The sequence below is a fragment of the Canis aureus genome, chromosome 36 (genome assembly GCF_053574225.1).
Source record: "Canis aureus isolate CA01 chromosome 36, VMU_Caureus_v.1.0, whole genome shotgun sequence".
Classification (NCBI taxonomy): domain Eukaryota; kingdom Metazoa; phylum Chordata; class Mammalia; order Carnivora; family Canidae; genus Canis; species Canis aureus.
In genome coordinates, this window is record NC_135646.1 from 17,965,489 (window position 1) to 18,109,667 (window position 144,179).

At 40.6% G+C, this 144,179-nt stretch overlaps 4 long non-coding RNA genes across 4 annotated transcripts; 3 read left to right on the top strand and 1 right to left on the bottom strand.

The window, feature by feature from the left end:
- The first annotated feature begins 1,581 nt into the window (after positions 1-1,581).
- LOC144305772 (uncharacterized) lies at positions 1,582-7,007 on the top strand. The gene is made up of 3 exons (XR_013372836.1): positions 1,582-1,808; positions 5,756-5,929; positions 6,818-7,007. It is a non-coding gene; the product is annotated as an uncharacterized LOC144305772 (long non-coding RNA).
- A 5,788-nt stretch (positions 7,008-12,795) lies between these two features.
- Positions 12,796-20,534, top strand: LOC144306005 (uncharacterized). Its single transcript, XR_013373039.1, has 2 exons — positions 12,796-13,358; positions 19,949-20,534. It is a non-coding gene; the product is annotated as an uncharacterized LOC144306005 (long non-coding RNA).
- A 1,824-nt stretch (positions 20,535-22,358) lies between these two features.
- LOC144305879 (uncharacterized) lies at positions 22,359-62,997 on the top strand. Its single transcript, XR_013372900.1, has 4 exons — positions 22,359-22,542; positions 41,563-41,610; positions 46,260-46,413; positions 62,832-62,997. It is a non-coding gene; the product is annotated as an uncharacterized LOC144305879 (long non-coding RNA).
- LOC144305878 (uncharacterized) lies at positions 54,117-118,095 on the bottom strand. Its single transcript, XR_013372899.1, has 2 exons — positions 117,931-118,095; positions 54,117-60,193 (listed from the first exon to the last, which is right to left on the bottom strand). It is a non-coding gene; the product is annotated as an uncharacterized LOC144305878 (long non-coding RNA).
- Between the last annotated feature and the right edge of the window lie 26,084 nt (positions 118,096-144,179).

Consider the following 144,179-nt stretch of genomic DNA (forward strand, 5'->3'; position numbering starts at 1 on the left):
CCCCCCCCCCCCGGATGTCCAAATAAACTCCACTGATGTTTTCTGCTTTGTAAAAAATGATTTCCTTTCTTCCCTTTGTTATTTTAGTTGTTTTTAAGCTAAACCGAACATGCTGGTTCTTTTTTGCTTAGAATGGGGCTGTTGCTAAGATCAGAAAATGCTGGATTCCAACAATGCAATGATTTATAATGTCCAGATGTGGTTATGGGGCAGCGCACAACACACGGTGGAAGGGGGCTTGGTGCTCCCCCCATCCCTACCCCCCTCCTTCCCTCGAAGTGGAAAACAAAAGTTTCCATGGCATTTTCCTGCTTGTAAGTGGAAAATCAAGGCATTAACAGAGACTGCGAGTTGGCCCCCTGGGACACAATTCCTTTTTTTTTTTTTCGTGTTGTGCTAGTGTGCCACCTCGTGGTGACTTTTAGGACTCTAGGAAAGACCTACTTGTTAATACAGCTGCCCCCAATTTAGAATTATTCCTCCTTATGCCTAGAAAAAAATTCAGTGTCAATCCATTCTGTTAATCATCTTCAAAATGAGTTTGTGCAAGACAAAAGCAAATGTATTTTCAGCACATGTTAATAACATATAAAATCAAGCACGTGGCTTCTTTTGTATCCTTCCTTGCCAGACAATGAATACCATTCTGACTCAAAAGTCAAGAATTACCATTTAAATATTTAGAACTTAATACAAGACAGAACTGGTTCCACTTTCTTATTTTACCTTTTCAAAAGTAGTTAAGGATTTAGAGAACAAAGCCAGCCAGAAACAAATGGATGACACGTTTGAATGTAGGATCTCTGTTTATTTTAAATATCTTAATCAAATGTGGATGAGGACCTTAGGTATATTAGAACAAATCAGGAATTCTGGTCCTGACACAAAAGGATAAAGAGGAGACACAGACAAATTCCAGGTGTTACAGAATTGTTAAGAAGTTTCTAAGGCTGAGGAAAAGATTCCAAAGGAAAGAGAGAGAGAGAAAAAAATATATATATATACCTGAGAAATGAATGTATCTTTGAAAATACATCTTAACCTTTCCTGCCAGAAACAAAAGGCACAATCCAAAATAGTTGTCAGAATCTCAAAAAACAGCGTTGTAAGAATCACTCGGACATGACATTGGACACTGTGATAAGTGTTACTTTTGTGAGCCAAGCAGGGGTGTATTTATTTGGAAGGTTTCAAGTATTCTAAGCAGACAAAAAACGCTGAAAAACTGGGGACACACCCCCAAAGTCTTCATGAGCTCGGAGAATGGTTCATGATTCAAAAGATCATTTTTTGAAACATAATTGTTTATAAGTGAATTCAGGCAGAGAGAGAAAGAATGGTTTATAAGCTTTTCCTTTTCAACAAAATCCATTGTAGATTTTGTTGTTTGCCTTTTCTTCCTGAGAGTCATCTGACCCCCCTGTCATTCAACTGTGGCTGAGCAGTAATCTATTATTTCACTTAAACACACATTGAAAGATGTAATGTTGATTAGTCAAAGTAGGAGAAGCAGACATGCTTTGGAAACAAAAACTCTGTTAGAGCTTCAAAAGGAACGTCCATTGGCCATTGGAACTCTGTTGCCAGGGAGATGGTTACCAGGCACAGGTGCTCCTATGGCAGCCTCTCACCCGCTCCCCGAAAGCCTGTCTCATACCCTGGACTGATGTCATGAATGAAGGGTTTCCAAATATTTAATGTTTCTTGTGTGTCTTGGAAAGAAGAGACTGTGCTAGCGTGACTGCTTTTCAAAGGCAAAATTAGGAGAGAAAGAAAGGAAGAGTGGAAGGATGGGAAAACATGACCAGGTAGCCATGCTGAAAATAGGATGTGCCAGGGAGGCGTGCATACTGATGTGAGCCCAGACACACACCCTAGCAATCCATGAACTGAGTCCTGGGCTGGTAGCAAGGCCAGCCCGTGAGGACAAAGAAGCCAACACGATGTGATTTCTGCGAACCATATTTCATTGAGAGCTGATCATGTGCCAGCCACTCTGCTCGCTCCTTACATACCCCATCCTATTAATTCCCACACTCACCCAGCGCAAGGCCTTATTATCACCATTTAACATGCAAGAACACCAAGCATCAGAATGATTGTGGAACTTGCCAAATGATAATACCTCCTTCTTTTTTTTTTTTTTTTTTTTGGTTTGATTTCAAACTCTCGTCTGCCTCCAAATATCTTCCTCCTGGGGCTCTCATAGGACTTGCAATTGATAAGACTTAACAGCAAACATTTACAAAACACTGGCTCTGTGCAATGCAACATTTTTGGATGGAGTGTGTATATGTGTGTGTGTGTGTGTGTGTGCATGTGGTCTGTGTAATCACAGACAAGGGTCTTGCCTGTACTGGAACTCAGAGTACTGGCTGGGAAAAATGAACAGATCGAAAAAAACAAAATATTTTTTGTTTAAAAAATTGAAGATATATTGAATATTGAGATATATTGAGGGTAGGTGCTAAGGAGGCAGAGTCTGGATGGATTTCAGGTAGTAGGAGACAGGATCTGGTCTGAGGGTTGGAAAGCAGATGTAACCAAAGAGAGGACTGGGTTGACTTTTGACAGGAGGAAGGCACCTGTAAGGTCTGGCCTCTCTGCAATGTCCTAGGAGGTGACCTCAGTGAGATAATAAAGGGGACCGTTTTATGAGAGCCATAATGGGTGATTTGGACTAGGGGTGAGCCAGGTATTTGCCTCTGTGTGTGTGTGCGCCCGTGTGTGTGTGCGCGTAATGGTGAGGCTGGGCTGGGGGGGAAGGAGGTGACAGGAAGATGAGGAAGACAGGGAAAAGTTACTGATAACTTTAGTTTTCCTCCTTATTTTACCCAGAACCAGTCCAGGCTGAACTCAATACACATAATTCTGTTGTGGAAGTTTCTGTCCTTTAACTAAGAAAGGAAAATGAAAACTGTAGCATATTTGTATTTTGTTATTAATTCATGAAATAAAAGTCTCTGTAGGTATGCTGGTGTATCATAAGTGGGAAGAAATAGATATAAATGTATATATTTCTATGATCCTGGAGGAGGCCGACGCCCTTCAGAGTGGTTCCGGGCCTTCTTGCTCACCTAGAGACACAGGTGGAGCTGGAGGGCCTGACCACCCTGGGGCTGCAGCCCCCTGACTGGAGCGCACCAGGCCGCGAGGCCCCATTAGGCAAAGGGAGGCACTGAGTCATTTTTATAGCCTGGGAATGACATATCTCATTCATTCAGTGAGTTATTTACCCCCCGGATTGAGTTCACAGACCTCTGAGTCATATAAATGCATCCACTTCTTCATCTGTGGGGACAGGAGGAGGGTTGAAGGTGATGCCATGAGAAGCGAGGGAAGGGAAGGGGGAGATGGGCTGACAAACGTTTCGGGGCATCACTGAGCGGGACTGGGTGAGGCAGGCCCTATCCAGTCTTGGAGGGTTTAGCAGCCGGGCCTGCTTCTCCCGAAGGAAAGCTCCCAGCCAGTCCCCAAAACCCAGCCTGAGGTGCATTCCAGAGGGGAAGAGGCTTCCTCTTCTGCAATTTGACTTTTCTTCCATCTGAGGAAGGTGTGTGTGTGTGTGTGTGTGTGTGTGAGAGAGAGAGAGAGAGAGAGAGAGACAGAGACAGAGAAAGAGAAAAAGACTGTTGGCAATAAAATGACTTGTGCACTTTTATCCAAATCACACCAAGTGGGAGGAGTGATTCCCTGGCCACCGCGTGAGGCCGCCTCCCCGAGAACTGCCTCCTGGTCCATCCTGCTGAACGAAAGGACCATGGGGGGGGAGGGTAGGAGTGTATATGCAAATACTTCCCTGCTCTGCTTGGGTGTCTCAGTAAAAAATCAAACCTCTCTGCCTTCAGTCCCATTTAAATGAAAACATCACTTGCCTCCAACCAGTAGAATACATTTTCGTAGCTGATTGATGCTTTTCCATTTATTTTATAATGTATTTTTTTTCTTCAGCAAGGGATTGTTCTCCAGAATGTCAAGGAGGAAATATTTCTCAACTCATGTGCTGTGATTGGCCGGCTTGGGCCTAATCAGACAGAGGTGGGGGGTGGAGAAAGCCGTGATTTGTCACACTGGTGCTCGGGTTCGGGATAAAGAGGTGCTTTGTAATGCCAGGCTGCCTAATGTCTAGGCCACAATCAAATTATCCTCCCCTTTCTCCTCCACTCTCTTTCTATCATCTCTCTCTCTCTCTCTCTCTCTCTCACACACACACACACACAGACACACACACACATGTGCACACACATGCACACACACACACGCACACTACCTCTTCAGATCTATCACTGACAGAACAGTTATTAAACAAAATCTCAGCCCAGGGAATTAATAATGTCAAGGATTCATTTCTTTATCAAATGTTGTGCCTGAAGGAAGAGCACTTGGCGCTTGCAGAAAGGCCGAAGTACATTAATCACCTGAGGGGAAGGGATGGGCTTGCGATTTTTAATACTTGTCAAGTGAGTAGCACAAGAGACTATGAGAGAGATCTCTGAAGTGTTGGCAAACACAAAGAGGTTATGACGTGTTTTTTTTTTTTTTGAAGGATGTGTGGTCCCTTGGGGGCTACAGTGGTCTCTGGGGAGGTGGGGTGGGAGATGGGGCTGAGGGTGGTGACTGCACCCACTGGTGGTGGCCAGCCCAGCCACGGATTAGAAAGGAAGGGCCCAGAGTATCATCAGGAGGCCTTTCCATCCGACAGTGTGGTTGTTCTGCTGCCTTGGCAAGCAGGCTGCAAAGGGGCCCGTGGGGTGTGGGGAGGGCAAGGGAGACAGGGAAGGACAGAGCTGCAGGTTGGAGCCACGGGACATTGAACCACATCACAAGGTGGTAATTCTCAAAGCCTGGTGCTGTGCTCACACTCTTCGTGGGTGGTGTCGGTCATTCACCTGCGTGCAGTCACCTACGAAGAACACAAATCATGGGCAAGAAATGGCCTCTCTTCACTGCTCTTGACCTTATTCACTGGGGTGCTTGCAAATTGTCGCTCCCCCTGATCAAGAAGGAAAAAGTAGTCAGGAGGCTCATGGGAGAACCCGAATCAGTGCATCTCAGTACGAAACTCTGGGCAGCCTGCTCTGTAGTCATCCGCGTTGCCAACTTAAATTGTCAATTTGAGCAAAGCCATGATCATCATCACAGACAAAGAGTGGCTTCATCTAGTGTCTGCATTTCCTATTCTGAATTCCTGATTATTGTATGAAATGTGCTGCCCTAGAAGTTTCCTTCCTGGTGACTGGGTACAATTACAAATCAGAGCCCCTTGTTCACTGCTCCTCTATTACTATCACGTTGAACGTCTGTGGGTGGCACTCAGGCTGATGTCGAAGTTGTGCAGCCTGCAAGTACAGGGAAGATCATGCCCAGAGGGTTAGCCCTAACCAAGGGTGAGGTGGAAACCTGCAGAGAAACGCCCTGCCTCTGTCCTTTGAGAGACATTTTGAGGAGGTGTTCTTTATACTTTCCAGAACTCCTAGCCATTTGGAACCCCCGTTGCCTCCAGTGACAACCTCGAGAATGCACCTTTATATTGGCTTTTCCTTGCCTGTCTCACTCCCTCTTCTCCTTTGCTTCAACTTTTGTCATTATCTCCTAAATAAATTACCTTCATCCAAGTCCTTGTGTTGGGCACTGCTTTTAGGGGAAAGCAGGCTCAGCACCTATTGAACAAGTTGATATATTTAAAATATGCTTTATCACCAAGTTCAGTGTATTTATATATTTTGCAAGTTAATGTCTTTTTTTTTTTTTAAAGATTCTACTTATTTACCCGAGAGAGGGAGAGAGCACAGAAGGAGAGGGAGAAGGAGACCTCGACTGAGCAGGGAGCCCAATGCAGGGCTCGATCTCAAGACCCTGGGATCATGACCTAGGCCAAAGGCAGACACTTAACCAACTGAGCCACCCAGGCACCCCAACAATACAGCAAGTAACATGCTCATACATCTCATGCATTGATAATATCCATACTTCTTTTCTGACATCTAAGACCCACGCTGTCAAAGTTGGTTATTGTCTTGCCACCTCAATCTTTGGCACAGGAGTAGAAGCAAACCAACATTGGAAGTGCACAGTGGCTAGCCAATGTCCAGGGGTGTGTAGGAGTCTGCACATGCTTCTACAAGTGTTCTGGAAGGGGAGTTAATTTAGGAATGTTTTGTTAACCTTCCCATGTCCAGGCTGGCATCACAAATAGGAATGAATTCAATGGGCCACGAATTCAATTATTTATTGAAAAACCTACCAAAAGCTCAAGCATAGTGTGAGAGTCTGAAGATACAATGGTGAACAAAATAGATGGTTCTAGCCTGGGGGAACTTAGTATTTTATGGGAAAGACACATATTTACCATGTAGAGTAGAACTATCATCTGTGCTAAGTGAAGGGAACCATAATAGTGGTCTGGTCCTTACTGGTGGAAGCGATGGGGAGAAGTGATGGGTCTGAAGGATAAGGAAGAGCTGGGGGCCGTATGAGGTTGGGGGGCAGGGGTTTGGAACTTCCAGAGGGAAGACCATAGATGAAGTCCTTTAAACTGGAAGATAGTAGAAGAATACCTTGTTGAAGGAACAGTTCACTGTCAATGAAAAGCAGAGTAGGAGAGGGTCCTTTGAGACTAAAGGAGATCAGGGCCAACATCATGTGAGAATGTCTGTCTCCATCTGAAGAGTAACAGGAATCAACTGAAGGTTGGGTTTAAAAAGAATTCTTTATATCAGTAATAAATGAATATTCTCTTATTTTTAAACCATGCAAATTACCTATGTAAATCAAAAGCCTGTCTTTTTCAGCTTCCCCAATGCAATTATTTTCACAGATGTTACCTGCTGTGTCAAAAGAAACTGAGCCTTGGTGATAGAGCAAACAAAGGGTCTGATTCTAAGTATCAACACTCTACGTTTAAAAAAAATCAAGAGACATATTCTTTTACACGATTGTGCTAATTCAGAGAGAGCTGAAGGGATCTTTTTCGCCAATAGTAAGATAAAATTTATTTGAAAATATTGTTTGGTTTGTCTTTATCTTTTCCTTTAAACGTTTCTCTTGTTTGTTTTTTCATGTGTGTATATAATTTAAAAATAAAAAATATGCATATAATGCAGATGTTTGCTCAGTCTTTCTTTACTCATGGGATCCATGAATAAAAATCTTGGAGACCAAGACGCCTGGGTGGCTCAGAGGTTGAGCATCTGCTTTTGGCTCAGGGCATGATCCCGGGGTCCTGGATTTGAGTCCCACATCAGGCTACCTATGAGGAGCCTGCTTCTCCCTCTGCCTGTGTCTCTGCCTCTCTCTCTCTCTCTCTGTCTCTCATGAATAAATAAAGTCTTTAAAAAAATCTTGGAGACCACTGTAAGAGCGGTTAAGAGCACAATTCCTGATATTGGTTTGCTTGGGTGCAAATCTCAGACTTCTCATGTATAAGCTGGTTGTTCTTAACAATTTACTCAATCTTTCTGTATCTCACGTCTTAAATAGGGAGCATAATAGTACTTACTTCAAGGGCTATTGTGAGAGTTGGATTAAATGAAACCTGCAAAGCATTTAGAAGAGTTCCCAGCACATTATAAGCACTCAATAAAGGTTAACAATTACTATTAATGTTAATATTGTGTTAAGCTTGTATCTGACCACCTCACTAAACTTTTGTTTGGGTTCTAAACAGTTCCAAGTTGAGGAGTTTGGATTTTCTTGGTCAACAATTGTTTCCTGGCAAATTATGACAATTCCAATATTTATTCCTTATTTCTTTGTCTAATTTTACTGCCCTGGCATTACCTTTCATGCTGAAATGATAGCAGTGGGGGCGGGCAACCTTTTTCTGCCTTCAGTGGAGACACCAGCATCATGTCACCAGTCAGTATGATACTTACTAGAGATCTGATATAGTTCTTCTAGCAAACTAAGGAAGATTACTTCTACTCTTAGGTTGCTAAAAGGTGTTATTTTATATTGTGGAGGGAAGGTATCAGCATTCAATAACTGAAACAAAAAAACAGAATTCATTATTTAGATAAGAAAGAGTATACTGGTTAGCCATCTTCTCTCTGAGCAAAGTAGCCTGCTGAACAAAATAGGATTTGGATTCAGGGATTATTCTGAGATTATGTTGGTGACAGACATTGTACCTGGTTGACATCAAACTTAAAAGTATGTTTTGGGGAAGCAAGTCTTGTTGACTGGCTAGGTTTCAGCATTGTCACTGGAGTGACTCTACTACTAATTGGTGGACCCTCAAAAGTTATGGGACTGCCACTGACTGGTTGGTACTCAGATGTGGGTTCAATTAGATTGTGGTGTTAGTCAATGAGATTGTGGTAAATTGTCATTAATTGATCAAGGAGCATGTTGGACATAGTATCTAAAAAATATGGGGGAAAAGTTCAGTGCTTGTCCTGGCATGCAGTTGTCTTCAGAGATGCACAGATAAACATTAGGATGATGCCACATGAGAGGAGAATCTGATCCTAGGAGGTGGATCTAGGGTTGAAAGTCCAGTGAAACAGTTAATAAATGCTGTCTGGAGAGTATCACAAAATAATAGGTGGTCATCCTGGTTGAAATGGTAAGCCATTGTCTTAATGGATATACAATCAATAGTAATAAAACAAGGCAGAAAGGAAACAAAAAGCAGGTAGTGTTCAGGTGACCAGGTGAGCATATTGGTGCCAGGGTTTGGGGCAGGAGAAGTTATCCTGAGATGAAAGCAGGATTCAAGCTCTGGAAGGTCTAGGGTACCAGGCAGGGTGCCCAGGCCAGGAACCAGGCTGAAGATCAGAAGACAAACATTGTGTTGACAGAATGGGGCCATCATAGGATCTCAGAGGGATGCAGAAATGATTTACTAGAACAGACCAGATGGGTAGCAAAAGTGACTTAAGGCACAGTTCTCTGAGTATTAAAACCAGAATTCTGGGGGCCAGGATGGGTCTTTCAGCCAAGACAGGTGGTTCTACCTGCATCAGAGGGACACAGAATCGGCACAGAGGTTCAAGGTAAGATCCTTTAGTGGAGGGACCATTTGCACAAGTATGGGCACAACTAAGGGACAATTAAAGGATGATGAGGCCCAGGGAGGACGGAAGGGCAAGGAGAGGAAATGTTATACAAGAATCAAGTAAGAGCTGGAGCCTATGAAGAGGGATTTTCTGGTGTGTATTTTTAATTCTGGAGGGACACAGCTACTCAGGAGGCGGGATGCTAAAGCTGAGGAGTGAAGGAAGGACTACCCTGACCTCGCTCTCTCCCTGTCAGTGATCTCCTGCAGGGCTTCTCCTTGTCAAGGAGCCCGAATGATGCTGTCCACGAGGGATCACACTGCTTGGGCACAGGGAGGACAGAGAACAGTGGGGAATGAATGAGGGGAGGTGATTAACAGAAAATAACCACCATACTCCTGAGTAGCAAGGAGGGGGTCCCCTGACGTCAAGTCAGTGGTTGTTTCTATGCTTCTGGGGATTTAGGTGCGTGACATAAACTCCCCATGAAGAATGCACGGGCTCCTGATTCAGCGTGTACGTTCATGCTGGGCTGTGAGCTGAGCCTTCCTGAAGCTTCTGTAGCATTGAGAAATGGCGGGGAATCAAACTCACAATGGAATCTCCATGTTTTTTTTTGTCACTGTGTCAAATTATGATACTCGAGGGAGACAAGAAAGTGAGCAAACTGGTATGTTTTGTGATGCAGATTCTGAGGCAGAAAACCCCAGCATGTGAGAATCAAATGGAGCCTCATTAAGAGAGAGAGCAAATGCGGGAGTTCGCCCCTTTATGCATAACCAGCTTGAGTCTCTGCCTCAGCCGATAGCCAGCGTTTTGTGAGTTAATGGTGTGTGACGCAGAAAAGGAGCTGTGAAGGGAGCAAATCTCTCTTTAAAGTGAACATTTTATAGAAATCCCATTTTCTCTGGGGCTCAAAGCCAGACCGACTTAGTGGATTAAGCTCTGAGGTTTCACTACGGGGATGGATTTCAGGTCAAGGCCAGCCCACAAAGCTTTGTGGGGGGATGGGGAGACAACCAAAATGAAACTAAGCGGTGATACCTAGAACACTACCTCAGGACTTCCAGAGGCTGCCTCACAGACCCGGGCTGAATTAACTTGGGGGGTGGTGAGAAATGGAGAAGGGGCGTGTGCTACCAAGATGGTGCTGGGATTCCCTATGTTAGCTGTTGGATTTTCAACCTGGGGCAATTGCCTCACACTAACTTGTTGGGAGGGGGGCAGCCTTAATTGCTTTGTGCCATTCAAATGTATTTTTTTGTCAGTTCTAGACAAAGCCATATAATTATTTCTGTCACCTTGGGAAGATTTTTTTCTCCAAGTCACTTCCAATGAGGCAAGGGGTGGGTACTTGTTGCCCGAACTACACCTGTTTCAAGCATCCACAGCCTCAAACACAACCAGGTGCCACAGTCCATCTGTGCACACATTTGCACTTTCTGTGTGACAGTGTATTCTGGATAGTGCCTGGGGTGTCTTGAAATCAATGGGGTTCAAGTTAAGATTGTATAACAGACCTGGCATGATTAAAGTGGCATCCTGGCATCAGGGATTGTGCACTTTGTTCTACTCCGTCACTTCTTGGCTGAGAAGCCATTTCTGGGTCTGACAGTGGGGAAATGGAATCGGAAGCTACAATCCTCTTAGTACTAGTTCAAAGGTGTAATGAAAGCTTTTGAGCTATCTCTTTAATTAACAGTGCTCCTATTTTCTTTCTGGGATCTACAACACCCCTAACCTCATAGGTAGAGGTATTAGAGAAAAGCCTCCAGATTAGTCTTTTCTGATGTGGTCAGGGTCAGGGTTGAGATTGTGAAGATCTTTTTAAATTATTATTACTTTTATGGGCGTTTGCGATTGAGTTTTTTCCTTTTGCTTCATTCTTTGGAGCCTAGAAACTCCATGCATGTGACTAGAACAGTAGCTCATAGATAGAAAAATGGAACGCTCTCTTCTCCATGCTGTTCTTCAGCTGAGCTTGAATAAAATGGCTCATACTCTATCACTCAAGTATCAAAACCTGGTGAGAATTGTTTGATGTTCTTTCAGGGCTTGGGAGAAAAAACTAAGTGATTTTCCTTCAGGGTCCAGATTTCCATTTCTTTTAGATATTATTATGATTCCCACAATGATGTGCTTATTTATTTCACCATAAATATTTGGTGCTGGGCTAGAGTTGAAGCAGGAAGGCCAATTGGGAGCTTATTGCATTAGTCCGAAGAAAAGATAATGCTAGCTTGAACCAGAATCATGACAGTGGAGACAGGGAAGAGAGTATACATTTAAGATATATGTTGGAGGTAGAATTGATAGGATGAGCTGTATGCCAAGCATTGGGCTTGGCCCTGAGGCTACAGTGACAAAGATACAAATGAGAGTCTTGTTTTCATGGAGGTCCTATTGCAATGAGGAAGAGACAATAAATAACTACATACATTTAAAATATGTACATGTGATCATCTCTAGGAAAAAAATAAACAGAGTGATGTAGTAGAGAGTAACAGGAGGGGATGGGAAGTAGGTGGCTACTTAAATTGGGTTGTCACGGAGCAGTCTCTCATGAGGAGGAAATTTGACGGTTGAAAAGGAGCCAAATAGGCAAGGACCTGGGGAAGGGCAATCGAGGCAGATGGAAGAGTTTGCACAACAGTCATGAGGCAGGATGAGCTTGGCACATCCTAGGAATTGTCAGAAGACTGGTGTGCTTGGATTTGTCAGTGAGAGGAAGAGTGAGTGATCTTGGTGGAGTTGCCAAGATGCCGTGCAGAGCCTGAGTACAGTGTTTAGATTTTACTCTAAATCTAGAGTAAAGTGAAACTAGAAGCCAGTGAAGAATTTAACATAGGGGGGAAATGAGATGTAATTTTTGTTTAAAAATATTACTCTGGCCAGTCTGCTAAATATAGACAGTAGGTAGGCTAGTGCTGAAGCCAGGAGACCAATTGGGAAGCTTTTGCAGTGGTCTAAGAGACAATGGTGGCTTGGACCAAGGTGGTGACAGAGAAGACAGGAAAAAGAGAATGTATTCCAGACATATTTTGGAGGTCAGCTGTCAGAACTTAGTGATTTATTGCATATTGTTGGCGGATGGGTGGAGAAAACAAGAAATGCTTCTGGCTTAAATAATTAGGTGGAGAATAGTGACTAATGAAGATTGGGGTGGACCAGAAGTTAAAATACTTCTTTCCTTCCACTCTTCTTGCTTCATCTTCGAATATCACCTTCCTTATTTGATGTTGGAGTACTGGAAAGAGTACTTACGGGCCTGAGACCAAAAAAGTGGGAGTTTTTGTCCAGCTGTGCCCATATGCAATAATGTGACCTCAATTAATTCATGACGCCTCCATTTTCTCATTGCTACTGTGGATCTCAGAAGACCCTGTGTTTGAAGTGAATTGATTTGTTCTGATTTGTTGTGTGGGCCAAGGATTTCCTCCCACTTCGACCACCACCTCCAGGGCACCAAATCTAGAGGAAGGGACATGGATCCTTACAACCTAATATCAATCTCTATAGTAACAATGACGCTTAGAGAAGCAACTTTTTGGCTTTCAAGCTAATAAGAGTTGTTTCTTCTCTGCAAAAGTACTAAATGTGCTGTTAAAGGTCCAGAACTAAGGAAGTTGATAGATTGTACTGTTTAGTTAAGCACCCGTAACTGTGACAATTTGCCAAGGGGCAGGTATTGTTTAGATAGTTATCACATACTTTTTTATTAATTCATTTGCATAAAATAAAGCTATAAAGTGTTTGCCTTTGTAGAGTATGTTTATACATACCTTTCTGTCTCTGAACCCTCTTAGAATAACATTTTACAAAGTTTAAACAGCTAAGTAAATGTAAAGCCTTATTAATATTGACCTATGAACTAATTGGATGCTGGTATAAAGAGAACTTTTCTTCCCCGTTAGGTACTGTTTAAAATTCCAGGAGCAATTTAGAGTTTGAATCCTTACACTTTGGAATGGAGCATTATATTGTGGACATAATAATCTAGACATGTCACTTCTGGTGCTGACCTCAGCCCGTCTGTTTGCTGAAGGGACAGCCCTAGACTGGAAATAGGTGCCATTCTCCTAGTAACAGACCACCGGATCAGAAGAGGCACTTGACCTGAGACATTGGTCCATAGGTCGTCCAACAAATTGTGATGCCTGCATGTAACCAAGATAAATTCTAGTCGATTCTTTTTTTGGGGGAGCAGGATATTCAAATTGGAACATTTTGGAGAAATAAGAAAGCAATCAGCAGAAGACACTGAAAAGTTGCATAGAGAGAAGCCATGAGATCAAGTCAAATCCACTGCAAACCCAAGTTATAAGGTAGCAGATGTTATGAATAAACAGAGGCAATGAGGTAAGGAAAACCCACCATCCTCCTGAAAGAGCTCTCATTAAAGTCCCTAGTAGCCTGCTAATTACCAGCTCCAATAGGATCTCAGTTTTCACACTCCTCAACCCTCTTCACAGATTTGGATACTTTTGTGGTTTTCTTCTGAAACTTTCTCTTCCCCCAGTGCTTTATTCCTTTTCTCTTTCTGTTCTTTTTGTTGTTGTTGTTGTTGTTATTTTGTTTTTTTGTTTTGCTTTGTTTTTGTCGATCTCATCTTCTTCCCTGTGAGTCACTGTATGGATATGATTTGAGCTAAGTTCTCTCTTATGGCAAACTTAAGACCCCATTCTTTCAGTTTTTTGATTAACAGTATCTGCGTTGATCTAGCACCTAGACTTTTCCCATCCAAAACAGAACTTATCATTTCATAGATATCCTTGTCATCGTTTTCTGATAATGACACTCTATTTTCTCACTAACACAAGCTTTAAACCATGACATTATCTTTGACTTATCTTTCTCCCTCACTCCTTACAGTCAGTTTAAGATTATATCTCTATATATCTATATCTCTATATATCTATAACTATCTCTCTCTATATATATATATATATTTTGCAACACATCTTGAATACCTTCTACTCTTTTCCATTCTCACTGATTATCTCACTATCTCACTGATAGCCACCCTTCTTCACATTCAGATGATCCATTTCTCACTATTCAAAATCTATTTTACGTAACTTTTTGTGTTGCATTGTAGCTCATTTGATTAATCCTTCAAGTTACATGGTCATTTAAGAAAGAAATTGTCTTACTTATCCTTGTATTCCCAACCCCACCCCATCCCCCATAACTGAACTTGACACAATTTCATTCACAGAGGAGGTACTGAATAAGTACTTTTTGATTTGTATTAAGAGACTTTACTGAATGCCCATCTCAAAATAATGCATTTGAATCTAACTGCATCGGCTATTTATCTGCAATTTCAAGTTAGTGAAATATTTTTCTTCTGCCAAATACCTTTGTACTTGGCTCATTTTGGAGGCCTGCCCTATTAACACCTACTTGCAATCCTCACTCCTCTATTAAAACTTTTAATGTGTGCAAGTTTATTCAAGCAGGGAGAATTGCCAATTGTAGTGCAGTAAAAACAGATCTTGCGAGGGTTGTGCTATCTTGGGCATGTCAGATGGCTAAGAAATAAATAGGCTTAAAGAAAAAAACATATCCTCAGATTAGAAGAAAAAAGTTTGGTAGAGATAAAAAATCTTGAAGAGGGAGGAGGGAAAGGAGATGAGGATGATCCTCAGAAAGTAGTTTGATGGAGATGAAACCATTAGTTTAAGATGAAGCCTGGACTGACACTTACCCTTTCTTCAGAGACCTTAATTGGGCTTGTAAGCCTTCTCGAAAATGGTAAGATGTCAACACCAATGAAAATAGAACCATTTATCCTGGAAACTTCTATATCAGATATTTTTTAATGTGTTCTTGCAAAGGTTTACAGAGAGAAGAAAGAAACAAGTTACATGTTCCTGTTGGAAGGAGCAGTTGAGCTTGAGTTAAATATTTCTAAATATTCCCAGAACTGACCCAAAAGGACAGAATTGGCCTGGATGTGAACTAAAGCCTCTCATGGTGTAAATATTTGTTGATTCTACTACTTAAGTAATAAAGTTAATTAGTGGAGGCTCAGCCTGAGTCAGACAGACTCTCCATGGACAAGATATTGAAGTTCTCTGGACCAGAAGGCTGCTTCTGTGCTCTGCACTCTTAAGTCTATTCTATACTTATCTAGTGTAGCTGCTCAGAAATTATTTCTTAGAGGTACTCAAGGGACACCACAGGAGGGGCCTATGGGAAAAGACACTAGGGTGGGGGGAGGAGACAAACTGGCTGGGGGAGGTTCTGAGTTCCCCTCCCAAACCTCAACCATGGCAGCTTCACTTTTATGTGTTTGATATAAATTTTTGTTTGAGGAGAGAGCTCAGCTGCTTTTTTTTTTAAAGGCAGAAAAAGATAAAGAGGAAAAATGAACTTTAAAAATCACAGATCTAGCAGCTTGTGAAGTAACCTGTGCTTTTTCGCTTCCCCAGCAAGCCTTCCAGGATGAGGTGGAACTATTGAGCGTTGCCCTGGAAATATGACCTAGAGGCTTGGTTTTTGAACTATCTCTGGTTCCAACAATAAATGAAAATTCTCTAACACTTTTTTTAGACCCTGGTGATACAGACAAATACTCCGCCACCAGGGTTTTGGAGAGCCAGGGGATGTTGGGAGTATTTATCAGTCATTATTGTACTTAGTCTACGCTTATTAAAGGCATCATTCATGAAAAAAAAAAGTTTGGGTTTACTGAAATAGAGATTTTGTTTAAAGTTTTATTTTGGGGGGATTTGGGAGGATAGTAATGAATATAGAATTGCATAGTAAGAATATAGCTGGGATATAAGAATAAAGTAGAGGGAGGAGTGAGGGGAACAAGTAAAATCACATCTCCTTATTTTGTTAAATGCTTTACAATTCACAAGATGAATTAACATGTACTGTTTTGCTTAAATAAACAGACATCTCATATTCTATAGCTGGAAGTGGGGAAAAGCAGATCTTTCATTTCCTTAACTCTCTGTTAAGCCCACCTATAAACACCCCGTTCTGAGTTACCTCTGCCGTCTGCTTGCTTAGCTCCTGCTTCCAGGCTGCCAAAAGCAGCTGGAAAATCATGCAGTCTTGGCCTATGAAAAATTCATGTGTCCAACTCTGACTTGGCCATCATCTCTTTTCAGTAATCACATTCATTCTTTTATTCCATGTTCCAAGCCTGCTTTTCTAAATCAGCTAATCCAGACCTTTTTTTTTCCACCCCTCATAATGGTCACATGGTGGTCCTAAAAAAGACACATACTCTTTTAATCCCTGAGTCTGTGAATGCTACCTTATTTGGGGAAAGGGTGTAATTAAATTGAGGATTTTGAGATGAGATCATCCTGGATTACCTGGATGGGCTCTAGATCCAATGATGAATGAGACAGAGGGAGATGTGACAGACACACAGAGAGAAGGCCATATGAAGGCAGAGGCAGAGACTGGGATAATGCAGCAAGTAAGGAATGCCAGCAGCCTGGATTCTCCTCTGGAGTCTTCAAAGGAAATGCAACCCTAATGACACTTTAATTTCAGACTTCTGGCCTCCAGAATTGTGACAGAATAGATTTATGTTGTTTTAAGCTGCCTGTTTGTAGTGATTTGTTTCAGCAGCCCTAGGAAACTAATACACTCTTTATGCTCCTTCGTTTCCATCCTTCCTACTAGTAGATGGCCTTGACTTTTCTCTTTAGTTCGTATCCTCAACCTCTTTTCTCAAGGCCGTTCTCCCCCAAATCCCCCATTCACCCTTTCCTTTACAATAACTTGTCTTTTTCTTTTCCTAAATCTGTTTTTGCAGAAATGTATCCCTTTATTTATTTCTGCCAGTTTGTCTATGGGAAAGATGTCCACTTTCCCTTCTTTGCAAAAGTTGAACTCTTCATCTTTGCTTCTGACTTCATCCCTTCCTGGTCTCAAGAGATCTAGCTGTCTGTTGCCCAGCTTTCCCAGACCCATGCTGGGAAGCAGGAGGAGGCAGAGACCAAGGCTCTCAGCATGTCCCAGAGGTGCAGAGTCATCATAGAAAGAGACGACTGAACTAAGGGCTCAATCAGAAGGTGAGAAGATAAACTCTGAAGCAGGAGAACTGGTCAGTGGGATCACCAAACTCGAAGAGTGAGAGATTGGAGAAATCAAGAGAGTACTGAAGCTTTGGGGTTCTCACCTTCCTCCATCTGTCTTTCCTTTATTTATTACCTCTTTCCATTTTCAACTTCATCTGTTCCTCTCTGCTTTTAGACATGTTCTTCTTTTGCTTGATCTTGAAAGCATTTGTATTTCCTAACTGCTTACAGTGGTCATATCCTATTGTCCATCCTGTAATTCTTCACCCATGTTCTGAGAATCAGTAATCTCCCCTCTTTTGGAAACTGTCTTGTCTTCTTGTGCCTTCTTAATGGTCCACTTCATTGACAATAGTGATGGGCTAGACCTGCCCTGGGTTTCGTTTTGTTTTTGTGTTTGTTTCTGTTTAGAGAGTATGTGAGTAGCGGGTGGATAGAAGGAAAGGGAGAGAGAGAATCTTAAGCAGGCTCCAGACTGAGCCCAGAGTCCATCACGGGACTCAATCTGACAACCCTAAGATCATGACCTGAGCCAAAATCAAGAGTTGGACGCTTAACCAACTGAGCCACCCTGGTGCGCCTGCCCTGCGATTTTTAACATTGGAATTAAAGAAACTGTTTTGTGGCAAAACTGAAGTATAGGAGCTATCAGCTACAATTTCCTCTGCCAAGTATAAGAAGCAATAGGAGAAAATGAAGCCAAAACCCACAGAGAAGCAGAGATCTGCTTAACCAACTGAGCCACCCAGGCACCTCTGCACCATTCTATTCTTTTATTGATTTGCTCATTTTTTCCTCTTTTTCCAGTGCTTTTTTTTTTTTAATCTTCCTATCCCCTGAATGCAGGAAGCCCGTAATGGTGAGCCCATGATATCCTGTTAGTATTTCTGCTCTCATTCTCAGTAATCCACACTTTCTCTTAGTATTCCATATTTGACTTCAGTCTAAATTTGTAGCTCAAACTCTTGTTGTGTATGTTCAAGACCTAGGATGGCTGAGTGACTTTCCCAAGCCTGTCCAGCTGGTTACTGGCTTCCCTGTTTTCTGAGGAAACTCCTCTGACAATTTATAATGATTTTTTTTTTCATTTTCAGCACATTATACACTGGTTTATTTTATGACTGTTTATGATTCACAATTTGGTGGTTTATTATTTATATTGCTATACATATATATGAGCAGATTATAGAAAGTTGTTATCTCACCATCTTGACCATAAGAATATATTGACTCCATATTTATAAACACAATCATTTTGATCAGAATTATTTTACCCCTGCCAAGAAGGAATTTTTTGAATCAAACTGCATTAAGCCAATTGCATTATTTGATCAATTTTTCTGTATAAACAATTTAGTTCTCTTTTTTTCATTTTCATTTCACTAAAATTATTTTTCTCAAAATCAATTCTTTCTCATGAATTTTATGATGAAGATTTGATTTATCCATCAGGTCTTTTTCCCCCTAAACATATCAAATGTTACCTATTATATCTTCTGCTATTATGAGTTTTCCTTTATGACTTTTACTTCCACCAACTCTAATTGTCCAGGGTCAAATTTTACAGATACAAATTCTGTTTAGAAAATTTTGTTCTTCTATCACTTTTTAGTCAAGGGAAAATTTTTCCATATGCAGTTTTGGCCACTGTTTTTTGTGTGCCAATTGTTTCAAACAAGTTTTTTTCTCAGATCAATTTTTGAATTTTCCATGTTACCAAAATAGATTCTTTAGTCAATTCTTCATTTATAATAAATTTTACTCTGTGCAAGTTTTAGTCATTGTCCATTTTGTTTTCTTTTTTTTTCTATGAGTAATATTAATTATGAATTAGACCAAAGACTGATAGTTTGTATTTCATGAACTCAGTTTCAAGTGTCAAAGGGGGTCCTACTACATACTAAGTGCTGTTCTAGGCACTTGGGGTGTATAGCTGTGAAAGCAGATAAACTTCCTGCTCTGACCTTGTTTCTTTCCCAACGTGGGCTACAAGAGAACACTCAAGCAAACACATAATGGGAATAAAGAATTATTAAATAGGGAAGTGTTAAATAAGGAATTTCATATTGAAATAAGGACTGTGAAGAAAATTAAACAGTATAATGTGACCATGACAGGTTAGAGCGCTGTATTGGAGGGCATTGTCAAGAAAGGTCTCTCCAAAGAGACACCATTTGAGTTGAGAAGCAAATGACAAGGTGACAGGTGCAGGAAGATATGAGAATTACTCTCTTACCGGTTACAGTGCTAAAATTATAAAAATTTGTTCATGAACTTCCAAACATACTGTGGGCCTCTTTTCCACACCACAGGAGGAACAAAGGAAAAACTGTGGGAAGATCATGGTAGAATTGAAAGACTTTTTGCATATTTCTTTCTTGTGTGTGGCCACATATGGCAAATATGCAAATACGCAAATGAAAATGGTTGTGCCAGGGTGGGAGGAGAAGTATATTTTTTGTTCGCAAAATTATTTAACGTTGTTGGTGTACCTTTTCAGTAAAGTTATGTAATACATGTGCCTTGTACACAGATTTTTCAGTGGTGGGAGTGATGTCCTATCTTCCCAGTGAGACTGAAAGTTCAATTGTGGGGACATACTGCATTTTATTCCTCTTTTGTCTCACCGTTAAGGACTAGGCATTCAAAAAACACTTGCAGATTGATGGGTCCTAAAGATTTTCTAGCGGCAAATATAAGTGAAATTTTAAATATGTATTTCTGATGAAAAACAGAATCTGAACCTCTAAAATAGTAATGGCAGGATCTAACCACTGGAATTAAAGTGCATCCCTGTAATGGACATCTGTAGAATTTTCTCTCAGTGAAACTTATGTTAAAATAGTTGAACTCTTCTTGCAAGATGACATTAAGCCAACTTTTCTCCTTTCCAAATAGGAATAACTCTTGGACGAAGGAACTTGCCAAACAACAGAACAAACTCTCCTACAACCGTGAGAGGACAACAAGCAGCTGTTCACACAAAGATTGAGACAACCCGGACCATCTGCAGTGTAAATGGCAGTCACGCTTGTGCTTTCTTCCAAGGACGGGTGCTCAAAAATGTGCTCTTATTCTTGTCACGGCCCATGTGGGACCATAACGCAGAGCCAGTGGGAGTTTAGCCACACCTTTACACTGGAAGGGATAGGGGGAGGGTTCTCTCTCTCTCTCTCCCCTACCCAACCCCCTCTCCACTCTGTAATGTGTAAATATACATATTCACACCCACTGACACTGGTAACTTCCAGCAAAGTGTAGGTTTTGTTTAGAGAGCCCATTTTAAACAAACAGATGAAGTGCACATAATATTTTTACTACTCAAAATCTGGACTACTTAGCATTAAATTGAATCATTGAAAGAGCTCCAAGTAAAACTGTATAATATAATGTGCTCTGCCAATGTTTGAATGTTTTTTTTTTCCTATGGAATCTCAAGAATTATGCTTAAAATAAATAAATAAAAACTACTATCTACCCAGGAGTTTAGATTTGTGTAGTGTGGTTTCATATGAAGTGATGGGGATAACAATACTATAACCCTATCAATGTGGCATTCTCAGTGAATATACAAGTCACAAAAAATACCACATCCCAGAGAAAGTGCAGCATTTGGGCAGCATTCTTATTACTGTGCAGCCCTGAGCAAATCATTTATCCCCTAAATTCTGACATTATCTTTGCAAAACAAGATTTATCCATCTAGTCAAGCATTCAGCAAATATCTTTTGAGCATCTAGTATATACCAAGGACTCTTCTAAGAACTGAGAATATAAAGACAAAAATATATGGTCCTTGCCTTCAAGAAGTTTATTGGCTAGCAAGAGGACAATCAGTCATACAAATAAACAGTTATAATATTGGTATGCTGTATCATATATCATAGTCTTTGTGTTGGTCTTTGATTGCTGCTGTAACAAATTGCTGCAAACTCAAGGACTTAACACAATACAGATTTATTCTCTTATAGTTCTAGAGGTCAGAAGTCTAAAATTAAGGTGTTGACAGAGCTATGACCCTTCTGGAAGCTTCAAAGGAGAATCTTTTTCTTTGCTTTTTTTTTTAACCTTTCCCAGCTTCTAGAAGCCTACATTCTTTGGCTCATGGCCTCTTCCTCCATCTTTGAATTGTATCATTACAATGCCACATCTCCTTTTTCTAATTTTGATCTTCGTGTCTCCCTCATATAAAAACCCTTATAATTACACTGGCCCCACCTAAATCACCTAAGATAATCTCCCTATCCTGAGATAATTAACTTAATTATATTTGCAAAATCCCTTTTGACATGTAAATTAACATATTCACAGGTTCTGGGGATTAGAACATGAGCATCTTTGAAGGGCCATTATTTCTTCTACCATAGTATTTATTATGGCATAGAAGTGTTTTTATAAAGTAAAATATAAAAGGTGGAAGAAGGTGTCCAAATCTAATAAGAACCAAAGAAGAGGTAATGTCTGAGCCAGGCTGAATAGGAGTTTGCCTGATAGAGCCATCAAAAGAAAGCTGAGCAAGGAGTACAATTAATATCCTATTTGCTTGAAGAAAGAGGATCATTCTAGAGGACCAGAAACTTACAGTTGAGAAAACCAGAAGCCCAAAGCAATGTGAAGACTTGGTAAGAGGCTGATGGCTGAATAGTGGCAGGCCACAGAGGACTAGAACCCAGGTCCCTTCCTCCCATCCAATCTCTCATGAAACCTTCCAATGCTAGGATATATGCCTCAGTCCAGATGACAGGGACCTCTGCCTACTTTCCTATTTCAATGAAATTAATGAGAATTCAATGTGCAAATCAACCCATTGTTAATTGGCAAAGTATGGTGTTTGATTTTTGATTGGAAAACATTTTTTTTCCCCAAAAACCTTCAAAGGTCTTCTGGATTGATAGTTTGGAGCAATAAAAAGATTATAAATAAAGATAATGAGACATATTCATTTTTAAAATGACAACTCTATAAGCTCAGTGATTTCTTCTTAGACTATGAATTGGCAGGTGTCCGTAGCAAAATTGTCTGACTACAAAATGGATGTTTGTTGAATAAAACCCATTAATGCTTATAGAATTTACTGTCTCAGGGATGAGTTCATGACAATGTGATGTTCACAGAGATGTGCTAAGTGGGCTTTTATGCATTATTTTAGTCACTGGTGGGAAAAAGGCCAAATTTTGGCTCATAATCTGCAGCCTGAGCCTTCATAAATACTGATCTAAGTGATAGGTCATAAGGAGTACTAATTGTGCTGCAGCACAATGACATTACTTGTGTGACTGCATGAATACCCTGACAGCTCATGATCGCTGGTGTCCTTTTATGGAAATTCAGAGAATTGATCCTGGTCTCCTCCCCAGATTTCCCTTTAGGAAAGTTATACATTCTTCTCCAGGTGTTTGTTTTGTTTTGTTTTCAATTTATGGCAATGAAGCAGTGGATAGTTTTGCCTGATTCTATATTTTTGGAGGCCCACTGACTCTTCAAACTTCCAGGTATATTGCTGTGTTTGTTGTTTAGTTTGGGGGTAATCTTACAATGACCAGTCAGTTTCTCTATAATTTCATATTTTTTACCTTGGGTATCAATAAATATTTGGCATAACTATATGGGGATTTAGAATAAGAGATACTTATTGAAGCTAAGGTAAGTTAGAAGTTTGAGAAGAAGTAATATTCTTCACTAAATTATTGCAAATTGAAATCTAAATCCTATTTTACTAGAAACCCAGAGGGTGATCACTTATAAATATTTTTTGAGAATGCTAATGTTGCAAAGAAATAAGAATGATGGGGCAGTCTTTCATAAGTGCAAAGAAAATGATTGGATCTAGATTAAGAAACTTGTAGGTTAGGCTAAAGAGAGGATATTGGCTGACAAATTAGAAATGGGGACCATCAGTAGAGGAAAATCTGTCAGGACAAAGAGAAATAGTCCAGAGAATATGAGGAACTGGGAATGAGGAATTATGGGACCCAAACTGGCTGTGTGCCCAAGAGCAAAACTGATTAAACTAGAAAGGACAACATTGGACTGGATATTGAAGAAAAAGACTGGCACATTCCAATGATGGCCAAAGGACATACAAATTCAGGGATAGAGGAATTGGGGGGTGCCAGGGGACTGAGAGGAATGCATTTTGTTCCTAAAGCATCAAAGTGGTGAAACTCAAGGACTCAGACCAGATATGGGTGCATCTTGCTTTCTCTAAGTTGAAGGGTGGGTGGGAGAGACTGGTATTTTAAGTGCATCTGGAAAGGATTATCTGTAAGTAATATTTATACTGCTATTAATAGTAATAACAATAATTTGGGCTAGATTATGCAGCTGGACAGATAGGGTTCAAAGCTGACCCTTTCTAGGCAGGAATCTGTAGCTCTACTTAATCTCTCTGGAATTCAATTTCCTTGTCAATAAAACAGAAATCATATCATCTCATTGCTTATTGGTGAAAATGGAATGAAATAACATAGGTAAAGTGCTTGACTCACAGTGGGACCCAATGAATGTTGGCTTCCTTTGAGGCTGAGACCTCTGCCTCTCTCAACGTGCAAAACTGCTGTGCTCATTGTTTCCCTATTCTTGGCTTTTTTATGTCTTCTTTGAAACCCCCTACCTCTACTTCTATGCTATGAAGAATCATTACAAAAACCTGCTTGGTAGACATGGATCTTATCCATAAACTTAGGGGAACAAAGAAAAATACAACTTTCTTAATCGTTCCATAGAGCTGAGCTTAACTTCTATCATCAGCCTCTGTGTGCCTAACAAATTATTCTTGAAATCTTAATGGCTTAACACAGCAAAGGCTGGTAGGGGGCTCTGTCCACGGGGTCTGAGGGACCCGGGCTGCTTCAGGTTCTGTCATCTTCTAGCCATACTATCTGGTAGACGTGGCCTCTTCATCTCTGCAAAAGTAGAAGAGGGAGCTGGAGGAGGCACACCATCTCTTTAAGCCTCAACGCTGATCACTTATGCTCAGAGTCTATTAGCAAGAACTAGTCACATGGCCCCAAACCAGGCTAAAAGGAAGGCTGGTAAAGACAAAATACAGTCTCCTTGTAAACTTTGAGTGTATTAGGGCTTTTGGGGTGGCAAATAATAGAAGAAACTCAACTAAAACGACAGTAAACAAAAAAGGAAGTTCATTAGTTGACAAAACTTAAAAGAAGGTTTATTACTGGAATCAAGCATGGCTGAATTTAGAGATTTAAATTGGGTAATGAGTTAGGTTTCTCTCCATCTCTGAGCCTAGCTTGGCTTGGCTTCAGTCCTTACCATGTTTTTCTCCATATGCTTAATAAAAACGGTCACCAGCAACTCTAAGCCCCTATCCCCCCAGCTTAGTAATGCTATTGGAATGAACCAGTCTTCCCTTAAAGAGCTCATGGGGAAGTCCTGAGGAGGACTCTGATTGGCCTAGCTTGGGTCACATGACATCCCTGTGGAAGGGGTTGGAGGGAGAGTGGTAGGGGTTGGAGGATTCTTCTCCGCTGAAGCCACATAACACAGGTTTCCAAATAGAGTTCTGTTAGGACAAAGAGGAAGAGCTCCTGGAGAGTCAACAACAGCAGTTGCCCATCACAACAAGGAACATTCTTTAATGCTCCCTCTTTCCCATACATCACTTGGGGCCAGTAAGTGGCTTCTATAATGCATGCCCAAGGGAGTTATATTGGAAATGATAGGTGCTGATGGGCAAATGGCCACTCAATCTTCCAATAGTTTGTGGAAATAATAGTGTTTTTTTTTTTTTTAATTTGACACAGAACAAAGCTGGGAGATATTTGAAATGGAAAAACACTACAATCAATGATCTATGCCAAATCATAAAATAGTTCTTTTTTGAAAAGTGAAAAATAAGGATGCATCACATGAGCAGGAGGAATTTCTCATACGGGCTTTATGGCTGCTTTATGGCCAACCTCAATTACTGTGTTGCTGTATCTCAATGGTTTCCAGGAAGTTATCACTCCATCTCCCACTACTCATCAGCCCAAATTCAATCCTGCGCCTGCCAGGCCTCCATCTGAGTGGCCATCTAGCAAAATAACCAATGACATTAGTGACTGTGGCCTCTTGACGACTTCCTCGGTTCTGTTTCTAAAGCCCATTTAAAATACATTTCTCGTTTTACTACACATTCAAATTTTATTCCTCTGGTTATAGAACTATAAATGTCTGCATTTCATATAGACTAAAAATGAAGGGTATATAAGCACATATAAATCACACTGCAAAAGTTGCATTTTCTTCATTGTACTCGGTATTTGGCTGGATGAAAATTATATTATCTGGCGACTGCTCACATTTTCCATATCTAAATATGCAAAAAAGGCCCACACACAATGCATTTTTTTCACAATTAGGCTACTATAGACCATATTTTAAGGTGAAATAAAATTTCTTCCTGAAATCAAACAATGCTCTGGTGGGTATGCATATTCTTTATGCCCATATGATTGGAGTTAAGTTTCATCATATAAAAATTGGGGAAGTTCAGTTGTTGGGAATTGAAAATTGATCTACTGTGTAAAATGTGCAAAATGGGAATAATAATATTGACCCTGCTTCAGGAAAGTGACTTACAAAACAAGGACATAGCCTCTGGTGACTTACTGGGGGGGCTCTTCAAACCTGGGATTTGATAGCTCTGTGCTGGGGAGAAGGCCTCCGGAGCTTTATGAACATTGGAAGGGAAGGCCTTTTCTCACTGCCTGGGTGTAGAGAGCCTGTTTCTTTGTTCCCTTAAGCAAATAAACAAATAATGACCAGGTGCTTGGGGCTATATCAGAGAATAGAGTGACATGAGCTACGCAGGCTTCCATTCTCTGCAGCTGTGAATACTACAGAGCCGAGGTGCCCTAACCATCTGTTTATTCTGCAGCAGAGGAAACAAGTCTCATTCTGAATGTGTTTGAGGAGTGAACTTAGGATCCTTGAATTTAACCTTAAGCTCCCCCAAACCCGTGCCTAGCTGAGGAGTCCTTTGAACACTCTTATATTCACGGTTTCCCCAAACCATCTGTCAGTGCACCAAAGTTTCTGCACACTAGCAGGATCATCTCAAACAAAGATGTGTAAGTACCCACAGTGAGTACTTGAAAGAAAAAGAAATCACTCTGGAAATCATCTCCCTTTTCCTTTAACTTCTCCATACACATCAACTTCCAGAAAAGACAGAACTTCCCAACCCCGGTGTGCAGTTTCTGGCAGAACTCAGAAGGCCAGATCTGGAACCCATAAATCCCCATTTTCTGAATAATCAACACCTTTGAGGATCCAATTTTTATGTGTTTTATTCAATATGATTACTACATTTGAGCACTTGAGAAATGTGATGAACACACATGAAGAAACAAATTAAGGGATGATTGGAATCATCTCTTCAGTTGTCCCACAGCTGGCTGTCAAGACTGTACAAGTCTCTAATGCTTGCTTCCTTTCCTTAAACTTTGACAAGCCGAATAAGAGATTTTCAGCCAATTACAGTTTTAATTGTTTAAAGAGGGGTTTTATGTTTCCAGGCAAAGAGACATGTGGTCATTGCTAACTACGTTGAAGTCAAGCACTTCCAAAATCTACTTGGCAAAAAAGTCCCATGAACAATGTATAGACATAACACAGAATATGCACTTGGCAAATCCATACCCCTGGTACAAAGGAGTGGGTAAGAAGGCACCTTTTGAGAATTTCAAAGAGAATTTCACCTCATAGTCCTAAAATAATATTGGCTTTGTACATATGATAATACCAATCCCTACCAGCTCCCCAGCCCCTTTTATCTTATTGTTCCTTTTCTTTTTCTCAGAATTTCTTTCCCAGCTCCCTTTTAGGCCTTTAGCCCTTCCATCTGTTTGCTACTCTAAGATGTGGTCTTTTTGTTTTTTTGTGCATTTCCATTTTGGCTTCCCCCTCTTTGCTCCTCCTTATCTCTCTAGTTAGGAAAGTTCAAACTTAAAGGTCCAGCCTTAGTCCCACCTCTAAGCAAACAGCCTGCCTCTCCAGTCTCTTACACCTGCTGCTTTTCAGAGATGCCATAGCACACGTGTGTGTACCATTAGTTTGCACCAACTGCCTGCTTAGCCTATATCACCTTTTTTTTTTTTTTTTTTTTTTGGTGCATATTCCCTCTTCCCAGCCAGATGGCAAGCTTGAGGGCAGGAGTTTAAATGTTACCTTTCAGAATTCCCAGCACCTGGAATTGGCTCCTCTTATAAAGCTGCCTCAGAGACACTAAATGGCTCTTCCTGATGTCCTAAGAAGAGGGTCAACTGTGGATGCTCTTCCTCCACCAGGATTGAATGTCCTGGGACATTAGTACCAAATAGAGGCCAGCTCTCTATAACACACCTTCTTCTTGGCTATCCTTCATTTCTTGCCTCACCCTTCCCCCCAATTTCTACTTCCCTAGGATTGTACTTATTTATAAACTAGTACATATAAACCTTGTCTTGGGTTCTGTCTTGTCTTGGCTTTTCGAAGAACTGAAGCTGAGATAGGGCACACTGACCTCTCCAAAGAAGGATGTGCTGCCAGCCAGAGAACGTGAGGTCAGCAGACAACTCTGGGCTGTCAACCCCTTTGAGCTCTGCCTCAGCTGCAGGGAGCTGCCTCACTCAAATCCACACCTTTCCTAGAGCTGCTCCACCTGAGACTGAATGAGTCAGGGTGTGAAGGCCTGGCCACCTGGGCCTGGCACAGGATACCTCAAACAAGCCATATTCCACACACAGCTCACTGCCAGGTTGGCAGAGCCTTTACTGGGCTTGCAAAAGGCAGAAATTTGACCTCCTCCTCTGTCCAATCCTGCTTTCTCACCCTCCCTTCATAGATGTATCCTAATAAACATCCTGGACCCTAAACCCTGCCTCAGTACTGCTCGAGAAGCCAGTCTGCAACAGAACTAGTTGGAACTTTTAGGGGGTTGCAAAAACACCCGACCTGAACTGACTTAGGCCAAAAAGAATTGGGAAATAGATTAGATCCAGGAACTTCAGTGATTTAATCAAGACACTCAGCTCTGCCTTCATCTGGCTTCATTTTCAGGCAGACTGTGCACATGGTGGCCCCCAGGAGCTCCAAGCTTACCACTTCAGTAGAAAGGGTCTACTTTCTCAAAAAGTCCAGCAAAGTTCTAGAATTGAGCCTTATTAGTGCAGTTCTGAAATTGAGCTTCCTTGTGTGTGTCCAGCCCTAGAACAGTTACCAGGACCCAATGCACAATTTGTGGGGCCCAACGCAAAATGAAAATGCAAGGCCCCTCATTTAAAAATTACTAAGAACTTCAAGATGGTGACTACTGCACATTAGATGAAGGGTGGGACCTTTCTGAGGATGGGGTCCTGTGAGACCACACAGGTCTTAGGCCCATAAGTCCAACCTTGCTGATCATGGTGGCCAGGGGACAAAACATTCCTCCTGAAAAGATTTGGTCATGTGCCCATTCCTAAGGCTGGGATTAAAGTCCCCCAGTGAGCAATCAGAGGAATTGATTCTGGGTATGGCACACCCACAGAGGCAACCTCGCACATTGGGGCCAGTCACACAATAGATAAAAGAGGTATCACGGTATAATGGAAAGAATAAGCTTCAGTTTCACAAAGTCTTGAGTTGTGTCTGACATTTTTGGAGGTGTGGCTTTAGGCAAAGCACTTGACTTCTCAGAAACCCAGTTTTTTCTTCTACGAAGTGGACACAAAAATACCTACCTGCCTCACAGGGTTGTTGTGATGCGTGTAGGAGACAGTGTATTCAAATGATTAGCCCCATAGCTGGCAGAGAGTAGGGCTTTCACAGATGGTGGTGATGGTGGTGGTGAGAGAGACGCTGGTGGGAAACAGCGCAGGATGTGTGTGGTATGGAGTAAAAGGGAACCAGGGGCCTTCAAGCCCAGTCTGTGGGCAAGCTACTTCAACTTTCTAAGTAGCAGGTCTCTCACCAACCAAATGAATATTTCATTCTTCCTGTGGCTTAGGGCTGGCCTGAACATGGTCAGCTCGGGTGTAAAAGGCCTGGCACCAGTGTCATCACCCTCTGTTAACCAGGGGAGGCCACTGGAGGAAAGGCAGAGAGGAGTCCTGTCCTTGAAGAATTGGAGGAATGCTCACTTCCAGGCCTGAAGAGGCAGCTCCAGGCTACTTTGAATAATACACAAGCTAGGGACAAGCGAGAGCACTAAATAAAAAACAAGCCAGAATTAATCTTTTTGATACCTTTCTCAGAATTGGGTAAAATTCATATTAATCAGTATGTGAAAGCCTTAACCTCTGTCTTTATCTTATTACACTTTTCTCCTCCTTTTCCCACTTCCCATGCCTGTATCAGAGGCACCAGAATCTTGTTCATTTTGGGCCTCACATCCAGAGACAAATTGTAGTATCCAGTTAACATCTCACGTGGTCACATTTGCATTGAAACATGGACCTTTTGAAGAAAATACCACAACCAAAAATAATATCGGACTAGAGATTCTTTGTCACTTGTGGACCATCAGAAAGAGAGAACTCTGATCTTGAGCAAGCTGCTCAAAATGTAGTGAGCATTTTAATAAAACAGATAGATGGTGGAACTAAAGCATTCACTGGGGGCACTTATTTAGGACCAATAACTTTGGAATTAAATTAGAAAAGTATTGCTGTACCATGCTGGGGATGTAATAAGCATGTCATATTTGCTATTTCTACTTAAAAATTATAAGAAGAAAAATAGGTGCAACTAGTTACTGAATGGTAGAGAAACATAGCAATGGATAGCTGGTATGTAGTATACTAATTTTTTTGGAGATAGTTTTTAAAGCTCATAAGGAGGACTCTAATACTGCATTTTAAAAAGTTGCTATTTTCCCAACGTAATGTGTCCTTTCTCTATAAATATCACACTTTTCCTTTGTGTCGCATGACACCGATGTCAGGTTCCCAGGGATACTTAAGAAAACTCTAAATGAGCAGCACCTGGCTGGCTCAGTTGGTAGAGTGTGCAACTCTTGATCTCAGGGTTGTGTGAGCCCATATTGGGCATAGAGATCACTAAATAAATAAATGAATATAAAAAAAAAGAAAAAGAAAACTCTCATTTAGCTCATTAGTGCTGGTAGATCTCCCTATTCATTTTGTAAAAATCCTAGTGTCACCTGTCAGTTCAAGTGCAAGTAGATACCAGGGAATGACTCTGTGGCCAGTCGGGGTTCCTGAATTCCTAAATCAGGTTCCCCTTCTGTCTTGGGAAACTGAGGTGAAGCAACAGGGGGAACAATTAGAGAGATGTACTCCCATAAGGAAATCTCTAGATTATATTATTAGTCTTTAAAAATAAACCAAATGGTGTAAAGGACCATTGGTGACAAACCTCCAACGAGGATTCTTTTGGATTGGAATTCATCATCAAGATCCTGAGTGAATTACAGAGTCATGGGTACTTCTCTGGATTTTAGACTAATTAGGAGGCCTGTAGACTTGAGGCACCCCCAGACCCTCCTCTGAGAAAGCCCAGGTCCCTCCCCTGAGAAGAGAATCCTCCAACCCGAGTACGTTGGCCGCGTTCTAATCCCATGTAATTGTATTAGTCTCAATAGCAGATTAGCTCTAAGTGCCCCACAGAAAGGGAGCTGTCAGGCCCGCTATTGTTTTCCACTTAATGTGATTCCGGGCAGCAAAGAAGAAAGGCAGCCAGAGCCCTCGGTCTCACATTACAGACCCCAGTTTCTAAACCAATTAAGGAAAAGGGATTTACAGTCCTCAGGATTAGAGACTCTGTTTATATTATCCTATATTTCTTCTCATAATACCCTCCATTTCAGGTCTCCTAAAAGCCTTCCCTCCATCTCTGGAGCACTCCCCTTCTCGTACCCACACATTTCCTTATTTGCTCCTCTGTGTTTGCTGTTTGAGTGCAGTCACCAAGCTGGCTAATTCTTGCTGATTGTTTTAATTATGTCTCAAAATCCTCCTGCGTTTGCTGTCAGGAGAACTCAAGAACAAAAACGCTGGGGCTCAGCCCAACCCCGATATTCAAGCAGACCTTGATAAAGCGGTACATTTCTGTGTAAGCAATCATCCCAATTAATTGAATAAAAACATCCTGCAGGATGTTTATCAGAGACATAAAGCTTGGCTCACAGGAGGCAAATTGGTCAGTATCCTGATATTGCAGCCAGAAGTGCCATTTTTTTTTTCTTTTTAGAATCACATCTGATGCGGAAGGTGAAATGGGGTTTCACTGAAGCAAGGGACAAATGAGAAGATGCGATTTAGGAAAGCTCCAGACCATTTTAAGCAAATGGTAGCCTGATCTGAGTGCTGGTCTGGAGCTTCTCTTTTCTCTTACTTTTCCGAGGGAAGCTTGTGTCACAAGAAGTCCAACCAATTTCCTTCTCCCCAAATGTATGTGTAATTTTGCCTTGGCCGGTGCTGCAACAATGAAACCCTCACTCGATGGATTTCTATTAGAACTAAATGGGTTTGGAAAAGCATTTTTATTCTTAATGGAGCTTTTCTATTGAATACCATTTTTCAGAATTTTATTTTAGTTTCGGTTGAATATTTAAACAGGTTTAAATTTTAAATATCTGTGCTGAACAAGCCCTGATATATATTTTTAAAATTGCCGTAATACTTCACTGGGTTTCCTTTTTAACCCGATACAATATGCATAATCCATTATGTTAGCATTACATAAGTCGGGGATGCTCAGACACTAGGCTAAGGAACCCTTTTTACGGCTAAGTCACACCATTGCAATGGACTGTCTTATCAAATTATTTTTATAACAGCTTTGTTATTAACAAAGAATGAAGAGGGTTCTAAAATTCAATCCAGGGCTCATTATTGTAGGAATACTCATTCTGATTAATGAAACTTTTATTTAAGGTTGTCCTTAAACTAAATGATCATATTCTAGTCTTTTAACATCATCAGGAAGAAAAGCTAGGTCTCCTTTGGGAGAATCGCATTTCTAGGCCTGCCGGTTTTATACTGTTATTCTGGTTTTTCCCAGGATTGTTTTGGCCCTTTAAAATTGACAAATATTTGAGTGTTCTAAGAACACAAGGGGAAACAAAGACAACCAACACTTAGCCCTGGGGGAGCTGTGTCCAATCTAAAAGCCCAGATATAAACATGAAAGTGCCAAATGGGTTTAGGCTGAGTGTGGATCTAGAACCCTAGCACTTACTAGTCCTATGACTTTGGCCAAGCTTTTTGCCTTTGGCCTTAGTCTCCTCATCTATAAAATGGGGTAATAATTGTACTTATCTCCTAGAAGTGTAACAAGATAGTCCATGTAAAACACTTAACACAGTGCCTAGCACATGGAAAGACCTCAATACCTATTATGGTTAATGGAGGATCTCATAGAAACAGAAAATATTTCCATATATAGGGTGCTATTCATGGGTGTTCTCTGAGAAAGAGCAAAAAGAGCTGAGGGAACACTTGGACATGAATTGTTGTCATTGTTGTCTTGGTATTCATATTGAATTTCACCTTATGGTGCCTTCTTTTAGCCCAAATTAGTACAGAATGATTTAAATACATAAAATTATGTTTTTATTCAATGTGTTCATTTTCTTTCTGAATTGAATTCAGTTAAACACTTACAAAGTGTTTATTTTCAGTAGGTGTGATTATCTGCATTTCACTTTCTCTTAGAATCACTTCTTGTGAACAGAAAGCTAAGTCCTAAACAGTGTCCGTGAGAATCAAATTAATTGTCTGTTGGTGAAGTTGTAAACCAGCGATATCTGGAAGGAAAAACAACGCATTTGTCAAATTAAATGCAAGAATTTAAGTCAGTATCAAAGTTTGCTATGTGTGCTGGTAAGTTGTGGGAAATTTGCTAAGGCTGAGTAAGTGGTATAGGTTATAAAGTCCTTCATAAAATGACATGGGTTATTTAAATTGCATGCTCCCAGTTTTAAAATAAAAGTATGTGTGTGTATATATATATGTATATATATATATATATATATATATATATACACATATATATTGAGCTGAAGGCCAAGTAGTGCATTTGAAAATGGAGATGGGGTTTGGGTAAGCAGAAAGATGAGGGGAGAGCCTTTGCCCTGGTGTTTGGGGGCAAGCTCTGGCCACCTCTCTCATCTGTATGAAGCTGGATCCAGGTGAGAGATTGCAAGGCAGCCTTTGTCCAAGAAGATTGAAGCTGGCACATGTAAAGAGGGCAGCAAATCAAACAGCTGTGACTTTTTACTCCTTCATGATATTTCAGCTGAAGACTCCATGCACATTAACAGAGCTTTATAGAAACAACCCTGCTCCATCCATCCAGCACAAAACCCACACTCACAATTCATTCGCTAGGCTTATAAGGTTCTCAGGCTATAGCAAATTGGAGAAATTGATGTTTACCCTGAAAGCTTGTACCATATGCTATTTGTAGCTGCCGTTGCCTTGGTACACGTCTGCCAGCGTGCCCGGACTTAAATCCCTGCGTGATAACCTTTAACTCTTCGCTAGGAGGCAAAATCAATCCAAGGTAGAGTAAGTGGGAGGCTGGAGGAGAGGGAAGGTGCCGCAGGGACTCAGGGGACACGCACCGCATCTATCTATAGGCTTGAGCATATTCTGGGCACAGGTGGGAGAAACCAGTCGCGTTAAATAGCAACCTTCTCTAAAGTCCTTCCTGCGCTGACACTTCTAAAGAGTTTCTGGTCAGTGTAAGAGAAAAAGCATTTCTGGGAAATAAGGCTGATCACCTTGGGAAGGGATAAAAAAGCTGAAGTGAGCGTACTTCTGACAAGTGCAGAATGCATTATTCCTGTGTGAACACTGCCAGCCACACAACGGCAGTGACAGGGTGCCACTGTCATTGTCAGAGTCTCCCTCTCTCGGTCTCTGTCTCTGCGTGTGTCTCTCTGCCTTAGAGAGCTTCCATTGACGAATGCCTCCGAGAACTTGGGAGCTTTCTGCTTCCTCTACTTGCTGCAGGTGTTTCTCTGGCTATAAGGACAGCATGAGACATTTTGATGTATGTAAATTATGTTCATCCTCTGAGCCTAATCATTATTATAAAATTTATAGAGGATAAAACACAGGCAGCCATAAAAATAGAATTTTTGCTTTGATCATGCAAAGTTATAGGTTCCCCTGGTAATTAATCTTTTGTGGTCATAAAGATCACTGCCAATGTGAGAACTACAGTTTCGAGACTTCTTTCCAAATCTCCTCAAACAATAGAGGAGTAAACAAAAGCCACTTAAGATGGTAAGGATAGGAACAAGCAGATCTCTGAAGGGGTTCAGGCCCAATTTTAGGATAAAACAGATATACTTTTCATGAAACAGTGATATAATTAAAAATCAGAGATGGTTTGGATAGTGGATGGTGGATGGTGGAGAGCATTCCTTATCCCTGACCTACAAGCTCATGGCTGTGGTGGGTCAGGTGGGGGATGGTGGGGGTGGTTAGGCCATTATTTCAAATACAAATGTTAAAATGAAATCTACCATATTGGAAAGTTGAGGGGAAGCTGAAAGGAAACACCCTAATGGATGGCTAGTCCTGAGACTGAGCGATTCACCTGACTCCTTAGGATTATATCCTGTTAGCCCCATTGTATGGAGTCAGTAACACCTACTGCATCTATCTCCATCCCCAGCAAGTGAGATACAAGCTATAAATGCACTTTGGAAAGAGCAGAGTGTGGTCTGGTAAGTCTGTGTTGTCATTATCATTGTTTTTGTTGCTTCTCTCAGTAGTAATATTGTCACAAGAAAAGGAAACTTTTAATGGTTTATGGTATGTCACAGCATGCGGCACAGTGCCAAGCCCATCACACATCTTTAACAAATAATTGTTAAATCACATGAGGATTAAACAGGGATTATGTTTTCACTAATGAATCCTGGTTACTAAACTTAAAACTTCAAGGATCAGAAATGACCAAATCTTGAAGTTAAAAGGAAGGTAGGCAACATGGGTAGAGGGCCTGGCAAGGGCAACTGCGATTTTCCAAGAGAGCTCTGGGAAGATCGGGCTCTCTATTCAAGTAAACTCATAAATATCTTCTTCTTAGAGAGTCACAGCTCACACTGAGACGCTGAAGTCTTTGAGCAGCCCTGCTGCAAAATGACCGTAACAATAGCAGTCACTTCTGTATAATCCTGTGGTCCCCAAATTTATTTGTGCCCCCAAATCCTTTGCTAACCAGTTATTAACATACTGCAGAACCCAAGTTTAGAGGACCCAGCTAGGGAAGGGATAAGCCAAGAGGCCGGACAGACAGCTTCACACTGTTGCTTACTTTGAACTCCAGACCGGTCATGGAACCTTTCTGCTACTCAGACTTCTCTTCAGTAAAGCCATTGCCTTCACAGAACCATTGTGAGGATTAAGTAAGATTATTAAAGTTCCCCTTCTTAAGTGATTGCCACAGACTGTCCTTGAAAACCTGTGCCTGTACCAACTAAAAAGCCCACCTCTCTCAGCATGAGAGTCATTTCTCTATCATCTCCTTAAAACTTTGGGAAGTCACCTTGCTTCAGACTACCGTCTATATTATCTATACAACAAACTTATTGAGTCCCTGCCATGTGACAGTGAACACAGTGCAGGAGATATAGTTGCTAACATGATAGGCAGAAAACTGGGGCGCCTTGGTGGCTCAGTTGGTTACATCTGACTCTTGGTTTGGGCTCAGGTCATGATCTCAGGGTCCTGGGATCGAGCCCACTGTTGGGCTCCACACTCAGAGGGGAGTCTATGTGTGTGTATTCTCTCTCCCTCTCCCTCTGCCCCTTACTCTGCTCTCATGCATGCTCTCTCTCCCTCTAAAATCAATCAATCAATAAATCTTAAAATAAAAGATAGGCAGAAAATTGCTGCCCTCCTGGAACTCTCTGTCCAGTTGGGAAGACAGACAATTTAATATGCAATTTGGTATGATACTTTATCATCATCATAGCAAGTGTTTATTGAGTGCTTACTAAGTACTTTGAATGTATTAGCTCTAAGTACTTTGCATATATTAACTCTTTTAATCCTCACAACCATCGTATAAGGTAGACACTACTATTATTTTCAATTTAGAGGTGTGTAAACTGAGGAGAAGGGTGGACACAAGAAGTGTGCAGTACTGGGAGAACCTATATCAGAGGCCTCAAAGATATGTCCTCTGAGAACTGAGGTGGGGCAAAAGTCAGCGAGATGGAGAAATGTAGGATGAGTGTTCCAAGCTGAGAGAGCAGGGTTGGGGCCTTGGGGAGGAGGAGGAGAAGAGGTGGAGGGGAGGAGGAGGAGGAAGAGGAGGAGGAGGAGGGAGAGAGAGAGAAAGGGGGTCAGAATGGTGTATTACAGGACCTGAGAGAAGCCCCAGAAGTAGTGTGCCCAAGGTCTGTGTGTGGGTGTGTGGTTGGGTGGCGACTCAGAGCAGGTGCTGGTGACAGATTAGAAGGCAGGGAGGTGAAAACGACAGCTAGATCCAGAAAAGCATTTCAACCACTTGAAAGACTCAGCTTTCTACTTAAGGCAAACAGAAATCAACAAAGGATTCTGTAAAATAGCATTAGAATCCATTGTTCTTGCTGCCTTTTAGAGAGCTCACCTGGCTTTAGTGTGAATGGATTAGAAGCAGCAACATTGGAGAGTTAGTTTGGAGATTGCCACACTAATCAAAGGAAGAGAAATTGGTGTCCAGAAATAAAATAGAGGCAGTGGTAATGAAGAGACATAGATGGGTTTTTAAAGCCCTTAAAACACAAAAGACAATTGATAGATTGTTATGAGAGTAAAGCATCAAGGGCAATGCCTGAGTTCTGGCTTTGGCAGCTGGGCAGATGGTAGTGCCATCCACATTACTGTTGGAGAGGGAGCAGGTCTAGGAGGAAGATATTAACCAGCTAGGGACATGATAGATTTGAGGAATCTATGGAACATCCAACTGAATGTACCTAGTAGACATTTGGAAATGTGGATGTGAAGCTCAGGGAGCAATCTAAGCTAAATATAGCCTTTCACTTGGCATAGAACACCATGGACAGATTTCAGAAAGCAGAAGGAGGGAAAACTGCCCACTTAAACACTTCTGGATCCAGATATAGTTGGCATTCAAAGTGGTAGAGACCATAGGTCAAGAAACAAAGGAAAGGAATAGAACAGATTTTATATATATATATATATATATATATATATATACACACACACACATATATATAACACTGTATATGTTATATATGTTATATATTATTATATAACATATATGTATATGATATATATATATATGAGATATATCAGCATATATAGTGTAGGAGACACCAACTTTAGTTTCCTATATAGTCGATGCTCTCAGGGCCTGACCCCTTTCCTTGGCTCATCTGTAACCTCAACACACTGATAACTTCCTACTTTGAGCACCTGAGTTCTACTTCTCCATCTCAGAATTTTCTCCAGTTCAATAGTTAATGCTCTCAGGGCAACCCTGGACCAAAGAGAAAATGTAACTAAAAAATACCTCAGCTCCCCATTTTATCAGTGAACTATTCTGGAAATGAATGTTCTGTTCTATAAGATTCCTTATAAAAGGTCCCAGGGGGTTGAGCTTGTTGCCCAATAACTAGGTCACTAACACACACCAACACACATGTGTTTTGCTATTTCCCCTTTTATATCTCAATTTACCTGTCTCTTCATTTTGCCTTCCTGAGATCAACTCCCAAATAATTTACATGAATGACGTCATTGTCTGAGTTTGCTTTTGGTAAAACCCAAACTAAGATCAATATATCAGATTATAATAATTTATTTGCTTCTTTATTTCACATCTCTTGGAAAATATAACAATGAAAAAGTTTTGAAGGGGAACTGAATAAAACCCAAACCAATGTTAAACAGGTAAACCTAGAGCATTTTGTAGTTTGAGAAGGCAAGGAAAAGGTGAAAGAGAAATGGGGTTATGTCAAAAAGACATAGATGACAGCTTGAAAGAGCTCCCACTGGAAATATCTGTGTGACAATTTGAGAATAAAAAAGAAGATAAACTGAAGTTGACATTAAAATGCATGATTAATAGCAAAAAATACAGGAAAATAATTCCATTTACCACCACTGGAAATGACTCTTCCAATAAGTTCTTGACATGAAGATGGTTAACAAAAGACAAAGAATAGAGCACGTGTTCAGACATTTTAGAAAATGTATTAATGCTAGAAAGTTCTTCTTTTACATAGAATTTTAAGTTAAATAAACCAGGAGCAACTCTAAAATGAAAACAAAAATTCCACTTTGCATCCCCCAGTGAAATAAGTTCATTCAATCATACCACCACTGGATGGCTAACCCATTTAGGTGAAAAATCGCAAAAGGACTTCAGTGATAACAGTGATGCCTGGTACTTCATTAGATCTTGGTTTAACAAAAAGTTATAAAAAGTATTTAAGGGGGCACCTGTGTGGCTCAGATGGTTAAACATATGCCTTTGGCTAAGGTCATGATCTCAGGGACCTGGGATCCAGCTCCCTGCTCAGCATGGAGTCTGCTTCTCCCTCTCCCTCTGCCTTTCCCCCGCTCGTGCCATGCTTGCTTACTCTCTCTCTCTCTCTCTGTCTCTCTCAAGTGAATAAATAAAATATTTTTTAAAGTATGTGGGGAAATATTAAAGAAGTTTGCATAGGAGCTAGGTACTAGATGATATCAGGGACTATTGCTAATTTTGTTCAAGTGTGATAATGTTTTAATAATGGATTTAGAAGAAAGTCCAAGCAGTGAAATATCAATCTCCAAATTTTTTTTAGAAAAAGATTATATATATCTATATAGATAAAGCAAATATGTTAACAAAATAGGTTCCAAATAGTTACCATCTGTGCACCTATAAAAATGTTCATTGTAGTGGGATACCTGGGTGGCTCAGTGGTTGAGAGTCTGCCTTTGGCTTGGGGTGTGGTCCCAAGATCCTGGGATTGAGTCCCGCATCGGGCTCCCCATGGGGAGCCTGCTTCTCCCCCTGCCTATGTCTCTACCTCTCTTTCTGTGTATTTCATGAATACATAAAATCTTAAAAAATGTTTATTGTAGTACTCTTTCTACTTCTCTGTTCATGTTTGAACATGTTCATAGTAAGTTTTTAAGTTTTGTTTTAAATTAATCATTAAAATATTACTTGTGAAACATGAATTTTAAGTTTTCAATTTCTCTTTCAATAATCAAATTGCAAAAAAAAAAATAATCAAATTGCTTAATTTTATGTTCCTTCTGAGATATTTTTCCTAGAGGCATGGAGTATTGGGCTACCCATTTACATGTTTGTTTTAACTTTTGACATCTAAATACCAAATTCCTCTTCTATTTTGGCCAAGCACAGTCCTGGGGTTTTCTGTAACTACATTTTTCATTTCTATTGCTGAGGTTTATACCAATAAATAGAATGCTTATTAATGTAAGCCTCATTGACATTAGGTAGGCCAACATGTACTTTTCTCAACTTGTCTCTGTTATATTACTTTTCAAAGAACGACTTTGTGTGTATGTAGGAAGGGGAAAGGGGAAAGTGCAGTGATGGTGGGAAATTACTAGGCTTTAATGATACCTAAAAGGACTATATTTCTTGCAATAAATTGAAAATAAAAATAAGTCTTATATGGTTAGTGGATACGTAAATTGGTAAAAGTCTTTCTGGAGAGCAATTTGGCACTATTTCTCAAAAGCTTTAATATTCCACACTTTGATATTTTAATATTTATGAGAATTTACACTAAGGAAATCATAGTGGATAGTGTTTACATAGTGGATAGTGTATACACCATCTTTGTGGTTAAAATCACAAATCACCCTCAATGTCTAACAATAACTAAATTAGCATACATCCTATTATAGACAGAGTTGTGTCTTCCTAAAACTCATAGGTTGAAACTCTAATCTCCAGTGTGACTGTATTTAAAGACTACTTTGAAGAAAGTCATTAAAGTTAAATGAGGTCATAATGGTAGGGTCTCAATCCAATAAGACTGGATTTCTTCTCAGAACAAAAATACCATGAGTAGGGGATCCCTGGGTTGCTCAGCTGTTTGGCGCCTGCCTTCAGCTCAGGGCATGATCCTGGAGTCCCAGGATCGAGTCCCACATTGGGCTCCCTGCATGGAGCCTGCTTCTCCCTCTGCCTGTGTCTCTGCCTCTCTCTCTCTCTCTCTCTCTCTGTGTGTCTCTCTCAAATAAATAAAAAAAAGAATACCAGGAGTATACACACCAGAGAAAAGGTCATGTGAAAGACTATGTGAAGGCACAAGAAGACCTTGATCTTGGATTTCCACCTTCACAAGTGTGAGGAAATAAATTTCTGTTGCTCAAAGCACCCAGTCTGTGGTATTCTCTTCGGCAGCCCAAGTAGACTCAACATCCCCAAATGGAATGATAATGATGATGATGATGATGATGATGATGCAAACGGATACCTCTATCATACTTAACTATGTATCAGGCAAAATTCTAGATGCCTGATACGTAGTATTATGTATATTAGTACTAGCAATTAGTACTATGCAAGTACTAGTTGATTTAATCTACACAAGAACCTTATGAGGAAGGTACTTTTATTATTTCCATTTTATAAGTTAGGAAGTTGAGTTACACAGAGGCTATATAATTTATCCTGGCTATGCAACTAATAGGTAGTGGAACTAGTATTTGAACCTAGGCAGTCTGGCTCCAGAGGCCATATTCTAAATCACAGATGCTCCCTCTCTGAGAAGACAACAAACATTATGATATGAATGGTCATTTAATTGAGTGTGAAGATGGTACTAGATATTATTTTTTAAAGTAGGTTAAAATACACACAGTTATATATATAATTTCTTACAATGAATACTTGTATATATCACTATTCACATACATACACACACATATATAAATGACATAAGATATGTATATATATATATATGAAATACTTCCAAAAATTATCTGTGGCTATCTCTGAGTGATAGAAATAATGATATTTTTTCTTTATTTCCTTTTTTGCCTATTATATATTTTATGTAATAAACATATGTTTAGTTTCATTTGAAATTTGCTGTAACATACTTGCTTAAAGTTTGAGTGGAATATTTAAGTAACTAAATAAAGAGACAGGATGAGGAATAATGTGAAAAAAAAAATCCCTCTAGATGGAAGGGAGTAAATATCAAAAACAAGATTTTGAAGAGTGGGATAGAATTTCAGTGATGGTCAGGAAAGCTTAGTCAGAGACACCAAATTTTAGTATGACAAGTATCCAAGGTGGGGACTGAAGTCAACAACTTACAGATCTTGGACTTTTAACTATGTGGTCAATCCACTAATTTGTCACTATTTCTATTGTCCAGTTCAGGATTTCTAATTTTTGGCTAAGTCCCTTTAGTAAAATCACAAATGCTGTGTGAATTGATGAAAAGGGAGGTCAGTAAGGATAGTAACAGTAAGCTGTTACAGTTATTACATGCTCATACTCCCACATATGGAAAGTAGAGTGACATTTTTAGGTAATCTGGGTAAGACACCAAATTATATATATATTTTTTCCCATAGGTCAAGAGCTGGGAAACAAATGGAGGGCCCAGGGAACCCTCTTGGTGGGTAAGTGTGGGAGTGGGAGGGGAAGTTGGCTTGCCTGGGGACATTTGAGAATTAGAAAATGAAAGTAATTTTGACTGTTGAGGGTTCGATAATCAGAGAAAAACAGTCCTGCTGTGCAAGTCACATATTCCCTTGATGCTCAATGATGGCTATCTGTAAAAATATTACAGGTCAAATCCCATCATGAGGAACTTTAGGAAGTTACCAGATCTTTCACGGGGCTGAAATTTACTGTAATCAACATCATTCGAAATCTCATTGCCAGTACTTGTAGGTCATTTCCCTAAGGTCAAGGACTGGACATAAAAGAAAACAGAAGCCAACTTCCCTCAAAGATGAGGTGGTTCATTAAAGCTGCCCAAGCATGCAGGGCACGACAGAAAGGCACTCTTGCAGAAGCCAATCCTCTTTCCCCTCTGACATTTCCCCTTTTGCTTTTTCTTGTTCCCTAGAGAACTGAGCCAATTATAGTCCCTTGTAATTTGAGGGGGGGGGGGTAATCATATTTTACTCCTTATTTGTGCTATACTAGCTAGAGCCACTGTGTCATATTTCTTTTCCAGTTTGTATTATGTCACACAGTCAGATGTTGGATGTTTTCATTATCACAAGCTACTAAAATACTGGAAAAGAGAATGGATTGTAACTGAGATTATATATATATATTTCATACACATACATAATATATACAAGAAAATTTCAATATAGTAAGATCAATGAAGTATTATTACTATGGGCCATGGACCATTGGTCAGAGCATAGAATATTTTCATTGGACTAAATTTTGGGTTTCATTGGTATTCATAATAATAGTATTCATCTTATAATAGTAATGTACAACCCCCTGTGGTGTAATAAAAAGGGACATTTCCCAAAGTAGGAACTGAATTGAAAATACAAGCATGAGGCTCTGACATGTCTATAATGCCAAAAACTGCTTGTGTGTATATGAGTCAGCTGAGAAAGTTAGCCCTCAGTGGTGAATGTTCAATAGAATTCCAGGTAACATTGAGGGGGTTTTATTCATTTATCTATTCAAGACATTTATTTAGCATCTTCTGTGTGCATGGTACCATCCTAGGGTCTAGGGATTCAATAAATAAACATAAAGAGAGACAAATGTCTGCCTTTGTGGAAATTATGTTCTGGTAAATAACTAGTAAATAAATCTGGAAAATAAATGCAATAAATAAGAAACTATATACCATGTTGGAGATATGAAATAAAGGAAGCAAGACTAGAAGAGGGTGGTAATTTTAGCTAGAGTAGAAATTGAGGCTGCTTTTAGAATATAATTTTAAACAAACACCTGAAATAAAAAGAGGAAATCAGCATGAAGACTTCAGGGAAAGAGAATCTCAGGCAAAGGGAACAGCAAGGGAAAAAGCTCTGAATATGCCTGTGTGTTTGTTTGGAGAAATCAGACCAGTATGACTGGAGCAAAGCGACCAAAAATGAGTTCTAGAAGGTAAGTAAGAGAGATAACAGGGGCCAGGTGATGTTGGATGTGGTAGGTCATTATTAGAGCTCAGAAGTCTCTGAAGGGCTTTGAAGAAAAGAAGCATGAGGAGCCAGTCATCTCCAAGTACAGTTATGGGCAATGTTATACACCATTAGCACAACAATAACCAGGTTATTTACTTTCCTGACTATAGTGTGATGATATATATAAAAATTATTTTTAAATAACAAAATAGCAAGCTTTTATTAAGGAGATTATTGTGTCCTATTACTATTTGAGGCTGAGAACAACCTCTATTATGAGATGCAAGTTTCTTCAAATTGTTGTTAAACCTAAATTAATCAGATTATCAGAATTTAAACTAGCTAATCCCAGATATTAAATGGAAACCATAGAATGTATACTATGCATTCATAATGTATTTATGATACTGCTTCTTTCCTATCAAGGACATACCTCATTTTCAAATTATAAGCAAGTGAACTGAATAGTTATAAAATCTGGAAAACAATATTTAAACACGGACACACATACAACAAATGAAGGCTCAGGAGAGTGACCAAAAGAAAGCAAAAACTAGAGAGGCATCATGCCTTGAAAGAGGAAATATGAAGGATGAGATTTGCAAGTCGTGTTTTATCTAAAAGTACTGCCTAATCTACAAGAGGCTCAAGTGATAGAAAGCCACAGCCTTACAGGTTTGTGGGTGCCAAATAGAGGGAAATCATGGGAGGGAGGAAGCACCAGACAGGCTGAGACCCCAAATCTACATTAAAAAAATCTAACCAGATCCTAGGCTGTAGACTAAAGCACTCATGTTTAGAGAAAACCCCAGGGGAATCTGTAAAGAACAACCAGGATCTAGAAGTCTAAAATATTGAACAGAGATTTCAGCTCCTGTTCTACACAGAGGAGATAGAATTTGGAGTTTGAGTCTAGCCAAGCTAACTGAATTATAGAACAAATTTCACTTTTCAGAAGAACAAAATAAAATACAGGGTTCTACAACATATCATTTATAATGTCCAGTTTCACTAAATATGTGAGTCACTAAACATGTGAACAAGCAGGAAAATGTGACTCTCAGGTTCTGACACCCACTTCTGACATTATATGTGAGGGTTTTTTTCCCCCAACACATTGTCTCTTTCCCAATACCAGTCCTCCCATTCTTAGATAGTAACCATCTGGAGTAAGTCTGTGACTAATAGCCCACAAATTAAGGGGCTTAGTTTTATAAACCTGTTCCAACTTCAGGTGCCAGTCTTAAGTCCCAGGGTACCACCCACACTTCTGACTGACCATCTATAAATCAATTTCATAATTCTCCAGAATGACTCCTAGAGCTCAGGAAAGCAGTTTACTTACTATTACCAGTTTATTTCTGTACAACTCAGAAACAGCCAAATGGAAGAGTTGCATAGGACAAGTAATTAGAGGTGGGAGGAGGGGAGAGAGTGGCATGCCACCCACCTAGCACTTTCATGTATTCACCACCCTGGGAGCTCTCCAAACCCTATGGCTTGAGGTTTTTTGGGGGGTTTCATTTAGTAGGCATGACTGATTAAATCATTGGCCCTTGGTGATTGAACTCAACCTCTCTCCCCTCGCCAGAGGTAGAGGAGGGCTGAAAGTCCCAATCTTATAATCATGGCTTGTCTTTCTGGTGACCAGTCTGTACCTTGAAGCTATCTATAAGGCCCTCAGCTGAGAGTCATCTCATTATCAGACACTTTTATCACTCAGGAGATTCCGAGGGTTTTAGGAGCACTCAGGAGCCAAAACAAAGAACAAATATTTTTTATTGTATCCCAGTGACCTATACCAAGGGAAAAAAAGCAGTTATTAGAAACCAACCTTAAAATGATCCAAATGTTGTTATTAAATAGGCAAAGACTTTGATGTAAATGTCATAAATACATTCAAAGACTTGAGGGAGATATCTACCAATGATATGAACAGATGGGAACCCTAGCAGAGAAATTGAAACTATTAAAAAGAGCCAAAAGGAAAACTTAGAGCTAGAAAATACAATAACTGAAATTTTTAAATTACAGGGTGGATCTAAGATTGGAGACAGAAGAAAAGAGCTGGTACACTTGAAAGTCGATTTTAAAAATGCAATCTAAAGGACACAGAAAAATATTGAAGAAAGATAAAAAGAATTTTAGAGACCTTTGGAACAATACAAAAAATTACCAGATGTGTGACTAGAGTTTCAAAAAGAAAGAATAGAGAGCATGGGAAAGAAAAAATACATGAGAATTCATGGCCTAAAACCAAATTTGGTGAAAGACATCAATTGACAGAGCCAAGCAGTTTCAATAAACCCAAAGCAGGATAAAATAGAAAAACAGACCAAAGTACATTACAGTCAAACTTCTGAAAAACCAATGACAGTGACACAGTCTTGAAAGCACACTGAAAGAAATGACACATTACATACAGTAGAACCATGATAAGAATGATTTCTGACTTTCCAAAAGAAACAATGGAGGCCAGCAGACAATGGCACATTTCTAAAGTGCTGAAATACAAAAACTGTTAACCCAGAATTCTGTGTCCAGTGAAAATGTCTTTCAAGATTGAAAGCTAAAATAAGGTATTTTAAGATGAATAAAAACTAGCATTTGTTACTAACAGATTTGTACTTCAAAATATATTGAAGAAAGCTCTGCTTGCCTGAAGAGAAATGATGCTGCCATATAAATGAAAAACTGAAGATTTTGAAATAGAAAACATGTGGGTTAAATCTAATATATATATTACAGATATATATATACACACACACAATATATAGTTCTTTCAGACAGAAACCATATATATACATATAATATATTCATATATGCCATATATATTTTATATACATATATATTATATATAATAGATTCTTGTTAATCACAGTAGGTATGTTTTGTAAAGTAGCCATGCACACTAAATTAGCAAATACAGAATCATTGCTCCTAGGAGAAATACAGTTGGTTCCAGTGAGCCTCTGCTCAAAACTTTTTCATCAACCAATCAATATATAATTTTATTTTATGTGTGTTTCTGTTTAAAGGCAAATTATTTAATATGTATTATTGATCCATTAGCATTGAACTCAACTGACAGCATTGTAAGTCATCCCTGAATAAAATTTGTTTATCTAACACATGTATTTTCTCATGTTCTTCTTGCTTTTAAGAACTCCTACATCAGAATGGAGAATCCAGAAATAGACCCATACTTAAACGGTCAATTGGTATTTGACAAAGAGTCTATATGCAGAATATTCAAAGAATCTGATGTTCAGAGTACAGAGGATGGTCACTTCACAAAAGAAGAGTTACAGATAATCAGTAAGTACATAAAACGGTTTCATCATCATTCTCCATGGAGGAAAAGCAATTAAAACCCCAATGAGATCCTACTACACACCCACCACAATGGCTGAAATTTAAAAGGTGGGCAAATACCAAAAGAGAGCAGGATGTGAACAGTCAGAACTGTTCACTGTCCATACACTGCTGGTAGGATGGTAACATCATGTATTCTTTGACTCCACAATTCCATTCCTCATTATTTGTCCGACTGGAATTCAAACCAATTTTTGCCAAAAGACATGTACAAGGTGTTTTTTGCAGCTTTTCCCACAATAGCTAACAACTGAAAACGCTCCAAGAGGCTAATAGATAAACTGTGGTACAGTTATACAACGAAATACCACTTAGCAAAGAACTGCCTACACATGCAAGCATATGGGCAAATCTTGTAGACATCCTACAACACGAAGAAAAAGAACAAATAATACACATTATATGATTCTGTTTACATGATGTTCTAAAACAGGCAGAGATGTCTGTTAAAGTAAAAAATGTCTAAGATGACTTAGTCATGTCATAAGGGAACTTTCTGGAAAGATGAACATCTGGGAAGATGAAATTTAAAACAGGGCAAGAGTTGCATGAGTAAATGCATTTGTTAAGATCGTGCCCCTAAGATTCGTGCATTTTAGGGTATATCCATTTAGCAAAATAGTAAATAGAAATAACAATCGCATGAGGGGTAGGGAGTAAGTAGAGGTTTAGATGGAACGAGAATAGCAGAATGTTGATGACTATTAAAACAGGGTAATGGGCATACAGAGGTTCCGTATTTGATTTTATTTACTTTGGGTTTGAAATTTTCTGCAAAATTATTATTTTAATGTTTATAAGCTAGGAAATCTGTGGCACGTGGGTGGCTCACCCAGTTAAGTGTCAGACTCAATTTTGACTCAGGTCATGATCTTGGGGTCATGAGACAGAGCCCTGAGGCTCCACACTCAGTAGAGCATCTGACACTTTTATTATGACTTGTTAAATGTTTTATTTTTAAGTTCTTTGAAAGAAAAGTGTCCCAGTTGAAATTTGTTTTGTGGTTTTACCATTAGCATCCCAGCAACAAATATCTCTGTGCTCACCATGTCCGGGTTCTTTGCTGAACACCTTTTAGGAAAACCCTCATAGGTGTGGTTGTCCCTGGGCATGGGGAGCTGAGAAGATTTTCTTGGGACAGGCATTGAAGTGTTGGGATTAGGTCACTAAGAGACTCCAAAGTGTGTTGTTTGAGGAGTTTCATCAGAAATGAGGGCACCCAGGGAATGGGTTACCCAGAGACATGACCTGCCCCAGTTGTAGTCATCCTTGGGTTTCTCTGTGACACCTGCCACCACAACCCCAAAGGGCAGGGTGTGCAACTGGTTTTTTGTTGTTGTTGTTCTTGGACCTATACAGACTCCTGTGTTCTTTACCCAAATCCTCTGAGAATAGAAAGGGATTTTTGTCTTGTCAAAGCAACTTTTTAACATTCTTAGGGCTTCTCTTAAGAAATTTTTCTGGGCAAAGTAAGGGATGAAGTCTTTTCTGTTGACATGACATGAGCAGACAGTTAGCAGCTGCTTCTGAGCTCGTGCTTCTTTCCCATCCACTGCCCCCCAGACCTGGTCCTGCTGGAAGTGGGATGCAGCCTGCAGGCCCTACCCTTCTAGGTGCCATCTGGTCCTTGCAGAGTAAGAATCTGAATGGAAGTAGATAAGGGGACATAGATGGCTAATGTCACAGTGCATGGTTCACAGTTTGGGGACCAGTTATTGCCAAAGCCACTTCCCTTGAGGTCCCTGGAGATAGTGAGAGAGGGGGAGGGAAAGAAGGGTGGGGAGAGAGAAAGATTGGAGGCAAAAAGAAAAGAGAGGGGATCCCTGGGTGGCTCAGCGGTTTAGCACCTGCCTTCGGCCCAAGGCGTGATCCTGGAGTCCTGGGATTGAGTTCCCCATCAGGCTCCCTGCATGGAGCCTGCTTCTCCCTCTGCCTGTGTCTGTGCCTCTCTCTCTCTCTCTGTCTCTGTCTCTCATGAATGAATAAATAAAATCTTAAAAAAAAAAAAAAGAAGAAGAAGAAAAGAAAAGAGAAAGACTTGGCCGGGCAGCCAGCATAGTGAGTCTCAGTTACATCCATCGGGGCTCCAAAGTCTTATGCACACACTCAAATTGAATGGAGCAGAGACACTGGCCCTCCGTCCCCAGTGGAAAGAACATTCAGCCTTCCTGGATCCTGGATTGTCTGAAACCAACGCAGTAAGAGCATCTGAGATGAAGGAGAGGGAGCCTTCCTAGCGATGCCCCGAAATCACTAAAAACAAAAAAGCCTCATCAGTTATGTGGGCAGAAATTGGCTTTTTTTTCTTCACATGCTTAATCTCTGTTTTCACATCGTATCAGCAATTGTGACTTCTCTAGTTTCATTTGGCTTAAGACCGTAATTCACTTTATAGAGCAAGAGATCTTTGAGTTTATCCCTTTTCCATCTGCTCTCCCTCCGCTTCCTCCACCATTAAGACCCCCAAGTATTTAATTAAAATTAAGTTAGCTTTTCTAAGAAGGTGGAGGGAATCGGAGCCGGAAAGGATCTAGGAGAAGGATCTAAACACCAAAAGGGCCAAGAAAATTGTTTAAAACCGGATCGAAAACTGTCTCTCTGGCTTCCTCTTTCTCTCTCTTTTCTTCCCGCTGCCAAGTAAACCTTTGCCTGATTACAGTAAACACCTTCTTAACAGATCAAAAGGAGTGATTTTAAAGTGAGTTGCTTACTCACAAAATTCATTATGGTAATGCCTCATCATATTTAGCTGAGCCCACTTCCCCGCCACCTCCCTTTGATCTGCCACTGTGGCCTCCTGGCTGTTCCCGCAGTTCATCTACATTTTGTTGGCGTCAGGCTTTCTCAGTACCCAGGCCTCGGGTTTGTGAACAGCCCAGTAGAATTAGAAGAGCCAGCCTAGAGACTGGGTTTTCTCCCAATCCCTTAAAAATAGATATATTTTGAAATGTCAGTAACAACACATGTTAGATGTTTAACTCTTCCTTCCCGCTCCTGCCCCCAGGAATTCATCCTTTTTACTACTTCCCATGGAATCCACCCCACAGTGGCTCTGTTTCACCGTAGCTCATGTCTGCAATGCAGGCTTCTTGCAGAGCTTTATTTATTATTAATGATACAACAATTTACAGCGTGCCAGCCTCCTCAACCTTAAAGTACCTTACAGATGCAGTGAAGGGAGGCCGCCCACTGCCTCTGCGCTGAAAGACGCCACCAGACACGCAAGAAACCACCTCCAAAAAGAGAGTCACTTTGCCTGCGTGGTCCCCTAGGATTGCTCCAGCTGGCAGAGGCACCAGCGGTGGGGACTGCGGACGAGTGACTGGGACTCTAATTTGCAATGGCATAACCTGACCTTTGGGAAGGCAGAGCGTTTTGATCTGATTTCTGCAAAAGACTTACCTGCGGGTATTTCTCTGTTGCTCAGTGTCCTGCTCAATAAAACGGGTGGAAGATAACGTGCTTCCTTTTACCATCTGCCTACATCCCCCGAGTCACCAGCTGCCCAGCTCAGCCCCCCAGATGCCGTTTCTTAGTCCTCACTGCCCTTGATGTCTCTGCAGCATTGGGAACTACTGACCATCCTGCCCTCCAAGTCCGCGAAGCTCTGGCCTCTCCCAGTTTCTATGATGCTAGATTCCCTGCCTCTTCTCCTCTTGGCCCTTCGTTTATTTTGTCAGTACTTCTCAGGCTGTCCATTTTCTGGTCCCCTTTTCTTATCGCTCTGTGACCATTAACAGAACTCTCCCCCTGCTGGTAATGAGGATGATGATGATCAAGTCAATTCCTTTATGGCTAGGGAGCTTTTGAATTCCAACATTTCCACATTATATCCTCATATGCTACAGAAACCCCTTGAACACTGATGGGACACCTCATCACACTGCACTGTTACCACTTACGTCAGGTTTTGCTTGTCTGTGTCTGTGAGCTCTGTGGGGGTGGGGACCGGACCTGTCTTAGCTCCCTTTGATAATCACCTGACCCATGATAGAAGTTAAAGGAACAAATGTGTATTATTGGCCTTCTTTTACAGATAATGTTGTATTTTATGCATAACCCTGATATATATATATATATATATATATATATATATACACATATATACATATATACATATATATATATTAAGATTTTATTTATTCATTCATGGGAGACAGAGAGAGAGAGAGAGAGAGAGGCAGAGACACAGGCAGAGGGAGAAGCAGGCTTCATGCAGGGAGCCTGATGCGGGACTCGATCCCAGGACTCCAGGATCACGCCCTGGGCCGAAGGCAGGTGCTAAACTGCTGAGCCACCCAGGGATCCCCGCATAACCCTGATATTTAGAGATTTGCCCAAAGTCACAAAGCCTAGGGATATCAAATACCATCCAGGTTTCTGACTCCACATCCACTTATCTTTATACTTAATTCTAAATTGCTAAAAGCAGTGAAACCTGAATTTCTCTCTGTCACACTATATAACTAACAGTCTTCATAAAATCATGGGAGGGAAGCTTAGAGTTCATCTACACTACTGATTCCTAGCTTTACCTGATCATGAGTGTCTCTCGATGTGTATGAGAATAATGCTAGTTTCTGGACCCCTCCTCCGTTCCACTACATTCAGAGGAAGGGCCTAGAGAATTGGGTGTTTAAACAGCTTCTCCCTCTCTATCATTCTATACCCATCACTACTCTGAGACTCCTGGTCCTGACTTCAACTCCAAAGAGGGAAATGAAAGCTGTGGATCCAAAGGGACTCCACTTGGCAGCAGAGATAAAGGAAGAGAAACCCAATCCTACATGTATAGATGATTCTCACCAATAGGGGAATTTAGGAAACACAATTCAAATCAGTGGCCCTGAAAGCGTGATCCCAAGACCATCAGCATCACCTGGAAACTTATTAGAAATGCAGATTTTCAGGCCAACCCCAGATCTATCAAGTCTGAAATGAATCTGAAGATGAGGGGTTATGCTTTAACAAGCCCCCCAGGTGAATCTGATGCATCCTCAATTTTGGGACAGGCATCCTCAGATACCATCTAAAACAGGTGAGACTATTCTAATTTACAAAAGGACATAACTGTATCTTCAGTAGCTCTTTCCAGTGATTGTTACAAGGGACCTAGCTCCCTGCTACTCTTCCCAAAGCCCACGTTTTCTTGTTCTGAGCCCAGCACTTCATAGAATGGGGGTTTATATCTCTTCATGAGTCAGATAGTTCATGTTAATAATTTCTTTAATGGTACTTTTAAAAAATATTTATATATTTATTTTAGAGTGATTGCATTTGGGGGCAGGGGGCAGAGCAGACTCTGTACTGAGCGCGGAGCCCAACCCAGACCTGAAATCATGACCCAGGATCACGACCGGAGCCAATACCAAGAGTCAGACACTTAACTGACTGCACCACCCAGGTGCCCTTCTTTTAAGGTATTTGGAATACTTAATTGTAGTGACCCTTCCCAGCTGTTTAATATCCAATCAAGCAGTTATGCAAATGTCTTGTTTGTTGGTCACCATCATGGGCAAACACTGTTCAGCCCTGGGCCTGGAATGGACAAAGGGCTCAACAAATAATTGTTAAATTTTTTAAAAGGAACTTTTTGGTTGTGGTATGGGATTCTGCTCAGAGGTTGCCACAGAGAACAGAATTCACCAGGTCTACTCTCCTTGCTCTGCAGGTCGGTATTACTGACCCTTTCCTCCCTGTTTCCCACCATGCCTGATGCTTTGCTTCTCCCCTGTACTTCTGTTTGCCCTCCTCATCTGCTGCCCAGACTCTGGGGCCCTACCTTTCCTGCCTTTCATTTCATTAGGGTCCAATCACTCCAACTCACTGAACATATTTCTGATTCCACTTCCCAAGGTGCAGGTGACCCCATTCTCTCCAGTTCTCTGTTTCCTGCAGGGCCAAAGGATTGTATGTCTCATCCTTTAACCCTACTCCAAAGCAGAGTCCTTTGGTTCATCCTTCTCCATCTCCCACTTTAGAGATGAAGTCAGATTCAGCAGACCCAGAAAACTCATGTGGATAAAATGGCAGGGAAGGAGAAAAGGGGTACATGCCAGACAAATTGAATCACATGTGTGTAGGTAGTCTGTTATTAACATGCATTAAGCACTTGGGCATGCTAAGTGCTTAATACATGTCAATAGCTATAATAGTTAGACACATCTTGAGGATACGGCATTGTGTTTATACCATCCCTGCCTGGGTAGCTATTTAACATGGTCAGTTGGACATCTGGACTCAGGCCAGTTGGTACCCAGTTGATCTTTGCTAAGAAGTGATTGCAGCTGCTACAGCCCAGGAACCCCTTGTAATGCTGCCCGGTGCCCAGCAGGGAGATGCAATTGTCCAGTGAATAGATTTAAGAAAAGGACTAGGAATAGAGTTTCCCAGGCAGCAGTTGAAAAGCTAATCCTTCCCTTTCTAACGACAACTACAAAAGAAAATGAAGAAAAATGCAGTGTACTGTGAGAATCAATTGAGATGGGAAATATTCAATAATTTATAACACTTCTATAACATGTTTTCCTATAAAATTTAACTAAATTGAATCTTAATTTTTATATCAGAGAATCTTCCTACCTCATAACCACATGGCTATTAGGTATGTGCTTAGTTAGCTGGAAGACCACAAGAAAAAAAATGATTATTGATGGGTTAGAGCCTTCCCATAGAGAGGGACAGGTTTGAGTCAGTATATGAAATGAGAACTGCTAATGGCATCAGGACATCTGGGTTTAACCACAGCCTTCCGAAATTACTAGTTTCATAATATTTGATGAGTCTCAAAAGCTTTCTGAGCTTCAGTTGCTTCTTCTATAAAATGATTCCTCCCACACCTATTTTGAGAAAAATAAGAGATGATACAGACATATAGAAATAAATATTCAGGGCACCTGGGTGGCTCAGTCAGTTGGGTGTCTGCCTTTGGCTCATGTCATGATCCCAGGATCCTGGGATCAAGCTCCTCATTGGAGCTTAGCAGGGAGTCTGCTTCTCTCTTTCCCTCAGCATCCCCCACCCCCACTTGTGTGCACACTCTCTCTCAAATAAATAAAATCTTAAAAAAAAAAAAAGAAATGGATACTCAGGTCTTGCTGTAATAGTACAGTAACAAACAATCCCATGATTTTAGCAGTTTACAATATTGATTTCTACCTCGTGGAATTTGGAATCATCTGTGGTTCAGCTGAGCTCAGCTAAACATGAGTTCAAGTCAGCCTCTGATTCCAAGACCCAGCTGAAAATATAACGGCCATGTTATGTTGTTCTTTCTCAGGGCCTTTGGCTGTGATGTAAGAGAGCAAGTGCAACTTGCTATGACTTCTAAAGCCTGAACTTGACAGTGACACACTCACTTCAGCACACATTCCACTAATCAAAGCAAGCTCCATGGCCAGGCCCAGTGTCATTTGGGCAGTGAAGTATCCTCAGCCCAGAGAAAATCCATGGCCTGGGTGGAAAGGAAGACAGAATTTTGAACAAATATTATAACCTATCCCAGTGCATGGAATTATTCTGTAAGATAACAGTTGGATGTTGAAGTGATAATGATTACTTTAGCCTTGGTTGGTTAACAGTATGAACTTGTCTAACAAAAGATAAGATTTGGAGCTTTGTAGAGAACAGAACACTCAGGCACATACTTCCACATTATAATTTTTTTCTTTAAAGACTTTATTTATTTATTAATGAGAGACACAGAGAGAGAGTCCAAGACGTAGTAGGCAGAGGGAGAACGAGGCTCTCTGTGGGGAGCCTGTTGCAGGAACTCGATCCCAGGATTCCAGGATCATGCCCGGAGCCAAAGGCAGGTGCTCAACCACTGAGCCACCCAGGTGTCCCCCAATTTTTTTTATTTGAGTATATGTGCCACACAATATTACATTAGTTTTAGGTGTACAACATAGTGATTCCGCTATGTTATGCTATGCTCACCACAAGTGTAGCTGCCATCGGTCACCATACAACACTGTTATAACATCATTGACTGTATTTCCTATGCTGTGCCTTTTATTCCTGTGACTTGCTCATTCTGTCACTGAAAACCTGTATCCTCTACTCCCCCTTCATCCATTTTACCCCTCCTCTCACCGTGCCCTCTGACACCCATCAGTTTGTTCTGAATATTTACAAGGCTGATTTTGCCTTTTGTTTGTTTATTCATTTGTTTTGGTTTTTTAGATTCCACATCTAAGTGAAATCAAATGCTGTTTATCTTTCCCAGTCAGACTTATTTTGCTTAGCATAATACTCTCTAGGTCCATCCATGTTGTTGCAGACAGCATAATCTCATCCTTCTTTATGGCAGCATAATATTTCATTGTATATAAATGTTACAGTTCTTGATCATAATCTCAAAGGCTGGATTTCCAGAAAACTAGGCGTGGATCTAATAGCCAAGCAGACACAGGTTGGTAGGTACTGATATAGGGTCTGATCAGTGAGCACAGTTTCTTGAGTCTTCTTAATCCCTCATAGGAGATGTATTGGAATTCTGTTATTCAGGAGAAGGAACTGTCAGGAACCAGGAAGCTCCAGAATGAGGGCTTAGAAAACCTCTTATATGACTAGCTGTGTCACATGAAAAGCCAGCATGGGTTCTTCACATAGTTTTATAAGCCATGCCACCTGTTGTGCATTTCTGCAATAGGTAACATCCCACTTTTTGGTATACTCACTGCTACTTCATGACGTCACCCAGACTGAGGGCATGTGTGATAAACATCTCCTGTGCTACCATTCCAGGAGGGGCAGGGCACAGAGGGCCTGGTCAGGGCTCTCTACCCACTCTACAAATGCTCCTTAAACATGCAAGTGCTTGCAAACTGGCAGGAATGGTGGTATCTAGTATCAAAATGATAAATATACTTGGCAAATAAGGGGAGTGATTAGAAATAAACAGGATGAATTTTGTTAGTGACACAGTAAACAGGGATGCAAAACAAAATTGAAATTTTCATAGGCAAGTGTGAACCAACTATACACAAAAATGACTGGAAAAGATAGAAGTCCCCGTGGCAAGGCAAATGCTTATTGTGATTTTGCCAAATGACCATTATCCTACTCTACAGCAGTATTCAGGTCCCAGCCCAGAGCCAGAATAATAAATACAGAGAGAGTGCACTTTTTTTTTAGAAGGATAGAGTGCAGAAAGGAAAAGAGATTTTAAAAGGATTTTCTGCAGTCTAGACATCATTTATGTAAAATATCTTGTATCTAGTATCTATTATGTTCCTTGTACTGTGCTAGGTGCTGAAGACACCAACATGAAGGACAAGGTCCCTACCCATGGGAATGTACAACCCATTACAGTCCAGTCCATGTGTGTAATCACATGTCCTACACATGCAGGAAATGCAGGAGGTGGACATGAAAACAACAGTTGCAAAACGCAGTGATTATGTGCTTGAATAAAGTTTACCAAAGCATTGTCTGTCTTCCTGCCCAGTCATCACCAGCCAAGAGAAAACTGGAAAACTGAGGGAACAGGGGCAGTTAGAGCTAATCCAGAGATTCAGATGTTCTTCAGGTAGGTTTGGTCTTAGCACAAACTGGACTACTCTGGATAGTGGACCTAGGGGTCTAATAAGATTAAAGTGAACTAAATGGCTAGAAAAATCCAGGGAAGAATAATTGTCACCATAGGAGTCTGTCTGACTTTGGGCAGGGGCACATTCTCAGCAAGGCCCTATGGAAAGTATGAGGATGAACATGAAGTGCTCCTGCCTTCAAAATGTGCATGGTCTAGGAGTTTAGGCATGTATCTTACCTCTCTAGCAAGCTGTAACAAGCTTGCAGAGTTAAGCCCTGTCTTGTTCCTTTTTGTACTACTTCCAGCCTCTAGCGGAGTTCTGAGACCAGAAAGAAATAATTAACACTAGAGATACATGAATAAAAAAGGAATTGGGGTGAGAAGAGTATAGATGAATCTGAAAAGTCTGAAATTTAACTACAATCCAAGGCCATGGTTGGTTTCAGAAATATATACCTGTTGGTGCTTTGGTTCTTATTCTCACCTTAAGTGCCTCTATAACCACTTAAGTGGCCATCATACCCTCTCTAGGGCCAGAAATTGAGAAAAGATATTAAAATGGTACCATGTTACTATCAACTTAACCCTCTTATCATCTCTGTCACTCTGGGTGTGGGACCACAGGGGAAGAAGGAAAGGTGGAAGGAAAAGTAGATCAGGGCAAAGAGAAATCGTCTGGCAAGATTTGACTCTGCTCAAGAGTAGAAAGAAAGTAAAAACCGTAGCATGGGGAAAAGCTTGAAACTTAGAATCAAACAGAAGTGGGTTTAAATCCTACTAAATTTACTGCATGGATTACCTCTTGGATAATATCTCCATTTTCTAATCTGTACAATGGATATGAGAATATCTATTTTGTGAAATTGTTGTGAGAATTCAATGAGATCATATATGTGCAAGTATTTAGCCCTGTACCTGGTGGATAGTAAAAGACTAACTATGTCAGATACTTCTTCTACTATAAAATATAAAATAGGGGTGTTCTCCAAGTCCTGAATTTCAAAATAGAGAAATAAAGCGACTCACATATGATGTCTTTCACAAAAAAAAAAAAAAAAACTTGCTCTCAGAAAAATTCAATAGTGGTGAGCATGTGCTATTTCTGCCTAAACCTACAATCCACGTGGCAAAAGTATCAGTAGGAGAAGGGTGTGTGCATATCTGTAAACCATTAAGAGGGTTACATGAGTTAATAAATGGAAATGGGTTGAGTGTTGCCTGCCAGCTCAATTATTATTGTTGTTGATTATTATTATTACTATCATTAGTACTAGTGGTATCAGTATTATTGGCTGAATTGGCCACTCAAATTTCTTGCAAATAACTGACCAATCTCATTACAGATGGAGCCCAAGCTTTATAACTCAAAGGCTCAGATGGGTTGAGGGTGTTCAGGAAGAAGAAAGAGAAAAATGAATGTTTTGGCTCTGAACACCACTGTTTCTGGTACTGGGGCACTGATCCTCTATATGGCTACCGGGAAATTTGAACTAATATGACAGTCATTTGTGGACCATTTCCAGGGTGCCTGCATTTGCCTTGGAAGGAGGTGCTCTGGCCATTTTCCAGGAGGACTGACGGAAAATCCCAGTTAGTGGTTCAGGTTTGGGATTTAACCCTTCAGCCTTTCTGAGAAGGAGGGTTTTTTTGTTTTGATACAAGGGCAGGGGAGCCACAGTGATAAAGCACAGAAGAACCTTAGAAATTATAAAGCATAATTGTCAGTGCTGTAAAACACCATTGTTGTTATTTTACCTCTTTGACTATGACTCTTTCATTATCAAATGGTCTGTGTGTAGCCCCTGTTTCTACAGGTGCATGAAATGTGAGAGAATGCCACTGGGAGATTCATTTTCCAACAACTAGAGATGAAGAAGGTACATCTCCCCATTTCTTTGTCGATGCTAGCATCCGTCTTGTGGGACTCGATCCCGGGTCTCCAGGATCACACCCTGGGCCCAAGGCAGACACTCAACTGCTGAGCCACCCAGGCATCCTGAACTGACATGATTTTAAAGGAATTTTAGCTGTAAGGGATCAGGAAAGGGAGCAGGCTGATAGGTTATGTTTTTGTGACCAGTTCTCCATACTGCAGCAAGAATAAACAGGATTCAGGCATCGTAGCTCAGATTTCCTACAATGTAGGAAAAGTAGTAAGGAATAGAGGTAATGGATCTTGTCCATCTACCCTCCCCATCTTATTCATCTCTACCTCTTCCCAAGAGAAGTGTGTCTGTAGCTAAAACTCTTTACCTGGGCTCCTAAGTCTTGTTGAGGTAAGAATTTAAAACCAGAGCTTCCTCTCCAGGGTTCATTTGGAAGCAAAGGGCTCTGACAAGGGCATACATCCAAAAGCCATTTTAAAAATATATTATCATGTAAAACCTCACAACAGCTTGATTCAGTTTGAGAAAAACTCAGGTTGAACATCCAAAGGTTGACAACTTGAGTCAATAGAAGGAAGTTCTCAAAAAAAAAATAAAATAAAATAAAAAAAAAGAAGGGGGTTCTCAAAGCTCTGATGAAGTCGCCCCAGTTTTGGAGAGCATAGTTCTGAGCCCCAGCATAGTCCCTGGATGGTAGCTGCCTCAGCCCTCAGCAGCAATGAGCTTTGTGTCATGGTGTTAGCAGTGTCTCGGCCAAAGCCACATGGCCCCGTAGGAGCCATATCCCTAGGGAGGTAGGGCCTGGTGGGATTGTTGGATGTGAGTCCATTTGCACTGAAACAAATTTTCGCCTCTGCTTCTTCAGCTATTTGCTCTGTCAGCAACTTCACAGTGGCCTTGGCTCCTAAAGCTGGTCATCAAAAGATCAAGATCAAAGAGAACCCTTAGCACAGAGTACAGGCCACCTGCCTAGAAAATGCCTCAGTGGGCATCCTCCCCCTTCCATTCCAAGTGTCCACAGTGTCCCACAATTTTCTGCTCTTCTCTCTGATGCAAGCTCCAGGCATCAGTCTGTGTTATTAGATTTAAGTAGCCAGGTCAACAGCATGCATCGCCAGCCCACCTCCCAGCTGGGGGGGCTATTGCTGAGTCTCTTTTGTACTTGAGGTTTTCATTTCAACTCATGTCTTCCTCCTTCCAAGGGCGGTGGCATTAAGGATCATTAGGGTAAGGCAGCTGAGAACATGAAGCAGGGTTGATCATGAAACCAAAGACTAAATCTCTGTGCTCGCCAGACCTGGCACGACCTTGTCTACCTCCGGGCTTCTGTGTGCCTGGAAAGGAAGACTCCTGCTTTAAAGCAGTTGCTCCCCAGTGGCAGGGGGCGGGCACTGCTGAGATCAGATGTGCTGTGGCGTTAATGCTCTGAATTTACAAAAGGCTGTTTGTGAAATGCCCTGCAGCTTTATTTCTCTCCCCTGGATGCATGAAATCCTGGAAGGTCCAAGGATGGGGCTGGTATTAATAGAGTGAGACCTCAACTAATTGCAGAGCATGTACTGCAATACCGTATTTGATACTAGAAACTACGTTAGCAGAAGTAGAAGTAATATAGAGACACATGGAGGCATTTAGGATGTCAGAGAGAGGGAGTTATAAAAATAAATTAGTTAAGCTAGCAACAAATGAGCTGGAAATGTAAAACATGCATCTGAAATCTCTTGGGTCAAAGGTAGGGAAGGAAAGGAGATTGCTTCAAGTCAGAAGAGGAGGGAACCCAGCATGAAAAGAAAAGAAAAAAAAAAGGAAAAGAAAAGAAAGGAGGAAGTGGCTGGAGGGCTGCTTGGAGAGCAGAGACTTCTCCAAAGGGGAGAAAAAGCTTGAGGATGGAGGGAAAGCCAGAGCCACATGTGTTAACAAGCATCAAATAGACATATCTAAGCCCTCAACATGTGGTAAGAAGCCTCTAGCAGCCACACCTTGCCCCAAACTGACCATCTTGCCCATGGAAGTGGGAAGATCTGGGAAAATCCATTTGAGCTCCGTGCAAAAGACAGAATTAGCCGGACCTTCAGGTCTGGCTTTGCTGACAGGGCTCCCTCTTCCTCTGCTACTCTTATTCTTCATTTTGAAGGTATGTGCACACACGTACATGCCCCAAATCTCAATACCCCTTTCAAAAAAAAAAAAAAAAAAAGCCATTCTGGGGGAGGAGCAAGCTCAGTTCACTGGAATGTGTAACTGTAGTAGGTCTTTGTGAAGAGATGGCTCTTTTGGATTTTCTTGGTTTTTGTTTTCCCCCCTGAAAAAAAAAAAAAAAGTATGTAATTCATTTTAATTTATTTTTTATTTTTACTGTAGTCAAACATGTAGAATTGTGGTTTGGGCTCATTATTTGCCTAGCTGATTTGATTAACTTTCCATTGTACATCAGGAGCTATTTATCCCATTATTTAAAAGTTTTCTACTGCACTGAGAAATTTGGAGGGAAGGTTCGGATCTGATCAATCCCCAATGCCTCATCCCCCTGCTTGCTGAGATCTGATTCTGCTTTCTGAGCTTTGTGTCACAATCATAGATGAAGATATTATATGCGTAGGCCTGGTTAAATGACACAGTAACTGAAAGTCTTTCACCTTGATTAATCTGTCAGTCAGCAAGGGTAAGAAACTGAGAGAAAATTCCTTTTAGTTGGGGGAGGGGTTGTCTGGAGCTTAAGGGTTTCTAACTGAATTCCTAAAGGAGGATGGAAGGTGATGTCAAGTGAGGGGGGAAAAAAGTGAATAAAGTTTGAGGATACTGAGGTTTTTGTCATTTTTGCTCCTTGTCCAGGAAACAGACAGATGGAAACTGTGGCATTTGATTCACATGCTCCCATACTGCATTATTCATACAGCCTTGTGTTTTGTTTTCATTTGTTTGGTATTACAAACCGAATTCATTCATTTGACAAATACTTGTTGAGTGTCTATCTATGAGCCATGGTGACAAGGTAGGTCTTGTATTATGCACTTTTTGACAAATAAATAAGTCTTTTTCTCAATGATTTTTTTGGTAAGAGCAATACTGTGAATGAATGTAGATGCTTAGATGAACACAGACAGAGGATAATTCTCCAGGATCATGTACATAACCTCGTAGAATCCCTGATTTATCAAGGACATTAATAGTCATTGGTCCTGTTTTCCTGTCTGATACGTGATCTCACACTAATACACCATTAAATATGCTCCCTGAATGCTTTCAGTGGCACAGAACTTATTATCTATCAAGACTACCATCTTAGGGCACCTGGGTGGCTCAGTTGGTTAAGTGTCTGCCTTCCGGAACCCAAGTCATGATCCCAGGGTCCTAGGATTGAGCCCTGCATCGAGCTTCCTGCTCAGCAGGGAGCCTGTTTCTCCCTCTGCCTCTCTCTGTTTCTCTCCTTCTCATTAATAAATGAATAAAATCTAAAAAAAAAAAAAAAGACTACCATCTTGGGGTGTCTGAGTGGCTCAGTTAGTTGAGCCTCTTCTGCCTCTTAGTTTCAGCTCAGATCAGGGTCCTAGGGTGGAGCCCCATGTTGGGCTCTGCACTCAGTACAGAGTCTGCTTGAAAAGTCTCCCCCTTTGTGCCTCCCCCCACGTGCATGTGCATACCCGAGAGCCCTCTCTCTCTCAAATAAATAAATAAATCTTAAAGAAAAAAAAAAGGCTGCCATTTTTATGGTGGCTCTGATTGCTAAACAATTCTTTCTTGTGTTGAACTAGAAGTTCTCTGTCTATGACTCCTTTCACTGAGTCCCATTTTTGTCCATCAGTGCTATCCAGAAAGTCTAATGTTTTCTCTCTCTCGGCAGCCATTCCTTTATTAGAAGATGATCCTCATGTACTTTCCACCATCAAGTCTCTTCTCTAGATTCAACATGCTTCATTCATTCAAGAATTCTTTGTATCATGGTTCTCAAATTCCTTTGCCAACTTTGGTGATTTGCTATTTACCAACTATCTTCTGAAAATGTGATAAAAAATATTCCAAACATATTTTCTGACCAGTTTAGACATTAGTGGGGCTTAGCCCCCTTGTTTGGCATATTTTTCATTTATGAATGCAGACTAAGTGTGTATTCAATTTTTTGGATGCCTCCTTACATGGTTGGCTCACACTGAGCTTACAGGAAATCATGGTTCCCAGGTTGGTAGTGACCACGCTTGCTGCCCTTTAGCCACATCTTTGCCGTCTGTACACATTCACTTACTTTTTTTACTCAAATACAGGTTCTTTTCACTATGAAGTTTCATCCTGTTAGAGCAAACACATTGTTATATCTGGTTGAGATGGTTTGGGAATCTTTCTTGTCATCAAACACAATAAATATCTCTCCTAGCTTCATCTGCTGATCTGCCATTACCACCATGTCATCTATATCCTTGGGCAACTTAGATACCTGTTGAATAGGATGAGATTTCAAGAGTGACTTCTTTATGAGGAAAACAAACCATCAATGAAAAGAACCTAAAGACCCTTCTCCCTCCATTCTGCTCCCTGACCAGTTCCAGCCTGAGTACCGAGCATATATATGAATCAATGTTGACTTGATGATAAAATAATCTAACAATTAAAGACCAGTGCAACTATTTTACTTTGGCAACCCAGTTTGTGGTAAATTACACCTTAACCAGTTTTTTTTTCTTTTTTTTTTTAATTTTTATTTATTTATGATAGTCGCACAGAGAGAGAGAGAGAGAGAGAGGCAGAGACACAGGCAGAGGGAGAACCAGGTTCCATGCACCAGGAGCCCAACGTGGGACTCGATCCCGGGTCTCCAGGATCGCACCCTGGGCCAAAGGCAGGCGCTAAACCGCTGCGCCACCCAGGGATCCCCCCTTAACCAGTTTTTATCAGATTTTTTTTCTTTTTCTTTTTTCTTTTTTCTTTTTTTTTTTTTTTTTGTACAGATTAGGTCTCCTTGAAAACTGTTGGTGAATTTGCCAAGATTTCCAATGAAATGGTTGGTCCCAATGATTCCTAAGTTACTTCCAGGTAAGACCTCTTCCAAATTGTGCCTAACATTTCTAAACAAATTCTGGATATCTTGTATTATATTGATTTATGAAAATAACACCTCCCTTATGATGGCACAAGCTTCTCAGGTACTTCATGTGATTCACCTTTGCATTTCACATAGAATCTAATACAGCACTGGAAACAGTAGATGCTTGAAAACTGGGTGTTGAATGACTGATTCACTGAGCTGATATAAATAGACAGTAATACTCTTGGCTTCAAAGGAGGGTTTTAGGACTGTGTAGTGCTTTGAGGCTCTGACAAAACACAACCTCATGAGTATATATTGTTCTTCCAGATTTAAAGCAAGCATATGTCCCTCAGCTTCATGATCTCTGAATAAGAAGCATTTGCCTTTAAAATAGCCTGAGGCTTCTCATTCAACACAGCAAACTTTTTTCCTAGCATATTCTCCCCAGAATCAGTAAGTTTTCCATCTAACCTGCCAGAGACAGTGTCTCCCAATCTGCAGTAATTATCTTGACAAGGTCAATTAGTATTTTAAAAAATGATACAGTCACTTGGCTGCTGATTTTCCTTTTACTCTTGTTTCTCGGCAGAATGCTCCCGGCATCAATTGATGTGGAAGCTGCATTGCACCAGAGGAAGAAATTGTCTATGTCGATGCCAAAAGGAGGTATCCTTCAGGCCTGGCGCGAGGGAGAACAGTTTACAGGTGCTCTGGGAGGCACAGCAGCTCCAGGCAGATCACTCTGTGACTACGCAGGCTTCTGAGATGCCTGAGACTTTCCCCTTCACAGTTTAAACGCCTGAGGAGGTTGCTCAGGTGCCAAGCGGGAAGTTTAGAGTCAAGAGAAATCACTGCAGATGGGGGGAAAAAAAAAGAAAAAGAAAAAAAAAAACATCCTCTGTGTGGAAGACTTTTAGAAAACCAGCACCAAAATAATACCTCTCCTGCTGACTCGTGGAGAGGCTGGAAACTAGATCAAGCTTCAGTCAAACACTAAATTTTTACCTAGTTTGGTGTTGTTTTTCTCAGGCCACAGAATTCCTAAGGATTTGCCAAGTTTGCCTATGAAATGATATGTCTGCTACTGCCTTTTACTGGGGGCAAATGTGATTTAGAGAATTTTTTGGTAATATCTTTCATGTTCATTTTTTTTCTTAGTGCCATCTAGAATGTGTTGCATGATTTTTAGATCTAGGGTTGAGTTATGGTTAGTGGTACACTTTTATTCCCATGGGATGTTCAAGGTCGCCCTTCACATCCACATTTAAGGGTATGAATCCAAGGTAAGAAGGATTCCTCAGAGCAAGAAAATTGGCCCTGTAAGATAGGGGGTGGGAGCTTATGGGAGAGAACTAAAGAGAGTGCAAATAAAAACCAGATTGGGACAACATAGTCTTCTCTCTCCTGGAGTGTTTCTGTTCCATGTGGTATATTCTCGTCATGTGGATCCTCTCTCCTTAAAGAGACAGCTGGTCCAGAGTGGAGCTTAGGGAAAAGGGATTATCAGAGAATACTGTCTCTGAGATGGGAGTCCGGCAATCTGTGGCATATAAGCCAGCTCTGCTCTGAGTGTTGCCAAAGCACCTGCTTCCTCCATCATGAGTGTGAAGGTCCAGATGGCCAATGGACAGGGCACAGGGACAGTCAGCGCCACCTGTCCCTGGTGCAGACCTCAAGCTAAAGGGGCAATGGGGCAATTTATTTCACAGGGCTCTGCTGAGATGGATACGGGATACCCAGATGAAGCAACTTTCATAGGATTTGGACCCGGGACTCCAGCCACATATACATGAATAACACATATCATAGACCTATCAAGAAGAAGATTAAATTTCTCTCGACTCTGGGAAACAGCACAAGAGAAAGATTAGGTCCTTGAGGTACCTTTCAATATTGATCGAAAGGCTGACCTGACAAAGAACCGCCTAAAAACTTGTTTGCTGTTGCTTCTCCCCAGGGTCCTGGGATAATTTGTAATTCAAACTTGGAAAGAATCCTAAGCTATTTCCTTCAGATTTATTCTTTCCACATGTGAAACGAAATAATTAAAACACCTCATCAGCTTTTAGAGCTTGAGTTGTTTTTTTTTTTTAAGCAAGAAATTGCTGATTGAATCCATATTCCCCCCAATCTTCCGCTAATTTAATTTAACGTCAAAAATTATTTATTATCATGAATAATGATTTTGCATACAAATGGATATTTATAAGTGGATTTTTAATTTATATTTGTTAGTAAATCATAATAAACCTATCATCCTCATCCTTATTACTCAAGATCAATTCTATAATACTTGAGGGTAAGAGGTCTCATGCATATTTTAGTTCGCTTGGGGCATAATATTTCTATTAGGCCACAGGATGCTAGAAATAGTTGGTACAGTACCCTAGTGCCTTCATGTGGACACTTGTAATGGTCATTAGGCTAAACTAACGAACATTTTACAATTATTGCTGTTTGGGACAATTCCAGTTAACTCCGTTTTCTTCTATGGCACATGCTACATTTATAAAAGTAAAATAATCTGAACATAAGAAATTCTATGCTAGGATATATCTAACAGTCCCTTCAACCAAGAATCCTGTCTTTGATATGGGCAACAAGCAACATCTGGGAAACCATAACTGACGTCCCTCATGCCAATTATAAAAGTTTTTTTTAAGTGTAGCAAATGTCTCTAACATCCTCCAAATATCCTCACATTATACCCATCCAAATCCTCTTGAATTTGTGTAGATTCTCAACTTGCTTCACTTCTTGATGTTCTTTCAAAGATGTCTTTGGAAAATACACCACCTACAACCTCAGCTCCTGGACTGTAAGCGACAGGACAGCAGGAGCTTTGCCTGTATTCACATTTGCCTTCATTTTCCCACTGCCTTACCCTGTAGGTTTTCAAAACAGCAACATCAACAGTAACAACAACACAAAAACTCAACAAACAAACAAAGAAAACACTTGTTTTTAATAGATTGTAGTTCTTGACCCTAAGCCCAAGGAAACAAACAAGAAATGTGTGAATTGTTTTATCTTTTACTTGTATAGATCTCACCAGAAGTACTGCAAGAACTTACTCATGAGTTTCTTTCTATATATTGCCAGATACATTCTTTGTAGGATTTTCTTTCCCAACCCTTCCTCCTCTCTCTTAAACACTCAAGCTCTCTCTTTCTCTCTCTCTCTCTCTCCGTATACACACACGCATACAACACTGCAACTGGGATCTGTGTAAGAATATTGATGGCCACTTATCACTTTTAAAATAGAATCTTATCTTCTCAGTCCGACTCTTTTTCACCTGATCCCTCCCTGTACCCTCCCCTCCACTGCACACTTCGCCTTTCTAGCCTCATCTCCCACTGAGCTCTGACCCACTCAGTGCTCCAGCCACTCCATGAAAGTCACCTTGCCAGTTGTATGTTGGAATCTGGTCCAGGCTTTTCCATTTTCCTCCAAGGCCCTTCCTCAGCTCTACCCTGAAATGTCTGGCACACTCCCATCAATCTTTCCAAATTTAACTCAAATATTACCTCCTCAGAAGCTTCTAGATGGACTCCCCTGGGTATTCTTTAAAAAAAATTTTTTTTTAGATTTTATTTATTTATTCATGAGAAACACAGAGAACAAGGCAGAGACACAGGCAGAGGGAGAAGCAGGCTCCCTGCGGGGATCCCAGTACCTGGGATCATGACCCCAGCCAAAGGCAGATGCTCAACCACTGAGCCACCCCAGGCACCCCTCCCTGGGTATTCTTATGCATGCCTCAATTCCAGTGATTGTGAATCCTGGCTGCACTTGAGGATCATTTGGAAAGCTTGTAAAAATGACTAGGCCCCACCCAAGAACAATTAAAGCAAAATCCCTGAATGTGGAATCTAGCCATGGTGTTTTTTAAAAACTCTCCATCTGATTCTACTGGCAGCCAGACCCTCTGCTTTGCTGTAATCGTTCATATTTCTGTTGTGGTCTTCTCCTCACTTCTCACAGGCAGGGACAATGCCTTAGCCATCTTTGTCTTCCCAGAAACTGGGATAGTTCCTGGCATACAGTAGGTGTTCAAGCATTCTTTGTCAAATGAAAATGAAATACTCATGATGGCAAAGCTACTTTGACAGAGCTTAGAAAGTTCCTAAACTCAGTTTATAGTGAGTCCTACAGCTCCAAACTTTTCATCCTTCAAAGTTCCAATCCTGAAGCTTGGAACAGAAGTGCTTGATTTAATTTCTAAGCTGGGTCATAATTACCCCTGAACGTTGAAGTGGTGGTGAGGTGAGCAATCATTTCTCTTACGTATGCGCTCTAAAGAAGGGTGTTATTTTTTCAAAAGATGTAAAAGCTAGTATGTCGACATGACCGTTTTAAGACTATAATTAAAGAAAAAAAGCCTTAGGGAAAACAGTGGGAAGCAACACCCAAAGACATGTAGAGAAGGAATGTAAGAGTGGAGCCTATTCAGGATGATTCCTCCCCACCCAAGTAACAAGGCAGGCCTCACCCCACATCCCTTTGTTCTTGCCCCCATTCCATGTTAGGATCTGGGTGACTCTCCCTCCACCTGCCCCCTCCCACCCCCCACCCACCCCGCACCTCCCACTCTCATTGGTCTGGGTATAGACGGAAGATAGGTAGTGTGCCACTGGGTCATGGCCTCTGGTAGCCCACCCATTAGGTGACCTCACTAAACCTCAGATTGCTTCTCTGTTAACTTCAACAGCTTCCCTGTGGGTTGTTAGATTCAACCGTTTTATACTTGGCCTGTGCCTGAGATGTAATAAATGCTCAATCAGTGGTAACCGCTACTATTGTTTGATTGTACTGAGCAGACACTGTTTGATCATGTAGCAAAACAGGCCAGTGCTGCCAACAGAAGCAAAAAGAAACTATTGGCCTTTCTTTGGAGAAGAGAGAACATTGCCTTATATAAAAACCTACTTTTGCTTAAGTTCAGACATTATGACCTTTTGAAATGCATTGACAATCTACTTAACACACAAATTTAATTTCTGATCTCCAGACATGATAGAAAGGAAACCATGCTCATTTCAATTGTAAAGATTTGAAGCATAGTATTCAAGTAATTTAATCAGTTAGAAAAATAGAAGTGCTTCCTGAAAAAAGAAAGAGCTTTTCTAAATTGTTTTTTAAAGCAACTAATATACTAACATAGAAATGATATTTCTGTTTGTTAGGTATCTGTCAAGGCCAAAGGAGGCAATGACTAACAGTCTCCACTGGGGAAGAAGGGCTCTTCGTGTGGACTTTTGCCTGCTTTTCTAATCATTCTCTCAGCCAGAGCTGAGGTTGGTGGGTCCTGCCCCCTTGTAAAGTCTCTACTTCTTCCTTCATTGAGGGGAAGGCTCCCTTTGGGATGGACTTGGGCTGTGATGGTAGGCTGGCTGTCCACACCCCTCCTTTCCACTTTTAGCATATTCTAATCTCCTTATAAGTCCTCTTTCTTGGGCTGGCCTTCATTTTGACTACAGCACAGAAAGGTAGGTGTCTTTGCCTCCTCCTGTGGTCCTCTTGGATCCAAAGGAATTTCCCTGGATTGGTTTTGTGATTCTTTGGGTTTACCTGAGAATTCCCCACCACCACCCACCCCCTAAACCCCGTCCAGATGACCACCCCCACACTGGCACCATTATTGGAATTATGGCAAACCCTGAGTTCCTGGAGTCGGAGTAGACAGCACAGCCCTGTGGGGTTTGCTGCACAGACGAGTTCTCTGACGAGAGCAGATATGAAGTGTTTACAGGATTATTTTAGCTCTGAACTTCCTTGGTTTAGGTATCATATATCCATTGGGCAGCTTCTTCATCACCTTAACAATGTCACCAGTATTCATGCACATTGAAAGCCTTATAATCCACAAACCACGGACACACTAATTCTATGTCTAAGCCTGTGTTCCAAGAAAATAATCACAGATGTTGTCCAAGATTTCCTTTAGATTCAGGATTTCCTGTAGATTTCATCCAGTAGATGAAATTAAAAATCATCATGATAGTTTTGTAGCAACTTGGAAATAACATCAAAATCTGCCTTTTCATTAAACTATGTTAATCGAGTGTATTAGTATTTAACTAATTTAACATAAAAACAGAATTAGCTAAGTTATGGTCCAAACATACAGTGGGATACTTTGTAGTTTGTACAAGTATTGCAGAATAAAATTCTATGGCATAAAAGATGTTTGTAAATTAAGTGATAAACTAGGTTACATGATAGTATGAGTTATAAAAACAAGTCACAGAAGACTGGCTACATTCAACCTGATGTGACATAGGAGATAGGTAGATAGATAGATAGATAGATAGATAGATAGATAGATAGATAGATACATATATAATAGGTCAAGGCAATAATAAAGACAAAATTCAACATAATGATTCCCTCCCCTGAGAGAAAGACTGATTGGGACAGTGAAGACTGAAGAAATAGAAGCAGTGACACTGGTAATGATTCAGTTCTTAAGTTGGTTGATAGGTTCATTTTTAAATTTTTTGCCCCATGACTTGCATGTTTATTACAAGTATTGTTTTGTATTTGTATTATTGAATATTTGTATCAAATATTACAAAATACAGCATTAAAAACTGTAGGTGCAATTGTAGTCGTTTTCAGGGCCACCACACGCAGTCACTCCGGTTGTCCTCTGACAAGGGGCACCCAGAGGATACTCTGGTAAGAGAGTATTCCAGGTCAGGGAAGAAGGTGCTCTTTTCTTAATTTGCATAAAGGTGCATCCACTTGCTGAAACAGGCAGCTTTAGGGGCTACACCTGCCTGGTAGGGTCATCTTTTTCTAATGAGACCCCCCAAAAAGAGTTGCCTTTTTCTTCTTCACATATAGGGGTTGTATGTGCTGACAGGAACACGTGTGCACCTGTGCTTGTGTTTTACATTCTCTTGATTTACCACATACTGCTTTTAACACGGAAAAAAAACAAAAACACTTTTTTCAGGTAAGGTGTTTCCCTTCTCAAAGGGCAGCTAACCTTAAAAATGTACCTTCGAGTATGCAAATCCATTAGACAATTTCACGTGACCTAACCTTTAGGTTTCAACTTTGCTATTGCCCTTTCCTCCCCCAAATCCTACTTCTGACAGATTTCTTCATCACTGCATTGAGTCAACAAATCTTCCCACAGAAGGAGCCCATCTTTCAAAACATACTATGCATCACCCTTCACACTGCGGACATTTAAGAAATGCTGTTACTCCTAAATGTTTGTCAGCATATTGTGGCTCTGGCACTGAAAAATGTCAGTGAAGCCAACAAATTTTGCGCTTGGAAAAATGAGGAATGAGAGAGAGGAAGAGCTCTCAAGGCTAGGAGAGAATATTTTTTAAAATTAGTTGCATGGCTAATTTAATCTACAATGTCTGGCTTATTCATAAGTGTGTATGTTTAACCAGAGGATACAGAATCTAATAAGTCTTGTTGTTCTTTCCCTAAATAGAAATGGATTTATTAGTTCTTTCTGGAATTTAAAAAAGTAATATATGTGTAGCTAAAAATTTTATGAAATACAGATATAAATTATAAAACTACCTAGAATAGTGAACCCCTATAGCAAATGACTACTGTCACCATGTGGGGGGTTTATCTTTCCAGAATTCTTTCTTTAAAAAATCATGACTGGTATTTTCTGAGAACTTTCTGCAAATTAGGCACCACTATGCTAAGCAGTTTTTGTATGTTATCTCTTATACTCCTAGAATAACCCTGTGAAGTATTATCATCCTATTATTAATAGGAATTATCCCCTATAAGAAAAATGAGGCCTCAAGAATTAAGGTAATTGGCTGGTGGTCTATAGTCAGCCAGGGGTAGAATTAGGATCAAAAGACCATTTGTCTGACTCTAAAGTCCAATACAGCTATGATAAACTCTCTTTTACATATGTATTTATATAAATACATGCTTTTAATAAAATAAAAACAAAGCCATATGTAATAGATTGAACTGTGGCTCCCAAACTATGTCTAGCTAGAACCTCAGAATGTGACCTATGTAGAATAAGGAGTCTTTGCAGATACAATTAAAGTGAGGACCTCAAAACTCAAAAGGTATTAAATACCTAAATGTGAGACCTGAAGCCCTAAACTCCCAAAAGAAAAAATAGGCAGTAATCTCTTGGACCTTGTCCTTAGCAACATATTTATGGATATGTCTCCTCAGGCAAGGGAAACAAAAACAAAAACTATTGGGGCTAAACCAAAATAAAAAGCTTTTGCACAGCAAAAGAAACTATGAACAAAACAAAAACGCAACCTAGCAAATGGGAGAAGATATTTGCAAATCATATATACAATAAGAAGTTAATATCTGAAATATGTAAAGAACTTATAATACAATTCAATCCCAAAAACCCAATCTAAACACTTTATTTTTAGTTTTTTAAGATTTGATTTATTTATTCATGAGAGACATGGGGGTGGGGGCAGAGACATGAGCAGAGGGAGAAGCAGGCTCCCCACAAGTTGCCCAATGTGGAATTTGATCCTGGACTCTAGGATCATGTCCTGAGCCAAAGGCAGATGCTCAACCGCTGAGCCACCCAGGCATCCCTGCTTTTATTTTTTTTAATATTTTATTTACTTATTCATGAGACACACAGAGAGAGGCAGAGACATAGGCAGAGAGAGAAGCAGGCTCCCTGTGAGGAACCCAATATGGGACTGGATCCCAGGATCCTGGGATCATGCCCTGAGCTGAAGGCAGATGTTCAGCCACCCAGGCACCCCGGAAAAAGCAGTCTAATTAAAAAATAGGCAGAGGATCTGAATAGACATTTTTCCAAAGAAGACACACAGATGGCTAACAGACACATGAAAAGATGTTCAACATCACTTATCATCAGGAAAATGCAAATCAAAACCTCAGTGAGATATCACCTCACACCAGTCATCTAGTATCAAAAGACAAGAAGTAACAAGTGTTGGCAAGGAGGTGGAGAAGAGGGAACCCTCATGCACTGTTGGTGGGAATGTAAATTCGTGCAGACACTGTGGAAAACAGTATGGAGATTCTTCAAAAAATTAGAAACACCATATGATCTAGTCATTTTACTATTGGGTATTTACCCAAAGGAAACAAAAACACTTACTTAAAAAGATATATCCCCCCCTTATGTTTATTGCAGCATTATTCACAATAGCCAAGATATGGAAGCTACCCAAATGTCCTCTCTCTATATATATATATATATATTTTTTTTATACACACACACACAATGGAATATTACTCAGTCAAAATAATGAATGAGATTTTGCCATTTGCAACAACATGGTTGGACATAGAGCATATTATGTTAAGTGAAATGAGGACAAATACATCATGATTTCACTTACATGTGGAATCTAAAAAACAAAACAAATTAATAAACAGATTCTTAAATACAGAAAACAAACTGGTGGTTGCCAGAAGAAAGGGGGTTGATGAACAAAGGAGAATAGGTTACAAACTTCCAGTTATAAGATAAATAAGTCATGGAGATAAAAACTACAGCAGAGAGAACATAGTAACAATGTTGTAATAATTTATCATGGTGAGCATTGTGTAATGTACGGAATTGTCGAATCAATATGTTGCACACCTTAAACTAATATAAGATTATATGTTAATTATACTTCAATTTAAAAAATAATAAGTAAGAGTGTCAAGATAAGATCCTCCTGGATTAGAGTGGGCCCTAAATACAGTGACAGAAAGAGGACATGGAGACACACGGGGGAGAAGGCCAAATATGAAGATGGAGGCAGACATGGGAGTGGCACATCTACAAGCCAAGGAACACCATGGAATCATGGATGGGGGCATAGAACATGTTCTCCAAGTCTCCAGAAGGAAGGGACCCTGATGACACTCTGATTTTAGACTTGTAGCTTCCAGAAATGTGAGATAATAAAGTTTTAAGCCTTTCTATGTGAGGCAATTTGTTACGATTGTCCTGGGAAACTAATACACTGTGCTATCCAGATTATTTGATAATTACTTTCTTTTATTTATCAACACATCACAAGCATCTTTAATTTACTAGCAAATCACAAACAAATGTGGGTACCATTTCCCATTTGAAATAGCTAAATAGAATTCTATACTAAAGATTTAACACAAATTTTTAATCAATCTCTTCTTGATGGATTGTTAGGGTATTTTCAACTTTTTATTTTTACAAACAATAGTGTGACTAAAATTCTTGGTTGATCCCATCATTGTTAATTTTCTCTCAAATTATTTCCTCAGGATAAGTTTGCCAAAGTGAATGCCTGGGTCAACTAGGGACCCCCAGTTAAGGCTTTTGATACATTATTATCAAGCCACATTCCAGAAAATGTTAACAATTTATAATTCTACTAGCAGTGTATAAGTAATGCAATGATGATGATTGAGTATTGTTCTTTGGCAGCCCAGATTTTTTAAAAGATTTTATTTATTTAGTCATGAGAGACACAGAGAGAAGGCAGAGACATAGGCAAAGGGAGAAGCAGGCCCCATGCAGGGAGGCCGATGTGGGACTTGATCCCAGAACTCTGGGATCATGGCCAGAGCCAAAAGCAGACCCTCAACTGCTGAGCCATCCCAGGTGTCTGGCAACCCAGGTTTTGATAAAATACCTCTTGAGAATGTGGTTGGTGTAGGCATCTTTAGTATCAGCCTTTTCTTTCTGGGACTGTCGTCACTAGCACAAAAGATGGGATTCTGGTACATTAAAAACAATGATGTCCTAACTTACAAATTCAAAAACTTCAAGTTTAATGAATAAAGCCTTAAACTGAAAATCAAGAGGCTCATACTAGCTAGCTAGTTTATTCACAGGAAACAACTTCTATCTGTGTTCTGTCTTCAATATGTGGAATCTCCTAGGACTAGTGTGAGCTCTGGAACCAAATTGCCTGGGTTTAAATTCTGTTTTCACTACTTCTTAGCTATGTGCCCTATGAAAGTTACTTAGATTCTCTCAATTTCTATTCCCTCACATGAAAAAATGGAAACGATGGTAGGCATCCTTATTTTACAGGGAATTGGGAGACTTCTAGGGGATAATCCCCTTAACAGTACTGGACAAGAGCCTGACCCATTGTAAGTGCTCCATAAATGCAAATGTATACTATTATTACTATTATCACACGTAACTGCCTTGCCATACATGTGGCCAGTTAGTGCAGTTGACTTAGAGTTCATTCCCAGGAGGCCAAGGTCATAGTTTCAACCCCAGTTTACTTGGCTCTGTTCCATAGCCACAGATTGCATCCTAGCCCTAACCAGCTGTCTCCTAGGCAGCCTGGCAAATACATGATTAAATCATCAAGCTCCATTGTCATACCACCCAGGAGGAGGGCTTGGAGAATCTGCTCCCATTGAGAACATTGTCCATAAAGACGGAAGCTGGGAGTGTAGGGAATATCGAAGGAGACCAGGTCTCCCAGCCAAGCAGGATCAGGGCAGAGCTGAGCCAACGGCCTTGTGGAAATAATGTGGACGTGGTCTTGGTTCTGACGGGAAACAGCAGCAATAACAAGAAAATACTGTGCCTTTCTGTTTTGCCCGGTTACTTTCACTGGTAGCTCTTTGAATAAGTGCTGGTTCTAATGATGGCTTTCTGGTCAGGCTGAGTCACACTGAACTGACTTCTCCCACATGAAGAGTAAAGGGCAAATGTCATGTTGTTGCAGTTGTAGACAATTGGCACCTGCCTATCTTAGAGCTACCTACCTCTGTTTTTTGTCTGAGAGGAAAATGAATGATCTTCTCTTAGTCATTGTATTTTGGGATTCTTTGTTATAGCAGCTTAGCCAGTACGTTACCTAATACATCATCTTTCTGATCCATTTCTATATTCCTTCTGCTCTGGTTGACCCAGGACTGGCGGACTGTGCTGTCTCCTTAATCTATTAATGTTTACTCTACAATATGGCATTTAATTACATTTGATGGCTCTGAAGGACAGCAAAACTAGTTCCCTTTGGGCAAAGGATTATCTCAAGTCAAAGCTAATAGCCTTAATGGTTTAAAATGGCACTAAATGGTTGTCTACATTTGGGCAAGGCCATCTGGTCATTTGCAGATAAGCATAATAATAAGCACACGGGCAGATTTCCACATATGGGCTGAACGCAGACTTGTTCCAAATTATATACACTATAAAATTTACTATCCTTCACTAAAACCCAAGCAGCAAACTATCCCTTACTTGAATTGTAGTAATGAGTTGTCACTCAGATAATATGACTGAAATGACTCTGACTACAACCAAAGCTCCAAAACCACAGTGCCCACATTCTAGTCCAGGTCAAAATGCAATTTTTAGTTTTGGGAAGAGTTTCTGAGCATGCACATCATTAATCACCCTGTAATTCTGCCCAAAAGTATATATGGCCAATGGGTCTGTTTAAAACGGAGGCATGACAGTTGGGTGAAATCATATATTTTTGCTCTAGGAGCATTTAAGTTCTCTGAATGTGATTGATAAGTAATAAAAGCAAATTGAGGAAATAATGAAATAATCTTCCTTGCAGTCATAGTGTTTACTTCCATTTCCTGCTTCCCTTTATGTCAAATTTCAAACTAGACTTGATATAAACCTTAAATCTCTAGCAATGAAATTATTATGGTCATGTCCTATCCATGTTTCCTTTTATGATTCAAAGTAGATTAATAATAAAGCTTAAACTATAGAGTGTCCAAGAAAGTTTTGAATTTTATCATGAAGACTACTTGGTATTTCTTTATGTATCAGCTAATTTAAAAAATCTGGTGCCTTCAGCCACATACTTCATCTGCCCATTGAGTCATCCAACAATGCCCCCTTAGACCTATGGGGACACTGGAATGACAATTCTCCATTTCCCTTTAAAATCTCTCAAAATCATAAATTATTTGAAAAAACAAAATGTCCTTGTAATGGACAAAGCACGAGCAGAGAGACCAATGACCAGCAATCTTGAATGCCCTTGGCAAACATGCCTCAGCTGCTTAACATGTAAAATAGAGGTAGACCGTCTGACTGGCTAGCCACTTACCCGAAAGACTGTTACAAAGAGACAACAATGGGAGAATAATCAAAAAGTACTTCCCATACATCTTGAGTTACTGTGAACCAAGCTTCTGTATGCAAATCACCTTTATTTCTTCAACTGAAAAGCATTGGCCATGAACTCGAGATAACGGTAGAGGCCTTATAGCTCTAGTAGGTGATTTTTGTTTTATCTCTATAACTAAAACAAAGGCAGTGAATGGATTTAATTTCCTTTGTGACTGGCCTGCAAACGTGGAATGCTGAGGCTGACCAGATCTTTATCTGTGTTATCAGATGAGGCAGGCCAGAACCAAATGGGCTTTGGGCTGCCCTAGCATATTTTAAACTCCCACCTCATCTGCCATCCGGTATAGCACCTGGGTCTCCTTTGGCACTAGTGTGGTCCAGATTTCTTTGGCCCAATGAATATCTGCTTTTTGAATTATCTTTCCCCAGATGTAGTTTCCATCCAGCCAAATTTAACCTTGTTTTATTATTTCCTGCCCCTCATTTCTAACCTCTTTGGGGACATTGTGATCTGCTGGGTGTTGACAATGCTGCCTAATTTAGAAGCGTCTGTGATTTGCATCAATAAGAGAATCCCTCTTTTCAATTTATTAATAAAGATCCTAAGAATTAATATTTCTATCAAAGACTGTGCTCCATATTTGGAAACACTGACATTTCTCACAGACTGTTTCATTTATTAAATCTCAGCCTATTTCCAAAGCACGATCTTCTCCAGTCCAATTTGATTTTGGTGCCAAGCAAAACATTGAAACACTGCTTTTGTGGGAAATGATCTGCTCATCTCCAAGCACATGCAACTTTGCCTTCATTGGCTGGTAGTTGGGAGAACAACACTGCTAAAGTGACTTTGGGACAGTCTGGTCCAGCCAGTTTTTCACATGTGGATTGTGACTTGAATTTGAAAGAACCTTTCCTTTTATATTCTGGGGCTATTCTTCAAATAGAATATGAACCTAGCAAATCTATTGTTTTCTTGTCTTCTGGAGTTCTCCACCTCCTGGAAACCACTAGAAAGAGCAAGTGTTCATTTATACATTTTTTGTTAACAACATACTGGGCATCTAAGAAGTGTTCGGCCCTTCCAGGAACCTATTTATAATTAGATATATATTCTCTAGATAAACTCTCAGTGGATATGGTTCCTCCTTTTCCTTCACCCCATTCCCTTTGCCAGCACATGAATTCAGGACACTGATCTGATTAGGGCCATCCTCTTCCAACTGGGCCCTGCTTCCAGCGTTGTCCCTTTCCTACCCATTCCCCACACTGTCACTGATCCTGATCACATCACAGCCTTACTGAAATCCACCTGTGGTTTTGCAGTTGCCCTCAGAATTAAGTCCAAATACTTAAACATCTCCTCCAGGGCCTGATTTGACTTTCCAGCCTGGTGACTTGCCACTGTCTTGCTCACACGCTAAGCTTTGGTCATGTTTAATAGTTTGTGGTTACCTGAATGTACTCTGATCTCTCTTACCTTCATACCTGTGTGATGATGGTTCTCCAGCCTCGAATAATCTTATGCTTCCCCCACCCCTACTCTTTTACCTCTCTTCATCTGCTTCTTTTTCTGTATGGCAAACTCCTGTCCATCCTTTAGCTTCCAGTTCATGTGTCATTTCTTCCAGGAAGCTTAAATAAGAGTCACCAAGACTAGATTCAGTGACTGGGTTAGACACCCAGCTCATCCTGAGCTAAAAACCTTTCTATAGAATTTTGGTTCTATGTTCTATTTTTTTTAAAGATTTATTTATGTATTTGAGAGAGAAGACATGAGTGGGGAAGAGAGGCAGAGGGAGAGAGAATCCTCAAGCAGCCTCCCCACTGAGTGTGGGACTCAATCCCAGGACCCTGAAATCATGACCTGTGCCAAAATCAAGAGGTGTATACCTAACTGACTGAGCCACCCAGGCACCCCCCTGTATTCTAATTGTAATGGTCTATTCCAATGGCCTGGTGAGCTACAAATTCTTTGATTACTAGGTCTGTGCCTTGCTCACTGTGAACACCCAACCCCTAGCAAGAAACTGACATTTAAGTAGGTGCCTAACAAATATTAGATTCTTTACATGTAACCTGCCTAGAAATGCTACATAAATCAGAATTAACTCTTTTTTTTTTTTGAAATTTTTATAACAATATTTTTTTCTGTTTCACTTTGACAGTTTTTACACTGTGGCCATTTCTTTTGTCCTTGGTCAGGGCTTCCTGGGTCTCCCAGATGTGGCAGAATAGATAAGCAGAAAAGCTAACATGAGTCAGAGACATGGAGTTACTACAAGGGGGTCTGGATGTCTCAAAATTTACACTGCCACTCTCCCTAATGCAGAAGGGCCACCAGGTTTTAAACCACTGATCAATTTTTCAACTGTTTGTTTTCCTGCTTGGGGACATTCAAAATCAATTCTACAGGAAATGGAAGTTGCTGTATAATTCCAGGTGACTTCCTGCTTATGATAGGAGTTGCTGAAATGAAAAGTAGTATGACTTTGTGGATGAAGGGTTCTTCTAAACATATGAAGCAGAATGAAAGAAAATATGGCATCTGCAGCCAAGGATAGCTGTGCTTGGCTATCTCTTGGGCAGGATGGGAGAGAAAGTGGAAAAAACAAAAGCTTTTCTGATTCTTGTCTGGCCAAATTTTCTTTCCTCATTTTGCCAGCCAAAAGTAGCCTTGAGAAATGCCCATATTTTCATTTCATTTTACTCTTTTCATTTCCAGGTAGGTTTTTCTCTCTAGAGGCTTTGCCTATCCCCTTGGGTTATCTTCACCTTACCTCCCCCTGTAGTGTCTCTGAATACTCAATAATACTCTTATTCTTCTAATCCCTTTAGTTGGTGTGCTTTTGGTCATCCATCCTATCTGCCTGGAATGCTTCAATCAAAGCAGCACATTCTTGCTTGGCTCTATTTCCAGGGGCTTCTATCTGGTTACCTTTTCTCCCTCCCCATCACCTTCTTTCTTTCTATCCATAAACCTTTATTAGACCTTTGTGAAGCCAACTGAGATAGCAGGGAATATACATAATAATTCATTCAAAAAGGAATCAACTGCATTTTGATGAGAGAGATCATTTCACAAGACTTGTGGGAAGCACAGCTATTGTTCCCCCTCCGACTGCAGGGTTGGAAAGCCCTGGCTAGCCCTTGTCTGTTCTCACCCTGCCTTAGTAGTCTGGTCACATAGGCGGCCTGGCACCGATTGCTAGCCATAGCTCACCCTCTATGGCAGGAGGCGATCAATAGATGGATTAATCACACTTTGGGGAGCTCACACCCTGGGAAGGAGAGAAAATGAGGATTGGAAAAGGGAGGAGGCTGTTGCCAATGTGTTCTGCCTGGAGTTTATAGACGGGTGCACACAATGCAGGCCCACAAAGAAAACCACTTTGCCCACCAGGATGACCAAGACCAGTTGCATAATAAAATCTTCTAGAAATTTATCATTAGCTTGATCACAGCTGATTGGCAGTGCTTAAATATATATATAGCTCAAAGCCTAAAAAAATATGAGACATAAGTGACCTAGTGAATAAGGTTATGCTTTTTCATACAACCAATCACCAAATATGCATTCTTTTCATATTGAAAAGAATGTGTATGTGTCCTTTAAATGTATTTTTAAAGACTCAGAAATTGGAGAGGGTGAAGGTTGTTTGTACAGCTTACGTATTAATTTGTAACCGGGAGGTTTGCACATGAAGAACCCTTGTCATTAAAAGTCAGCTCCTAAATTCTTATTTGGGGCAAGTTGGGATGACAGGGAGATCTTGATTATTGAATAAGAGGCCCACATAGCTCAGAAATCCAAGAATTCAAGCTCTATTCTACTAGAAGCCATTGTATGTGCAAAGTACCTTGCATTTTGGATCAATATAGGTTTGAGTCTTCCTTCTGCTACTGACCAGCTAAAGGAAAGCAACAGAATTTCCCTTGAGTCTCGGTTTTCTCATCTCTGTAATGGATTAACCGTCTTTTGAGGTTGCTAAGAGCAGACAAGACAATGCAAATGGAAGTGTTTCATAAACTGAAGTGGGCTCTGCAAATTTAAACATTTTTACAAAAAAATGTGTTTAGAAAGGGTAAGGAGGGGAGAAGTGCCTGCACATTTGGACTATTATCCCTTAACTGGTCCTCTAACGTGGTTATTCAAGGTAATGAGACAGTCACAGAAAACAATGTTATTTGGAACTAAAAAAAAAAACCAAACAAACAAAAAACAGCTACTGATTTTTATCTTCCTGAGTAAAGCTATTTGCCTTCACCAACACTTATCCACAAAATCCATTTTGGTTCAAGAGGACTCAGGGCTCTGTCCCTGACTGTTTTACCTCCCACTCTGGATAAAATCATTACCATTTATAAAACGGTTTGATTAATGTTTGATTAAGGAGTTCTGACCTTTTGGGAGTTAGCATCATAATTACAGGGCTTTGCATGGTTCCCAGCCACTCAGATGGCTCCCTAGTTGAGACCTCTTTTCAGTAGCACTGAGTGACAGGCATCAAGGAGCAAAGTTCCCCTAATACCGTAATCACCAGGTACCACTTAAGTGCAGCTCACATGTTTGCTCCAGACTGGCAAGCAAATGAGGCTGCCTTTTAGGGCTCTAAGTCCTTTTCCATGTGTTCCATTTCTGCTTTTAACAGCTTTGTTAATTCAATCACCACCTCCATTCAAACAATAGCCAAAGGCGGCTGGGAGGAGTGTAGGAGGCAGTTCTGGGGCTGCGTCAAAACTTCATCACACTACCCTGAAATGGCTCATGTGCTGGGAGAGAGGACCAGCTGGGCCAGTTGGCTGAGATGCTGGGCTGCAGAACGGGCAGCAGGTGTTCCCAGTAACAGCAACACACTTGAACCAGGTGTCACATGAAATGTGGAGAAGGGGCCTTCCTCTGCTTTATAAGCACAACTCTCTTTGGCCTCTAGAGTTTTCATAAGCATAAGGGAAATGAATCAGAATATGAGAATTTGGTGGGAATTGTCATGTTTCACTGCTCTGTTGTCTCTCATTGGTGAGACAAGACAAAGAAAAAAAAAAACACAGCCACCAGAGCCTGACCAGCCTCCTTGGCCACTTAGAGCCCATCACCTGATGGTGCTTGGCTTCTGCGCTCAGAAGCAAACTGAGGAGAATTACTATCCAATGAGTCTAGTCCACCATTTCCCCAAGTGTGTGGGATGCAAATAGAGGTCACCTGAGAAAAGAGTTCTAGGCACATATAACTCTTGGAAATTCTGGATGAACTAAATTTATTTATTTATTTATTTATTTATTTATTTATTTATTTATTTATTTATTTTTAATACATTTATTTTTTATTGGTGTTCAATTTACCAGCATACAGAATAACACCCAGTGCTCATCCTGTCAAGTACCCCCCTCAGTGCCCGTTGTATCACTGCAGGACTTCTCAGACCCTTGAATTCCTTAATATGCTTAATCTATCTCTAAAAAGAAGGTAAAGAATGCAGCATATCCTAAACTGGGCTGATCCACAAAACTCTTTTATGTAAAATACCATTTGGGAAATGGTAATCTAGTCCAGTCTGAATTTTTTTTTTTTTCTTAAGAATTTAGGTTTCCTTTTCTTTCGTGTCTGGACTTCAAACTTTGCTGCCTTCCTATGTATGTGTTGTTTTTTTAAAAAATGTAAGTATGTTTCAAAGTACTCAAATATTAGCAGCAGAACTTTCCAGTGACCAGGACTTGTGTAATTTGCTTTATGTAGAATTACCCCAATGTTATGGTGGATGCTGACCTTCCACTATTAGCAGCTTAAATCCTACCGCCCTTTGTATCTTACTCCTCCTATGTTACTACTACATACGTTACTACTCCTAGAACATAAACATGGACAGGAAAGAGGTAAAATACAAGATGTTGTGGACCTTTACTTCCTAACCACAAGTGCTCTTGAGGGAAGAACAAAGTAATGTAAAGAGTAAGGGACTGTGAACCACACAGGTTCAAATCCTGGCTCTGCTTCTCATGAGCTATGTGGCTTGGACAAGTCAGTTAATCTCTCTGTACTTCTACTTCCTCCTCTATAAAGTGAGGTCAACAATATTGTGTGCAATTTAGGTTGGTGTAAGGATGCAATGAGATCCTGCTCCTCACCAGAAACCAGTTGCTATTATGATGCATAATGTGAGTGCAGTGGGCAACCAATATTTGTATAACTGAATTGGACACTCAGAATCTAAACCTCCAGCTACATTTTTTTTTTTGGATTCTTTCTTGCCATGCCTAGGAAGGAGTCAGCAGATGGTAGGTGTGCAATGTTGCTAGACTGCAAGAGAGAGAGAAAATTAAATAAACTCTTCCTAGGGTCATTTGAGATGGTTCTTTTTATAATTTTTTCTAAACTTCAAAAGTATTCATGTGATTTTGTTATTGGGAATACAAAGAAAGTAAATTCAATTTAATAAAAATGTCTATAAAAGATGTTTACCACACCTTTACATATACTGGTGATAAACAGAAACAGCAATTTCTCGGTAATAAAGAAATGACTAAGTAAATTATGTTGGAGCTATATGATGAAATATCACACGGCCATTAAAATAATTTTTATAAAGAGTTTAATAAGGAGAAAATGATTATGATGGAATATTAGGGAAATAATGAGTACAAAATAATATAGAGAATGTGATCACAATTACACAGAAATAAGGCTAGAAAGCGATCTAATGAAAATAGCCTAAGTGTGAATGGTGATTTATTTGGGCAAAGAATTTTTTAACTCTAAATTTTCCAAAATTATATAATAATTATGAATTGCTTTTATATTTTTAAAATATATATCATATATATTTTTATAAATATAAATAAAAAATATATTTTAAAAATATATATCATTTAAAATAGAAACAAACTTGTGTTAATTCTTCCAAACATTGATTCTTCTTGATTCCCAGACAAGGAACCATTCAACTCTAAGCAGCAATGACAACTCAGGTCCAGGTGTCACCTGTTGGCTGGTTGTAACCACTGAGTCAGAGCAAGCACTGAGGTCAGCAACACAGAGGCCTGAGGGGGAACATAGCATGTGCCTGATATGTTCTTAAAGAGCAGATTTCTTACTCATTATTCAGGCATTTCCCTAAAGCCTATGCTCCCAATCTTCTGTCTTTGGAAAGCAGCTTGCTTAAGAGGAGTAAGGAATATATTCCCTCCTGAGGCTCTTTCATTTTCATCCATTGCTGGAAAAAAAGCATTTCCTTAGTTTGGGCCTCCACAAGCTGGATCCCAACTATCTTTGCAGAATCATTTCCCACTACTCCACCCCACAAGTCTTTCGCAACAATTAAGCTGGTCTATTTAATAGATCGAAGCAGAATCCATGAGAACAGCAGCAATGTAGCTGGGACATCTCTTACATGTTTACTTAATAGATGATGGGTGTTTCTGGAGGAGAAGAATAAGGCAGAGATGATATTTCAGCTGTGAAATATTGGTGAAAAGAATAAATTGGGGCAAAAAGGTAGAGTAGTTTGCCTACATTTTCCCTCTCTAGGATATTTCCCTTGGCATCTTCAAATATCGAAACCATCTTATGAAGCTGAACTCCTAGGTATTCTTCACAGGAAATGAAAATTTAGGAGTGCCCGGGTGGCTCAGTCTGTTAAGTGTCTGACTCTTGATTTCTTCTCAGGTCATGATCTCAGGGTAATGAGATGGAGCCCCACACTGGGCTCCACACTGGGTGTGACGCCTGCTTAAGATTATCTCTCTCCTTTCTCTGCCCCTCCCATCTCTATAAAAAAGAAAAGAAAAAAGAGAAAAAAAGAAATGAAAACATTCAGAAAAACTTGCATGTGAATGTTTATTGATTATTTCCCAAAAATGGAAACCACCCTAATATTAACTGGTGAATAGATAAACAAATTGTGTTGTGATATGTCCATATAATGAACTACCAATAAGCAATAAAATGGAACAATCCAAAAAAACTCACAATGTAAATGAATTTCAAATGCATTATTCCAAATGAAAGAAACCTGACTCAAAAGATCACATACTGTATGATTCCATTTATAAGATATTCTGGAAAAGATAAAACTACAGGAACAAAAAATAATTTAGTGGTTGCCGAAGGGAAAGTAGTGGAAGAGATTGAGTACAGAGGGGCACAAAGGAACTCTGTGAGATGATGGAAATGTTCTATAACTTCAATGTGGTGGTAGACACATTGGTGAAGACTCATAACTGTACACAAAAATTGGTGCATTTCACTGTATGTAAGGTGTACTTCACTAAACCTGACTTAAAAGAAAAAGTTTCAGGACTCCTTACACTCTTAAAAATGATCGAGGAACCCAAAGAGTTTATATTTGTGTGCATTATATCTACTGATATATGTTGTATTAGGAACTGATGCTGAGAAAAACATTTTAAATATTTATTTATAGACTCAACTAAAATAGTAAATAATAACCTCACTGTACATTAACTTAACCAATGTCTTTTTATGAAAAAACACTATATTTCCAAAAACAAACAAAAGAAAGGTACGGAGGAAAACCAAAGTACTAACATCACTGATGTCTGGCTTACTAGATGGCATGGAGATTCTCTTGCCTGCTTTTGCATTCAATCTGTTGCTATATGTTGTTTTGGTTGAAGTGTATGAAGAAAATCCTACTTCATGCAAATATGTAGTCAGAAAAGGAAAGAGTATTTTGATATTCCTCAGATAATTATAGCTATTCTTTTTTGATGCTATACCAAAATTCTCTAAGCAGTTTTTTTTTTCCAAAGATAGTTACAACATGAAATCTAAAATCATACAATGAAACTTTTCATACTCTGTTACGTTAAAAATCCATTGGGCTATCTTACATGTTGAATGAACTGATTACCCATTCATGATTTTGTACCATCAGGCATTAGTCATTTGGAAAATATTGGTTGAGTTAGGCAAATCTTCCAAATGTTGGCCCATTTCATTATTTTATTTACATATAATATATATATGAAGTACATATAAATATATATATTACATTCATTAATATCATCACCTATCTCATCAGAAAGCTCTTCAAGTATTGGGAAGCTGTCAAGCTTATGGTAGTGGATATGGTTTGCCAAAAATTCTAATTTTTACTTGAAATCTCTAATTTTATTTTTGGCAACAGATACTGCCAGTTGTTTTCCTTGAAGTGACAAGCTCACTTCATTTCATTTTCAAGAAAAGGTCTGCCAAATATCTAGGCTTCTTATATCCATAGTTGTCTGTTTGTCATTTTTTTTTTTCAAGAAAAAAATGTTCTGTGAAGAAAAAGCAGCTATTTCTAGTTCAGGATGCAAGTCAATCGCACAAGTATTTTCTCTAAGATGATCAGCCTTCAATCCAGCAGAAGTGCTTTTTGTGTACCTTCCACTTTATCATACAGCATATTAAAAAGATTTATACTATAGAGTTGAGAGTTAATAAAATTATTTCATTGTTTCATCAAGAACATTCTTAAGTAGGGATCCCTGGGTGGCGCAGCGGTTTGGCGCCTGCCTTTGGCCCAGGGCGCGATCCTGGAGACCCGGGTTCGAATCCCACATCGGGCTCCCTGCATGGAGCCTGCTTCTCCCTCTGCCTATGTCTCTGCCTCTCTCTCTCTCTCTCTCTCTCTCTCTGTGTGACTATCATGAATAAATAAATAAAATCTTTAAAAAAAAAAAAAAAGAACATTCTTAAGTAAAGGGCACTTGGTTGGCTCAGAAGGTTAAGCTTCTGCCATCAGCTCAGGTTATAATTTCAGGGTCCTGGGATCAAGCCCCAAGTCAGGCTCCCTGCTCAGTGGGGAGTCTGCTTGTCTCTCTCCCTCTGCTTCCACTCATGCTCTCTCTCTCTCTCTCTCTCTTTCTCTCTCTTGCTTTCTCATTCTTTCTCTCAAATATATAAATAAAATCTTAAAAAAAAAAAGTAGGGGCACCTGGGTGGCTCAGTGGTTGGGCATCTGCCCTTGGCTCAGGTCATGTGATCCCAGGGTCCTTGGATGGAGTCCTACACATCAGGCTCCCTGTGAGGAGCTTGCTTGTCCCTCTTCCTCTCTCTCTGCGTCTCTCATGAATATATAAATAAAATATTTAAAAATAATAAAATTAAAAATTAAAACATAAAAAAAGAATATTAAGTGAAATTGGCAGCTTGGTTAAACTGTGAGTGTATAACAGTGAAGAACACCCATACGCCACCAATACAGATTAGTGCCGCTGTAGTTTTAACCACGATCTTTGCAGTATTAACACAAAAGTCAACAGACTTAAAAAAAGGTGAAGTCTTGTATTGTTATAAAAATACTTTTGACCCTGTAGACTTCTTGAAAAGATCTCCAAGACTCCTGGGGCGGGAGGAGTCTTCTGACCATACTTGTAGAAAAGCTGATCTAAACCTTTCTCATTTTTATGTCCTTTCTTAAATCTGTCTCCTTAAAATCTCCCCTTACTAAACCACTCCACAGCCATCACCCTGGAATCTGCATCCCAGTCACCCTTGTCTGCTCCACTCTTATGGTTCCTATTATTCACTTTTTACCTGTCCTCTAGTTACTTTCCAAACTTCTTGAGGGTGGGGAATGTTTCTTCGAATCCCCCTTGCCACAACCCTGGACCAACAACTTATAGATACTTTACACATTGCAGACACTATAAAAGTTTTTGGTGATTTGCAAATGTTAAAAAATGTTATGCACAAGTTGACAGCTCTCAGTACATAGACACAATGTCAGTGTTCATCTAATTTAGGAAGTAAGTGTTAAGGTAAGGCATCATCACTTCAGAATATTTTCAGACTCCCAACACCTGAGGCCAGCCCATTTTAACTCCAATCTTTCTTCTCTGGATATTAAAATTTTATATTTTCTCTTTAGTCTGTCCTTACTCTCGGTAGAAGCTAAAGAAGAGACTGTGGTATTATGGAAATAGCCAATGTTTTGGAATTGCAAAAAAAAAAAAAAAAAAAAAAAGTGAGTTCATATTTAATGTGTACCACTGACCTGACCTTAGCAAGATACTTTAGATCTCTGAGCCTTAAACTATCCCATCTGAAATGAAGACAGGGATCGCTGTGTCGGCCACCTCATAGGGTTATAAGGATTAAAGGAGATAGCAGCTGAAAAGCACTGAGCTCATAGATTTGCTCGAAAATGCTGGTTGCATTGGCACAAGTTCCATTTGACTTTTCTTACTGGGAGGGGGGAGCTGTCTTTTCCTAGTTTATGGCAAATGCCCAAGTCAGCTTCTTCCTTGTTTGATAGCCTTCACAGTACTCTTCCTATCCTTGTTTGCTTATGACCCTTCCCCTAGTCCCTAGTCACTTAGTCTTGATTTAGCCTAGCTTTCTCATTCAGTCTAATAATTTCAGTCTTTGCATTTAGGATCAAGTCATCATTAGATATCTTACTGGTCACTAGGCAAGGAGACAGATGGACCCCATAAGTCAAGAAGACTTCTACCAAAAAAAAATAATAATAATAAAGAATTTTCTCTATCTAAAAAAGGGAAGATTTGTTCATTAAATATTAATTCAGGTTTCCCAAGGTTTGCAATTCTTGCATTTTTAGTGGTATAATTTTGTTAGGACGTATTTTTAAGTCTTGTTTGAGGCAAGGGGCTAATCTGTTTTGCTGTGTTTTTACTTGTTCATTCAACTAGTATTCTTTCAGCAATTAAAAAAAATACTACTGCATGCCTAGCACTTTACTGCAAAGATTAGGAACAAGAAAAAATTCTCAGTTAGTGCGATACAAGTTGGAACTGGTTACTAAGGGAATAAATAGCTTCAGCATCTCATCCACAGCAGTGTTTGGTATGATCCTATTACATTTAAATGCTAATCCACATCCTGTAGAATTCTGATTCACCGGAGGACTAATGTTGCTGATAGCTGTGCAGATAGCCTGGTGGGATATTACATTCTGAGCCACAGCAGAGCAAAACCCTCTCAACCTTCAATTCCTCCCAAATGCCCATAAACACAGCTTTCTGGCCAAGCTGGGAAATATCTACAGAATAAGAGAAACTCTGTAAGTACATATGGGATTTTAAATAACAAATATGCATTTTATGAACATTGCTAATTTCATTATTTTAAAATTTGACTAAAAGTTCACCATTATGCTTTTTTGTTTTCAAAAACAAGAGATGCACAGTTTATTCCACTCTTCGGTTCACAGAATATTGTCATCATCAGTTGGTGAAAGGCTGTATATCAAATTTTATTTTCTTATTTTTATTCCCCCTCCCTCTTCTGCATTTCCACACTTACATTTTCTTCCCTCCACCCTACAAGTACCCAATTGGTTAACTGTCTGTCTTCAGCTCAGGTCATGATCCCAGGATCCTGGGATTGAGCTCCACATTTCAGGCTCCTTGCTCAGCGGGGAGTCTGCTTGTCCCTCCCTCCCAATCATGCTCTCTCTCTCTCTCTCAAATAAATACTAATATTTAAAAATAATAATAATATCTGGTAGTGAGAGTCTCTGGTCTTTGTTTCTTTTTACCCTTTACTTGGTTATTTGTGTTCATTTATTCCTTTATTATAATTTCTAAAGTGAGTTTGTCAAGTTCCCCAAAATCCAGACAACAATTTGATTAGAATTGCATTGAATTATTAGATTCATTTATGGGGAGAATTAGACTAGGGGAGATATGAGGGCTATGATAAATCATCCCATCCTGTAAATGGATATATCCTTTTTATTCAAATGGGTTTTTTTTAAGATTTTATTTATTTATTCATGAGAGACACAGAGAAAGAGAGGCAGAGACACAGGCAGAGGGAGAAGCAGGCTCCATGCAGGGAGCCTGATGTGGAACTCGATCCCGGGGACTCCAGGATCACACCCTGGGCTGCAGGTGGCGCTAAGCAGCTGCGCCACCAGGGCTGCCCTCAAATGGTTTTTAATGGCATTTAACAAACTCCATGGCATTATGCATACCTTATGCTGATTTCTGAAAATCTTATAGTATAGGTTGGCAACCTTTTTTCTGTAAAGGACAAGGTAATGAACATTTTAGGATTCATGGGCCATACCATCTCCCTTGCAACCACTAAACTCTACAGTTGAATCAGTCATAGACAATATATAATGGATGGACATGGCTGTGTTCCAATAAATCCTTACAAAAAGTAGGTAGTAAGCCATGGTATATCCCATGGGCCATAGTTTGCCAACTCCTATAGCTTTTGTGAATGGCATTTTATTTCTTATGATATTTTCTAGGTTGTTATTCCTGATAGAAACATAATCGATTTTATTAGATAATTTTGTATCTATCAGCTTTGTTCAACTCTTAATGCTTCTAATGATTTGATTTAATTATATTGAATTTTCAGTGGAGACAATCATTAGTAAAATATTAGAGTTTTAGTTTTTCTTTCCCAGAACTTCCTTTTTTCTTGTCTTATATAATTGGACAGGGCATCTAGCATTATGTTACCAGTAGTGATGATGGATTTTTTTTTTTTTGCCTGGTATTTACTGGGATAAATCTAGAGTTTTTCTATTAATATAATATTTGCTATAGGTTTTAATGATGTAGACTTTATCAAATTAAGAATGTTCCCTTTAATTCCTCATTTACTGCCAGGTTTCATTATTAATGAGTCTGGTTAGTATATACATTATATATAACATAATAATCTAGCCTGATTTCTCTGACCAGGATTGATCTCTGACTTTATTACCATATCTAACTATATCTCAATATATGCAGAAAAAGCATCTTATAATCAATGATTTTTTCTTCCTTAGTCCTTTAATGAGGTGAATTTCTGATGCTAAATTTTTCTTTCATGCCTAAAATAAATACTTCTTGATCATAATATAGTTTGGGGATTTAGTTTATTTGGTTAATTAATATTTTATTTAAGATTTTTGCATCTAGGGCAGCCCGGGTGGCTCAGCGGTTTAGCGCCGCCTTCAGCCCAGGGCCTGATCCTGGAGACCCGGGATCAAGTCCCACGTTGGGCTCCCTGCATGGAACCTGCTTCTCCCTCTGTCTGTGTCTCTGTCTCTGTCTCTCTCTCTCTCTCTGTCTCTCATGAATAAATAAAATCTTAAAAAAAAAAAAGATTTTTGCATCTAGAACACCTGGGTGGCACAGTCATTTAGGCAACTGACGCTTGGTTTCCGTTCAGTTCATGATCTCTGGGCCATGAGCTTGAGCCCTACATTGGCTGTGTACTCAGCGCTGAGTCTGCTTGAGTTTTTTTTTCTCTCTCTCCTTCTCCCCCTCCTGCTCGTGCTTTCTCTCTTCTAAAATAAGTAAATAAACCTTTAAAAAAGATCTCTGCATCTATTTTATAAGTGGAATGATTCTGATTTTTTTTATTGTACTGTTATCTAATTTTGAACCATAATTATGTTAGACACACGAAATTACTGTGAAAGCATTTTCTTTTCTTTCTGAAACAACATATATAAGCCAAAGATGATCTGTTTCCTGAAATGTTAATAACTCCAATCTTTAAAAATCATCTGGATCAGGGATTTTGGCAACAAATGAAGATCATAAATTATCAGTTCAGTTTCTGCACTGGATATGGTCTATGTCTATATATATATACACACACACACACTACACATATATATACACACTACATATGTATAATATACACTTAACACATACAGATTTCAGACATGTGTCATCTTTCAGCTTGTAGCTATGTGACTGAAAAATAATTTACATTTTTATGTTTTTCCCCATAGGGTTCCAATGATTGAATAGATGAATATCATGTATGAACACTAAAATGCAGAATCTTTAGTTCTTCAATCCACACAAATTACAAAATAGTAATTATTTAAAGTGTTTTTGCACATAATTTACTTGAGTCTCAAAAATAAAATAAAATATTCTGGATGAATTCTGTTTTACTTTAGGGCAATGATTCTCAAATCTTCGTGTATAAAATCACCCAGATTCTTGATTAAAGTGCAGATTCTGAGGCTCTAATCATGAAAATTTATAATAATTCTGTGATGGAATTCAGGAATGTTCTAATGCAACTGACTTACAAATCACACCTTGAGGGACATGGTTCTACACTATTTTATATACAATGATCTTTTATGCACAAAGATAATAGAAGTGGAACAAATTTTTGGCTAGTTTGAATGTAAGCTGCAAGATCAAGATCTCAGCATATAAGGATCGAAGCTTAAACAACATATTTTCTGTGGTAGAGAGACCAGGGTTGGAGAGACAGGACTTCTGCTACTTCCCAGCTATGTGACCTTGAGCAAGTTATTTATTTCCAAGAACTTCTAGGTCTTTCACATATAATGAGAAGAATGAATTAGATGAATTTAGGTTTTGTTTCAATTTTTACATTCTGTTCTATGATTCTATGATTTGATAGTATGAATCTACCAAGGAATTAGATGAAGTCAAGGGTTGCAACTCTATTAAAAAATAATCTTAATGCTGATTCTTTGTAGATAACATTTTTTTCTTTTTATATAGCCTTTGTCCTTTTAGGGTGGGCATTCAGTAGATAGTTCCCTGTTCTTTCAGCCTTTAATAATAAGAGCTTTCATATCTCACATTCAAGGCCCATTTGAGACAGTTAGCTCTATAGCTTTCTCACTTCTAATAAGATACTAACAGAAATATCACAGAAGACCACTTTCTATGTCCAGAACACAACGAGCTTATCCCCAATACCAAATTACAGGTTCTTTCGATAAAATGCCGTTTTCCTTCTACTTCTCTTGACTGTATTTCATTCATTCTTCAAACCCATGGTCCATGTCACCATGCCCTGGATGCTTTCCCTGAGCCTGATTTCTCTGACCTGAATCAATCATGGCACCCTGACTTTTTATAGCATGTAATTCGTAATTCATATGTTATATATTTCAACATTCAGTCATATACTGCCTTAAACCCCTAACTAAAGGGTTCTGTATAGGAATAAGATTTTAAGCTCCTCTGGTCCAGGGCTCAGATAACCCAAGGATCCCAGATATGTGCTAAGCACAAACATAAATCAACCAATTCAAATTCAAATTCAAAGGAATTCAAATTCTTTTTTCTCTTTAGCCCTCCTCTCTTAAATAGTTCCAGGAGAAAACTGGAAATGTGCTGAGAATAGAGGAAACCTAGCATATAAGCACACAAACTTTTCCGTGGCTCTGAAACCCATTTTACCTCCAACTTGCAACATTAGACTAGCTTCCATTTCCTCTTGATTCTATTTTCAGGTTTATTTGATCCCATTTTAATAGCTAGATGGAAGGAGATTGCAAATGGATAATATTTTCCACATACTTTTTAATCTACTGTCAAGGTTTCCGTTAACATTTTGGACTTCTCAAAATGTCTCAGTCCAAATTTCATTGGTTTCCAAGGAATAATTTCACCCCTCTGCCTAACCACCATCTGTTTTGCATTTTTTAAACATGACTTTTATCTATAAGCACAGTTCACCCACCAAATAATTACTATGACCACTCTCTTAAGTACATACATTAGTTTCTGAACTTTTCCTTCTATGACCTGAATTTCTTATGTTTCCAGAGTTTTCAGCCTCCAAGAGACCAGTTAAGTCTTACTTTGCAAATGTTACTTCATCAAAGAAAAATGGCATCTTGACCAGGGAAGGGGGCTTAAGCTTACATTCTTGGGTTTACATCCCATCTTCATTAAAAACCAACTATGTTAGAATCACGGACTATTAAAAGTGAAGAAAAAATTTGAGATAATTTAGTACAGCTTTCTTATTTTACAGCTACTTAAAGAAAAGTCCTTGTGTAGTTTACTTCTCTACCACTAATTTGGAAGTACTAAGCTCCATTTGAGAGATGGCTCAAATAAAGTGAAATTAATTAACTTTTGAAAAGAATTTCATTTCATTTGTCCTTGGTATCAGATGAAAGAAGATTAAAAAAATAAATCCAAAGTGTTAATATCAATTACCTTCAAGGAATATGAAAAAAAATGAGAAAGAAGGAACGAATAGAAAAATAGCTCCCTAGTGCAGTTTAAATTTCTTGATCACATAACTGCAGACCGAATAAAATGAAAGAGGCATCACTGTAGTTCCTCAAAAACTTTGGAAACCTCAGAATTTTCTGATTTACATAGTGCAGATTATACCCTAAAGAGCTGTCAATTATGGCACTTTGTGGAGATAGTCTTAGATTAGGTCATAAGATAAGGCAAAAATCTCATTATAGGCAAAGGATTTGAAAAGACATTTCTCTGAAGAAGAAATACAAACAGATGATAAACACATAAAAAGATGCTCAACAACATTAGTTGCTGAGGATATGCAACTCAAAACTACAATAAGGTACCACTTCCTACCCATTAAGATGGGTATGAAGACTCAAAAACAAACAAAAAACAAGAGTGGATGAGAATGTGGGCTGTCCTTTGCCAGTGGGAATGTGAAATGGTGTAGCTGCTGTGCAAAACAGTTTGGCAGGTCCTTAGGTAGTTAAACATGGTTACCATATGGTCCAACAATTTCACTTGCAGGTAGGTATATACCCAAGAGAATTAAAACCATATGAACAAAACTTGCACATATACAAAAACTTATACACAAAACTTCATGGCCACATTATTCATAATTGTAAAAAAAATGGAATCATCCAAATTAACTGATGAATGGATCATTATATCCATATAATGAATTATTATTCAGCCTAAAAAGGAATGAAATTAGCATGTACTGACACATGCAACAACACAGATAAGCCTTTGAAACATTATGCTGAGTGAAAGCAGCCGGACACCAAATGATTCCATTTATATGAAATGCCAGAATCAGCAAATCTACTGAAATAGAAAGTATATTAACAGTTGCCAGGGGCTACAGGGGGCAGGGAGTGACTACTAACAGGTATGGGATTTCTTTTTGACCTGACAAAAATGTTCTGGAATTAGATAATGGAGATTGTTGCACAACTTTATGAATATATTAAAACAACTGAATTGTATACTCTAAAATGGTAAAATGTATGATATGTGTGACAGTTAACTTTTGTGTCAACTTGACGGGGGCCACAGGTGACCAAATTAAACCGTATTTCTGGGTGAGTGTGAGTGTTTCCAGATGAGATTAGCATTTAAATCCGTGAACTGAGTCAAGTAGACAAGCTGCTCCATTGTGGGTGAGCACCATCCTGTTCTCTGAGGGCCTATAGAGAACAAAAAGTGGAAGATTCATTCCTTTCCTTCCTTCCTGCTTCAGCTGAAACATCAGTTGATGGGAAATATACCCTTGATTCCCCTGGTACTTAAACCTTTGGACTCAGGTTAGAATTATACCATCAGCTTTTCTGAGTCTCCAACTTGCAGGTGACAGATGGTAGAACTTCTCAGCCTCCATAACCACATGAGCCAGTCCCTCATAATCAATCAATCAATCAATCAATCCTATTGGTTCTGTTTCTCTGGAGAACTCTAATACAATACCTGAATTATATATTAAAAAAGAAGCAATTATTTATTCTGACCTTATAATTGTAGTCCCTGGCCAAATGCAGCAGTGACCCTACACTCCTCCCAATTCTTGCATCTAAAGAGTCACACTGAGCTCCTTGTATTTCTCAGATGGGTTTCTTCTCAAGGATTCTACTTCCACACTCTTCACTCCAACCCAGATTCTCATCACACTACGCTGTATTTACAGCAATTGGTTTCTAACTGGACTCCATTTTTACCATGAATCATCCCACTCATAACCCACCAAATATTTTAAATATATATATAACTTGTCTCATACATGTATTCTTCAACAGCCTAAAAATCTGTAAGGCCTCCCTGTTACCGAATCATCACATTTAGACCTCATCTATGAGTGGAGGCCTGTATCGAGCATCAGATCTTCTCTTACTTTATAACTTTCCACTCCTTGCCGTGCAGATATGCTCCCTCTAAGTAGTCATGCCAATCTCCTCCACATCTCTCACATTCAACTTGTCAAGTCTTGTACTATACTCTGGCTATTACAGATTATCATTGTCTGAAATGCTCCTCTCTTTCCCTTCATCAGTCTAGGATTCCTATTTTCTTTCAGGCTTTACTCAAAGCTCCCTTCCTTCAGGAAGCTTAGCCTACTCTGAATATAGTAAAAGTAGTAATTATACTAAATATCTACTGTACTAGGAGATTTAAACATGCTATTATTGCTTTACCATTGTGATGATCTAGTGAGGTAGATAGTATTGTTCCCATTTATAGATGAGAAAGCCAATGCTCTGAGAAGTTAAATCATACACACAAAGTCTCATAGCAAGGAAGTGTCAGAATTGAGATGTGAAATCATTGCCGTTAGGCCCCAAGTGTCATACTCTTGCTTCCTGGAATTTCATATGATACATTCAAGGTTTTGTTCAAGAGTTTTCTTTGAGAATGTTGTCTCCTCTAACTATGGAATGTTTTTTTCAAGGGCAAATATGGTTTCTACTAGCACCAGTTAGCTTTCTTGGTAGCAAGCAAACAAAACTCTCTCTAGCTATCAAGGAGAAAGCAGTTAACTGGGTCAATACCAGAAATCATCTTTCAGGCTATAGAACCAGGCTCAGAAAACCAGAAAGACCAAAGAAAGGTTAGGAAAAGGAGAACATAGCCAAGATCCTTGCCCCCAGAATAATCTGGTATGAAAGATACCAGTGACATGACTACCCTGGTTATTTGATAGCATTGCTTCTGACTGAGTGTTCTCTCTCACTGTTCCTTCTTTAAGTCATTCCCTCTGGATTTTCTAGTGGCCAAGCTAGGACAGAAGGCAGAAAAGAAGATATCTTCTTTTTTAGATACTACTTTGAAGTAGAAGGTGGAGGGCCCTCATCCAAATAGCCACTCTAGAGGGGTTGTAATAGTTTGGATAGTGCCACAAATATTCACTTTTCTTTCTTTCTAATTGTGGGCTTGGCCATGAGACTTGCTTTGGCCACTGAGATATCAACAGGAGTGACATGAGCAAAGACTTGAAATAACTCTGCATAATGGGCCCTTCCTTCTTCTATGTGGCTGCCATTTCCATGAGAAGGACATGCTATGAGAAGTGTCTGCCCATTGGCCTGACCCCAGAATGAACATCTGCAGAACAGAGCCACTCCAGATGACTTAGTCCCACAGTCGAGACAGAGCTGACCAAGCTGAACTTCACCACAGAATGATGAAGGTGATTATAAATGCATATGGCTACATGTCACTGAGTGGTTTGATACAATGGACTTCTCCCAAATAGAAAGAATGATACATTCCCTCAAAATGTCAAATGTTCACTGGGCTATATCTTACTCTATTGTATTCCCTATTTGGCCAATTCCTTACATAGGGACACAAAATGTCCACTCAATGTAGTTATCTACATTTGTTAGCTGTCTTAGGATAATACAGAGTTTCTGGTTGCAATTTATAAAAAAATAAAAAGTGGAAAACCAATTTTGACATCCTTTTGGGTCAACAGGGCCCGGGGCTTCCCAGGTTCATGAATATGGAATGTAAAATAATTAGGAATGCTCAAATAAGTAACTTACTTCTTAGAGTGGCAGGCAGGATTCCATAGGCTTGGCAGTGAGACCCTAACTAGAGAAATTTGACATGGAGGATTTAATTACATGCCTTTGCTAGTGTGAATTAGACATTATATGTGGTCCTATAACCAACCAGCTGCACCTGTCCATCGCAGTCAAGGTAATCAAACCCAAATGTCCTCGATAAGACTAAAGCATCAGGTATAAGGAAATTAAAAATTCTAAAACATTATTTTTAAAAATCCCCCTGTTCCGGTTCTAGACCAATCAATCAACCAGTATTCACTGATCTTCATTTAACTACCTTGTACTAGGTATGCCCCTTAAACCCTACAGGGCCTGTATTAAGAGTAGATAGAGGTCCCATAGCATATGTCTAAATATTTAAAAGTTAAAAATCAAGCTAACAAACCACAAAACAACATATGTTCTATCCTCCTACCTTGACAAATATGCTTTCATAAAAACAAATAGAACAATGACAACAAAATAGAAAGAAGCAAAAAAGTCTACGGTTTTTATATAGTTGAATTTTATTTTATTTATTTATGTTTTTTTAAAGATTTTATTTATCTTTATGAAAGACACACACACAGAGAGAGAGAGAGAGAGAGAGGAAGAGACACAGGCAGAGGGAGAAGCAGGCTCCATGCAGGGAGCCTGACATGAGACTCAAACCCGGGTCTCCAGGATCACACCCTGGGCCAAAGGCGGTGCTAAACCACTGAGCCACCCGGGCTACCCTATATGGTTGAATTTTAACTGACAAAATTTAAATATTTTGCTCATGTTTCTGTGTACTGTTGATGGGCTGGCAATTTGGGGTGAGTAATAAGATACATATATAATCCAAAAATAATTATATGTTTATTTGATGTAATTTCTTCTTCTTTTCCTTTTTTCATCAAAATCGCTATGTTGATATAACCAAGATTTTCATATAACTTATAGTGCACTAACGGTAATGACCTAAAGGATTTATATGGAATATTGGATTCAAAGCAAACAATTTAAATGTATTTTTATTAAAAAAAACAAAAATTATATGCTTATTCTTCACATTTTCAAAATGTGACCTTTTCAAGATATTTAAAATTATCTATTAAGAATAAATGACAAATTCTAATCACAATTAATGAATATCAAAAATTTAGCCAATGTATTTTTTAAAAAGCTGAAACTTTTATTTTAAAGGTTTTAAAAATTGAATGAAAGCTTACTAACAATTTCACTCCTAGATATATACTCAAGAGAAATGAAAATGTACATCCACAAAAAAACTTCTACGTGAATGTTAAGAGAAGCATATTCATAAAAGCTAAAAAAAAGGGAATGAACCTAAATACCTACTGATTGATGAATGGATAAACAAAATGTGGCATATCCATACAATGGAATATGATTAGGCAATAAAAAGGGAAGAGGTGCTGATACATGCTACCACATGGATGAAACCTGAAACCATTATATTAAGTGAAAGAAGCCAAGTCACAAGAGACCACATAATGTATGATTCATCTATAGGAAAAGTCAAAAACTGGCAAATTCATAAAGGCAGGAAGTAGATTTGTAGCTGCCAAGAGCTTGGGGGCAAGGATGAGGAGATTGGAGATGACAGATAAGGTTAGCAGGGCTTCTTTTAGGGATGATGAAAGTGTTCAAAGATTGTGGTGACAAATGCACAATTCTGTGAATATACTAAAACCACTGAATTATACACATTAAATGAGTCAATTGTGTGAAATGTGAATTATATCCCAAAAGGCTATGAAGATCTTATTAAATATTTTTAGAAAGCTAGAAATATTTACAATTCTAGCTTTTGGTGTTCATCAAGTTGTTCAGGTAAGGAATTGGTATCATTCCTCATGGATGATATGTTTGGGCTTACACACATCCAAATTAAAAGGCATATGAATTGCTTAACATTACAAACTGTTCTCAGTCACCGCATGCACAGCTACGAACACTGCCTGATTTGTGAGTATCTCTGAAACCACAAACTGGGACATGGGAGGAAGACACTGCTCCACACTATTGAAAAAAAAGAGTACGTACTTCATTATGTGAGAATCTATCTCAAGGACACTGAAAGGGAAAATTGGACAATTTTTTACTCTTACCTAAATGCTTCTATGGATCAAATCATCCCCACAGTTTAAAGCAAGGTCCATCTTTGATGTCAGCAGAATAACCCACAAACCTTCACAGCATTTGAGTGTCGTTGCCTTTTGATTGAAGGATGCAGGGCAAGAGATTTGGAGAAATATTTCTCTGGGTCCTAAATGACATTAATCACTAGAACAGATGCTTAGAGTCACAGGTCGTGCTGGGCCAGAACAGAACACTGTATTCTGAGTAACAGAAAGGTCCTTGTGTTCTTTATTAAATTTATTTGGGAAAAGCAGAGTAATCCATTTTGCTGCCTGTAGAGGTACAAAAAGCAATTTGTCAGCCCTATGTACCCAGGGTTGGAATGAACGAAGGACACAGAGGCAAGGCTGTGGAAGACCCAACACTTAACCAGAATGATCTGATCCTGGCTGTTTTCTTGGCTTCCCACAGTCATCTCTGTTTCTTTCTGCACATTCCATTCCTTACTAAGCCCTGATCAGGCAAAGACGCTGACATAGGTACACAATATCCATTTCCTTTTCTCACTGGCTACACAGCTAAACATTGCCTAGCTTCTCTTACAATTCGTTGGGACCTTATGATTGAATTCTGGCCAATAGAAATTAAGTGAAAGTGACATACATCATTTTCCCACCTGCCCTAAAACCACTCACATGAACTTTTATACTTTGTCTCCTTGTCTCGTCTGACAGCCAGATTCACTGGAGCCAATGGAGGACTCCAAGTCCCTAGAATGTGATGGAACCACATCATAGGAAAAGCCTGGATTCCCAAATGGTGTTGTAGACCAGAGCTCTTGCTCCAGCGTGAAATTGACTGGGTCACTAGCAAGAAATAAACTTGTATTATGTCAAGCTCCCAAGCTTGTTTGCTTCAGTAGCTAGTTTCACTTGTCCCGCCTAATATATTGTCAAAAATCATTAGGTAGGAAACAAGAGGCTTTCTCTAATTACGTAAATGAGAGCTTCATCTACTTCCAGGTTTGGTATTTTGGATCTTTTTGTCTCCTCGGTTCTGAAACGGTTGTTAGGTATGAAGAGTGATTGACTGAGGGCAAGGTGGGTGGAAGATACAGGCATCAGGGTTAGATGAAGCCCTCAGGCCCAAATCTCCATAAGAGCTACTTATCTTGTTCTTTGCCTCCTGTTGTCTGTTACCTGATGGCAATCTTAGAAAGCAGAGCCCGCAATAAAATCTGACAAGCAGAATAAAACTATGGCAATGGCATCTGGACTGATTTGTCCTCAGATTATCTTGAAATTGATGGAACAAAGGAAGCTAAGCCACTGCTGCTGAGACCAGCAGCTCTGTATGTAGCACATCCAGAATTTTGCTGTCTTCAACCACTGAGACCAAAACTGGCTGACCCCAGGCTGGAGATGGGTCATTTTAAGGGTAGGACTTAACGGAACTCCTACCAGTGAATAATCAGCTGTCAACTGGGAGAGAAACATGGATGGCGACAGGACATTCTCTGAAGAAGGCAAATCAGCAATCCCCGTGGCATAAGGGCTGCTCCAAAAGGGGCTAAGAAATCACAATGAAGAGCCAAGAGTTATATAAAGGGCAGGCAGGCATTGGGCTCCTGTTTTTAAATGATTCTTGAGCAAGGGTTGTGAACGCAAAAGCCTACCAGGCTGGACCTGGTAGGACCTGGAAATGTGTAAAGTGGGCTAGGTGTTTTCCTTATTATTTGTGGCAGACTTGGTTTAACTGACTTTCCAACTTTCTTTTTTTTTTTTTTTTTTAGGATTTTATTTATTTATTTGACAGAGAGAGAGAGAGCACACAGCAGGGGGAGCAGCAGAGGGAGAGGGGGAAGCAGACTCTCCACTGAGCAGGGAACCCAACTCTGGGGCCTCTATCCCAGGTCCCTGAGATCATGACCTGAGCTGAAGGCAGACGCTTAACCGAGTCACCCAGGTGCCCCTACTTTCCAACTTTCAATAGAAATAGGGATATAGTAAAGAGGAAAGATAAACATTTCCTATTACATCCTATATGGATATAAAAAGAGGAAAGAAAACATTTTCCACAACACAAGGAAAATGAAAATGGCAATGACCCTCCCATTTCAGTGTCGGGAGGCAATAAGGAGCGTCAGGGATTTTGGCAAATGGAAAAGCATGCATCCTGCTCCTCATGAAGCAGTTGCTGCGTGGGTGGGGCTAGCAGCATTTTATTCATCTGGGATGCTGAACCCAGTGTTTCTGGATATTCAGATATTTTAATAGATATTAAAAATAAAATTACATATTAAACTCTTTTTTTATGTTAGTGATGTTGTTTTGGAAAACATTATGTGGGCCAACATTTGCTGAGCGAAACAGAATGCCTCCATGGTTTGGTTTGGGTTTGAGCTAGAATGCTACCTGTTTTCAACCTCTGCTATACAAGCTGGATGAGCCTCAGTTGCTTCTATTTCTTTGTAAGGATGTAGATAAAATGAAGAATAAAACTGGAAATACTTCCTCCTTTTCTGGAAAGTTTCTTCAACTTGTTCTATGATCTGGAACTCATATGTCTAGAGCAGCTCTAAAAATCTAATGGGAATCACATATATAATTTCAAATTTTCTGGTAGCTACATTGAAAAAGTGAAAAGGAACAGATAAAATTAACTTTAGGAATATATTTTATCGATGGGCTAAATGGGTGATGGGTAGATGCCATCACAAGGAGGGCACTTGTGATGAGCACTAGGTGTTATATGTAAGTGATGAATCACTAAATCTATACCTGAAATGAATTTTACCAGACATGTTAACTGCCTAGAATTTTTTTTTATTTTTTTAAAGATTTAACTGCCTAGAATTTAAATAAAAACTTGAAACCAAAATAAAATACATCAAGCACAGCAGCATAGTCAACATATAATCAATATGAAAATTTTCAGTGAGATACTCTATACTGTTTTTGCTATTTATACTCTTTTTAAATCCACTTTATTTTATACTTTTGGCACATTCTCAGTTTGGACTCACAATATTTTTTGTGCTCAGTGGCCACATGTGGCTGGTGGCTTCTGCACTAGCAGTACAGGTCTAGAGTCCATCCCTTGGCCTACTTTGGGAGAACTCAAGAGCGGGACTTGAACCAACCACTGGTAGGCGTCATCTGAGGCCGTGATTGTCAAAGTGTGGGTCAGGAAACGCCTGCATCCAACTCATTTAGGGACCTTATCCACAATAAAAATTCTTGGGACCTCACCTTCCAAGACTACCATGTGGAATATCAAAGGTGAAATGGTGGCACCTGCAATTTTAGTGGGCAGTGCCGCTGATACCAAAGCACGGTAAATTTTGCAAAGCACTGCCTTCGAGCTGTGGAACAGATATTTTTGTTTTGTTTTGTTTTTAATAATGTCTTTGTGGCCTGGATAATTTTATCAACTCAGAATAAACCAGGAGTTGATTGTTGCTATGGCATCAAAACCACAGCTGCTGTCAGCCAGTAATTATTAAAACTCTACTCCACCTGCGCAATATGAAGCAGCTCACGGCAACTCTCACTCCTGGCACCATTTCTCCATCTGAAGGGCGACAAGTGGCAATCATCTATACCACTCTGCTCCTCCTGGGGAGAAACCCTGCATAAATGGAAGCTTTAAGCCTTCCCTTTCTCTCTTGGATTTATCAATGTGGTTTCTGAGCTCCAAATACTGGCCATTGTTTCAATTGGATTGAAAATGGGCCGGGCAGCATTATAGGGGTAGTGTCTAGATTCCTGATGTGTTTCTCCAACTGGATGTTTTTGGGTTTGCACAATGGGGCCAGAAGGAAGTCGGGATGCCTCTGTGAGCTCACATGTGTCACAAACTGCTAAGGTAGAGTTCTGAATTCATTCTGCCTTCAATTCCCCACTCAGCTTCCTGCAGGAGGCTTACAGCCAAATTTCCAAACCTGGCGATGCATCATCCTTTCCTCCAAGTGTGGAAGATTCCAGTATCTCCTTCATCCTGTGCTGTTCAGAGGCCTTGCAAACTATGATTAAGATGGGATCCTCACAACTTTAAGGCATTATAACATAGTGTCTTAATGCAATTTTTAAAAATGCCTTATGTGTCATTAATTTCCCAGGGAGAGGTAGCAGGTGATTTTAAATACTTGACACATGGAGGGAAGAGAAACCTGCCTGAGCCCTGATGGATCCTGGAAAAGAGGATAGAAGCAAAGGGGATGGTTGCAAAGGGGATGTTTCAGGGGTGGCTGTCTGGGCGGGGGTGGGGACCAGCCCCGGATGTTGGCCTGCTTCTCCTACTTTCCTCCTCTTTCCCCACCTCCTTTCCCTTTTCCTACTCCTATTTCCTGTTATTATGTATCTTCCTGTCAGTTTCTCCATGGTTCCCCACCCCCTGTCCCAATAAGGTCACAGGAATTCTAAGCTCCTGAAAGACAATTCTATGATACTAATTATATGTCTTGAAAATGAAGCCCTAGCCTGCAGGTGGTACCCGCTAACAGCTATCACTATTACTATTATTATTGTTATTGTTATATTATCACTTTAGCTTTCCAGGACTGAATGATCTTTCTTTGCTTTTGTTGCTGCGCTGGCTTTGTGTGCCTTCATTTGCTTTTTGATAAGGCATTTTTCGTAGTCCTTTATGCATCCTTTTCTTCTTTACCCAGAGTTAAATATAGCAAGAAAGAATGCTTAGATATATTAAGACAGATGCTGAGAAAATAAAATGTTGCTTTCAAGCCAAGCAATGCTGAATGGCAGAAATATTAACTAAAGGTGTGACATTTTAATATATGTTCACACAAATATTTAAGGACCTATTCTGTGCCAGGCAATCCTCCAGACTCTGCAGATAATATCGATGAACAGGAACTGAAAGTCTCTGCCCTTCTAGTGCAGGAGACAGACAATAATAAATTATAAGCAAAAATGTACCAGGGGGTGATGAATACTATGGGAAAACAAAGCAGGGAGAGACATAGAGAGGGTTGGTGGATGGTTACAATTTTAATTAAGGTGGTTGGGAAGATCTCACTAAGACTGTGACCTTTGGGCAGCCCTGGTGGCTCAGCGGTTTAGAGCTGCCTTCAGCCCAGGGTGTGATCCTAGAGACTCAGGATCGAGTCCCACGTCGGGCTCCCTGCATGGAGCCTGCTTCTCCCTCTGCCTGTGTCTCTGCCTCTCTCTCTCTCTTTCTCTCTCTGTCTTTGTGTGTGTCTCTATGAATAAATAAATAAAAATCTTTAAAAAATTAAAGAATGTGACCTTTAAGCAATGATCCCAAGACAGCCAGACACATAGACTACCTGGAACGTTCTTTCCATAGATGAGGGTATAGCAGGTACAACAGTCCAATGACAGGACTGTGTCTGGTATACTTTCCAGAACTTCATCAATTGAGATTCTTGGTGGCTTATAGCAGAGGGAAGAGAAGTAGCATTGAGAAGAAAACATTTTGTTTGAATTGACCCTTGGGAATTTTCACACATAAATGACTCTACTTCTGCTTAGGAAAGCTTATTTTAAAAAATGATAGTAGATGAACTGAGTCGATACTTCACTGATGAATTAGGATAAGGTCCCCACATACAAGCCTTCTAGAGAAGGGAAGGAAATGGAAGAAAGTAATAGTTATTCTATGTTACATCTGCACTAGATGTTGGAAAGGTTACTTGGAGGCCCCCAAGTCTTCAACAGTTTTGGAATAGGATTCAGATCCCACAGACCCGAGCTCTCTCAGCTCTCGGATTCCTTGCCTCACCAGCATACATAGGATTCCCACATCAGAGATTTCCTCCTCCTGTCCTGCCAGGGGCTGCTGAGGCCCTGGGAGTATCAGCTTATGTACTCAGGCATCAGCCTGGTTGCAGCTGCCCTCTGCTGCTCCCCTACATCCTCGCCTCCCCCCACCAGTCATTTGTCACTCAGCTGCTCAGCTCACTGGCTTCTGGGCATGGGGATGCATGATGGCTGAAGCAGCGTGGTTGTCTGTCCTCCACCCTAGCCTCAGCATCCAGCATGAAGGGTGTGGGCAGCAGTCCAGCCCACAGCACCCCCTTTCTTCTTGAGCCTGATTAGAGCTGTGCTAAAATGTCACGGGTTTGGTGAGACTGTTCCTCTTCCGCACTTGAACACTCCCTCCTAAGGATGTCCATCTCTCCTTGGAGTGACTGGATCAGAGCATATTCAGAAGCATCCACAGTGTTGCTGTTCTGGAAATCAGCCCAACCCTCCAGCCCTCAGGTCCCTTACAGATTCCTTCCCACTCAGTCAGACATGCTCCCAGATGCTCCCACCCTTGTCACAGAAGCCACTCAAGCTACTTTCTCTTAAAGGCTCTTGAAACATCAAGGCAAGTCAGGAGACCATGCACAGTAGCTCATTAGCTTTACAGAAATTTTTCTCTTCTTTTCTTTTCTTTTTTAATTATTTTATTGTACTAAGAACATGTAACATGAGACCTACCCTCTTAGCAAATTTTTAAGTGAACAGTACAGTATTATGAACTAGAGGCACAATGTAGCGCAGCTCATCTCTAGAGCACACTCATCTATTCAACAGAGACGTTACGCCCATTGATTAGTTGTTCTCATTTTCTCCTCTTCCCAGCCCCTGGTGACCAACATTCTACCTTTTGACTCTATAAATTGAACTATTTTAGATAGTTCATATAAGTGGAAGTGCACAGTATTGGTTTTTCTGTGATTGGCTTATTTATTTCTTTTAGCATAATGCCCTCCAGATCCATCCATGTCACAAAGGGCAGAATTTCCCTCTTGGTGAACTTCATGTTCAAACCCCCAAGAGGTGTAAGAGGTTTCCTTCTTTTATATCTTTAGTCCCAAAATGTGGTAAAATTCTGAGTTCTTAAAACCACCCTATAGGGACCATAATTTTCTTATTGGTTCCATATGTTTCCCAAATGTGATCTCAGAGGTTAGCAATCACATTCTTCTACCGCCCAGTTTCCCTTCCTGAAGGCCAGAAGCCACCAGAGACGAAAACTAGCCTCCTGGTTTGTAGGTTCCACTGGGTCTTTAGAAACCACCTCCTCCTCAGTGACTTTCTGCCATGTCTCTATCTTGTTAACTTGCTTGGGTGGTTTTGTAGTGGCCCAGTGCTCTGAGAGTTCTGGGAGGTACCAGGTATTTATTAAAAAGCTCTTGTTACGTTATGGGTGCCAGTTGATTGCTCTCTTACTGATCCCAATCAACAGATGGAAAGAATTTTTCTTTTATATCAACGTGCACACTTTGACGCAGTCCTCTGCATCCACCACTTGCTGTTCCCAAACACGTCAGACACAGCACACGCCTAAAGGGCTTTAGGATCTATTGCTTTCTCTCTACCCCTGGGCAGTCTGTTTTTTCCACTGCCAAGAAAGCAGCCCTCTTTCTTCCTCCTGACTGATCTTCCCTCCAATATTTGGGATGGTTGTGGGGAGAGTCAGAGTCTGAAATCACTCAAATCTAAGGTAAAACCAAACCAACCCCCAATAAAGCCACCCAAAGGGGAAACAAAACAATACACATCATGCATAAAACAGTGAGCTGGGAGTTAGAGACCGGGGTTCACATTAGTCCAGTGACTTTACTACTTTGATAGCTGCCTGGACCCCATCGAAGGGTTTCCAGTGCTGATTATTTCACAATAAATCTCTGGACTAACATGGATCTTCCTTCTCTCAGACTAAAAGGCCCAACAACAATAGCATGATGCATATAAATGGGTCTGTAATAAATATTTACTAACTATCTACTAGGTGTATAGTAAGACAAGGAGTCTGGGAAGTTGGCTAATATTCAGCAAGTTACTTAGTTTTAAAAATGGAGTCAACTCTAACTTCTTACCAAGGCGAGCCCAGATAGATTTTAAATACCATGTAAGGAGAGAGAGAGAATGTGTGTGTGTTGGCGGGGAGGGGTGCACCCCTCACCCACCACTATGCTTCATGCCACATGTGTGTTAAGAGTGAGACAGTCATTTCAGTTTACAATCAAGGTGGGATCACAATAACGTAACAGAAAGGTACACCTGTGTCTGAATTCCCCCCCTCTTGTTTCCAGGACCAACCTTGGGTGCATTATTTAACCTCTCTGACTCAGTTTCTTTATCTGTGAAATGAAATCAATTGCGTGTAAGCCAAAGAATTATTACAGGGATTAAAGGAAATTATACGCAAAACCCTTAGCAAAGAGTCTTATTAGAGTAGGCACTCAAGAAAAAAGTTATTTCCTCTTCCTTAGGGAGGAAAAAGTGCACATATGAAGCAATTAGAGAACAAGACAATAGCTACAAAAATGCTAAATTGCTGGTAGAGTCAGTAAGTGCTCAAGAAGCCGGAGGAAGCCAGCTGGCGTCTGCAGGGATGGTGGGAGCTTGGGGCAGCTGGGAACCCTCACCTGGCACTTGCTCCTCGCACCTCTGGGTTTGAACCTCTGACACCACAGCCCTTTGAGGACAGAAGAGCTTTGCCCCACTTGGATTCCACTTTTGTTTAAACATACTGAGGGCTTCTAACCAAACCAACCATCAGAAAAACGTCAATTTTGTAAACACAGACAAGAAGGCTATAATGACATTTGAAACGGAGAGTGACAGTTTGCATCCAGATCTGTCTGCAGGGATCCTTCTCTATTTTTCTCTTCCTGGATCTGTGGCTTGAGGGAGGATATGATGGCATGATGAAATACAAAATTCTCAGCTGCTGATATCAGCAGAAGCGACGAGAAGGGGGTGGGGAGGCAGAAAGCATCTTTTAAGTTTAAATTGTTGTAAATCAGACCCGAAAACTAGGCTATACATTATGCTTTTGTTACTCTGAGAGTTAAATTACAAGGAAATGAACTGTGCATAATAATTCCCCACGTCACTGACTTCCCTGCTGCTCACTTCAGTGTGCTCCCCTTAGCCTCAGGGTCGCTGCTCCGAGCCATCCCTGGGTGGAAGGCGCCCCCTAGCGCCGCCTCCGGGATGGCCTCTGGAGGGGTGCAAGGCTCCCCGGGCGCCCCAACACCTGTTACTCCTAGAGCTCTGTAGGTGAGCCTCTGCCCGTGTCAGCACCCACCCTTGCACGCCCAGGGAAACAGTACGTTCAGAGCATTGTATCAACTACTTGGTAAAAGCCAACGAGGATGAGACCATGTGCACCTGCCTCACCTGCACACCCGTCCCCCCCAAACCCCTAAACCCCCACCCACCCATCACCCCATGACCCTATGCTCCCTTCTTGAGCGCTATTTGCTGAGAGAACGCACCCATGTTGTTGGAGAAGGCTGTCTAACCGAATTCCTGTGGAACAGACTGAAGGATTTAGATTGTTCTGGGGCCCTGCAAGCCTCTGACTGGAATATATTAGTTTTTCCTCAGACCAAAGCAATTTGGAAAAAAAAAAAATCAGAGTTTCAACCAGAGGACTCATAAAGAGGCTTCCAACTGGCTGGGTTTAAACAACAACTGAAAAAAGGGTCTAGTTGAAGCAGAGGCTCTCCCCAGGTTTTCTTCTCTCTTCAGGTGACTCAAGGAGGCAGGCCAGAAAGAGTTCACCCTCTGTCGCCTGCCCTTTGATTATGACTAATGACATTGAGAGCTAGCTGGGCCTTGAACACTCCCTAGCACAGATCTCCCTCCGTCTGTTTCCTGAAAGGACAGGGGGAGGAGGTCATGGGGCCACGCGGCCTGGATTGCCTTAGCCAAACTCCCCTTCCCTTTCCCATTCCCCACCAGATCAGGAGCCAGAGCAAGTGGCCCTGTCACATTTGATTCTGTCAACGTCTACACCATGATGTCCTGCTGGAATCACACATGCGTGTGCACACCCACACACCTACACAGAGCCCGGGTGAGAATGGGAGTTCTCCACTTCTGGGCACGCACAGCATTTCATGTCAGGTCCTGGGTCCTTGAGTGTGCTGGGGCGTGTTTGCACATGCACCCAGTGCACGGGGAGGAGCACACGCGCTGGGATGCACACACCGGCTAGCAGATGCGGGCACTGTATTTAAGCATTACGTATGGGCTTAGCCCCGACAGGCTCACACCGAATTTATGGAGAGCCTCATTCAGTGCAACAGCAATAGGCTCCATTTTAATAAATCCCCTTGGTAGTATAATCATCACTCAGACAGGAACAACTGCTATATGGAGCTCTGCACCCTTTCACTGACCTTTGTACCTTCCCACTGAAACCGAATCCTTCCCATCTTTTTTTTTCCCATAGCACAAAAATTTCATTTTTGAAATGAATCAATATGTGCATGGGGAGTGCAATGGGGGTGGGGGCAGACAGGACAGCAGTGTGAGCGCCCAGTCCAGGCAGGAAGGTAGTCTGCCTACTTAGAGGCATGATTTCCCTTCATAAATACCATGAAATAGAATTTCATGTTACAAATTATTGTGTGTGTGTGATTTTTTTTTTCAGGCAAATGCTTTGTTTCTGAGAGAGCGCACAGGCACCACATGCTGCGGTTGCTATGGTAATTACTAGCCTCTGTTGAATAGGGACGCAAGGGGTTACAGGCAAGTGAACCAACCGGCGAAAGTGCATATTCCGATGACTAAACCCACTTATTTGTGAAAGGTTGTAAGAGGCACTCGAACCAGGAAATGAGGGAGGTGGAGGTAGGGGCACATTTTTACAAACACCCAACGAAACTACGACTATAGTAGTTTTCATCATATTTCTGGAGTTACAAATGTCAAAAGCCCTTGAGCCATTTGCACATAGGTTTCCATAGGCAAAAACCACAATCAATCCTAAAAGCAGTAGAGCCCCACTAGGTAGTAGTAGTTATCCGAGCAATAATAATAATGAGGATGATCATTTCCTGAGTGCATGCGATATTTCCAGGGCCTTGCCTCTTTTATCCCATTTAATCTACACAAAAACCCTGAAAGATATTTGTTTGTTCACATTTTCATTTATATTTATTAAGCGACTTCTGTGAAGGACTGGCTTGCACCCGGAAGACATCAAGATGGGTAAATGTGGTCTTCTCCTCCTGGAACTCACGGCTAGTGGGTGAGACAAGAAGCAAATAGGCTCCTGACAGTGCTAAGGGAGCTCACAGGAGAAAAACTTTCTTATTGGACTTTGGGGCAGTGCTGGACTTGGGGATGAGGAAGCCAAGGGGACATGCAAACAGGGCCTATGAATAGTGAGAGTCCAGTACAGACCAGGAGAGGAGGGATATTCACACTGAGAGAGAAATCAGAACCAAGGCTCAATGGAAACTGATTGGTTCCCCAAAGGGGAGATAGTTCACTGTGGCCAAAACATGGAGCGAGCTGGGGTTGGGAAGAAAGGCAAGAGACAATAGTCAAGGCTAGATTAAGAAGGGTCTTACGATCCATGAAAAGGGGTTTGGATCTTATCCCAGGACAATGTCAATTAATAAAGGATATTTAGTAGTGACACGACACTGTGGCTGATCTATGGCCATGGAGGGGCTACCGGTAGGACTGAGTGTGGTGGCTGAGGGAGAGGAGGCAACGTAATATCCAAGAAGTGACATTATCCTTGTTTTACTTAAGACAGAACTGAGGATAAGAACAGCTACTGAGTGGTAGGATTTGAACCCATGCCCATCTAATTCTAGAGCTTACATTCTTCCCAATAAGCCATCACCTCTGTGACTGAAGAAGAGGTTCCTTACCAAAATCAGCCAGAGAAGCATTGTTGACAAATGAGGGAAGGAGAAGTACCAGCTTTAGCTAACTGAAAAGCACAATGTCCAAAGGCAGACTGGGACATTTTACAGATGGACAATAAGCATTAGAAACAGAGATGCAGGGGAGCCTGGGTGGCTCAGCGGTTGAGCCTCTGCCTTTGGCTGGGGGTGTGATCCCAGGGTCCCAGGATCGAGTCCCACGTCGGGCTCCCTGCATGGAGCCTGCTTCTCCCTCTGCCTGTGTCTCTGCCTTTCTCTGTGTGTCTCTCATGAATAAATAAATAAAATCTTTAAAAAGAGTGAGAGAGAGAGAGAGAGAAAAAAGAAAGAAAGAAAGGAGATGCAGAGGGTGCTCAGGTGGCTCAGTCAGTTAAGCACCTGCTTTTGGCTCAGGTCATGATCTCAGGGTCCTGAGAGAGCCAGATCTCAGGCTCTGCACTCAGCGGGGAGTCTGCTTCTCCCTCTCCCTCTCCCCCTGCCCCTCCCTCCAGCTCATGCTCAATCTCTCTCTATATATATATATCTTAAATAAATAAATAAAATCTTTTAAAAAAGAGAAACAGAGATGCAAACTGTAACATAATTTATACATTTTTAAAAAGGTTTTATTTATTTATTCATGAGAGACACAGAGAGAGGCAGAGACAGAGGCACAGGGGGAAGCAGGCTCCCTGCGGGGAAGCCTGATGTGGGACTCGATCCCAGGACCCCAGGATCATGACCTGAGCCAAAGGCTGACACTCAACCACTGAGCCACTCAGGCATCCCTCAAATAAATAAATAAAATCTTTTAAAAAAGAGAAGCAGAGATGCAAACTGTAACATAATTTATTAATTTAATAGCTGTTTCTTTCTCTTAGCTAAGCTTCCTATGGAAATGTTTTCATTCAATCACAATAAAATGATATATCATCTGCGTTTCTTTAAAATTTTTTTTTCTTAAAAAGCATTAACATGGAAAACATCATCGCATCTTCCACAAAGCCAAAGTTAAAGGTACTTTCTTCATTATTTCAAAATGTCCCTTCTGCAAGAAGCAGCATAATTGACAAATAAATCAACAAGTGCTCTGCATTATTCCAAGAATAATTTAAGATACATGATTAAATCTCTCTGAATTTAATGACAGCTATCAGTTTAACTTACTAGTAAAAGGGTATTTTTTAAAAAGTGAGAGAGAGAGAAAAAAAACAGTGACAAATTCAAACAGAGAATTATATAATCCAACAAGTTTTCCTCCGTCTTAGGCTGTGGAGTTTTGTACTCATTCTATTTTGTTCTAGGATCACCATTTGATATATCTTGCTCTAAATTATTTCTAAGCTCTCATTTAAAAAAAAATACTCCCGACATCTTTAAATGGAAGCCACTTCCATTTGTTTTGAGGAAGAAGCAAACATAAATACAGCAACAAAGTATTTGCTCTGGGTGCATCTTTAACAGGAATGCCTTTCAAAACTGAGGGCTGACATGTGCAACATGCACAGAACAAGCTTAGTTGTGCACGTCTTCTCTGTTTGGACATAACTGTATGGTGATCACACACCATCAGCAGGGGTGGCTTTGAAACCAGGACATACTGGCTTGAAACCCTAAATATAAGAAGTTCTACCATCAAGCGACCAGAACGTGCCAGTCTTGGGCAGGATAAAAGCAAGCAACGGTCTGGTTTAGGTATCAAAGCAATGGACTTGAACAGGGTTTGAGATTTGTGGAAGAAAAGCAGTAGATTTGCTTAGCTCCCCGCTTTTCACTCTTCTTATAACACCCACCACACTCCTCCTCTTAACCCTGACCCATTATCCATTCCCTTGTTTTCTTAGCTTTTGGGGAGGAAGCATATGGGACAGAAACAATGGCACAAGGTTCTCAGAGAAGAGCTGAGAAAGAAGGATAAGAGCCAGAGGGATTCAAATCAGCGTCATCAAAAGAGGAGCCCATCCTTAGGTGGTATAGCTTCCAAGCCACTTTGAGAGGCAAGTCGATGCTGGTTTTGTGCTCAGTGAGTTGACATTTGTGTCAGCACTTTATACTTTAATCTGAGAAATTCATAGCCCTTATGAGGCTCCTTTTAATCATCATACAACCCAACTGTGAGACCAGGAGGTGGTAAATGACGCTATTCTCCTTTGATAGAATCACAGACTGGGGCTTGGATCCATTGAGAGCTGCCCAAGGACACATAGCAGGGAGTGAGTCATTTGACAAAGCAACCCAAAGCAACAGCTCTCCAATTTAGCATTTATCTACCAAGCTATATTGCTTCCATTTAGTTTAGGAGGCTATGTTTTCAGTAGCTTGTGATTGTTCTTTTGTATCCTGTGGGGACTGGATAAAACTTAGAACCCTAATTACATTCAGATAGCATTGGCAATGTTTTCCAGTAAAGTGGATCCCCTCTGCCCTGCTCCTGCCTCCCCAGATGAAAAATGGCTGATCTCAGCCTCTCCTGTGAGTCCTTCCTCTTTCCCGGTGGTTGGTTGAGGGGTGGGCATCTGACCCGATTCTAGCCACTGAGATCAGGTGGGGGTAAGGGGGTTACGGGAAAGAGCTCTTGGAGTCTCACACCCCTTTCTTCTTGCCTTCGAACATTATCACGTAATTTGAGGCTTAGAATTGAGGTTCTAGGAGAATTAGAAGGAAGCCACATGTATCGTTTCTGATGCAGTTAGGATAGTGTCATGGTTATGCATACTGACTTTAATGAATTGTGCATTTGCAAGTTTATCTTCCAGTGGCTACACTGGAGATGTGATATTTGTCGTGCATACTTAACTTTCTTTGAAAGGGAGCAAATCCCGGTTGCTGAGACTCAGAACCTTAGCTGGGTTTTCCACACTGATGACGTTTTTCTTTTAAGTCCAGATGGAACTAAGGATCATGGCATAGCCAGGCGCTGACCTCAGGCCATCATTTTGGCTGTGGTGCACCAGCTCCAGCACCAGCTCCAGCTTCTTCATAAGCCCCAGCTAATTATGTCAGCTTGTCTTTCACTGGGGCCAAGGAAGCTTCTTACTCCATACCCACATCTGTGCCTCCCAATTAGCAGAGCGATGCATTACTACTGCACCACCAGCCCAACCTGCTTTGCTGTGATGCTTTCAAATTCTGTTTTGACCTCCCTGAGTCCCCCTTTGTTGAACAATTACTGCCTATATGGGCTATAATTACTATCACAGTCTCTATCATTGAGCGTGAGAGATGAAGAATAAACACGGTACAGAAAGACAAGTAGCCCAAATACCCTCACTTCATCTTTAAAAAGATGTCTGATGAAACATTAGGGCAAGAGAAAGTACTTATATTATGACTAAGTAGAATGAGTCTTTATATTGTGAGATAGAGAATTGTTGAGAAAACATTCCTTAAAAAGGCAAATCCAACTTTGAGCGATCGACCATTGTCGGTGGTTGGCAGGCAAATGCTTGGTAACCATTTATTGTATGAGCCTTGTATATGAATTGCAGTATTGCCCTATAAGTGTACCTCCCTTCACACATTGTTGAGTGAAATGCCCGTAAAAGAAATCCCACTTTAAACGTCCATTGACTGATTCCATATCTAAAAGTACCCTTTTTTAAAACTAGAAATTGTATGTACGAAAATATTAAATTTTTTGGTAGTTTAAGTTTGGGACTTTACATATGATATTTTCTCATCCTGGGGGAAGGCAAAAGACATCTATATTGCCAAAATATTGCTCATTTATGACCCCAACTTAGACTGGGGACATTGGGCATTGCGTTCTCTCTCCCTGATGGCAGCCTGAGTGCACCATCTTGGTTTGTACACAATCATTTATAGTAAAAAGTGAATAGAAATGGAATAGGAATTCACATAGAAGAGACATTTCTGAGTGCATGAAATGCACTGCTAGAAAGAAATTATCCAGGAAGGACGGGGCTCAGAGTCTGGGAATTGAAAATTTGGTGAGATGAGCATAGGGTTCACATCTTGAGCACCAATTCCTACTGCCACAGCCACTGCTGTGTGTGCACAAGGCCCAAGCAAGGACCAAGGTATCAATATCTCAGAATTCTGAACTTCTATCCCCTCCGATGCACCTCCCACAGCACAGGGCTTCTAGAAGCTGCATGTGGCTCCCAGCACACTATGAAGACTTTGTAAATGTCAAAGGAGAACAAACAGATTTTCCCAGGGTGAAATGTTTTCCCTATTTTCTAAATGAGTGCAAATGTGTTTGTGTGGGAAACTTTAACAAGTTTATAAGAACTTCGCAGCTGGACAAAAGGTGCGCAAAATTGGTTTCCAGACACACACACAAAAAAAAACTCTTTAGAAAGTGGTTAACCTTTAAAGCAACTCCTAAGAAAGACAAAGATTTTTGTATATTCAATGAGACCCTTGGAATAACAATTGCTTGTGTTTTCACTGCCCAGGAGTGTGAAGTAGCAAACAAACCAATTTACATTTCCCTTAGCAGTAGCTTGTTTGTTGTTATTTTCTTTAAGAGTATCAGGGTTGGTGGCTGCAAATGGAATTTAAATATGTAGAGTAAAGAGGCAGTCAAACCAAAGCAAATGAGATTTTGAATAACTTCTGTAATATTTATAATCTTATACACTCTGAATTCCCATCATTTCTCGCTCATCCAAACAAACCCAAATAGGTTTTTGGCCTCTGAGCCTTCTTCCCACTAAGTACAACCAGTATGTGGGTACACACACACACACACACACACATACACACACGTGCATGTGCACACGCACATGGCTACAGTATGAAAACATTCTGACCGAAGACATTTCAATAGTTACAAGAGAATATACTTCGAAACTGTAAGAACCCCTCATGGCAGAGGTATGGAGTGGCTTTCCAACCAAATATTTTGAGCCTAAGCTTGCATCCACAAGAGTCATTCTGGAGTCAAACACATGGGTCTGGTCAGAAGTAAATGTGAGAAGGGAAAGGGATTAGTGAGTAATCACGCTGAGAGGAAAACAGAGAAGAACAGCTCTGGGGAGCAAGAGGGAATCTGCATGGGCAGGAACACAAATTCCCAAGTAATCCACTGCCCCCAAAGTGAAGCTGGAAACTGTCAGGGGCCTCCAGAGCACATGCAATTAACTGCTGGAATGAACTCAGCACACCTGCCTCCTTCTTGATGCGCACGCTCTTCTGGGGACAGAGCATCTCATGGCCTAAGCCTCTCCTGGCCTCAGAGAGTCAGGATGTAGATGCTGATTCTAGAGCTTCACCTTTGTCTCACGCTGTACAGTTGGCAGAAATCCCCTACATTACTTCATGGGACCCTGCCTATCATCTGAGGAAGGACACAAACTGGGTATTATAATATCTCTATTGTGTAGGTTAAAACAAAAAGGTAGAGAAAGGTTGGGTGATGCTGTTCCAAATCAGAATGGCTGGTGAGTGGCAGGACCAGAAGCCAGCCCCAAGGCTCCTGACCCATGGCCTGGTCTTTGTCTTTTTTCCTGCAGCGCCGACATGGCACTACCCGTAGATCTCCAGCTTTATGAAAGGCTTTATGAAGCACACATAGTCTGCAGTATTCCTTCTATGCCACACAAACGTAGAGCTATTCAAAATTCCATAATAATTCCCTACCTATCTTTGCTTTGATGAGTTAGAGGTAAGTAGGCAAAAGAATGAAGCAGGTTATATTTGCTGGTGCCAAATTCCTCCCCTTTCTTTGTTCATCTTTCCTGTTGACTTCCACCACCCTCATGAGGAATATGGTAACGCTTTTTCTCCCAAACGAATCATTAAAAGTCTTGAAGGAAAAGTTGTTTTTACAGTTAACACAGCAAGTGTTGTAAGCCAAGTACTGCTGCTGGATCCTGGGGATACAGAAATGAAAGGCAGGAGCTACATCAAAGAAGGTCCCTTGGTGATGGGAGAGACCAAGGTCAACAAAACTGGTGATGATTGCAAAGGTGGAGATGGGAGATGTCTGTGCAGAGCACTTAGGGCAAGACAAACTAGACTCTGCTCTCCTCTTTCCCTACCTTCAGGCTCCCTCTCTGGAGGAGATTACAAGGTTGTTCTAGGGGCAGGTTCTGGAGACCCCAGGAAATATGAGAGTCTGAAGCTCTGGAGTGATGGCATGGCTTCTCTCTGCTAGCCCATGGTCACACAGCTCCTTAATTCACATTCAGCCCCAAGTGCTATCATTGACTCTGGGAATTGGCGGCTCAAATAATCGTAAAGTGTGGAAAATATAACTGAGATGGGACGGAAGCGAGAAGATCTGGTGGGAGAAAAATGTCAGGAAACCTCAGCAATCTGTCATGCACTGGTGCAGTGAGGTGGCAGTGAGGGAGGATGTAGGGCACTGGTCAGATAGGATCCCGGGTATTGCAGAGCGGATTCAAGAGCTTTTTATTCATTCCACAGTGGGAGCAAGAGAGAAGAGGATAAGCCTACAGGCAAAAGCATCTATGCTTTCCTGGCACTGGGCTCAGATGGAGAGATTTTAGGAAAGGACAATTGCAGAAGGGAATACACCAAGATAAGACTAGTAGCAGCTGATCCAGGACTGAAAGGACATGAAGACCCAGGGCTGAAAGGACAGTGGAAGGAATTAGGGCAACCAGACCCCACTGAAGACAGAGCCTTGGAGGAGGGGCCACCTTCTCACAAGAGATCCAGCTTCTGACAGAGCTAAGGGGATGAGGAAAATGGGGTTGAATAAGGAGGAGACCCTCCCGCCTCTTCCTCCTCTCTGGTCCACTGGTGCCTGTCATTGATCAAATCTAACCGGAAGTCAGCTTGCAAGGGAGCCCTGAAGCCGGAGCCCATAGGGACCAGCCTCAGAGTCAAAAGAGGGGCAAATCTGGGGACGAAAGAGCAAACCCAGCACCTTTGGTTACTGATCTTAATGAGCCAAGTGGAAGAAGAAAAACTGTGAAAACTTGATTTGACATTATAGAAACAACATTAATTTTAGTCACATGTGAACCACTTGCTATTATGCCCTAATCAACACACAGTGGAATAACAATTATAAATATTGTTAAATATCAAAACATTACCTTGTTCTATTGAGTTCATTAAGTTATTCCAATGTACGACCAACATCTAGGACTATTATATAGCTATGAATATTAAACGTATAGCACATAGCATGCGGTGCTTTATATACAGTAAAGCTCTTGGCTCACAAGTTACATAAATGAGGAGGAACATTTGTGAGGAATGTTTAGTCTTGATAGATAAATTGTATAATCCGGAAGTTCACCAGGATTCCTCTTCCCCTGTCGGGGAGCAGTATGCTCTGGCTAATATGCAGGAGTGGCAGTGGTTTGCCTTTACCCTCTCTTTTGTGTTGTGTAAGTCCTCCTTGGAATTGACCTTCAGCTCATGGAGCTGCTAAAGGCATCTCCAAGCCCACCACGGCCCCTTGGAGCTAAGAGCTATCGGTCCCTGGAGGAGTGGACACGCTCTCTCGCATAGAGGTCACAAAGAGATGGGGTTAGAACTGCCCCTTCAACCCAAGCCCCTTCCTCCCCACCAGCCTTCATGTAACTATGGAACAGACAGTGCATGCTTAGTAACCTGCTGAAGAGCTAGGTGAATTTTAGAAGGGAATTACAACATAGGAATGCTGACACTGCAGTTAGCTTGCACTCTCTCCGGAATCTCAGAGAAGCTACCTTTTAAAAGCTCTCCACCACTAGGTCCTACCCCCTACACAATGCCCCAAGGCTATACTCACAATTGCTGTCATGATTTGTGTCCTGGGATTATTATCCCTGTGATTTCACTGCTCTTATATTCCAGTCCTGTGGCCTGGGGGAAAAGGCTCCGGTTCTAGGGGTCAGTCTCCGTGTACACTCTCAATTCCCTTTCAATATTCCCGTGAGCTCTAGGCCTACTGGCCACTTATTTAGTCTACCTATTAAATAGAGAAAGCTCAGCTCCCAAGGACAAACCTTGATTTTTCCTGTGAGAGTGAAATCTAAATCCATATGGAGGGGAAAAGAAAAACAACATTTACCCAATTAATTAGCAAGGCTGTCTTGACCTTTGAATCAATGGTTCCCAATTATCATGATGTGCAACTTTTATTTGTGTCTCATGTTCTGCATGGGAAGCTTGGGCCATCTCAAGAAAGCTATACCAGTTTTTCATGGCCACTCTATTTCAAGGAGAGCTTCTGTCTTTAACTTAAATTCAGCATTTTCCCCTCTCCTGAGCGGGGTACAGCCAACTTCTAGGTGGAGCAGATGAATTGACAGCCTGAGATGCAGGCTTGCAGTTAGGACTGGCTACATAATTTACAGGACCAGTGCTAAATGAGAGTGCAAGTCCTCTTTTATAAAAATTATTTTAACCTTCCAGATGGCAATTGCAGAGCATTAGTCCTGGAGCAAATCTTTCTGAGCAGAGGGCCCTGGGAGGAGGCACAGGTCGCACACCCATAGGACCATCCCTGCTTGGAGTCTCCAGGTGGTTTGCATCCCATGCATGCAAACAAACCAAAACATAACCCTAACAGGAGACACTCTGCACACGACTGGACTGAGCTGATGAGGGCCCTAACCCAATGGCCCTAGTGATACGGAACAATGCTAACCTGGTCCCTGGGCCAGAAGGCGTTGACTCAAGAGACCTGGGAAGATTTCCAGGAGTGCTCAGGGGATCAGCCTCTGAGAACCTTCCCCGGCTGCTAGGACTTCAGCCTTCTCAAACCCTTGCTTGCCACAGCCCAGGTTTGCACTCTGACCTTGGATATGGGAACCACCTTTGACGCTCTGTCTCCCTCTTGTGCTGTCCAGCACAGAGCCCTGCTGCTTCACGGAAAGGCAGCCTTGCCATCTGGGAAGTGGCTTTGGAAGTTTCCCTGGTCAACTCTAAGGCCAGGGGCTGGGAGGAAAGCATGCCACATCTCCTAATCCTTTAACCTGTTGCTTCCAGGGTGTGTGCTGAGCACATAAAAGGTGACCGGTAGTCCTGGTGAGAAGGTATTAGATGGCTCTACCTGTCAGATTATGCTGCCTGTGGATGAAGAGGAGCAGCACTGGGGTCCTTGGTCTGGCTGTGCTTGAGCAGTAAAGAGAACAAGAGGGGGACAATGGTCTATGGTCTCAAAGCAGACTCACATCCTAATTACCGGGATTAAACCCAGGCAAAGGGCAATTGGGTGGTGGTTTCTGTAGCTTTTGCTTCGGTAACTGTAGAATGAATGCTCAGGTTCTGGTATCTATAACCCTCCATATGCACCCAAATCAGCAGGCTCCTTTTTTACCTCTGGAAATGAAAAGTGCATTTTCAACTTGCAGCGAGAGCGAAGTAAATTCTTTTTAATAACAGCTCTTTTTTATTTTTCAAGAGTCAAATAGTGTTATTAGAAAGTGATTTTCAAAGCCTGATTTTGGCTAAACTCTTCTTTCCATTATAAATAAAACTCTATTATAAGCTTGATCTTCAGTCTGCAAGAAGTGGTAATTCTGCTACTAAGTTTTCCTTTGACCTGAAATTTCATTTTTCTACTTTGCAGCATCCTCCCTCATAAATTGCTGGCTCCTTATTAGAATAAGAAGTCTTCTTGAGGAAGCTGAGATGAGCCCCACCTCTGGAGACTCCAGTGGAAATTGATTTAATTGTCACAAGCCTCTCACTCTAAGTACCTGAAAACTTTGGAGAATAAAGGGAGGAGACCCTTTTAAGTAATCATGTGCAGCTTTGTGCTACTAAGAAGTGAAAAAAAAAAAAATCGAAAACCTGTCAGTCCTGATGGTTTTCTTTTTAAAGGTCAGAAAACATCCCGTGGAATTCTTTTTTTCACTGGAGCTTTTTATCTAGCTTAAGAATTGTTCTAGATTAATGGCCAGAAGGTAAATGTGCTGTTACCAAAACAGAGCTATCAGGATCTGTCGCATAGGCTCTCAGCTACGCAGACTAGTCTGTAGACATTTGTGACACATCCAGTTGAGCTTCTTGTTGGAACTTGTGGGAAGTAAGAGCTTCTGATACAGACTCTTACTCTGATGATCTGGAAAATTATTTCTCAGTTGACCATCCCATCAGCCTTCCTTCTAACTTAAACAATATCCACCAACCTTCCTGAAAGAACATTTGTCAATCCGCTTCCACTTCTCTTCTTCAAATCGATCAGGACAACGGACAAAATGTGTGAGGTGGACCTAATTTAATGCTTGAAAATTATAAAGGACCGAAACCTCTAGTCACAGGCTCACTATTGACTCCACTCCAGGACAGAGGGACCATTCAGAAATGTGGAGCGTGAACGATTTCAGGATTAAACATCAAAACATTTGCGATGATGCTTCTCAATTGCCAATTACAGCTGCTTGTACAACTCAGTTACCAAAAGCATTGTGGTGTGCCTTGATGAATAAACACTTATGACTAATTGGAAAATGTATTTCTAGAGTACCGTGTTGCAGTCCTACATTGCTCTTCTATTACTGTGTCCTGGCATCCTGCCCATCAAGTGGAGCACACTTTCCTTTGAATAAGGCTTAGATGTGATAGGCTGTCTCTTTCTTTCCTCCACCCGCATCAACAACACAGCTGATTATTCAACCATTTTCTCTACCCTTTGCTGCCTTCTGTGCTTTTATTTTTTTTGGTTCTTACCATTCAAACAATCTGGCTGTTAGAAACTCCAAAATTACTAATTCTCTGAAAATATGCCTTCAAACCTCACTTTGCATCCAGTTCATAAAAAATGTTTCTCTTAAGCACAGTTAGGAGTATTAGGGGGGAAATGGCAATGTAATTCCAAGCAGTTTTCTCATTTGTTTATAGTAAAGTGAGAATTTAAGCAAATTCAAGTTAATGCAAAATACATGCATGTGTGTCCACACATGCACACACGACACGTAAAGCTATATATCAAAGTTAATAATGACTGATTCTAGATATTGTGGTTAAAGTGATTTTTTCTGCACTTCCTAATTTTTTGTCTTGATCATATATCAAAATATCATCAGAAAAATGCATGTAAAATGACATTAAATCCTGTTTCCTTTACATGGAGTCATTTTCTAGATACAGAGATTATTGTGAAAACTAGAAGAGTTAGTACTACTTTTTATTTTTCAAGGGAGTGAGAGAAGAGAAGAGAGGTCCGTGAGAAAATAAATTCTTATCTATATTTCTGGAAGCATCTGCCAAATGGTTTTCAGCCTCATTTTCAGGGGCACAGACTGAGGTGGAGAGTGAATGGTTGCCACTCACTCTCTCTTGGTGCCTCCTCCTATCTGCTGGTAAACTTGCACTCTCTCTCTCTCTCTCTAACAAAAGAAGCAACAATGGCTGCAGGAAATGGAATTTTTCCTGGGATGGCTTTGTCTGAATCCTAAGATGTGACACTGTTGTGTCTTCTGGGTATTCACCATTTAATCATATATATCATATATAGATAGATAGATATCATAACCACTTGAAAATATAAAAGGAGATGAAGAGTGTAGGGCAAATTCTGAATACTTAGACTTCCCTTCTATAGAGGAGGTTAGAGAGAATGTAGAATAGGGAGGTAAGAGAGAGAAGACACAAGAAAAACCAGTACAGAATAGAAATTTATTGAAGTTTTAATAAAGTTTACCAAAGCACATTTTTGTCATATTCATACTATAGATTTGGGCATCCAAATGATAAGTTTGGGGGCACCTGGGCGGCTCATTTGGTAAATGACTGACTCTTGATTTCAGCTGGGGTTGTAGGATCACATCTTGTATGGCCTCCTTGCTCAGCGGAGAGTCTGCTGAGAGTCTCTCTCCCTCTGCCCCTTCCCCTGCTTTTGTGCACTCTCTCTTTCTCTCTAAAATAAATAAATCTTAAAAAGAAAGATGAATTTGGGACACCTGGGTGGCTCAATGGTTGAGCATCTGCCTTTGGCTCGGGTTGTGATCCCGGGGTTCTGGGATGGAGTCCCATACAGGGCTTCCCGCAGGGAGCTTGCTCCTCCCTCTGCTATGTCTTTGTCTTTCTTTCTCTCTGTCTCTCATGAATAAATAAATAAAATCTTTTTTAAAAAAAGATGAATTTTGCAAAACTCTGAAAATCTATGCTACTCTCAAACAAGACTTGCAAATCAGAACCCTTTATTTACTTAGGAATTTTGAGGCTTTAACAAGAGGGGAGAGAGAGTTGTATGGGTCAAAGGGATGTCAAAGTTTAACTTTATCAAAAAAGAATATGGAACTCTGCTGGACAGAAACTTCTTCTAAAGGGAATTAAAATTTCTCTCTCGTCTTAATAATTTATATCTTATAAGCTATCACAAAAGTTTTTGCCAAGTTTCACTATGGTGCTGTATTCCTAAAGACAAGAAGTGCATTAGATGCTGGAAAAATAACCAAAGTGAAATCTTCTCCCTCAAAGGAGTGATGCTAAGTCTCAACCAATGGGCCCTTTGGTCATGTCAGGCAGTTTTCCCCCATCCAAGTACTAACCAGGCCTGACCCTGCTTAGCTAGATCAGATAAGATCCGCTGTGTTCTGGGTAGTATGGCCGTAGACAGGTAGTTTTCTCATTATCTCTATCTAATCATTTCCTGGGGTTTCCAAAATGATGGGAAGTCCTGCCAGAAGTGACATGTATAGTCGGGAAATGGGTTGAGACTCAATCTACATAACCCAGCAGTGCAATCGGGTCTAACATTTATTGAGCACTAAATATATTTAAAGGATTTTAATGGGCACTATAGGGGATAGTAAAATGAGCAAAATATGGTTTCTTCAAAAGATGTTCAGAGTACGAAATAGTATAGATTATAATATGCTTTAATGACAGTGAACACATCAGAAAATAATCCTAAGCAAGAGTAACTATAAAAAAAAACCATTCATATAAAGAAGAGTCATCATAATAAAAGGTGAATATCTTTGAAATCTCACCAGGAACACGGGAAGGAGATAAACTTAATGCATATTTATGCAGATGCTCCTTCTTGTGAGAGGGGTTTTCCTACTCCATTTTCGTGGACTCCTGGCAACAGTTCTGAGATATGGAACATGTTGCCTTTATACCCAGTTGGAAGATGAGGAACCTGAGGCTCAAGAGTGTAATAGAGATTATAGAAGAAACTAAGGTTCAAATTTCTGTGATTCTCCCTTTCTCCCCCGCCTCCTCTTAACCTCAGAAGAAAGGGGCTCTTCTTTGCTCAGGCAGTCCAAGGTCTTCTGTGCCACAGAAGCTGGGGAATGGGGCATGAGAAGGCCAAATCACTCTACAAACTAAAGAGCCGAGTCAGAGACGAAAGAAAAGAGGAGAATAGAGAGTTTATGCGGGCTGAGGCAGAAGGGTTCTGAGGAATTTGCTGTGGGAAAAGAAGCCTCATGATGGATACATTAAAAGAGAAAGAGACGAAAAGATGGATGGCAAACATGTTGTGATGACTAGTATGAATGTCTTTTCCCTTCAAACTATTTAAGAGAATGCCAGCAAAGACTTAATTGTGTTTTAATGACTTTTAATGCTGGAACGATGTTTCTGGAATGATTATGGCATTACACTGAACTGGGGCCAAGAGGTGGTGGGATTTACAAAGACTCCCGTCATTTACTAGACACATGATGGTTTTTGAACCTTTTATGGTAAGAGAGAACTCTATGGAGGCTGCCCATGGGAAGATACTTAAATCGTGAGTGGGAGAGAGAGTGTCCATAAGTCTTTCTCTGCCATCTAGAACCTTCTCCTTGCCATGGCACAACAGACTAAAGCAAATGGGAGGAACACTCACATGGCACATACTTTCCCACAAAAGATGGGGTTAAAACTGAGGCAAGGCAATTTCAGGAGTCAGATAAAAATATTTCAGTCATACAGAACAACGAAGATATCCTTATCATGACAGGATGTGAGAAGCGATGCCACTCTTCCACTGTAATGGACCTCACATCTTTCAAGGATTCATTTAGCAATATTAGGTTGGAAATCCATTTAGCTTTGAGTCAGTGGGACCACACAGATACAATTACAAGTATCAGTTTTCATTATTGTATTTGCAGATTTAAGTGGCATATTTACATCCTGTCTGCATGGGAACTTGATAAACAGCTCTAGCAAATTGGATTGGAATGCCAAGGAGCACAGGATCTTTCTGTGGATTTCTACAGGAGGCACTGGCATCAGGGTCTGGTGGCTCTCATTGGCTCTGTGTTCTTGCTGCCTTCCTTTAGCCGTTCGACTTGACAGCAAGAGTGCTGACAGCCCAGCAAAATTCCCTAAACTCTGATTTTCTATCAGACCAAAAGATGACAAATGAGGTTTTCACTCCTGTTGATGAGCACATCACGAAAATGACATAATGGTGTAATTTTTCGCCTGAAGACAAGGAAAAAAATGTATGGGAAATCACTGTGTTTCATGTTTTTGTTCCTTTTCCACCTTCATCTGACCACAGTTGTCACTCAGAACTCTAAAGAGGAGCAGAAATGGATGCTGTTGTTGAGTGGCTGCCTTGTTGTGTGTCAATGACGAGGTCAGACTTGTCAATGCCCAGGACATGTTTCTCTTATTGAGAGGGGTTATCCCAGGAACATTTTACAGGCTGTTAACTGACATCCCTGAAATTGGATGTGACACCCCAAATGACATCTCTCAGGGAGAAAGCTTGACAGACACCCATCTAGAGAAATAACAACTTCTATGTATGCACTACCTAAAACAATACTTGGGCAGTGCACACGAGTTCTCTCTCAGTCTCTGCTATATTGATTTTGACCTACTTTCCCGACGGCGTGCCAGATTGACCTATTAAGTTACTTAGGTTGAAGTTATCGGCAAAGTGAGCACCAAGGGGAACAATTTTGTGAAGGTGGTTTTTTTTTTTTTTTTTTTGGTTTTTAATCTTGTAAAATATCATCCAGTGTCACCCGCTGACTGAACCAGGGCTCAGCTGGGCCCACATTCGGATTCAGTGTGAAGGAATCACTAAACTGTAAGGCCCTGGCTTTCACCCCCAAGGTCAGGGCAGGATTCCCAGAGAACTGATGCCACTGAAGCCCAGTGCCAATCTGATGGAAGATCGGTCTGTGACATGTCTGCAAGGTTCCCAGCTTCAGTTTAAAAAGTTTGCTGTCAGGGTGTTTGGGTAGAATTTTATCTTAAACAACATTTTAAAGTCAGTAAGTGAGGCCAAAAGTGCTTGTAATCAAAATTACCATTCAAACATGGGCAGATTTGTTCCTCTCCATTAGTACAGGCCACCATTTCCTTGATTTAGAAAAAAAAAAAATTCAGTTTTACACTATGAGGGACATACAGAAACTAAGAATATTCCATATTATGCTCAGGTCATGCCCCCATGAGTAGAAAGGGCTTTTATCTATTGCACAATTGAAATAGTTTTCACTCTATTTCTCTATACTTTGCAGAAACATTTGAGCTCACAATCTTAAATACAAAAAGTGACGTGACGTCATGGGTACCTAGTGGAAAGCCTTGAAAGGCTTAGAAGACTGATTTAGAGAAAAATCAGATGTTTGAGATTAAAAGAGAAATTTCCTACAAATCAAAAGTACAATGAGATATCATCTCACACCAGTCAGAATGACTAAAATGAACAACACAGGAAACAATAGATATTGGTGAGGATGCAGAGCAAGGGGAAGCTTCTTACACTGTTGTGAATGCAAATTGGTGCAGCCACTCTGGAAAACACTATGCAGGTTACTCAGAAAGCTATAAACAAAACTACACTATGACCCAGCAATCACACTCCTAGGTATTTACCCAAAGGATACAAAAATACTGATTCAAAGGGAACCATGCACCCTGATTTTTATAGCAGCATTATCAACAATAGCCAAATTATGGAAAGAGCCCAAACGTCCATTGACTAATGAATGGATAAAGAAGATGTGGTATATATATATATATATATATATAGAATGAAATCTTGCCATTTGCAACAATGTGGATGGAACTAGAGAGTATTATCCTAAGTGAAATAAGTCAGAGAAAGGCAAACACCATATGACTTCACTCATGCAGAATTTAAGTAAAAAGCAGATGAACATGGGGGAACAGGGGAGACAAGAAACAGATTCTTAAGAAACAGATTCTTAACTATAGAGAACAAACTGGTAGTTACCAGAGGAGAGTTGGTGGGGGGACTGGGTGAAATAGGTGCTGAAGATTAAGGAGGGCACTTGTGATAAGCACTTGATGTTGTATGTAAGTGATGAATCACTAAATTCTACACCCAAAACTAATATTACACTGTATGTTAATGAACTGGAATTTAAATAAAACTTTGAAGGAAAGAAAGAGTAATTTCCTTCACACTCACATACTCTGCTGCTTAGATGCTTGCTGGAAAAATCTTTCCTGATAAATTAGTCTACGATTGGATATTCTTTTTGCTTATCACTCACAAACCTGTATTCTACAGCCCAACCTAATTAGTTCCTTTTATAAGAACATAAGACTTATGATTTCCCCTTGAAAAGACATAACGTATCAATGGCCCTACTTCTTCACACCTCCTTGCATCTGTACCCCTTGGAAATGCCCTCCCATACTGACTTGAGGGTAGGCCGTGTAACTTGTTTTAGCCAGTAAGACAACAGCAAACTTGACATTAGCAGACTTAAAAAAAAAGTCTTGTGCTTTTTCTATTCCCTCTCTTTGTGTCCTGCTGTCACCATGGGAATATGACCAGGCTTGCCTGCTGGAGGAATATGAGAGACACATGGAGGAGGGCTGAGCCACCAGGACAATAGCCAGCACATGTGCAGCTGAGTTTAGATGGATAAGTCCCCAGTCGACTGCCAGCTGAGACCTGAACACCAGCCTCACCCACCTACCTGGAAACAAAACCACCATCCTGCAGACACGTGAGCAATGAAAGCTTACTGTCGTACCAAGTTTTGAGGTTGTTATTCAGCATTTTTTGTGGCAATGGATCCCTGACCTTCCTCACATCTTAGTGTTCTTTTTGGCACAAGTGATGTCAAGAAATGATTTGTGGGAAGAAATTATATAAAAAAGAAAAAAATAAAAGTATAGTCAAAAAAGAGCTTTATGGACTATCTCCTTAATAGTAATCTTCAAATCTTTTTAAAGCAGGAAGAAAAGAAAACTGCGTCTGGACCCACAATAGATGAAATGGATTAAAAGTGGTTAAAGTATGTATATGGAAGGGTCAACAATGAAGCTTTGCTCTTATTCTCACCTTTAGCCTCCAAGGGGCACCTACTCAGGGTTGTAGGGCTCTGTGGGCATAGTTCGAAAAACACTTCTCACTTTACAAACAAGGAGACCAAGACCCTAAAGGGTTTAAGCAAATTAGTCAAAGTCACATGGCGGATCAGTGACAGAACTAGAACCAGAAACTGGGCTTCTTTATGAGATAGTAAAGTTATCAGAAGCTCAAAGTAACTCCATGGGAACATTTCCTGGTGATCGACCTGTAGTAAGTTTCTAATATCAACTCCCAAAGATTATACACCTGGGACCCACCCTTTACACCTTTCTAGACTCCATTGACTGACCATATACACTTGTTCTGGACACTGTTTGGTAACAGGCAATAAACACGACTACCTTACTATTATGGGAAATGATTTTGAAGTATATAAACCATACACAGCTATACTAATTCCAATGCTATGGCTCTATTCTCCTTTAGACATTTTCTTTCCCTTAATTAGCTTTTCTTCTCCTGTGGCCAGAGCTCTCTGATCAGTTCCCCTACATAATCCTTGCACTTCATTTTCCCCCTGGCTTTTATACTTTTTCCCTTGAACAAGTTCTCCTGCTGGTTTGTCCAGTTTCTCCAAAACATTCTTATTTCTCACCATGTTGCCTTTTTGTCTCCCTGCTTCTGGTGTTATTAATCTCAGCTTCTCTCATCTTCCTCTCAGTGCAAACATTAGCATATCTATGTTTAAAATCCATGTTTAAAACATTAACAATTTTTCCATAAAAAAGATATTATAATCCCTAATCTACATAGGCTTTACCCGTTTGATCATTCCTTCTTTTTTTAAAAAAAATCTATTAGGAATCCAAATTGGATATTAATTTACAAACCAATTTTTTAATGTAATCATCATATGAGACATTACCTCCCAGAGTATCTTACAACTCTAGAATTGGAAGGTCAACTTAGCTACATGGTCTGCATAAATTGGTTTCCCTCGTTTTCTCGGATATCAATTAAAGAGTCAAAACAGTGGCTCCTGTCACCTTGATGATAAATTCCACACATGCCAGAATTTTCTAGAGTCATCTTCAGGGCGTTCTTCTGTTTACTGAATATAAAAATCAAAGAGGAAATGGTTTGCAGTTGACTACAAATTCCATGGGGGCAAAAATGAAATATTCCACAGAAGACGCCCTCCGAGAAAGGAGTTTGAATCAACTACAGAGGTTAAGGTATCTTTCTCAGCATCCTCTCAAACTATTTTAATACATCGATTTGAGAGACCTTTGGAGAAGGCAACACAGAATACATATCCTAGAGATTCTGAAGGACTTGAATTAACAAGTGGTTCGGAATTGGATAGAAATTAAGATTTCTTAATTCATACTGACATGTGAATACTGTCATTTCTTTCTTGCCTTATGTAAAGAGAGATGTGATTCATTGTGTTCTTAGGTATGCGTTTTTCATTTCTATTTAAGCTTTTAGAAGATACATTCATCAAGAAATAGTCACTACGACCATTTGTTCTGTTTTCCACAATTTCCACACAGATCATTTGGACACTCCATAAATGCCTCTTATTAACAATTATACAAATATATCCAACTAAAATAATCAGGACAACCTTTTAAAGAATACAAAATCAATTTTATACCTTTTGTGACATCCTAAGTCACCTTCCCAACCCCAAAGTGTTAGTGTGTATTTGGGAGTGGGTGTGAGATGTGGGAAGGCATTTGGGTCTGAAGGCAGATTTGCTATAAAAATCTACCTCTTCATCTGCATACAAAAAGACTGAGAAACTGCCATCACAATCTGAAGACAGGTATTGCTATTTTGCATTATTATTATTCATCATCACAATGCATCATCATTTTGCTTATTCCTGCTTTTATGGCCTAGAGGGAGACATGAATAGGGCAGGAACACCTCCAATTCTCCCTGAATATAGAAGAGTGAATGATACTTAAGCATTCACGGTCACCCCCACATGTCACTTTGCTGAACCTCTAAATGCTGGATGTTCTTAGCAAGGTGCCAGGTAACAAGAAGTTTATTTTTTTTAAAAAGAAAGGAATTAAAGTAATTGTGGACTGAGTCCTCCAATGGTTGCCCAAGATTTGGTTGAGAAATAATAAAAAGAATAAAAGATATTGTGCCAATATTAAGTTTGACTACATGATTGGCTTTTATAGTGTCAGCAATATAAGTTAAAATAGCACGTAATTTGTTCTAATTACAATATATAATTAGTCATGCAAAAAGGGTTTGAAGAGTTTACTGGGTTTGAAAATGGATCAACTATTAACCTTGTTTCTTTACTAATGTGGAGGCATATCCACCAAAATCCATATGCCTATATCATTTTGCTCTCTGGGTGTTGGGGCATTTGCTTTGTTAGACACTGCAGTGTCAGGAGGGATCCTCAGAGAAGATAGTTATAAAATCTTTCACAGGCTGCTCTACTCCCAGCTGCTCTGAAATATAGGCTTCCAGAAACCTAAACTTGGCCCACCTCCCTCTTTCTAAGATGAAGGAAACCACCTGAGTATAAAAGATAACACTTTTGACCCTCTTTCCACTCTTTACTAAATCAGGTTGATCACCCAGGAGTAGATAATAATTTCAGATGCACCTTCCCTTCATCACCTAAAACATATCCACATATACCTGGTGATGCTTGGCTCACCCTGTATCAGGGACAAAGATTTTAATGCCAAACATCCTTCAAGTTGCTGGTTAAAACATATACATTGAGAGGCATCTGGGTGGCTCAGTCACTCAAGTCATGATCCCAGGTCCTGGGATGGAGCCCTAAAGCTGCATCTGCATCCCCACTTAGCAGGAAGCCTGCTTCCCCCTCACCCTGTGACTCCCTCTCCCTCTGCCTGCCACTCTCCCTGCTTGTGCTCTCTCTCTGTCAAATAAATAAAGTCTTCTTAATTAAAAAAATTTTAAACAAAAAATAATAAAACATATACATTGACTAAAGCTTATTCTAGATAAATAGTTTTGCATAAATGAATTTCCAGTAAAATAAAATCAGGTAATGAATCAATCAATATAAATTCTTTATAGTTGTTAATGTGGAGAGAATATTTGGTACCTGAAATTGGGGATGGGGCGCACAGGCAGGAGGTGATTGCCACAGGGGTGGGGGTTTAGGGTAGGGGGAATAGCACCCAACAGGGAGGAGAGGTGGGCAAAATGACCCTCTCCCCAAACATGCCACTTGTAGTAGAATCAATCTCCTTAATTTGAATGGAACAGGGACAAATAGAAGCTTGTTGGGACGGCAATTTTGTCCTGTTAGCACATGCAGGTTGCTCTGTTTTGTATGATTTATAAGGAGTTAATCTCATTTTTAATATGGGCACTTTATTATAGAGGAGCTTTGCTCCCAGGGGGTTTGTTAATTGAGGTGTCACAGTATTCCCAATGGTTGTGAATCTTCATCCTTGGAGGATAGCTGTGACCTTTTGGAGATAGCCAAAAGTCATTTAGAACCAAGCAGGGTGGGGCAAGCTGAAGAGCCAGCTGGGGAATATAGTCTGAGGACAAAACAAAGAGAGAACATAAAACAAGAAGAGTGATTCTTCTATGTGGCCCAGAAGCAGGTGCTGAAAGCGGCTGGAGAGGATCTGACATGTTTGGAGCAACATCGTTAAATTCATCACCTTCCAAGGTGACTCTTGCAAAAGGAGACTGCATTCCCATGTCAGCATTCACGTGCATTTATACAAGGACCAAACTAAAAGTCTCATGACATTTAACGTGCAAGTAATACTACTGATAAATGCTTGGGGGGGGGGGGGCTTTTTTTTTTTAAGATAACACAGGAATCTTTCCATTACACTCACAAATACATGTTCTGTAGGATCTATTGTATTCCAACTACTATGCTAGGTAGATCGCACACTTCTAGACAGGGAGTATGGAAACAGTTAACTTATACCTGGAAATGAATTCTGGCCAATCATTGTCTGACTGGTGAAGCTGGACACAGAGATTTATGTCCACAATAACAAGATAAAAAAGTATTCTCTGCCTTTCCACAGAATTGTGGAAGTTCTAGAATTCGGGTTCCTCGTAGATAGCTCTGGAAGTTTCTAAAAGGTATCTTGTTTCCCCGATGTGGACATGCTTTTCTGGTGAGTAGTATTTTCCAAAATGATATGATTGCTAAATTTAGAAAATGAAAATATAGGACATCCACTTGAACTTGAGTTTCAGATAAATGACAACTAATTTTTCAGTGTAAGTATGTCCCATGCAGTAGGTGGGACATACTTACACTGCAAAATTATAGGTCTCTTAACCAAAATTCTAATTAAACTAGATGCCTTATATTGTATCTGGTAATGCCACAAATGGAAGTAAAAAGTGGGGAGAGTCAGGAAGTGGGGTACACAAGAGCTTCCTTCCGCAGGGAATTGCAGGGTCTCCATGTTCTTCCGACAGCTTAGGCAGGTGTGTCTGGGTGGCCCAGGGCAAGGAGAAAGGAGGCTGCAGGTGTGTGTCTGGGAGTTAAGGGGATAGAGGGCCGAGAGTGAGAGGCTTAGGGGAAGAGGGGCTCCGGAGACCCCTGTGTGGGTGTTGTGTGTGTAAAAGAACTGAAAAGGGGAAGAAAGGGGATTTTCCCAAGTATTTCTGGAGATTATGAATTGGATCCCTTTAGTGTTGCTTGAGAGAACAAGATTAAAGTTCCTTTTAAATTACTTTCAGTTAACTGGATTGTGTTTCTTTCAGTGATGCTGCACTAAGATTAAGTCATAAATCCCTAGGGATTTATTTGGGTCGCCAAGAGTGTAATTTCTCCAGTTTTCCCTCCCCTCCGGTTCCCTGAGGCCTAATATGCTCCTAAGCTGCCACCCATGAGGCCCTGGCCAGGACGCTGCCAGGCAGCGGGTCTCAACCAAGTAGAAGACCCCACCGTGTGTCCCCATCTCAGTTCCCCCACAGCCCCGGGGGCAGCAGCCAGGGTTGAGCTTTCAGTGTCTAACGGATTATTAATGAAATATTCTCCTCACATGTGTGATATATATATATGCTTCTGTGGTTATTGGTGGCCTGAGTTTCACAAGGATTAGAATCAGCTAGCAATATTTTACGAGACTGAAGCCATTAAAGCACAAGGAAAGAGACAGAGGGGGAGGAAGGCATGCCCCAGAGTTCAGGGCCCTCTAAATTACAAAAACCAGTGCCTACGCCCGCCATGTTCGGGAGGCTTCCTGGTGAGTGTTAACCAATGGCTTTCCTTGGAACTGAGTCACCTGCTAATGATGGTCTTGCTTTTCTTAAACATATCCTTTGACTTACATGCTGAAATAGATTCTGGCTTCTGTTTGTCTGTGTGTTTCACTGTGATACTCTGTAAATTATTCGGGTGCTTGTTAGCCTGAGTTTCTTCTCAGAGTTTTGTATATTTTCCTCCTTGTACTCTTCATGGCCGTTTGCTCCAGTTTTTTAGAAGTAGCATCCTTCTCAGACAGCAAGTAAAGTTCATTTTTAAATGGTAATAATGAGCTAAAGACAAGCTCTTCCATACTTCTGAGAAGACACATGAAATGTGATGTTCCAATAGCTTTGCTATCTTTCATTTTTCCTTTCCCAAGGACCTTTTCTCTCTATCCCTCTAAGAAATGTGTGTTTGACATTTGCTGAAATTCCAGATACTAAACGAGAAATGCCAGATGATCTCCTTGCCATTCAATAAACCTCTCACTCTTGCCTGAAAAGTTAACAGGAAACAATTATTGTGACAGAGTCATTTGCAACCACGTTAGGACTTTGTGAATTGGCAAAGGATTTTCATCGACATGGGAAGGTGCTTAGGAAGGAGGTTATTTTTGTCTCTCAAGTCACACCTTCTTTGTAAACTCCGTTTTCAGTGGGAGAAGGTGATTCTTCCACTAGTTTATCTAGTTTCTTAGAGCATTCTGAAACTGCATTTCTTCTTTCCTTCATCAGAGCCAGCATTTTGTGGAGAAGAAATAGGTAGCCACCATTCTATGGGATTTGAGGGGTGCCCAGAAGGCCAGTTTCTTCTGCAGTATCCCTGCCACAAGTCTATCTTCCTGTAAAGAACAGAAATTCTCGCCAATAAAAATTATCCAACATCTTATTTACTTTTGCATCCCAACAAGAGACCAACTTGTGGTTGGCCCAAAGTAGGCAATTGTGGAATGTAGATTTGTGGAATGGAATTGAGTTCCTTTGCCTTCAGACAAAGGACAATTGAATTAGTAAATAAACAAATAAATATGGCTAAATGGTGAAGATTAGGGCTTGTGAATTTTTTATAGGTTGGTCTAGGATCTTTTATCCACCGTGGACTATATAATCTAATGTCAGTGAGTGAAAAGGCCAAAAAAAAAAAAAAAGGCACATCAATTTTATGGATATCAAATATATGGAAAATGACTACATTAGGATTTTAAATGTTTTTGACAGGCAAGAACAATAATGAACTGACTAAAATGATCAAACTTAACTGGTATAAATAAAAGATCTTACAATTGGGCTCAAAAATCTAACTGTAAATAGGCAATATCAGAGAAACTTAGCTTAGCAGCCTCAGATGCTTTAGTCTGCAGGAAGTTCTACCCTAGTTTTCCAGGTCTACCCTATAAAAAAAATAATATCCAAGGATGAGCTGGGAATGAAAACCAACCAGAAAACAAAAAGCAGGGATCCCTGGGTGGCGCAGCGGTTTGGCGCCTGTCTTTGGCCCAGGGCGCGATCCTGGAGACCCGGGATCGAATCCCACGTCGGGCTCCCGGTGCATGGAGCCTGCTTCTCACTCTGCCTGTGTCTCTGCCTCTCTCTCTCTCTCTGTGTGACTATCATAAATAAATAAAAATAAAAAAAAATCTTTAAAAAAAACAAAAAGCAATAGAGTCTAGAAAGGTAACCAGGACATAGTTGAAAACACAAGTCAAGGAAAGCTACTCAGTATAAAGTTCGTGAAGGACAACTTGGTGCTTGGTACTCTCTTAACTGGATTCTCTAGAAGGCAGAGCCAGAGACAAGAATCAAAGTACAACCCACCATATTGGGATTAAAGGAAAAAGGGACATAAGATAAAGAAAGATGCAGAGCACCTGGGTGGCTCAGTGATTGAGCATCTGCCTTTGGCTCAGGTCATGATCCCAGGGTCATGGGATCAAGTCCTGTATCAGGCTCCCTGTGGGGAGCCTGCTTCTCCCTTTGCCTGTGTCTCTCATGAATGTATAAATAAATAAATAAATAAATAAATAAATAAATAAATAAATAATCTTTTTTAAAAAAAGATGAAGAAAGATGCAAATCAACGTGAGATGAATTTGCATGCTGGCACTGCTTTACAAGTCATGAAGAAGCACAGCAGGCTTGTCTGTTTGGCAAATAGGACTTCTCTGGAAGGGATACAAGGAGGGAGAAAGGATGGGGAATTTCTCCGGCTCCTTCCTTTCTCCTGTTTCCTACTGGGCAAGAGCCAAGTGAACTCCCCCTCACTTTCAGATTGCATTATCCAGCCCCTCGGTGGCTACTCATGAAACCAGATGCATCAGGGCAACTTTTCATCTAAGTTTGGAAGCAAACGAGCAATTCAGCATGTGTGGGATGCTGACTAAGAAAGAGAAAGATGGTGATCGAGAAAAGCTGAAAGACACACAAAATTTTGTCTAAGGGAGTACCCTTTTACATGGTTTCAAGCACCTGACAGGACAATCAAAAGACACACTGGGCCAGAGAAAGAAAAATCAACAATGTGGTCTCCAAAAGAAGCTACTGCCATCGTAAGCCACACACGTGGCTATATGGTTCTTCTATCCCCATCAAAGAACGTGGAAGACCCCGTATTATTCAGTGACAAATAACACAGCACTTATAGCCTTGTTATTTTTAAAGACTTGTAAACATATCTGAAGGTCTCAAAAGATTTAGTTTCCAAAATACAAAACTGATAAATTTAAATGAATAAATGTTTAATTAAACATCTACAAAATGTAACACGATGTCAACTTCATTATTTGTTATACTTAGGGTTCATAAAAATTTCATTACATTGGAAAACAATTTATAGGTTAGATTCCCTCATTTTATCAGAACTCCTGGATATGTGTGTGATGTTTGCCAAGAAATGATTGCCAATCATAAATTCATAAAAAAAATATATTTTTAAAAATAAATGATTTTCAAAATCCCTTCAGAGATTTTACAACAGAAAGTACATTTCATGTGGGCTACCAATGTACTTTACTATATTTTATGTGATATGGTGGAGTGTCCAAAAGAAAGGGGTAACATTAAGAGCTGTTTGCTAACATTCGAGGCAGCAGATGGTCTTCCTTGCCATGGACGAGGTACATAGCAAATACCATCACTAATTCCAGGTGCTATCCCTTGGGAGGAAAACCCTCCAACCGGAACTTTGGAGTCAACTTCTGTGTAAACATCCCACCTACCACCTATTGGCTCACACACATGAACCAAGAAAAGTTACTTTTTCTGTGAGGCACAGTTCCTCATGGCTAATGCAGGATTGATACTACCTACCTTGCAGAGTAATTGAGAATAGTATAGGAGCTAGCCCAGGACCTACTACACCACGGATCCTCAATAACTATTCTTAGTAAGAGTGTTTTCATTGTGAAGTCTGGAGGAGGAGATCCAGATTGCGGAGTCCTCTGTGTTAGGAAAAGTTGGAAGAACTGAGTAATTTTAAATTGAAGAAGAAAAGGAGCACAAATGGACTGAAGACTCCTTGGGTGAAAATGCAGATCTATTTAACATTGCATATGACATAATAGATGCTATAAAATACAGACTGAATGAGTTAAGGAGTAAATTCACAAACTGAAGATGTCTGGGTTTTACTACAGAATTGGCTACATGGTGGGAGAGACATTGAACTCATTATTTGGGGCTCCAGAGAGCAGAACCAGGGCCAGTGGTTCAGTTTACATGGCAAACGAATGTCTCCTTAAGAAACAACTTGATCACAACTAGAACTGACCCAAACTGGAATGGACTTCCCTGGGAAGGACTGAAATTCCCATGACTAGAGATGAGGATGAGAATGGCAGGCTAGGATTGAGGGCTAGACAAGATGACCCCCGACATTCTCCCAACAATGTTTACCTTTCTCTTATGCTGACTTCAAACAATAACCTGATTGTCAGGGTGTTCTTACCTATAATTCCGAGCCTTGCCATCCCAGCACTGAACAACTAGATGAGGTCAGGCCCTCTGGTATGAGGACAAAGAGAAACATGCAAGCCTATCTGAGAAGAACTCCCACCCAAACGGATGTGAGACACCAGGAAAAAGAATGGGAAAGGTGGCCTCGCCCTGTCCTTTGAGCAGCTGTTACTGCTTGTCTTGGCTGCTCTCTGTTCCCTTATGAATATAAGTCTCAAGGAAACCATAACCACTTAATAAAATACCTTAGGTAGGAGTAAAAAAAAGTCCCTGCCCAAGCTCTCTGCATCATGGTTAGAAGTTCTTGGATTAACTAGAATTTAATGTATGTGCTGGCTGAATTGTCTAGTAATATGTAAAAAATCTTTTTGAACAATGCTGATTTGTTCAAGTTGTCAAAAGCTAATATAGTTAAAATGAGGTGCCATTTCTGTTATGCTGAAAATCTACTTTTTGGGGGGAACTGGTGTAAAGTGTCTTGGCGGTATTGCTCTTGGAGATCTAAGGTTACTATTGAGTTGCTTGGCTTCACTTCACATCTGTAGCCCCTCGGTGACTCTTTGGCATGGCCTATGTTTGATATTAACAACTTGTTAGTTATTCCTGAAAAGGATAAAGTCTGTCTGGATAACTATGTCACTATTGCACAAACTGGCATGGCCTGAAAGAAGATGATCAGAGACCAAAAGAGTGCTGCGGACATGTAAGTGCACGTGATGTGCCTTCACCTGTTTATTTTCAAGTTTCTTGTCTCAAGTCTGGCCCCTCCTTCCTGCCCTCTGTCTTCTTCAGCATGTCTCGGGTTTTGACTTGTGAAACAGAGCTGAGACCTCGCAGGCAGGACTACAGAAGATCTCTCATTTAAGTCTGTTTATATTTTGCCAAAGAAAACTGCAGTTGAAACCACATGTTTCTTTTTTATCCTTGGCCCAATCATGGAAAGAAGCTGGCTTTCCAGCTGAGCAATGACCTAGCACCTGGATGCAACTCAAAATGCCTTTATTTTTCTCTTGGTGTCAGCAATGTGGTAGCTCTGTGCTTGTAAGAAGCTGTGGTGCCTAGTTCACTGGAAAGATGTTCTCTCATTTCCTAATATTGGGTTAAAAAAAAAAAAAGATAACTGTACTTCTTTGGGTCTTAGGTCCTAATCTGCAAAACCAGAAAAAAAAATCCCTTTTGCTACCATTTTCAAAGATGTGGAAAGAATGAACATGAAAAGGTGCTCCAAGGAATCCCTAGCTTTCAACCTTGATAAAACATTTTACAAAACATCTGCCCTGAATGTAGTAAGGTGAGTCCATTGAGAAATGCCCTGAGTTGTTTTCCTAGCAGGGAAGGGAGATTTGTACTGTGTCACCCTCCCTCCCTCGCCTGGTTTCCCCAGGGACCTGGCTGGCTGAGTTTTGGGGTACAGTCCAAATCTAGGAATCAGACTTTTTTCCATTGTGTAAAGCTAATTGGCCCTTATGGAAATTGGACCCATGCCCTTAGACTAATTAACACTATTGCCCGTGTGCTCCAGCTGAACTAACTTCTTCAAACTTACACTCATTTTATTTAGTAGATAGCAATTTGCATTTTTAAAAGATATCTTGCCCATAGCCTCTGGCTACTAAATATGCCTCAAAATTCCATGCACACTGGAACCAACGCAGATTTAACATCACACTCTGGCTCCTGAGGTGTTAGGAACTATTTAATACTTGTTAATTTGTCAGTGTGGCATAGGTGGGGTGGGAGTACAGAACTATGGGTGCAGCCCTGACTCCGCCACTAACTAACTAAATGACCTTCCTCAAGTAAGTGATTAGCCTCACCGGACCTGTTTCCTCTTCTTTAAAATGAGAGAGTTAGGCCAAATGATCTCTAATGCCCATGCTAGGTTTAAAATTCTATGATCTTTACCATTATGCTCTGGGAACACGCAGCTTCATTAATAAATAGCAGCATTCACTGCCCGTAGGAGAGAAAGCCTCAGTTAATAAGTATGTCTTCTCCTCGTGCTCCACACACATAATTCTTAATGAAAGTTAATGGGAATTAGAAACATCACTTGCAAAACAATCGATGCCCAAACCTTTAACCCGTGACCTCCCAGTCTGTCGTTTCACTGCCTGTATCAGGTCGTCTCTCCCAACTAGGAAACCTTAACCCTGAGCAGAACAGGCTGAGAGGTGATGGACGTCAGGACACACTGACCTTTATGGGGAAGGTGTGTTCTCATCAAAGGCCAAGTCCTCCTGGCACAGGAGAAGCCAAGACAGATGGAGAAGGAAGGGAGTTGCACACCTCGCACCCCATCCTTCACAGTGTCAGTAACATGGGCTGGAGTGAGATGCATGGGAGAGAATGCTCTTGAAGAATTTACAGGGAGGTGACTTCTTGTGCTGTTTTCATGACGTGTCTGACCATAGACCATTGTTACTATGCACACCGTGTGATTTGCCATTTAGGTTATTGGATCAGTAGGACCTGCTGATGAATTATGCATTAAATTGGTGCTATTTAACCAATACCACGTAATTTCAGTTAAATTTCTTGGCTCATTTGTACACAGGAGATTGACAAACCCACAGTCTAGGATTGCACCTCCTCTGAAACCCCCAGCATTTCTCTAGCTGTCACAGCAAAATCTGCTGTGGTTTTCTTTCCTGCAGGAACCAGAGATAGCAAACAGGAGAAGCACATGTGAAGGAGCCTTTCCTGCCTTGCACCGGCTGGACACTATCTGGGATTTCTCACTGTTCCCTGCATTCTTACCCTTGACCCTTTGGTGCTATCCAGTTCCCCTTGTGTCAGGTCCCTCTGAAAGCTGTGATTTCCTCTCCCGACAGGCGGCAGGAAGGGGAGAAAGCTGCAAGCCAACCTTTGCTCTGAGAGCACTGGAGGGTTAGTAACAAAGGGGACACATGACAGGGTGTGCTCAGGAAATATTGATAAAGTGAGAGAGAGAATGAGGAGAGAGAGAGATGCCTCCTCACGCCACAACCGCGTATACCTTCTCTCTCTCTCTTTCACAGCTTGAGGTTTGTGGCTATGAAATGGGGATAATATAAAAACCTATCTCAGAGACAGTCCATGAATCAATCATTGTCAAGAGCTTAGAATACAGCCTGAAATAAGGGCTTTAAAAGAGTGAATTACTGTTAGCATTTTATTACTAATTATCATGTGATTTTGGGAAAAGTAACTACACAATAGCAGACCATTTCCCACCTTGATTTTACTCATGTTATGATCATGAAGACCCTCAACTCAGAGGAGCAGCAACACATATATATATTCCCATAATCCTCTGCTCTTTGACTTTGTTCTGTGCTTGCTGACTCCAATTCTTTTCTGCAGACTTGGCCTTTCATGGACATTAGACTGTCCAAGCTCTGCTGTTTGCATTTGGTTTTAGTTTAAAAATACATTGGGAGCACAGGTAGAAATGTAAGAAACCTGGATCTGACCTCAACTCAGATACTTACCAGCTAGTTAACCTTGGACAAGCTCCCTAGCATTTATGAATGATGATTTACTCGTGTGCAGAACAGGGCAACAATGTCTATCCTGACTGTTCCATGGCATTATCCTGAAAATCCAATGGGACTCTCCATAGTGTGAAAAGACACTGGAAAGGGTAAATTGCTAGAGACACACCAACAGAGGCTAGATCTTTGAGTTAGTTGTTATACAATTTCCAACACTTGTTACATAGTTTTTATTAACCATGACTTGCCATTAGATCTAGGAATGGGATCTCCTCGTACCTGCACCATCATCTTTGGCTCTCAGAAATCCCAAGCCAAATGTGGAAAGAAAGATTTGTTGTTCAGTACTCTTCAATACCACCCTTTGCTAACTCTGAGGCCTGCCTTTTCTTCCCCCACTAAATTCTGGCACTATAATCATGCTGCAAGCTCCTTCTGTTTCAATGGAGGTTTTTACCCCTTGCCTTTAATGTAAAATGACAGCCAAATCTTCAGAAGGTTTGGTGTTAAGATTATGTCTTTTACATTCCTACAGTCTCTGTTGTTTAGTTCAGCTTGTCAGGCTGTCAGATAAAGGCCCATGGAGCATTCTACAAGGAATTATTAATGAAGATTCGACTGGTTTTTCTTCTGGAAACGGATCACTTCACTTTTCATCTCACTGGCTTTTTACATTAACAAACTAAAAATAGCTGTGAGTATTCCAGGGAAGGAATTATCAATATTTGGCAGTATATTCCTTGCTTTCCGGTTGTTAATCTGGTTCTTTCCCTATTTAGGACAGAGATGGATGAAGTAAATCTTAGTAGTATAATCCTCAAATTAATATCCATGTATTTTTTCACTCAAACATAAAGACCTGAGTCTGGTCTTGGGAACTGTTGCTTTAAGTGTAGGCCTGACTTTCCTTTCCCTGGAAAACCACTGTTTAAACACAAAGTAGAGGATGATAGCTTTAGGAAAGTGGCCCACATTGAACTCTTACTATACCAGCCCAATTGTTGTCCTTCCACAAATGTCCACTCAGAACAAGGTTGACAGTTGAAGCTCCACTAGCTATTGGCTGGTAACCCACAGAGTCTTGTTTATGTGCTTAAATTCACGGTGATATGTTGAGGTTCTCTGCTCTGTGGAATCGACTGTAGTCCACCTTCATCAGGGCTCCTCTTTCACAGAGAGAGTCACATGTGTCAGAATATTATATGGATGAAGTTTGACATCTTTATTCATCTTCTATTTATGAGATGAACATATAGTGAAAAGGTGGCTTGAGACCATCAAACCCATGTCTAGCTGTGATCTAAGAGGAATTTAACGTAGGTCTCCTGAGGTGAAGGGAGAAATGAAGGAAAGAAATGAAGTGCCTGTTTCAATTTAATACTTTGGGCCTTTTTTTTTTTTTAAGAAAAAAAAAATCAAAAGCCTGGGACCTTCTTTGGGCCCCCTGAAGTTTTAGGGTTTCAGATGCTCTGAGATACAATCTGTACAATTTCTTGGCATCTGTTTTTTCCAGACAATATATTACCACTATAAAGTAGCCTGAACAGTTGGGGTCCTCCCTACTGGGGGCCCACTTCAAAGGCAATGTTTGAAACCCCCTGACGCTGGCTGTGGGTGAAAGCACTGATTGTTGTGTTTGGTTTATTAATTACTTAAAACAGAAAAATGAAAGCTAATTTTCTTCTAAATTTACCATCCTCCACTCTGTTTTCCATCACATGAGTAACCTTAGTTCCAAATATTGGTGTGATGTAATTATTTAATGCCTTTTAATCTGGGGATAAGGGCATATCTTGCAAAAAGTACATTGCTGTTTTGCCCTGGATTTAGAAAATAAGAATTTAGAAATGAAGAGAGACCAATTCAGTCTCCCGAAGTTATACCATGAGACATGAATAGAGATAGGGAGAGAACCCAGATTTCCTACTCAATTTCATCAAGGAAGGAAAATTCTTCCCAGGACACTGACAACTCTGGAATGCCCCCAAAATCTGAAGAAGAAAATGTCCCCCTGCTTCCTCAAGAACCAAACGTCCCAAGTTCTCCTTGCAATCAGTTGTTTCACCCAACCGCAGCCTGCTTCGTGCTAAATATTTTCTCGAAACTAAAGCAAGTCAACAGAGTTCTCTGTGGTGTGAAGCAAAACAAAAACACCCCGAAGTTCATGTGTTGTCACCAGACAAAAATTTGCTAAGAACAAGCAGAAATGAGGAGCTAATGGATCCCATATGTGGCCACTAACCTAGGTTTATGAGATTTTTCCAAGAGATTTCTGAAGAGATTCCTGTAGCACAAAACGAGATCAAACACCCATTTTCCTGTCACCCACGACAGCGAGTGATCAATCCACAGTTTCCACCCTGCATTTACCTCCGTAAACACAGAAAGAAAAATTGGCCACCCTATGTGCTTTGCAAGGAGCCGAGGGCAACATGCGGTATCCCGGAGCAGGAAAGCAAAGCGTTTAAAGATGTGACCTGTTTCCCCCACAACACAAGTGGCCTGGCCCTTGGAGTCTACAGCTCGGTATTAAAGTTATCCTAGAGACGAGGACCGACCAGGCAAAGGTGATAGCCATGGAATTTTCTTGATCCAGGAGGATCCCACGTATGCAAAAATAACTATTCTCCTCAAATGTCAGTCAGCTCCTTGAAGTTTCAAACTCCATTCAGTGGTTGGAGAAGGCATTTCCTCTGCACATATTTTAGTATCGCATGGGGCGGTTCAGAGACGTGGGGTTTCCGGCTCAGTGGTGACTGGGAGTACGTCTAGCCTCAACCACACCAGGCACAGGGTGGCCAAGAGGTTGGTTGTTGTGCTTATTGTTTTTGTTGTTGTGGAAGTGGAGGCAGGGCAGCTCCTGGAGTTCGAATGGCTTCCACGGAGGCTGCCTCCTTCCCCCTTTTGTGTGTCCTGAGCTCTGAACTGCAGAAATGAGGTCTCCACTTCTGTTAGTCGAAGGGCTTCTGTGAGGAAATTCCAACCGCTAGAATGTCCCATGAATCGCAAAGACGACCACAACAGTCTTGGAAGTTTGTCTGAGGAATGGTTGCTGGGCTCCCCAGCCACGTCCCTCCTCCCTCCCCCTGACGTGGAAATAGAATCCACCAGAAGAGTGGGGGGGAAGAGAGGGAACCCGGCTAAAACGTGTGGCCGTGAAAAACAAATGCTTTTGGTTTTTTTTGTTTTTTTTTTTTGTTTTTTTTTTTAAAGATTTTATTTATTTATTCATAGACACACAGAGAGAGGCAGAGGGAGAGGGAGAAGCAGGCTCCATGCAGGCTCCATGCAGGGAGCCCGATGTGGGACTCGATCCCAGGTCTCCAGGGTCACACCCCAGGCTGCAGGCAGCACCAAACCGCTGCACCACCTGTCCCACTAACCAGGGAATCAGGAGAACACAAACCAAGGCGGCGAGGCCTGCCGCACCCCACGAGGCCCCGGAGTCGAGGAGCTGCTCCGTGTGACAGGGGATGTGTCTGCCCCAGACAGGTTCACGGTTCCAGAGCCGCCGGAGGCCAGCCGGAGGGGAAGTGGAAATGCTCACCTTGCGAGGAGTCAGCGTGATCTGTAGAGATAATGGAGCGTTCGGTCTGACATCCGAACCCAGTGTATCCAGGAAGAGCGGGATTCTTGCTGGGAGGGGAGACAGTCATTGTTTTTCGCCTGACAGATAAGACAGTCTGCAGATTCCCCACACCTGGGGAACGACTCCTTCCCGGGGCTCAGCATTTACATGAAGGCGTGCAAAGTCTTCAGCTTGTCTCCACCTCCTCCTCCAAGATCACTTCTAAATGGGGACGTCCTTCCTTCGTAATTTTACACAGAGATAGGTAAAGGGGCCGTCGGTTTTAGAGGATGGTTTGCTTTTTAATCTTGATCCAAACAGTAAGTCACCGAAAGTCTTCTGAGAAGTTATAGGGAACATTCATTGTGCAGCTGGACAGGGAGTGGGGGACCCTGGGAAATAACCCTAGGACTGAGCTGAAGAATATAGAAAGGGAGGGAAAACGGAAGCCCCTGGAGAAAAACGCCTGAGGTCTCCTCTGAGGTGAAAGTATGTAAATATAGAAAGAGTCTGTTCTCTCAAGGTCCTTTAGGGCTTAGGGTGGACAAGATAGTTGACCCATCTAAACATTCATTTGGGGAAATGCGACACTATTTTCTCCTCCT